General features: G+C 34.4%; 8 protein-coding genes across 14 annotated transcripts in view; 6 read left to right on the top strand and 2 right to left on the bottom strand.

The window, feature by feature from the left end:
* Positions 1-5,354, top strand: part of LOC25494456 (chaperone protein dnaJ 10) — a 14,823-nt gene extending 9,469 nt beyond the window's left edge. The window contains exons 7-10 of the mRNA XM_013597814.2: positions 4,082-4,260; positions 4,356-4,436; positions 4,513-4,668; positions 4,818-5,354. Coding sequence (XP_013453268.2) covers positions 4,082-4,260; positions 4,356-4,436; positions 4,513-4,668; positions 4,818-4,928 — 527 coding nt within the window. The 3' untranslated portion in view covers positions 4,929-5,354. The remainder of the gene's footprint in view (positions 1-4,081; positions 4,261-4,355; positions 4,437-4,512; positions 4,669-4,817) is intronic.
* A 5,006-nt stretch (positions 5,355-10,360) lies between these two features.
* LOC25494458 (UDP-rhamnose/UDP-galactose transporter 2) lies at positions 10,361-13,936 on the top strand. The gene is made up of 6 exons (XM_024783946.2): positions 10,361-10,503; positions 10,613-10,876; positions 10,977-11,164; positions 11,517-11,717; positions 12,056-12,217; positions 12,330-13,936. The coding sequence occupies exons 2-6, from the start codon at positions 10,741-10,743 to the stop codon at positions 12,708-12,710; spliced, it is 1,068 nt and encodes a 355-aa protein (XP_024639714.1). The 5' UTR covers positions 10,361-10,503; positions 10,613-10,740; the 3' UTR covers positions 12,711-13,936.
* Positions 13,937-14,971: 1,035 nt separating this feature from the next.
* LOC25494459 (FK506-binding protein 5) lies at positions 14,972-18,436 on the top strand. The gene is made up of 3 exons (XM_013597817.3): positions 14,972-15,960; positions 16,323-17,009; positions 17,710-18,436. Exons 1-3 carry the CDS (start codon positions 15,046-15,048, stop codon positions 18,283-18,285), a joined length of 2,178 nt encoding a protein of 725 aa, XP_013453271.2. The 5' UTR covers positions 14,972-15,045; the 3' UTR covers positions 18,286-18,436.
* Positions 18,437-21,475: 3,039 nt separating this feature from the next.
* On the bottom strand, positions 21,476-28,202 carry LOC25494460 (histone deacetylase 19). 3 transcript variants are annotated; one of them, XM_024783974.2, is made up of 9 exons: positions 27,980-28,202; positions 27,094-27,308; positions 26,365-26,918; positions 24,991-25,431; positions 24,069-24,299; positions 22,845-22,912; positions 22,713-22,770; positions 22,069-22,140; positions 21,476-21,985 (listed from the first exon to the last, which is right to left on the bottom strand). In XM_024783974.2, exons 3-9 carry the CDS (start codon positions 26,902-26,904, stop codon positions 21,893-21,895), a joined length of 1,503 nt encoding a protein of 500 aa, XP_024639742.2. In that variant the 5' UTR covers positions 26,905-26,918; positions 27,094-27,308; positions 27,980-28,202; the 3' UTR covers positions 21,476-21,892. The 3 variants fall into 3 exon arrangements, with proteins under 3 accessions (XP_024639742.2, XP_013453272.2, XP_024639741.2); XM_013597818.3 differs by lacking the exon at positions 27,094-27,308 and having other exon boundaries at positions 26,365-26,909; positions 27,980-28,201; XM_024783973.2 differs by lacking the exon at positions 27,094-27,308 and having other exon boundaries at positions 27,980-28,201.
* Positions 28,203-33,377: 5,175 nt separating this feature from the next.
* Positions 33,378-48,611, top strand: LOC25494462 (tetratricopeptide repeat protein SKI3). 4 transcript variants are annotated; one of them, XM_024784679.2, is made up of 20 exons: positions 33,378-33,550; positions 33,626-33,697; positions 33,778-34,182; positions 34,262-34,312; positions 34,396-34,488; positions 35,427-35,567; positions 35,767-35,847; positions 36,063-36,310; positions 36,384-36,558; positions 36,745-36,860; positions 36,965-37,025; positions 37,285-37,350; positions 43,050-43,262; positions 43,345-43,396; positions 43,714-44,087; positions 44,196-44,290; positions 45,610-45,852; positions 46,107-46,750; positions 47,336-47,539; positions 48,149-48,611. In XM_024784679.2, exons 1-20 carry the CDS (start codon positions 33,524-33,526, stop codon positions 48,325-48,327), a joined length of 3,540 nt encoding a protein of 1,179 aa, XP_024640447.1. In that variant the 5' UTR covers positions 33,378-33,523; the 3' UTR covers positions 48,328-48,611. The 4 variants fall into 4 exon arrangements, with proteins under 4 accessions (XP_024640447.1, XP_024640448.1, XP_013453274.1 ...); XM_024784680.2 differs by having other exon boundaries at positions 36,968-37,025; XM_013597820.3 differs by having other exon boundaries at positions 36,387-36,558.
* A 4,275-nt stretch (positions 48,612-52,886) lies between these two features.
* On the top strand, positions 52,887-61,984 carry LOC25494464 (presequence protease 1, chloroplastic/mitochondrial). Its single transcript, XM_013597825.3, has 17 exons — positions 52,887-53,218; positions 53,312-53,812; positions 53,903-53,973; positions 54,068-54,151; positions 54,439-54,529; positions 55,627-56,144; positions 56,230-56,394; positions 56,502-56,720; positions 56,808-56,935; positions 57,377-57,566; positions 57,684-57,767; positions 57,871-57,968; positions 59,934-60,201; positions 60,753-60,915; positions 60,990-61,170; positions 61,317-61,388; positions 61,699-61,984. Exons 1-17 carry the CDS (start codon positions 52,915-52,917, stop codon positions 61,838-61,840), a joined length of 3,279 nt encoding a protein of 1,092 aa, XP_013453279.2. The 5' UTR covers positions 52,887-52,914; the 3' UTR covers positions 61,841-61,984.
* A 7,541-nt stretch (positions 61,985-69,525) lies between these two features.
* LOC25494466 (protein CHROMATIN REMODELING 25) lies at positions 69,526-79,142 on the bottom strand. Its single transcript, XM_013597827.3, has 20 exons — positions 78,486-79,142; positions 78,255-78,341; positions 77,916-78,156; positions 77,716-77,841; positions 77,584-77,640; positions 77,399-77,485; positions 77,034-77,129; positions 76,753-76,803; positions 75,740-75,814; positions 75,555-75,641; positions 75,142-75,233; positions 74,927-75,059; positions 73,105-73,224; positions 72,885-72,998; positions 72,650-72,733; positions 72,456-72,533; positions 72,313-72,371; positions 70,507-70,684; positions 70,212-70,310; positions 69,526-70,036 (listed from the first exon to the last, which is right to left on the bottom strand). The coding sequence occupies exons 1-20, from the start codon at positions 79,049-79,051 to the stop codon at positions 69,629-69,631; spliced, it is 2,838 nt and encodes a 945-aa protein (XP_013453281.1). The 5' UTR covers positions 79,052-79,142; the 3' UTR covers positions 69,526-69,628.
* An 11,577-nt stretch (positions 79,143-90,719) lies between these two features.
* LOC25494467 (O-acyltransferase WSD1) lies at positions 90,720-94,290 on the top strand. 2 transcript variants are annotated; one of them, XM_039834466.1, is made up of 6 exons: positions 90,720-91,487; positions 92,768-92,840; positions 93,179-93,246; positions 93,322-93,558; positions 93,658-93,795; positions 93,919-94,290. In XM_039834466.1, the coding sequence occupies exons 1-6, from the start codon at positions 90,765-90,767 to the stop codon at positions 94,066-94,068; spliced, it is 1,389 nt and encodes a 462-aa protein (XP_039690400.1). In that variant the 5' UTR covers positions 90,720-90,764; the 3' UTR covers positions 94,069-94,290. The 2 variants fall into 2 exon arrangements, with proteins under 2 accessions (XP_039690400.1, XP_039690401.1); XM_039834467.1 differs by having other exon boundaries at positions 90,721-91,487; positions 93,343-93,558.
* Positions 94,291-103,099: the final 8,809 nt, after the last annotated feature.

A 103,099-nucleotide genomic window follows, 5' to 3' on the forward strand; every position in this document is an offset into this window, starting at 1 on the left:
AGAATTCAATTTATTTAACACTTCATTTTTTAAAGTAAAATTTTTATATCATAATTGTTTTATGATTTTGCATATTTTGGGAACATTGAATAATTTTCTTCTTTTCAAGGTCAATAAAAACATTTTCTCTATATAAGCGATTAAACAACCATTTAACCTTTAATCTCTCATGTGATTTTGCATCCAATTCTTAATAATATCCATAACAGATAGAACAACATATGTATATTTAGTATTCAAAAAAATTAAAAACAATATCTCGATTTCTATATACATAAACAGTATTGAAAAAAAGAGTCAAAACTTAGTGGGGGCTCAAGCGCCCACGCCCTTCCATGTAGGTCTGTCCCAAGCATTGTCTAAATATTTTTATCTTCGTTTAGCATGTCTCAACATTTTTCTGCTTAGGCTTCTATTGAAAGTTTCACTGCTGAATTTGCAAGTGGAAACACAGGGTAGTCTTGGGCCAACTGGGCGTAATGCATTTCCCGACGCGAGAGGCCAAACGCATTGAAAAGCCTCTTCTATGGATGACTGATTTTTATTGAAGAGAGCTGGCTCCTCCCTTGCATCAGCTCATGACATAAGGAAGTAGAATAATAGATACTCTTTCAGTTATTTCCACTACATTTGCAATCGATCCATGTAAAAAGGAAACTAAGCTAGAAGTTGAGCTCTTTGTCAGTGAATGACAGCAGAAAAATTAAAGCCTTAGGCTCCCTGCCAAGGCCGGTCCCAAATCCGGGTAAAAGGAGAGAATTGTGTCAGGCCTCTATAGCCAGCGTAAAACTGTCCAATCTCTATGTTCGGAAGCAAGGCGTTGTATACCTAGAGTTCAATGTCAAATGACCAAGGCTGGTGCATCGTCAGCTGGATGCAGTAAGAAATAAGCAAGGGTTCTGACATCTTTGTGAACGGGTGCGGATAAAGAAGTTTGTTCATGAGAATAAGATTTGTTTTGGAACATGGAATATTGACACTCTTATGGGAAAATCTATGGAAGCAGTGGACACTATGACTTGGAGGAGGATTAGTTTTAGTTGCATACAAGAAACTGAGTGGGTAGGTGAAAAAGCGAAAAAATTTGATAGTTCAGGATTTAAGCTTTGGTACACGGGTAAAGTTAGATCCATAAATGGGGTAGGCATTATTGTGGATAAGGAGTGGAAGAAATATATTGTGGATGTTAAAAGGATGAGAGATCGGATTATATTCTCAAAATTTGTAGTGGAACAAGACACCTTTTATGTTGTTAGCGCTTACACACCTCAAGTAGGGTTACAAGAACACCTTAAGTTAAGTTTTGGGAGGAGTTAGAAAGCTTAGTTTAGGATATACCGTTAGGAGAAAAGATCTTTATGGAGGGGACTTAAATGGGCGTGTAGGGAGTGTTTCGAGAGGTTTTGAGGACTTGCATAACGAGTATGGTTTTGGGGAGATAAATGTGGAGGGTAAATTCATCCTAGATTTTTTGTCGGCTTTTGATCTTATTATAGCTAATACGTGTTTTTGGAACAGAGAGGAGCATCTTATCACTTACAAGAGTGCGATAATATGTTCTCAGATAGATTTTTTTCTTATTAGGAATTCATACATAAAGATTTGTTTGGACCGTAAAGTCATACTTGAAGAGTGTCTTACCACCAAACATAGAGTATTGGTTATGGATGTAAGGGATAAGAGGTGTGTGAAGAGAAGAAGACACAGCGGGGCTCCGCGAATCAAGTGGTGACATTTAAAGGGTGAAAAACAAAGAATTTTCCAACACAAGATCTTAGGAGGAGGTTTCAGGCAACCATAAGGAAGCGCAAATGATATGTGGGACAAGATGACACATGAGATTAAAATAGTAGCAAAAAAGACGTTGGGAGAATCAAGAGGTTTTGGACCTAGGGTAAAAAATATTGGTGGTGGAATGACAATGTTTTAAAGATTAGTCTAGGTGTAGAAATGCTAGAAATGTTGAAACTTTGGATAAATGTAAGATAGCTAAGAGACCAAGAGGGCGGGGAGTGAAGCATGAACTCAAGCTTTTGAACGATCATATCAATATTTAGGTACCAAGGAGGGAGAGAAATATCTATATATAAGATTGCTAATGGACGAGAAAGAAAGACAAGAGACCTAGATCAAATGAAGTTTATTAAAGATGAAGAGGGTATAGTTTTAGTTTAGGAAATAGATATAATGGATAGATGGAAGAAGTACTTTCACGTCTTATTTAATGAAGGATATGAGATATTACAGACTCTTACAAGCTAGACATCATAAAGAAGGGTTGAAACTTTAACTACTATCGTTGGATTCAAGAACACGGGGTAAAAGAAGCATTGAAAAGGGTGAGTAATGGCAAGGCGGTTAAGCCAGACAACATACTGACTGAAGTGTGGAAAAGTCTTGGAGATAGAGGAATTGTGTGGCTCACCAAACTTTTTAACGAGATTATGAGGACAAAGAAAATGTCGGATGAGTGGAAAAGAAACACTTTAATTCTGTTCTATAAGAACAAGGAGGATATACAAAATTGTTCGAATTATAGGGGAATTAAATTAATGAGTCATACCATGAAGTCATGGAAGCGGGTGATTGAACGAAAATTAAGAAAAAAGACTTGAGTTACTGATAACCATTTTGGTTTTATGCTTGAAGATCGACTATGGAAGCGATCTACTTACTTCAACGTGTGATGAAGCGATATCGAACGGATAAAAAAGACTTGCACTTAGTTTTCATTGATTTGGAGAAGGCGAATGATAGATTTCCTAAAGAGATTTTTGTCGAAAGCCCTAGAGAAGAAGGGGGTTAGGATTGCTTATATTAATCGACTAGTGTGAGGACGTATGAGGGGCCTTTCGACGATTTTCCCGTAACAATAGGATTGCACGAAGGATCAACCTAAGCTCTTACCTTTTTATTTTTGTTTTGGATGTACTTGCGGACCATATCCAAGAGTTAGCAACGAGATGTATGTTTTTTGTCGATGATGTAGTCCTGTTTGGAGAGACGAGGGAGGAATTGAATGGGAAGTTGGAGACTTAGATACAAGCGTTAGAAGCGTAGGACTTCCGCTTGAGTAAAAGCAAGACAGAGTATAGGGAATGTAACTTCAACAATAGGCGAAGTAGTTATGCCTTGGAGGTGAAAGTTGGAGATCATATCATAATACAGGATGACAGAAAAGTAGAATCAAATGTAAATCATCATATTCAAGTTGGGTGGTGGAAATAGAGAAGAGTCTCGAGTGTTTTACGTGATAAGAAAGTACCACTTAAGTTGAAAGGAAAATTCTATCTGACAATAGTCGGACAGACGATGTTGTATGGTACGGAGTGTTGGGCGGTTAAGAACCAACATGAGAATTAAGTAAGCATAACGGAGATGAGGATGTTGCATTAGATGAGTGGTAAAACTAACAAGATATGATTATGAATGACACCATTTGAAAAAGAGTTAGGGTAGCACCTATAGTAGAAAAGATGATGGAAAATAGGCTTAGGTGGTTTGAGCGTAGGTAGGAGATTTGTAGTACGAAGAGTAGATCAGATGCGTGAGAGTCAGATCAAAAGAGGTTGAGGAAGACCTAGAAAAACTATAAGAGAAACTATTAGGAAAGATTTAGAGGTTAATAAGTTGGATCCAAATATGATTTCTGATAGAACACTATGGCATAATTTGATACATGTAGCTGACCCCATTTAGTTAGATAAGACTTGGTTTTTGTTGTTATTTCTTTCTATAATTCTGATCCAAATTTATAGAGCAGCTCCTGCTCTAAAGGAGATCACCAAATCTCTGTGACATCTCTTGCCTTTGATATTGGTACTGGACTTTAGGTCCTTCAGCTACTTTTACCCATAAATTTGTTTTCCTTTTTTTTATTGCATTGGTATTTTTCTCCCCAATATCTAGCTGTCTAAATATTTTGAGATTTGGCTGTGACTTTTATTTAGACTGATAGATAATAGGTTGACACTTGCACTAATGATCTATTCATATTGACTCTCTGCTTCCGTACATGAATTGCTGTTGTGTAGAACTTTCTCATAGTAGGATGATAAATGGTTTTTCTTTATGGTTCAAGGGGCAATTGCATTGATCCAACTGCAGGAGGATATGAAGAAACAACTCAGTTCAGAAGGGAACTACACCGAAGAAGAACTTGAAGAATACATGCAATCTCATAAGAAATTAATGATTGACTCTCTGTGGAAGCTTAATGTGGCTGACATTGAGGCCACTCTTTCCCGTGTCTGTCAAATGGTTGTTTTTGCTACTCCAGTTTCTCATTTTTAGATATCTTAATGTAGATTTTAGGGCCAGGTGTTTTTTAATTTATGTTGTGTGCTTCACTTTAGGTTCTTCAAGATAGCAGTGCCAAGAAAGAAGAACTACGTGCACGAGCAAAAGGATTGAAAACTCTTGGTAAAATCTTCCAGGTGATATTTCATTCCCTACACTTAATATAGTGTACACTGATGATGAAATGATGTTTAACTCGCAATTTGAATGTAGACGGTTAAGACAGCCAATGGGAATGAGAGCGAAAATATACCAAACAAAGCAGTACATAAATTGAATGGAAGTGAAACTAGAAATGATGTTTGTTCTCCTAGTACCTCACCCAAATCTTCAAGTACTGGTTTTCCAACCCATGCTGTCGCATCGCAGGTGCAATATTTCTTGCCGACGTCTATCATCTATTTTTTTCCAGCCATGTTCATGTCATTATATTCTTTCATTGTTAAACAAGTTAAGGCTTTCTTGCTATATTGTTGAAATTAATGCAAGTTTATGTATTTTGATACAAATGAATGTAGAGCCCCTACGTGGAGGCCCCACACTTTGCAGGCATGCAATTTGACTACAACTTCCCTAGGCCAACCGCCCCCCCAGGTGCCCACAGAGCTGCTCCAACCAGCAAGGATTGATGATGGTGTTTGATGCCCATGTTCTTTTTTGTATGTATTGCTCTTGCGGTGTTCTGTTGAATATGTTTTTACAAATGTGTGCTGAAGATCGCATCTGGTCCGCCACATTGTGCCGTGTGATTACTATGCATGTTTAATATTTCTATACATAAATGAGGGATGATAGTTTGAAGTAGTGTTTTCGTTGCTAGAAGGTGTTGATTGGCTGGCTGCCTTGTCACTTGAATTATGCACTTTATTAGGTGTTTGCACGTAAGTTCATTTATCCCTTTCTTGTGTTTTTTGTTTTTTCAGGATAGTGGTATTACAATTTTAGTAGGGATTTGTGTATACTAATTGGCCAGCAACATTAAATGCAACATGAATGAACAAGCTATGGCATTGGCCAAGGAATTTATTATGCTAAAATTTTGTATTAGATCTTAAGTGATGGTAAAAATGCACATAATCTTTCTTGTGCTAGATGGTAGCTTTTGTATCTCACATAACACGTACACTTGGAAGAGCAATTCTATGATTTTATGTTACATACTCACCTTTTCAATGTTATAAAATCATGGAATTGCTCTTTTTATACTATCTTTTTTTTAACACAAAGGTCATTACCGTCTATTAGATTTTTTATTTTGCCTAGTATACTTTTACAGTTCTACACTCGAATGTCTCACATTAGCTGTTATACGGGAGTTTCGGATATACACCGATGTAAGTTGCTGCACCGAACCAACCGAACAATACCCAACAAATTTTCAATTTACTCACCCGCCACCCGTCAGGTCAAACCCATCTGTCCACCCTTAGTCAGCCCTATTGATTAAAGAAAAAGATGTAAAATAAATAAGGGAAATGCTAACATGTACCATTAAGGCATAAGTTAAGAAGCCAAATGTAGAAATTGAATTTTGAAAATTGTCCATTCAATGTCTTGAAAGGTTAAACACTTTATTTTTCAATACAAAACTTATATTTTAATTCTTTTTTTGGATTTTTAACTTGTGCACAAGTTAAAGATTAACGTAGTTGAAAATACTAAATGAGTCTTATAAAATGGACAAAAAATTCTCAAAAGGGTTTTATTATTTAGTGCGGCAAATGTGTGGAATTTCTTTATGGTATGACTATTATTCCCATACCAGTGTGTCAGACGGGTACTTCCATGCCATGACTATTATTCTCTTACTAACGTGTTAGATGAGCATTTTCGTGCATGTCGTTCTCTTTTTTGTTTTATTGGGTGCGAAGACTTATTATTGTCATTCAATTGTGATGGCTTCTTGTAATTCACCTTCAAATCATTGATCAATGACTCCAATGGGATGGCAATGGGTACCTTATGGGTACCGTACTACAATGTCCTTCCCTATACCTGCATTTGTAAAAAATATTCGTATCCGAATTCATATCTTTGTGGGCAACAACTTTAGTGTCCTTCCCCGTGCCCTATGGACACCTTAGCTCACATATCCGCACCCATTACCCGCACTTTAAAACTACAAATATCACAATTAAAATAAAATTATGGTTCAAATTTTTTCAAATCAACTCATAAAAGAGTACGAATCGTAGTATTTACCAAAATAAAAAACATCCAAAACATCCTTCAGATATTGTATTCCAGCATGAGGGATCACATATTGTATCAAGTAGTTTTTAGGTTTAGGCTTAAACTTAAATAACTAAATGAATTAATTAATTATACATCAAAAAAAAAAAATTATGTATCATATTATATAAATATGTATATGCGGGTTGCGGGGATGACTAGTATAATACCCTTACTCGTACCCACGCCCATTTAAATTTGCGGGTAATATCCAGACCAAACCCGAACCGATGAAAGCAGGATTTTACCCTACCCATTACGGGTATTTTTTACGGATACCCATCGGACCTGGTTCCAATTGCCATCCTTATTAATCAAGTTTTTTGACAAGCAGCTTATGCAACAGCCACTGAGATGTGTGGTGGATGAGAGAGGAAGAGAATACATCAATCATAGAAGCACTATGATATTAGTAATACACTCCTCCAATTTAAGTAGAGCAATGACACTAGATCAAAAGATTGTAAAATAGTGATTAATGTGATTTTAATTGATAATAATTTTTCTATGTTTTAAAAGAAAAAGTAATAATTCACACCATATTAGACGCATTATTTTTCTAATGGTGACTTCCAGAGTTCTAGATTTGGAGTTAATCCCAATTATGTCAGGTGAATTATTTTTAGTGCTAAAATGGTGGTGAAACAGGGGGCACGATGGAGGATTGCGGATGGTGTTGGTGTAAGCCTTAGAGGCCAATAGTTTATGTTAAACCTATTTTATGTATCATGACTTTTATTATTGAATAATATATGGCACTCTTTATTATATTTAGATAATGTTAATAAAGTCCTTAGAATAGATAGTTCGTGTAATAATATATTAAGTGTGACTTAATCATGAGATTACATTATCTTATAGAACGCTATTCTTAAATGTATCCGTAGTCAAAGCTTTAATATGAATAAAGGATAATAATAAAGCGTCGAGACTATTATGTATGTAGACTGATGACCGCATCTCATGGGTCATAGATATGAGATATCAAGTCTATACATAGATATAAATATTAGGAGTAATATTTATATTGGATTGACCCACTGTGAGAATACTACATAGTAAGTTATGAAATTGTCATAAGATATTCTCACAATGATAATAATGTATATCGCTCTTAGACCTGAAACCACTATGATCTCTAGATGTGGACTCAAGTGCTTTGTTGCCATTCTAACGTTGTCTGTAAAAGGATAACAATAACGTTGGTTGATGGGCACTTGATGAATCATGCTGAGGGTCATGAGTGTCCTAGATGGGATTTGTCCCTCCTCATAAACAGGAGATATATCTTTAGGCCTCTTGATGAAATATGACTATAAATATGCATGGCCATGCCGAACTAAGTCAATATAAGATATTGGACTTATTCGTTAAATAGTATATTTCGGAATCAAGATAAATGAACATTGATCTATACAAGGGTGACACTATCTATGCCTTGGGATCAATGAAGATATTGAGACAAAGGAGTAATTATACACATATGTATTATCATGAAAGGTTTCGTCAGATCACTTGACATTCTTGTCACTTGGGTAGCAATGATGTGTTGCTAGATACCGCTCATTGTTTATAATATTAAATAATGGATTTAATATTATTGCCAACGTGACTAGAACCTAAAGGGTCACACACAAAGAACAGTCAAAAGAGATATGTATAGGTACGACTTATATAAAGGGTGCGCTTAGTAAATAATGCTAATGATTTAGCAAAGTTTACTAAACTCGTATTGGGCTTAATGAAGTCAAAAACGAGTTTGACTTGCAAAGCACATAAGGAGTTCTATAAATAGAACCCTAGTGCAACAGTTTGCGGTTACGTTCTTTTGCAGAAACCCTAGTTCTCTGACTTCCGTCTTCTTGGCTAGCACCGAGGTTTTGGAGGAGCACTGTTCGTGTGGACTTGATAGAGGCTCTGCTATTTGCTTGGCTGTGATCGTGATTCCGGTTCGCAGATTCCACCAATCGTTTTCAGACCAATCGTTCTAAGGTAACAATCGAATCACTGGTTCAAGTTCCAATTCGTAATGATCCAAGGAAAGTAAATCGAAAATTTTATTCCGCTGCTTATTCTGTACATGTCGATTTGCCTTCAGATGGCGCTAACATTCTCTTGCTATGCCCCCTTTGGCTCAAAGATGGACGCACTCTTACCGCCGATAGTCCTATGTATGCGGCTTTATCTCATGTCAAAGTCAAGGATATCATTGAACCAACTGCAAAGTTGTGGAATATTTCTTTAATTTCTAATCTTTTTTATCACCACATTGTCCATCTTATTCTGAATACTCCTCTCCAACCTCTGGTTTGTGAAGATAAATTGATATGGAAGGCTAAAAAGCATGGTAATTATTTTGTACGCGGTGCATATCGAATTTGTGTGAATGGAATTATAGATAATTCTCATTTACATATTTCGGGTCAGTGAAACCTAATCTGAAATCTGAAGGTTCTGCCTAAGATAAAAATAAAAATATGGGTGGCACGTGTGTCAGGGTTGTGTTTCCCACGGATGCACGTCTTAGTAGTTAAGAAGTACATTGTCCGATTGATTGTGTTCTTTGAGGCAAGAATTATGAAGATATCATTCATGTGTTGTTGGAATGTCGAGGGGTTGTTCAAGCTTGGCGTGATGTAAATCTATGGGACACGATTGACAAAACTCTTCCCCAAAATTACACTCCCTTTGTCCCGAATTGTATAACGTTTTGGTCATTTCATACATATTAAGAAATATAATTAATTTTGTGTGGGAAAAAGATATTATGAGTTGTTTTACAAAATTGTCCTTAATAAATGATATGGGAAAGATAAATGAAAGAATTAAAAGAAGATAGAGTAATGAATATTTAATGATATAGTAGGAAAAAAAACATTATTGTTTCATTGGTATTGCAAAGCGACATATAATTTGGGACAAAGTTTTTTTCCAAAGCGACATACAATTTGGGACGGAGGGAGTAATATGGATGCCTTGAGTTTTTCCCTTCTCCAACAGTTACCATTGGCCTAAAGTGAATTGTTTATTACAATTATGTGGAGTTTGTGGAAGCGCAGAAGTTTGAAACTGTGGCAATAACAAAATGAGACGAGCATGCAGGTTGTGGAGTGTGCAACCCATCTCCTTGAGAACTGGCGAGCTGCACAATGTATTGAATCTCAAAGAAAAACAAGTACCCTTTTTCCACAAAGTGGTACTAGCAGCAGAGAAGTGGTGGAGTGGACAAAACCGGCACGAGGTAGGTACAAATGTAACATTGATGCCCCATTCTCCGCATCACTTAATAAGGTAGGTATTGGAATATGTCTTCGCAACGATACAAATGAGTTTGTTCTTTGGAAGATGGATTGCTTCTCTCCCCTTTGTGATGTTGATGTAGGAGAGGCTGGTGATTTTCACACGGTGTTGGAATGGATGGTTGCGCTTCATTTTGATAATATGGATGTTGCCCTTGATTCTAAAAGAGTCATAGATCATTTTAAGTCAAATATAGTTGATAATAGTGAATTTGGTTGTATGTATCTACTTGTAGACAACTGTTTATCAATAGTTTTCAGAACTCTCATGTCGAGTTTAATAGGAAGCAAGCCAATATGGTCGCTCAAAACTTAACACATGTAATAAAAATTCATTTTTTTAGAGGACCAAAATCGCAACTCTAATACTTAGGGGTCAAAACTGTTATTAAGCATTTTCAATACCGTAAAAAAAATGATTTTTTATTTGTCTAAATAACTTTTGTGAAAAAGGTAATAATTTATCCTTCAATATCCATCCATTGAACAAACACGGGCTTATTATACAAATTTTATTTACCCTTGTAAAAAAAAGTAAAGAAATAACTTTTATGTATACGGAGAGAGTGGTGGCGTAAAGAGGTGAAGGAAGGAATAGCGAATATGCGGGGGGGAGAGAAGAGAAGTGTGGTGAGATGAAGAGGCATAAATGTTGTTCATCTCCTTTACTCGGGTTTTTTTTTTCTAATTAATAATCTTGTCTAAAAAGAAAAGAAGAAATCTTTGTTTTGATCCCAATCACATAAACAATTAAAGGTAGATTTGATTGGATGCATTTGCAGAGAAACAATGCATGCGTGCTGTCGACTATTTCTTAGATCCATCTAGCCAAGGGGGAGGAGGAGGAGCGGTTATCCTTCAAATTGATTAATGTTGTTGTTGTTATTATTATTATAGATAGAGAGATATAATGGAGAATGTAGTAGTAAAGAAAAAAGCATCTTTATCTAATGTTGGAGCATGGGGGATGAACATTGTCAGCTCCGTTGGAATTATCATCGCTAACAAACAACTCATGTCCAACAATGGCTATGTTTTCACTTTTGGTCAGCCACCTTCTCTCACACATTCATTCATTGTTGATGTATATATATATATATATATATATAGCCATCCATCTCAACAATATTTTCTTTTTTCTTTCAGCCAGCACGTTAACTGGCTGCCATTTTGCTGTTACCGCTCTCGTTGGTATACTCTCCAATGCTACCGGTTACTCGTCTTCATCAAAGCATGTCCCTATGTGGGAGCTTCTTTGGTTCTCTATGGTCGCCAATTTGTCTATCACTGCCATGAATTTTAGCCTAATGCTAAACTCTGTTGGATTCTACCAAGTATTTTTCTTTCGTTCTTTCTTTATTCATCAACTACTTTCATTCAGTTTTTATATGTATTTTGTAAGGACCTTCATACTTGGATAACAACCCATATGATATACACCTAGGATATAAAGTTGTTAATTATAACCTTTTATCACTTGATTGAAATCACTTGTCCCTTTTTGTCTCCTTTCATGTCTATTCTTTTGAAAAATGACAATTTGTGACATTGTTTTCAAACTCGTATGTTCATCTCTATCACTCACTTTTAATGTGTCTCCTAATATATAGATGATATTCATATATTTATGTCTTCACTCCGCTTCTACTTTTTAGTTGTTCAATCTCACATTATGCATGTTCACAGATATCAAAATTGAGTATGATTCCCGTGGTTTGTGTTATGGAAAGGATTCTTCACAACAAGCACTTTTCAAGGAAAGTGAAAATTTCAGTGGTGGTTGTGGTTATTGGTGTTGGTGTTTGTACCGTAACTGATGTAAAAGTTAACCTCAAAGGTTTCACATGTGCATGTTTAGCAGTTTTCTCTACATCTTTGCAACAAATTGTAAGTATTATGTACTATTTATGTTTTGTGCTGGAAGTATATATGAAAGTTTTTGCTATTTCTGTTGCCACATTTTTTACCAGACACCATTTATGAATCATGAATTGGTGATAAGTATAGATAATGGTTGAAACGGACTTCACTAGATTTAGAATCATTACCGGAAGCATTGTTTTTTACCTTTTAATCGTCATTATTAAATGATGAGTATGAGAGAATATGAGAACTTACGTTCTACTATTACATTTATATATGTTATGTGATCGTATTTATTTATATGATGCTTTTGGTATATGCTCTTTTTTATCATTGACTCTTTCTTCACCTTTGTGTTGCAGTCGATAGGTTCTCTTCAAAAGAAATATTCGATTGGATCTTTTGAATTGCTAAGTAAGACTGCTCCCATTCAATCTCTTTTTCTTCTTACTATTGGTCCATTTGTTGATTACTACTTGAGTGGCAAATTGATAACCAACTATAAGATGTCTTTCGGTGCCTTTGTAAGTTCCCCTATTAACTCTAGTTGGCTATATGTATTATTATGTATTTTATATTTATTTATAAAAATAGTGTTAGATTACTCAGTTAATCTTTTTTCTTTAACCTCTACAGTTATGCATTCTTCTTTCATGCTCCCTAGCTGTATTTTGCAATGTGAGCCAGTACCTTTGCATCGGCCGCTTTTCTGCTGTTTCCTTCCAGGTTTTAGGCCACATGAAAACAGTATGTGTTCTAACGTTGGGATGGTTGCTATTTGATTCAGAGCTAAATTTTAAGAATATCATGGGAATGGGTGTCGCAGTTATTGGCATGATAATTTACAGTTGGGCGGCGGAGGCTGAGAAAAAGTCAAATGAAAAGACCTTTCATCATGCAAAAAACAGCCTAACTGAAGAAGAAATGAGATTATTGACAGGTGGAATAGACAAGATTTCTTTGCAAGATGTTGAATTTGGTGAAGATCAAGAATTAAGCCATGATGATAAAATTTGATGAAATGAGTGCATATAGTTATGACACACATTTCTTTATTTGCATCTTTTGTCTAGTTAAAATGGTAGTAAAACTTGGTATGCATCTGCTTGCACTTGCACATATTCATTTCTGTTGTGCTCATGTTAATATAAATGTTTCTTTATTGGTTGATTTATAACATTTCTTTTATGTTGAGCTTATTTATTTGGATGGCCAAGAAATTTACAACTATGAGGATATAATACCATTAGGATGTAAAAAGTTCAATAATACAATATATCAGCTGATACAATTTTTTGTAATTAAAGTCTTTTTATGTTGTCCACTTAATAATTCATATGAAAATATGAACGAACGAACAAACAAATTGTAAAGTATTGGCAATGGAGTAGTGGTGGGTTTTGGCGGCCTTCGTGAAAAGATAATAAAACAAACACATTTGAAAGTTGAAACACATACTAATGGACTTGGTGCATATTTCAGTCAGGGAATTGTTTTTCTAGTGAGATTTGGTAATAAAGTTGTCTTAAACAATTGCTTTCAGTGATATTATATAAGAGATTTGTGTGGTTTGCGTCTTTTGCATATCATATGGCCAGAGTTAGTCCTCTGGAAGTTTGGCATCGGGAGTTTCCTAAAAGAAATAAGCACACTATTATAGATGGTTCTTTTTTTGAACAAGACTATAAATGATTCTTAATAGTGGCCTCAAAGCCCAAAGTAAATGTACCTATTTTTCATTAGAGGTCTTATCTTACCCTCTTTTTGGTATGTGTCAAATGTCAAGATGATACACTTCATGTCCATAAAAGACTGCTTCCACGACAAGTAAGGGTAGTAACAAGTCTTTTTCCCTGCTAATTTTAGAAATACTTACTCATGTGATCTTCGTGAATGGATGTTGGCGTTCTTAACTCTAAATCATGAAGAGGAGGAGAAAGGTTATTGATCATATTATCTTTAACCTTACAAATTTCATTGTGTTGAGTCTTGTTAAGAGTCTAAATGTCTGAGAAATATCAATAGAGAACATGAGTGTCATTGTGTGAGTGAGTTTTGTCTTCAAATATCGTGGTGAACTATTTATATGCCTAATTATATGATCAACAATATGTTCTTAAATGCTAATATATGATAACTATTCAATACCGATATATGTGTTGATATGTCTCTAAGTATGTGTTTAATGTTTATACTTGTTCCTATTGAAATCATGTGAATATATGTGTTGTTCTGTTTACTTATGTTCTACCTTTCATGGTTTTCGGTTACACATCATTCATTGCTTTTGTGTGTTTGTGAATATTGCGTTTTTAGATAAACTGAGTTTCATTGAGTTGAAGCTTCAATGTTTTTGTTTTATGTGTCATGTACACTTTAACTTGATGGTGGATCATCATTAGAGGATTTGTGCTCTTGTAAGTGATACCTAGTGGGGGTTAATCCATATTGTTGTATTAGTAACGTTAGAAAAATATTTTTAATTTAAGGGATGAAGTCCTCTTTGGTAACTCGATAAAATTATTGTTTTATAAAAGAAATTATTCCTTAATCATTGGTAACCGGATAAAATTGTCATATTTTGCAAGTTGTGTGTCTATTGTATGAGATATAAAATTATTAATTCAAATAAATGATCTTGGAGTTTTTAACGAAAGTTTCATGAGCATAACTTCACATCCTCTCAATCTTTTCCGTTGAGTTGGAAACTAAATATTGAAAGGGTTATAATAACATAGAAAATAAGTGCAATTAACAAAATATAATAGAAAAATAAGAATAAATGAACATGTTACTATGTTAGTGTTCGTTTTTCTACTAGTGTGTTATTATTTTGTAGCGATTAGAAAAATATAGGTTTAATTGCACTTTTGGATCCATATCTTTTCAAAAGTTGCGGTTATGGTCCCCTAACTAATTTAAATACAAAACAGTCCCCTATGTTTTGATTCTTTGGCAGTTTTGGACCCCAAGTCCATTAGTGAGGTGCCACGTGGCCCCCTAAATAATACACGTGGCACCTCACTAATGGACTGGGGGTCCAAAACTGCTAAGGAATCAAAATATAGGGAGCTGTTTTGTATTTAAATTAGTTATGGATCATAACTGCAACTTTTGAAAAGATAGGGATCCAAAAGTGCAATTAAGCCAAAAATATTTTATAAGAAAATATTATGAAAAGATATGTAAAAGTAAAAATAAAAAAAATACATCTTCTTGAATCTTCCAAAAAGAGTTTTTTTTTTTTTTTTCCTTCTTTTTCTTCCTATAATAAAACAAATAATTAGTTAGTGAGAGAGAGCTAAAAACACTATTGATTGAGTTGGAGTTGGAATTGAGGGTTCTCGTCTGAATGAACATGGAAGGTGGCGGAGATATGGATTCACTGTTTGAAGGGATGGTTTTGTTCAACCCTGCTGGCCAAATTGAAGAACCAGCGGGGAAGGAAAAGGAAGAGGAGAATCAACAACTCAATCAAAGTGATGATGCTCCTGCTGCTGCATCATCATCATCAGCTTTGTGTTCTCAGCCCCTTGACGAGAATATCTTCTCTGACCTCACCCTCGTCGTCGTTGATCCGATTCAAAACGACCATGATCTTCTTCAATCTCAATCTTCTTCTTCGCACCAACATCAGAGAAGGAGAAAACGATCTGGCTTGAGGATAGGTTATGGAAGAGATAGAGACACCACCGTTGATGTTGATGTTGATGTTGATCTGGATGTGGATCCTTCTCCTTCGCCGCCTCCTCCTCCTCCTCCTCCTCATATTCCCGATTCCCTGGTTAGTACTGTTACCCAACAACCATCTAGTGATGTTGCTCCTGCTGTTAGTGTTAGCGCTACTGAATTGAAAAATGAGAGCAGAGACGCATCAAACGATGAAGAAGAAACGTTCCGGAAAATAAGGGAGACGATACATGAGAAGCTTAGCCATGCCCGTCAACTGCTAAACTCTGCATCTTCTGCTCGAAAGGATGCCATCAGGAGTAGAAGAAAGGCCTTTCAGAATGCTAATCTTGCTTCTCTTAAATACATGGAACTTGAGAACCAATTAGAACAAGCTTGTGAAGCTGAAGATTTTGAAACCGCTGAAATGGTTAGCCAACACCTTTCTGCCTCTGAGAAGGACAAACAAATCTGTACCGAATCATTGAGGCAAGCTGATGCCTTTATCGATGCTTTAGATTTGAAATTGCAGCATGCCCTCGACTCTCACATAGCTGCTGAGGAAGAATCTGCAACATTACTCCACCATTATGCAACGGTCAGTATATTCTATTCTTTTAAGACATCTATGTATGACTACTCTAGGTTCATCTCATTCCAATTAGTATATTCCTTCGCTCGACACCTACCAGCAAGAGCTGCCTCTTGCTACAGCGATACTCTCTGCCTTTGCTACTCATAATGCCATTACTGGAAGACTTTTTGATACAAGTGCGTGCATATTAGATAGATAGTCTTATTTAATTGCTCTATGGGGTTTTGCTCAAATGCTATTAAGTCTCATCCATCCTTATGTACTTTTATTTGTATAATTTTGTATCCGTTTGCTGGCTTATTTCTTTACGCTCTTTATTTAAGTCATGGTTAGAATTTCTAACATGTTTATATTCCCCTTTCTAGAATGCTGTAAATAATGCAGACTCTGCGATGAAGAAAGCAACATCATTGCATTCAAAAGAAATAGAACAATGGTTTTCATCATCAGAAGCCTTGGAGGTTAAAAAGATGGAGTTGGAGATTGAATCACATTTTATAAGTGAAGCTCATACAGAACTTAATAATAACATTGAGCATTCAATAGAGGATGACAAAAAAGAAAAAGAGATCCTTTGTAAAAGAAAGAGCGTTCTAATGGATGAATTGGAAAAACTTCTTGCTTTAGTCAAACAGAAAGAGAAAGAGATAGCTGACAATGATTCTGATTTAAAAGCCGTAGAGCATAAGATAAATAATGTCGTCTCTGGATTTGAAGAGATTCAGTCAACCATTGAGGTGAAGTATGGCAAATTGCAATCTGTTCTTGCTCAAGTGAAATTAGAGACTGAAACTCTGTCACTGAAAAAGGACAAAATTGATAACCTTCTCGTTCAGGAAGAAAGAATGGGGGCAAAACTTAGGGAATTTGCTAGGGTTTCTGAGGAGGAAGCTAAAGGATACAGGGAAATAGTCAAATTAAGAAGAAGTTTGATGTCATCTATACTGAAGTCCGGGGAGGATAAATTGAGACTTACAAACAATGAGGAAAAGCTTTCTGGAGAAGTGAAATTGTTTCAGCAGGAAGTTTCTGCTGCCAGAGGTTCCTTGCAGGTTAATTCTTGTACTTATTTATATGTGCTTGGCTTCCTTGTAGGTTTACTCTTACACTTATTTGTAAGGGGTTTTGAATTGTGCAATTAGCTGAAATGGGAAGAATACAAAGACTCCCTAGTTCCTACCTTTAATTTGATGTGACATCCAAGCTCAAGCTATGTTAGGTGAATATAGGTTGAGAGAATGCTATAACATATGTTCAAATGCAAATAGCTTATTTTTGTGTTTTTATCTTAAACAAGCAATGTCTATTGATGTCTTTTTCCTCTGAAAGTAATAGTTTGGTCAATATCTCTAGATATAATGGAACTGTCAAAACTCCAAACACAAGTCAAGGAATGAGACAATTTTAAACCACGCATGGTTGCATTTCTTCTATTCCTATTTTTATTTATTACTATAGATAAAGCATTGTAATTTATTATATATAAAACAATGACCAAAAAGTGGACACATGTCAAACACTTTTTCATTTCCTCAATGGGTTTTTACATAGGTTTGTGATTTTTTCCAGACCTGTGCTTAAGCACGGGTAAACACAGTTAGTTTTATTGTTAAAAACGTCTTGATGGCAGCTTTGTAGTTTTCATCAAACATTTAGACAATCAAATTGAATTGTTCCTGTTTGTGTTTTTCCATGCAAAAACACAGGCTGACTCTAGTTTTTTCACAAATGTCATCACATTGTTGTTTTTAGGAACTATCTTCAAGAAAGTCGAGCATCCAGCAAGACATAGCATCCTTCAAGCAGAGGATTATTTTCATTGATAAGAGAGTTCCAGAACTTGAAGCAGAAAAAAAAGTTGCTACTGCTGCAAGGAATTTCAAGGAGGCTGCCCGAATAGCTAGTGAGGCTAAATCACTGTGTGTTGAGAAAGAGAATATCCAGATGGGAATGGATACGGCCACTTCGAATCTTCAAAAGCTTGAGGAAGAAATTAAAGGCACCCTTGATAAATTGCAGGAGACTGAGGGAATGATCTTATTGAAGGAGAAAGAGTTAGCAATGGCTAGATATCAAAAGCTACTTTTGACAGCTGCTACTGCTAGAGCTGAAAAAGCAGCGGCCCAAGAAATGGGTGATGTCGAAGAAGCTAATCTCCTGCTTGCAGAGGCTGAGGCTGCAGACTGTGAAGCTGAGAGAATTCGATCAACATACAATTTCAAGGCGGAAGACATTTCAAATTTACGGAAAGATTTGATTTCAATGGACCTTGTATCAATTCTTGATAAAAAGCAATTGGAAAAATTAGTTGTCACTTCATCTATTTAGCTGATTATCTAAACAAAATTTTAGTGGATTTATTGATATTCCAGATGCGTGTGCTCCTAGAAATTACTGAATTCAGCGTAAATGTCCAATTTTGTGATACGTATTATGCATCTCTACATTTTAATGAATATTGTGTACGATATTGGTGCAATTTTCCTCTTTTAATATTTGAGGTGCTCTGCGTAAACCCCCCAACTTAAAAATGATATTAGTAACTTTGTTTAACTATGGAGGTGGATTGTTAAGAGCGGGCTCAATGGACAATGGAGATGGAATAGCCGTTGGTTGGTTAGGACATCCTATCTTTAGAGACAAAGAGGGGCGTGAACTTTTTGTACGTCGTATGCCTATTTTTTTTGAAACATTTTCGGTTTTGATTAGTTTCAGTGGTAGATTGAATTCTCAAAGTTTACATGCAGTTATATGCTAAAAATATCATGACTAAGAATGAAATTTAAGAGAAAGAGGTTTGCCTATGCAATTCGGTAGAGATTTTTAACGATGAGATATATCCAAAAAGTTTTTTCCTATGCTTGAAAAGGATAAGTGAATCGACATACCTACTATTTGATGTCAGAAAATTTTAAAGATTTTCCTCTTTGCGGAAAGGATGTGATATCTACTTTTTAACGACGGGAAAAATTTAAGGTGCGTTGCGTTTCAATTGAGAGTTTATGAGAGGAAGGGAGATGAGGATTTACTTCTCTTTTTTAAATTAGGGATTATATAACATGTTTTTTTTAAAATAAATTAAGTATTTTTTTTGTGAAGAAAAAAAATTAAGTATGACTGAAGTATTACATGTATCTTTTATTATGTTAATATGTTAACTTTTCAAAAAATATTTCATAGTGTTCGTAATTTTAAAAATGAAAAGTAAACTCTCTCCTTTCTTCCCCTCCTATAAACCTTTCATCCAAACACATCATTAAAGAGTTTTTCATCCTTTCAAAAAGGATGACCGAGTTGTGCTGTCTATTTTAACAATGAAATTCAAGAGCTTTTTATTAGAAAAATTATGTTGATAGGCATAGGTTGATAAAAGAAATTCAAACTACAAAAAGCATACATAAAAGATGTTTTGTGATACAAAAGCAAATTAGAAAATTTGTTTCTACTTGCAAAAGAAACAAAATATATTAAATTCCATCATCAGTATCTGTTGATACTAAGGTTGGCAAATCATCATTGCCTTCATTCAATTTAACCTATTCATAACAATATGACCAATTTAAACAACCACGTCAAGGTAGCATGCGACATATTGTGACACGGTAAAACTAAATGAAACAACCATGTTAAGGTAGTATGTGACATATTGTGACACGGTAAAACTAAAAATAGAATGCTCACAATTTTAAAAAAAAAAATTATTATAAATTGTGAGTATTTTATTTTTAATTTTACCGTGCTACAAATATGTCGCACACTCGCATTAATATGATTCTTGAGAAATTCATAATTATAAAATTAGGTGTAACGTTGTAGTAGTAATTTTTTTTTTTAAAGATTACAGTAGTACTTGATAGTCAACAAGGTTTCATAATTTAAATCATAATTAATTCAATAAAAATATTATACATTTATCTCAATTGAAAGTCACCTATTAGAACAGAAACTCTTAAGACAAAAGACGTACAACATAGACGTTGATAATAAATAAGTAAACAATGTTATTTAGAATGATGCATCGTCTCCCACTTCAAAGTATTAAGCGTAATATGTGGCTTGTGGCACATCTATGTTTTAAGCGCTAAACACAAACATGGAGGAGGTAAGGTTCAAAATAGGTTATAAGTTACTCCCTCCGTTCCATTTTAATTGTCGTTTTGAAATAGTAACACTAAATTAGAAAAATGTTTTTTTTTCTATTATATCCTCATTTTAATCCACCAATAAATTCCTTTTTTTGCAATATATTTTTTATCCCTATAAATTTTACGAATTTAAAGTTCTAGTCCCCACAATTTTTTCATCAATTTTTGGTCCCTAAAACTTGGTTCTACCGCCACGATTCACAAGATACAAGGGATTGTCCTCGTCTACATGATCGAGTCGTCCACAAGACTATCACATATACACACACAACCCTTAGTCATCAAGTTGTCACGACTCACGAGATACAAGGTACAAGGAATCATCCTTATGTACATGAATGTGTTGTTCACGAGACCATCACATATATGCACACAGCCTTCTGTTATTATCACAATTTACATGGGATCGCCCACAAGACCATCACATATACACCTTCCTCCCCTTATCATTATAGACGACTCGATAATGAGCATCATCATAGACACGAGTCAGACTTTCTACGGTGCATGATATGCATTTTACATAATTTTACAAACTGCATCCAAGACAACAATCCTCGACATATTTCACATCAGTCACATGTTATGTTTTATGGCTAAAATATGGTTTTGGTCCCTGCAAATATGTCTCGTTTTGGTTTTAGTCCCTGTAAAAAAAATTTGTTGTTTTTGATCCTTGCAAAATATTTTGTTTTTAGAAATCGTCCCTGCAGGGACTATTTCCAAAAACAAAATATTTTGCATGGACCTTTTTCAAAATCAAAAGATTTTGCAGGGACTATTTCTTTAATAAATGGGTTTAGTCATCATGTACCACGTGTGCAAATCATCACAAAAATGAAGTCAGAGACCAAAACCAAAATGAGACATATTTGCAGGGACCAAAAACAACAATTTTTTTTTTGCAGAGATTAAAACCAAAACGAAACATATTTGCAGGGACCAAAACCATATTTTAACCATGTTTTATTTGTATTGATGAACTTTTGCATGAAAGTGTATTGCAAGGAATTACATTTCAATACCTCTACTATATCTTAATAATATTGTATAGGCAACTCCCAAAATCCTTTATCTTATTTTGTTGTGACACTTTGTCTATTATGTTTTTCACAATTTTCTCGTTTGTTGTTTTCCACGTAATTATTTTTAAATGAGATTATCTTCATCTTTTCATATTCATCTCGTGTTTTCCAAAAAAGAATTATGAACTTTACCAATCTCATCTTCCCTCATCAAATTCATCTTCAAAATACTTTTTTATAACAGACTCGAATAATTTAATTATATATACCTTAATATAATAAACACCATGGGGCGACCCGTGCAGATGTAAAGCTATTTTACTAATTTCAAACAAAAAGAAAACATAATAGTGGCAAAAAAGAGTGGGTGCTAATAGTCGCACTCAATAATAACAAAAGAACGCTGGTGTTTCATCGTTTTCACAAGAAACTCAAGATGGCTGATTACACCTTCATCCCAAAGATCCAACAAAGAGCTAATAAATTTTACAAGATAATTTAATAAAGTCTTGCAGGAAAATCATACCTAAAAAAAACGGAAGAACGCTAAGCACCGCCATTACTTTTAATCCGGCTTAATATTACAGTTGCACATCAAAAGCAAAAGCAAGTTTGCCCTATATCCCCTCATTTTCCAGATGAAGCAAAATTTTGAAACACGGTAAACATCAATGAATGACAGACAGCTGTTAACAGGAAACTATAATTTACAGGTCGACAGACACTCCTTGTCTGGGTGGGAGCTGACCCGTGCATATTATGGCTTCATCTTGACTTGTGATCATCGATTAAGTTCTCCTGCTCTTCTTTGATGAATGGTCCATCCACAGCCATTGAATCCACCCCGGACCCTGTCACCTGAAGATATGCAATTTTAACACCACTAGACAGGTCTTATAAATAGACAAATTTTAGTTTTACTAACGAACAAAACATTCTACCTTGGAGCATGCAATCTCCTTGAAAGGTGTAGCAATATCTCTTCTACTGTCTAGATGATTATGATAGCTTTCCTGAAAATCAAAACAAGTTTCAACTTTGTCAGCCAAAAGGGATCAACTCTTCCCAACATTGTGCAAGTATACAAATCACTATGCCATCATTTAGTAAAATACAGATAAGGAGACAAGAAACAGAACTTACGTCCGGTCCCAAAATAAATAAACCAAATAATAATGCCATTTATTTATCTTGATTAAGTTGAGGATTTTATACAACAGTAAGAACCAGTTCTGTTTTCCACTAGGTAGGGAGAGGCTACTACGTAGAGGATTTTATAAAATACACATTTAATTTGTTTGAAAAAAATGCACATCTCACTTTGATAGTACATTATAGAAAGTAATCTTTGATTAAGAATCCAATCGAGGGTGGACTAATCCTTCATGGCTAAAAATTCTAAACTGCAGCAACAAAGCTATCAGGAAAAGTATTAAAATGAAATATCCCTCACACTATATTGTACTCATTACTTATTCTAATGCCTGGGTATTAGATCTGAGGTCATAATGTTGAGATAATTGTTTGGAAAGAATTTTTGTTGTTGCAATGCAATGCAAAGCAAAGAAAACAGGTTAGGACATACCACGTCTTTATGCTCAGCTTCAGCATATTCACTTTTCACCCTTCGTGCAAGAGAATTGCTGTAAAAAGAAAACCATTAAGAGCCCTGAAAGACAGACTATCATGATGGGACTCCAGAAACACAAGAGAATACCTATCAACATCCATATCAAAATCACGATCCCATCTTTCATCTCTATCATCTTCTTCGTCTTCATCTCTCTAAACATGAAAAAATGTCAGAAGTTCTTCACTATTACACAATAGCCCTATTCATTCAGTTCAATGTAAATGAAAAAGAACCAAAACTAACTATGAAAATAAAAAACAGAGTATGGATCATTTTAATGTTACATATTGATGAACAAGTGTTTTTGCTTCTAGCCATACAGTGTATAATTATCAAGACAGACTTCAGTATTTGCACTCCTCGTACATGTTTATGGAATGGCCATGTTTGGTCTGCATCTTGCCATGATTGATTTTTCCCAATAAGCTGTAGCTATTTTGATTATGAAAAATATGCAGACTTATCTATGACTTATACCATAGAAACAATCTAAAGTTTCAAATGCAACTTTGACAGTTTGGATATTAAACAAAGTAAAATGTGTTATATCCCCCTGGATTAACAAAACTCGGTAATGGAGTGACTTTATAGTTTGCTACTATAAGATTTTTATTTACCAATGAAGAAAAATATATATTCCATGAACAGCAAAGTTTGCACCATAAATGATATTCAATCAATTTTCCATGTAAAAGGATATTCAAACACTATTTTAATGAAATGAATGATCACGTGAAGATGATCTACTTTAGCGAGTATAAGGTTAGCTCGGCAGTTGAGGTGGGGGAGTTAGGGATGGATATACGGAGGTCGAGGGTTCGATCACCACCCCCAAATAAATACTAACTATAAAAAACATTTTTCTTTCAAAAATAATATATGATCTACTTATGTTGAATTGGGGGCCTAACTCATCCTTACAAAACCGGCTTGTAAGGTGAGGATTGCCTCCTCTTTATAAACTCTTCTCAAGAGTCTTGTCTATCCGATGTGGGACTTGGGTTTTTCCCAATACACCCCCCTCACGCCCAGCACTCTTTGGGCTTGGTGCGTGAATAGGTTTAGGCGGCCCTTGAATTCGACAAGCTCTGATACCATGTTGAAATTGGGGGCCTAACTCATCCTTACAAAACCGGCTTGTAAGGTGAGGATTGCCTCCTCTTTATAAACTTTTCTCAAGAGTCTTGTCTATAATGTGGGACTTGGGTTTTTCCCAATAACTTAAGAGCAATGGAGTATTAAATGAAGTGTAAAAAACAATATATATATATATATATATATATATATATATATATATGCAAAAGCAACCTCTTGAAGCTCAGTATTTGGAGGTCTCTCTTGGAATGGAACACTTGGCGCATGTTGAAGCCTAGATAAATTCTCAAGAAGTTTTGCTCTTATATCATCCAATAAAGGGCGGGAGTTCTTGTTTTCCATGTTACTAGGAGCAACGTGAAGAGCATAGTCAGGACCAAAATATTCATAGTACTCATGTTGAGGCATCTTATCATCTAGTTCAATCCCGAGAGCAACTCCTGTCTGATCAACATCCAATAGTGTTAATATAGAACGGTTGCCTCCTTAAAAAATAGAATACTGCATTATGCACACATATTATGTATAAAGAAAATCAACACTCAAATACGCAGCATATTGATTCCTAATATATTAGAAAGGAATGCTAAATGTTTAAAACCACGTGAAGGCATTAGTCCATTTGTAATTTATTGCTATGTTACTTTGCTGTTTTTTTCAATAAGGAATACTCCAACTATACCACTCCTAATTATTGCTGTGATTTTGCCATTACTACAATTACTATTACTTGGTGAATATATGCTAGGTTGTCCATGACTGTATGTAAATTATAGGAATTCGAATAATTGTATCATTAGTGCCATTACTGGCTGTTGTACTATATATGGATGTAATCCAATCAATGAAAGGGCAATGGAACATAAACTGATGGTTTTCGGTAACTTTTTTTCACAATGCCGTAGAATTTAATGTCTCCCGCTAATAGTCAATTGTGAGAATCATAGCAGATTTTTCTCATGAGCTATTGTGTTATTTTCATCAACATTTCAGAGCTTCTTTTGGTTATAAAACCAATGATTTCCAGACATCAATACTCACTGTTTGGAAATTGGGATGAAGGTGGTCCGTAAATAAACCAGGAAAGTCAAATTTACCAACAATAAACTAGGAAAAGTGCAGAAGAACATAATACCTCATAACACCAACACCGTGCCACATTTCTTATTGTATAGCCACCTCCACCGAGCAACAGAAGAGGAACATTGAAGGATCTCATATATTTGACACACTCTGCATGACCTTTGATCGAAAGATTGAAACAACCTAACCTATCTCCAGATAAAGAGTCAGCACCACATTGCAATACCACAGCACCAGGTCTAAAAACCTCCATCACCTTTCCCATTAATGGCTTAAACAATGAATGGTAGCTCTCATCATCAATTCCATCATCCAAGGGAACATTCAGTGAATAATATTTTCCTTTACCATATCCAATATCACGAACATCTCCTGTTCCAGGAAAGTAATCCCCAAACTTATGAAATGAAACAGTCATGACCCTATCAGTTGTGTAAAAGGCCTCCTCTACACCATCACCATGGTGGATATCAATGTCCACATATAGAACACGCTGCCCAATCACAAAGGTAATTCAAATTTCAATCAAAGGCACTAAAGACAATATTTTAATATAAAACATGGGTGTTAATAGAATTCTAGAACGCAGTGTCTTTCAGAAGCTGCATCATAAATAAGTTCCAAAGTAACCAGCCACAGTAAAGACTAATCGTCAAAATCTGTCTCATTGAAGAAAGAGCAGAAAATCACAAGTTTCCTTCAAAGATATAAGGGAAACTCTAGTTCAAATGCCATCAGCAACAAGGGAAAAATATTCATATAAAATGTTGACATAAAAGTAGGACAAGTTCTTTTGGCAGTTGTTAAAGAATAGTCAAAAGTTTCTTGAAATGAGCAACATGGAAAAAATACCAAATAATTGTGTGATTAGCTTAAAATCATCTATATTGGTTTACGAAGAATCCCACAGAACAAACCCGCAACTCAGATATAAGTTGAAAATAGGTAGCAATTACACGGCAAAAAATAAACTACTGGCTTGATATCTGATACTTATTAAGCACGATGAAGGAAACAGTTCACAAAAACCTTCATCTATTAGGAGGAGAACCCCAAAATTGGTTTAATTTTACACCTCTTTAAATATCCATTAATTAATTCTAAGATAAGATGTCAATGCTAAAAACAACATTCTGAATACAAAAATAGTAGGCATTTATGCGAACGACATATTGATACGATTCTCACATGATCGCATCACATATTAATGTGCAAGGGATTATAAAATTCACATTGATATCTAAAGCAAAGAAAATCAGTAAAGGTAAACCCCTAAAAATGGATTACAATTACTGATGATGAAAAGGAATATCACGTGCAAGCCATAGAAATGTTGGTCAAGAAAAGAATAAAGTAAATCCAAATTAAAATCTTGTAGCACAACCATAAATCAAAAAGATAATGCAGGAAAGGAAATTTGTAAAACCTCGTGTATCTTGAGAAGTTCCAAAATAGCCAGCACAATGTCATTTACATAGCAAAACCCAGAAGCCTCGCACTTTTTTGCGTGATGTAGTCCACCAGACCAATTTATTGCAATATCACATATTCCATGGTTCAATTTAAGAGCACCGCCAACAGAACCCCCTGCATATGTCTGACAAAAAGAGTAAAGACCATCAAACACAGGACAGTCTTCACCAACATTAAACCTCTTCAACTGTCTAATCTGATCTTGCTGTGTTTCAGGGGTGATGCCCCTCAAAAAAGCCACATAGTCATCAGCATGGAACTTGCAGAGGTCCCTGTCTTTAGCGGCAGTAGGTTTCACGACCTGCATGTGTTGAAGCAACCCATAGTGGGCTAAAAGAGCGTGTGTCATTCGAATCCTATGTGGTTTCATCGGGTGGCCCTGCCCATAATAATAGTTTCCAACCTCTGGATCATAGAAATATGAAATCTTTCTCTTCACACCATCTGACCCTGATGGAAGCGAGTTCCCTCCACTAACACTTTCCATCATCATCTAACCTATAACAACTATATAGAATGTTGATCAAGAAGAATAATATTACAATAAATAATAATAATATAAACAAACATTCAGCAATTGTTAAGCGTAATGTTTGAGTATTTACGAAGAATATAAGACAGTGGTGGAATGCAAAGATCATGTACTGATCCATAATAACTATAGCTGCCGACAAATTATTACCTTGACTGCTTAACACCAGCATAATTGAATACAAAACACCTAGCCTTTTATAATTGACGAATTGAGGATGGTTAGCATCACAGTTAGCAGAAATATGAACCCATCATTATTTTTGTATTTGGCTGTCCGTTGAACTACTATAGTAGATTCTTAAATAGAAAAACTCAATCCGAACAACTTCAAAGATGCTTCAGAGCTTGGGTATCGAGCATAAGCTACACATCAAAAAACATGTGTAGGCATGACAAAAGCATGCATGCAAAAGGCGACAAAAGAACGGATGGTTTTTATTTACTATCAAATAAAGGATGCTAGACTAACGGAAGAAGGAAAAACATATTTTGATTGGGTATATTTTTATCCTTTTAGCTATTCGAATTCTGTTGACAGGGATGCGTGTATTCATGAAAGAGAAATAATAAATAAAACACCGTACCTAGATGTATATAATATATTAAAATATATGTTTTGAAGGAAGAATTGATCATAAGTTGCTTTATAAATGAAACGGTTAAACTAGCAAATCAAAAGGATAAACTAAACTACTTTAGGGTTAAAGTTTTGAAAGAAAAATTCATGATATTGTTGGTGAGATTTATATACAAAACACACAACACAAGCATACTCAAAATAGTTTATTGTTGTTGTCAAGTATCACAGTGGGCGGACTCACACACCTTAATTGCAGTTCTGGGACAAAAATTATACAATCATTTCCTCAACAAATAAGTAAGTCATGAATGATATAGAGCGGGTAATAATAATTTTTGAGAAAGAGTTAAAAGTATACATGAAATGAAAACATAACAATGAAAAGCCATATCAACACAGACAGAACAATGAAAAACAAAACAGTTAACATAGAAAATCTCGGTCGGTCGGTTACCTGAAAGGAAAGAGACCTAGATCCTTGCAGCTTCTCTCTCTCTCTCTCTCTCTCTCTCTCGGCTGCTGTAAAATGTATGTAAGAGTCTCTTCTTTTTCTATCTCATCGATTTCTTTCCACTCTTTTTCTCGAACGAGGGTTTCTTTTCTTCTCTCAATAACAACAATATATATGATCAAGTGAACAAGTGAAGTTGGGAAAGCTTCAATTTCTTCCTTCACCACGTCACCCCTTCCTAAACTCCTCTTCTCTTTTCTCCCTCTTTCATTGGGCTCTTCCATTGGGTTGGGCCCATCAACACAAGGTTAACCAAAATTTGAAGGTTACTCTTCTCACTTTCAAAATTTCTCATTTTCGTAGCTATTGTTCGCATCTCCAGCGATAGTTAAGTATCATTCGATAATTTTTAGATTGGATGAATCACTTTTTAAATCAACTTTAAAAATTCCGTTAAAACGGAAAGTATTGTGATATGTTCAGGGTGGCTTGGAGAAAAAGTAGAAGTGAGAAGAGTAATTTTCCCAAAATTTTGATCAATTTTTCAAACATAATTTGGATAAAATTGATTATGGCATAATTGATTCTAATAGAATTGATTCTGACATAATTGATTTTAAGATAATTGATTTATGTTTGGATACGATGATGCACAGTTGAATAAACAAATTGAATGTTGTTTGGATGGTTTTGATCAAAATTGCTTTTGAAAGTATAATTACTAAAATGGACATAACTAAATACAAGTAAATTGACATAGTGGAATGTATATGTGGATCAATACTAAATGTAGATATATTATTTAATTTAAATAAATAAATTTTCTATATATTAATTTTAAAAAATAATAAATACAATCATTAAACCAATTTTTTTTTACAAAATATTTGTTCATATATTTTATAATTTTTGATAAAATTTATTTAAGTTAAATAATATTAGAGTTAGTTGTCAAAAATGATAAAATATAGCGTAAAAAAGGTAAAAGAAAAAATACAGTAAATCTAGACAGAAACACTGTAAAGGAAAATCCAAAAAGGAAAATAATTGGTTGAGCGTTAAAATTATAATTATTACTGTCTTTTTCGAGGGCTAATTTGGTTCGTTAAGTTTTCTAATTAAATTCGGTTCATCAAATCAATTAAAAAGCAAAAAAAATGAGAATTGATAAAGGGCAATAAAGAGAAATAATAGGTTGTAATAATTAAAATATAAAATTTATTGGATAATTGATTATAGTTAACCCAAAAGCTAGGAATTGTAGCTTCAACCATAATTGCTTTTGGAGGATAGAAGCAATTATGAAAAGGCAAACCAAACAACTTTAAAAGCTCAATTTTCACTTTTCAAGTTTGTAAAATGACTTCTTGATGCTGAAAAGCCAAAACGAACAGACCCTTGGAAGAATGTTAACAACACTTTTCTTTTTATCACTTTCTCTAAGTCACGCTCCTTTATTTGATGAAATCTATATGAGTTCCACCATTTAATGTGAGACTCGTGTTAAAGGTGTGAGACTTGCATATATTTTACGCAAGAACGGGAATGTTAGAGACATTGTTGAAAAAAAAACGTTGTTAGCACTCCTCTTATAATTATTCATAATATTATTTAAATACACCATTCAAAAGTGTGGAATAGAAAGGAAAAAAAATACCATAATTTAAATGTAGTGCATATATGGCGGAGCCAAATGTAGTTCACATTTTCACCAAAAATGTTCAGTTTATGTTTTTTTTTACCAAAATCATTTAATAGAAACACTAAATTAATGTTAATATTTTAAAAATATCTATAAGTTTTCGAAAATGTACCGTATTGCCTTTCTCATATCTGTATAATTTTATTTTATTTTCGCATATATAAACAAATAAAATTTGTAACTGGTGTAGGGGGGATATTTAACATATTTTGATACTTGTTATGAAACTATTAGAATAAAAACAAGAAAAACAAGATTAAAGAAGAGAGAATAAAGAGAGAAGAGAAAATATTATATTATTCACTTGTGTTGTACAATTGTGTTACATGTGAACTCTATTTATATAGAAATACAATAATATGACTTATGAGTTAAGTACTTAAAATATAAATACAAAGAGATGTGACTTATAGATAAGTGAAAGGATGTCCCTTAATAGACAAGTATAACACAAGAGTCTATGAAAATCCATTTATTTTTTAATAATGAAAATCCATTTATTATAATTCATAACATTGTCAATGTACCAACAATTACATTGAAAGTCTTTTAACATGGGAAATGATATTTGAACAATCATTTTTTGACAACTTTTATGATAATTTTTCTCTCATACTCTCATTTTGGTTTTACTTTCTCTCCAACGCTTTGATTTTTGTGTCAATACTCGTACTTCTTTGTATATTTTGGTTGCCGCACAAGTTATCATAAAAAATTGTTGTTAAAATAACACTCATTTTTTAACATTGTCAATGCAATTGTTGCTATATAGTACCATGATTCTTTTACCAAGTGCTTTGGGGTTAGGAGGATCTATTGAGATTGTGTACCCTTATGGCAACAAAGGCACTATCCGTATGCTAATCCCCGTGTGCCAGCCATTAATATTCATAATTTCTATTTAATATTTGATTTAATTACATTTTTGGCCCCCCTGATTTATTTAGCTCACAAAATTGGTCTCCCCTTTATTAAAACTAAATAGTCCTGCCATTCTATTTGCATTTTTTTTTTTGCAGTTTTGATCCTTACCCTATTTGGTCTTCAAAAATATTGATGTCTCCAATTTTTTAATGAGTTGGCATGAAAGTGAAAACATAGCAAAACACGTGAGGAACAATCAATGCCCACATCATCAAATAAATAAATGTTTAAATTTACAATTTAACTAAATTGGTTGATGTAAAACAAATAAAACTTAAATTACAATATTATTTCTCATTATCATCGTCATCATATTCTTCCCATCATCATCATCGTCATCATATTCTTCCCATCATCATCATCATGAACACCATCTTCTTCATTTCATTATACCTTCAACCTCATAAATCTCAATATCATCTTCGCCATCATCTTTATCAAACTTATCATTTGTTTTATTTAAATTAAATCTAACTAATAACAATAATAAGAAATTTGGATTTAGCCAAATTTTAATTTATTACAAACAACATCATCATATCCTTCAATCCAGGTTTACAAAAACATAACTGAACAAAATTAAAAGCCTTACTTCACAAAAAAAAAAAAAATCCAAATCTCAAATACAAAGAAAGTGGGAGAAAAAACAACTTCAACCATTCACTATATTCCTTCTCATTACCCCACCTTGCTCTTCTCGTCTCAAGCAGGTTTTGAGTTCGGATGCAGTTTTGATTTAAGTTGATATGGAGATGGACTTTTCTGATTTGGTTTGTTGGTGCCCATTTTTTCACAAATCAAAAAACTTAATTTTAGATTTTGTTTCGGATTGATGCCAACCATAAATCTCTTTGATGATACCCATTTTGGCACAAATAAAAAACACTCCTTACTTTTCATCCCTTTATAAAATCCACCCAAAATAAAAAACCAAATCACACGAGAAGAGATACAAAAGTAGTGATTTTCGAGAGTTTCACAATCAAATAAAAAACCCTCAATTACCAAGAAAAAAAAAAAGAGAAGATAAGGAGGAACTAGATTGTATGGTGTTCGATGGTGATGAAAGGATAACAAGAGAAGAAAATGAGATTTTTCTCAAGTGGAACAAAAACATAAATAGATATATGGGGTACTGTATGCGTTGATTACGAGAAGAGAAATGAGTAAGTGAAGAACAATGAAGGATGAACATAATTTTACGTGTTCTAATTTTGTAACATTTTTAGTTATAGTTTTTTAGCATTTAGTTGTTTTTTATATTTATTATTTATTGCAATTTTTTATTTTATTACTATTTTAATTGTTGTTTTTAAAAAATTGAATTTATTGACATGTTAATGTGTTTTTTATTAATTATTTGATTTGTCAAGTAAGCATTTTTTTGGCCAACTCATTAAAAAAATTGGACACATCAATGTTTTTTGGAGGCTAAATAGGGGATAAGAATAAAAACTATAAAAAAAAGTAAATAGAAAGGCATGATTGTTTGATTTTAAAAAGGGGGACCATTTTCGCGAACTCGATAAAATAGGGGATAAAAAATGTAATCAAACCTTAATAATTTTAAAGAGTTTATACGTAATTGTTTTTAGGATTAAATATGTTTTTGGTCCTTACAAATACGTCACCTTTTCGTCTTAGTCCCTCTATTTTTTTTTTTTAACTTTTAGAACCTCAAAAATTTTTCATCTTCACTTATGGTATCTTTTTCAAAAGTAAACTCATATGTAAAATTCATATTTTTAAATAAAAATTTTGCAAAAAAAATTATAATATCATACAAATCTCTAAAAAAAAAGTTTTTTTAAACAAAACATGAGATTTTATATTTTTGGTGGTTAAAGTTTCATATTTAATAAAAAATTATATTTTTTTTTGAGAAATTTTTACAATATCCTACATATTTATGCACAATTTCATTTAAAAAAACAAAAATTTACTTAAAAGTAAGGACAAAAACTAATGATTTAAAATTTTATAGGAACCAAAAGCTGATGAAAAAAATTTAGAAGGAATAAACAAAAAGTTGATATATTTATAGAAACTAAAAGCTGATTATAAGTGCAGTTTTACCCCCCTATTTTGATTGAATTTGGATTTTGCCCACCCTATTTTAAAACTGAGAATTTTACCCCCTATTTTGATTGATTATGGATTTTGTCTCCTCTATTTTAAAACTCGGATTTTTACCCCCTTATTTTATGTTTTTCAGGATTTTGCCCCCTCCCCTCGGTTTTGTCCACATAATTAATTATTTATAATAATTTTTTATTATTTATTTTTTAATGAAAAATAAAAATAAAACCAGAAAAATACTAAAAAAAAGAATAAAAAATACTAGAAAAAAATGCATAAAACCAGTATGATCTCTCAAAATAAAATAAAAAATTAGTATGAAAATAGCAAATATTTAGAGGTGCAAACCAGTTTTTTCATGTATTTTTAATTGAATTTTTCTTGTATTTTCGTTGTTTTTCTATTTTTTTGGTTTTTATCTTTGCCTTTTCTTGTTTTCTTTTTATTTTTTTACAGAATTAATATTTTCTAATCGTTTCTTTATTTTTCTAGCATTTTTTGATTCTTTACTTTAAAATAGGGGTAAAGTTCTAAAAAACGTAAAATAGATGGGGTAAAATTCCGAGTTTTAAAATAGGTGGGGCAAAATCCAAATTCAATCAAAATGGAGGTAAAGCTGTAATTAAGCAAAACATATTTAACCATTGTTTTTATATCGACGGTAGTTTTACAATGGGTTCACCGTACACTAATCCTTATGTGGCAGCCATTAGACGAATCACATTTTCCACATGACATGACGTTTTATTTGTTTCTGAAAAACTGAAACAACAAGGCTCCGGGTACCGCCACCTCCTTCCCACTCCGCCACGGAAGCATCCGGTGAAAAAGACCCCTCAGTCATGGACTCCGAAACTCAGCAACATACAGTGCGTTCTCAATTCTACTTGTTTATCTGCTGCTTCTTACTCTAAGACTTAATTTGGTTCTTAATTCACTTGCAGGATGAAGAAGAAGAACATCTGTTCCGACGCTTGCAGGATTCCCCAGACGACGCCTCTCTACAGTTTGATATTGTATGTCTTCTTATTCTTCTTCGTTAATTCACTTCACTTATAATCTTATACTAATCAATCAATATTGAATTGTATTCCAGGGCTTATTCTTATGGAATAAAGATTCCAAGGAAAAAGCCGCTCAACATTTTATTCTATCCGCCAAATTGAACCCTAATAATGGAGATTCTTTCAAATATCTCGGCCATTATTATGCACGCGTTTCCCATGATACTCAAAGAGCCATTAAGTGTTATCAGCGAGCCGTTACTATCAACCCTCATGATTCTGACTCTGGGGAACCTCTCTGCGATCTACTTGACCAAGCTGGAAAGGACACTTTGCAGCTTTCACTATGCCTTCAAGCTTCTCAAACCTCGCCCAGGGCTTTCTGGGCCTTCCGCAGATTGGGTTTCCTCCTCGTTCATCAAAACAAATGGTCTGAAGCTGTTCAAAGCCTTCAACATGCCATACGAGGCCATCCTACTTGTGCTGATTTGTGGGAAGTAATATCATCTCTCTTTCCTCTGTTATGTTTCCATTCTCATAGATTTTTTAATAAAAATCTTTTTCAAAAATTGTTAGGCTTTGGGCCTTGCTTATCAACGGCTGGGAAGGTTTACTGCAGCTGTTAAGGTACATTTTTGCTGGATTCCTTTTATCTTAAAGGACTGATGATTGATCCCTAAACTACTGTTTTACTTTGGATTCTCCATCAGTCTTATGGTCGTGCAATCGAATTGGATAATCAGATGGTCTTTGCTTTGGTTGAAAGTGGAAATATCTCGTTGACACTTGGTCAGTTTAAAAAGGTACATTTTGCTAATCATTACTTGTTATTTTGATGTCTTTCTTTGTCCACACTTCTTGTTCTCAGTGGTTCTATTTATTGATAGTAAACAGTGATTCAAGAGAACATTAATTTGAGAAACAATAGTTAATTTACGAGAGTTAGGTTTTTATTAACAAAAAATGATCTCTATATGATAAGTTAGGTCCATCCAATCCATTAAATGGACTAATAGATGGATTGGATATCTATCCATTAAAATGGGTAATGAATGAGCTGGATTTTTTTTTATAAAATTAATGGATCCAAATTCATAAATGATTGATGGTTTATTTTTTTATCCCTCCCTCCATTATTATCTAGTTCAAAATTCATCTATTCCATCCATTGCCACTTTGGAGTATAAAAGCAAACTACTTCAATATTGGACTATATTTTGTTCAAAACTAAGTCAAAGTAGATTATAAATATTCAAAATTTTGACAGATTCTAAGTATTCGAAAAAATTCTACAATAAACATTTTCCTTCTCTAGAAATAGCAAGTTGACCCAGTCCTCAAGAGCCATGATTGCATAACTTCCCTGTTCATCCTCTAATTCCTTACAGAAAGTGACTGTGATTCAGAAAACATCAATCCTCACTATCTTGAGAGCCATATATGGCTTAAAACAGGCACCAAAAGTTGGTTTAAGAGGCTAAGGGTTTAAGGCAAGTTGGTGTGTATCCTTCGCTTCTCATTTAACTAATCATCCTCACATTGTTTATTTACTAGGTCATGTAGATCATATTTTATTATAATCACATGCAATTCATCTCAGGTTTTTCAGTAGCCAATGACAAGCTACACTTATCAACCAACTATATACACCTCCGTTATATGATGTTGTTTGATTAGTGTCGATCTGTTTCTATATATTAAAGAAATATGTAAAATTGCCTCCCCGTCTTTCTTCATGAAGGGGGTTGAACAATTTCAACAAGCTTTGGAGATTTTGCCAGATTGCGTGCCTGCACAATATGGACTTGCTTTGGGGCTGCTTAGTTTGGCAAAAGATTGCATTAACTTGGGAGCATATCAGTGGGGCGCTTCATTGTTAGAGGTTTTTTCTCTTCCGTTCTTTTTAATAATTGTACAACATTTGAGTATTGCCTGAACATGTGTTTATAAGTGGGGGCAATCCTCACCTCACAAGCCGGTTTTGTGGGGTTATGTTAGACCCAATCACAATTTCTAAGAGTTATCAAGTTGAACTCTTCTATTTTGGCAACATTGAGTTAACCTTGTTGAACTGATTGCAGGAAGCGTCGGAGGTTGCCAGAAAGAGTGCTCATTCTTTCAGGAATATCTCGTGTATTTGGAAACTACATGCGGATATTCAGGTATCATTTTCTTTTTCATTTTTTAAAGGTTTCCATTTTTTTTTAAATCTCCGTAATATTGGCTGCAGTAGTTCTTTAATATGTCAATAAGTTAGTATCACAACATTGGATTTTTCTTCGCTGCTATCTTTAGGTATTATTTGTTGCTCATGTATTATTATTATCTATTTTATTTTGATCTATGGTAGCTTGCATTTTATTTTGATCTATGGTAGCTTGCATATGCAAGATGTAATCCTTGGATTGAGGAGGTCCAAGAATTGGAATCTAATAAGGAAGCCCTCAGTGCTTCTATTATTTCATGGAGGAAGACCTGCTTTTTGGCTGCAAGACATGCTAGGTTTTCGTACCAACGAGCATTACACTTGTCTCCATGGCAGGCAAACATTTATAGTGACATTGCAGTAACTTCAGATCTTATTACCTCATTGAGCCAAAATTACAAACAAGACTTAAGTGCACGGTATAATCTACGTAATCTGGTTATTTTTAAAGATCTTCTCGACTATTGTGCTCCCTCAACTTAGTTGTTTCAGCAGGCAGCTAGGAGAAAAGATGTCTATTGGAGCCTTGGTACTTGAGGGCGACAATTATGAGTTCTGGGTGGCATTGGGGTGTTTGTCTGATCATAATGCACTAAATCAGCATGCTTTGATCAGAGGACTGCAATTAAATGTGTCTCTAGCTGTTGCTTGGGGATATCTTGGGAAGGTACTGTCTCATGTCATCAGTAAATAGTAAAAATCCAATTTGATAGCTATTTGTTGCTAAGTAATGTATATAGAACTCTTTTTTGACATAATAGCTGCATATTCCTGCAATATTATTATTTTTCTTATTTTTTACATTGGAAACTCTTTATGTGGAGATTTCAGCATGGTTTTGCCTAAATTTCAGTTGTACTTTAAAGCGGGCGAAAAGCAATTGGCAAGGCAAGTGTTTGACCGTGCGCGGAGTATCGATCCTGGCCTTGCATTGCCATGGGCAAGCATGTCAGCCGAGTCTTGCGTGAGGTATTTATCTTGTGTCATTTATCTTGACATTATCATGTAGCATGTAAATGGTAATTTAGTCTATTAGTTCACTGGTTTTCTAACTATTTGCCATCTTTATATAGCAGGGAGCCTGCACCAGATGAGGCGTTTGAAAGCTGTTCCCGAGCCGTGCAGATAATGCCCGTAAATTTCTAATCTCTGTGACTTAACATGCATGAAGTTGGAAATATGTTTATATTTCCCTACTGTTGGTGTTTGCTGTTTATTTATCACCACCCTTAAGTTTAGCCAAATATATATATGTGTGTGTGTGTGTGTGTGTGTGTGTGTGTCTCAATGCCTGTTTCGTAGATTTGTAGCACATTATTTTAGCCAAATAATTTTCTCTGGTTTGTTACATTTTTTATTACCTGCTTTGAAATATTTGTTGGTTACTGTGCAGTTAGCTGAATTCCAAATTGGGCTAACTAAGCTTGCTTTGCTGAGTGGCCATCTTTCATCGTCACAGGTTAGATTATATGGTAGATTAGTGATTTGCTGTGCTGATTACACATTTTCTTTTGCCCCTTGTTAGTTTGTGATGACTGGGAAGAAACAGAATTTGTGAGAAAGTTTGCTCTGAATTTTGTTCTGTATTTTCTAATTCAACCTGTGGTTATAGTAGGACATCCAACCCTACACTTACAACAACTAACTAATAACAGAGTGATGGTTGTTGTCAGCAGTTCTGAACTCTACAAGATTCTAGTCAAACTTCAGAGACCAACGTAGTGAGTTTGCTCTGAATTTTGTGAGAAAGTTTGTTCTGTATTTTCTAATTCAACCTATGGTTATAGTAGGACATCCAACCCTACATTTACAACAACTAACTAATAACAGAGTGATGGTTGTTGTCAGCAGTTCTTGTCAATGGAATTAATGGCAAATCAAATTCTATAAGATTGCGCATTTATTTGTAATAGTCAAATAATCATCCTTTCAATTAGCATAATTAGCTGTAAATATATACATGCCAGTTTAGCTAATTTAGTGGGTTGAAAGTCAACTTGGCAACTTGTAAATACATTGTATTTATATGAGAAATCAGAATGAAGGGGGATACAGTTTTGACCCTCATTTCTCTTAGTCTCTCTGAGTTTAATATCCCTCATTTCTCTGAGTTTAACATGGTATCAGCCTAGGTTACAAACCAAGAACCTAGTCTGTTTTTTATTCTTTTCACTTCGGTGTCTCAGTTATTCGTTTCCCAGTCCAGATTAACCTCTTGTTCAATACCTATTTCCATAGTCACATGTCTACCGAAAAAAATGAAATCTTGGTGGTTCGCCTTAATGGCAAAAACTACTCAACTTGGGCATTCCATTTCGAGATATTTGTCACAGGAAAAGATTTGTGGGGTCATGTTGATGGCAGCACCCCATTTCCTGACAAAGAGAAAGATAAGGTTGCACATGCCAAATGGGTAGTCAAAGATGCTCAAGTCATGTCCTGGGTCCTAGGCTCTGTTGATCCAAACATTGTCCTGAATCTCCGACCTTACGAAACAGCAGCCACAATGTGGAATTACTTGAAGAAAGTCTACAATCAGAACAACGCCGCTCGAAGATTCCAGCTTGAACACGACATAGCTTTGTTTAAACAGGATAGTCTCTCCATCTCTGAATTTTACTCTCAATTCATGAATCTTTGGGCTGAATATACTGAGATAGTTTATGCAGACTTGACTTCTGAAGGTCTAAGTTCTGTACAATCTGTTCATGAAACTACCAAGCGAGATCAATTTCTTATGAAATTGAGATCTGAATTTGAAGGTATTCGGTCCAATCTCATGCATAGAAACCCTGTACCATCATTGGATGCATGTTTCAATGATCTATTACGTGAAGAACAACGTCTGCTGAGACAGTCCATCATTGAAGATCAAAAAGTGTCTTCTGTTCCAGTGGCTTATGTGGCACGAGGAAAGACAAGAAGTCATGACATGGGTGCTGTTCAATGTTTCTGTTGCAAGAAATTGAGACATTATGCTTCAAACTGTCCAAACAAAGTCTGCAATTACTGCAAACAAGACGGACATATTCTCAAGGAATGTCCAATAAGGCCACCAAGGAGAAATGTCACAGCCTTTACAAGCTCGGTTGATTCATCTATTCCTAGCAACTCGATCAATCCAGCACCGGTTCAGCAGAATGCTCCTAGTAGTTCAACAGTCACCCCTGAAACGGTTCAACAAATGATCATTTCTGCCTTCTCTGCTCTAGGAATCTCAGGTAAATCCTCTTCCTCCTGGTACTTTGATTCGGGGGCTTCCAACCACATGACCAGCAATGCCCAATTTCTTTCTAATATCAAAAAATATTTTGGAAATCTCAAGATACATACTGTTGATGGAAATCAATTACCTATCACAGCCACCGGTGATATTTCTTCATCTCTAACAAATGTTTTTGTCTCTCCTGGTCTCACTAGTAATCTCATTTCGGTTGGTCAATTAGTCGAGAATGATTGTCAAGTACAATTCTCACAATCTGGTTGTCTTGTGCAGGGAAGATAACCGCGAAGGGGCCTAAAGTTGGACGTCTTTTCCCAATCCAGTTTTCATTGCCTCAAAGTCTTTCTTTGCCTTTAATTTCTTGTAATTCTGCTATTGTTGATTACCAAGTGTGGCATAAGCGTCTTGGACATCCAAACGCAAATGTACTTCATGAGTTGCTAAAATCTAATTTTCTTGGAAATAAACACACCCCATCACTTAATTCTGTTCATTTTGATTGCATTCCTTGTAAGCTTGGTAAAAGTAAAATTTTGCCATTTCCAACACATCAGTCTAATGTAACACAACCTTTTGATATAATCCATAGTGATGTTTGGGGTGTGGCACCAGTTATATCTCATGCTCATTACAAATATTTTGTAACTTTTATTGATGATTATAGTTGTTTCACATGGGTCTATTTTCTGCGATCAAAAGATGAAGTCTTTTCCACATTCAAATTTTTTCATGCTTATGTCCAGACCCAATTTTCATCAAAAATCAAAATATTTCGCTCTGACAATGGGGGGGAGTACATGTCACACTCATTTCAGGAATTTTTGCAATCTAATGGCATTATATCTCAAAGGTCATGCCCCTCAACTCCACAACAAAATGGGGTAGCGGAAAGAAAAAACCGTCATTTGCTTGATGTTGTTCGCACCCTTTTGTTAGAGTCTCATGTGCCTTCACGATTTTGGTGTGAAGCTCTTTCCATTGCTATCCATCTTATAAACAGAATGTCATCTCCATCAATAGGTAATGAGTCCCCTTTCACTCGGTTATATGGTCACCCACCAAATTACTCCACTCTACGTGTCTTCGGTTGTGTGTGTTATGTCCATCTTCCTCCACAAGAACGCACCAAGCTCACTGCACAATCTGTTGAATGTGCTTTTCTTGGATATTCTCCTCATCAAAAGGGTTTTCTATGTTATGATCCTAACCTCCTTCGTAGGATTCGGGTATCTAGAAATGTCATATTCCAAGAAAATAAATATTTTTTTGCATCACATCATGACCTTGTCTCTTCTCCAGTTTCTATTTTGCCATTGTTTTCTGACTCTCATTCAAGGCAACAACCTTCTAAACCTCTCTTGACCTACAAAAGACGTAGTACTGCCACTCATGGGCCCCCTCAAGATAATTCCTTGGTTGCTGGTCCAGTAGAAGAACCAGAACCAGCTCCTCTACGACGCAGCTCACGTGAAAGTAAACCCCCAGAAAGGTATATCAATTGCATGACAACAACATTATCTTCTATTCCTATTCCTTCATCTTATAAACAGGCCATGGAGAATGATTGCTGGCAGAAAGCTATAGAATCTGAACTTCTTGCCTTAGAAGAAAATCAAACATGGTGTCCCTCATCTGTTAAACCTTTAGGCAGTAAGTTTGTGTTCTCTATAAAGCTGTGCTCGGATGGATCTATAGATCGTTACAAGGCTCGTTTAGTTGTGCTTGGAAATAAGCAAGAATATGGACTAGACTATGATGAGACGTTTGCTCCAGTTGCCAAGATGACAACCGTGCACACTATTCTTGCTATTGCTGCGTCACAAGCTTGGCCGTTAGATCAAATGGATGTCAAAAACGCATTCCTCCACGGTGACCTTCAGGAGGAAGTTTACATCAAACTTCCTAATGGTATGCCTACACCTTCACCTAATACTGTTTGCAAACTAAAACGATCTTTGTATGGATTGAAACAGGCACCAAGAGTATGGTTTGAAAAGTTTCGATCGACACTACTTGGTTTTGAATTCAGTCAAAGTCGGTATGATCCATCTCTTTTCCTACAAAGAACTCCTAAAGGCATGGTGGTGCTTCTTGTTTATGTGGATGACATTGTTGTGACTGGTTCTGATCAAGATGCTATTTCTAGGATCAAAAACTTGCTGCATTCAACTTTTCATATGAAAGAGTTGGGCCGTCTCACTTATTTCTTGGGTTTAGAGGTGCATTATCATCATGAAGGTGTTTTTCTAAATCAACAAAAGTATATTCAAGACTTGGTCCAGCTAGCTGGACTCACAAATGCAACCCCTGTAGACACTCCCATGGAAGTTAATGTTAAATATAGAAGAGATGAAGGTGACCACCTTGATGATCCCACTCAATATCGCAAACTGGTTGGAAGTCTCATCTATGTAACTATCACTCGCCCATATATTTCTTTTGCTGTACACACAGTTAGTAAGTTCATGCAAGCTCCACGACATTTTCATCTTTCAGCAGTGCAACGAATCATTAGATACCTCCTTGGCACCCTAAAGCGTGGTTTATTTTTTCCTGTTGGTTCATCAATCAAACTCCAAGCATATAGTGATGCCGATTGGGCTGGCTGTCCAGACACAAGAAAATCTACTACTGGTTGGTGTATGTTCCTAGGAAATGCTCCCGTTTCATGGAAATGTAAGAAACAAGATTCAGTCTCAAAGTCATCCACTGAAGCAGAATACCGCGCAATGTCTGCTGCTTGTTCTGAAATAATATGGTTGCGTGGACTTCTAACAGAGCTTGGATTCTCTCAAGATCAACCGACTCCGCTGCATGCTGACAACACCAGTGCCATTCAGATTGCAGCAAATCCAGTTTACCATGAACGGGCGAAACACATCGAGGTTGATTGTCACTCTATTCGAGAAGCCTATGATCGAAGAATCATCAATCTACCACATGTCTCAACATCTGTTCAAACAGCTGACATTTTCACTAAAAGTTTGACACGTCAGCGGCACAATTTTCTACTTGGCAAATTGATGCTTGTAGATTTACCAGCATCAATTTGAGGGGGGATGTCAATGGAATTAATGGCAAATCAAATTCTATAAGATTGCACATTTATTTGTAATAGTCAAATAATCATCCTTTCAATTAGCATAATTAGCTGTAAATATATACACGTCAGTTTAGCTAATTTAGTGGGTTGAAAGTCAACTTGGCAACTTGTAAATACATTGTATTTATATGAGAAATCAGAATGAAGGGGGATACAGTTTTGACCCTCATTTCTCTTAGTCTCTCTGAGTTTAATATCCCTCATTTCTCTGAGTTTAACAGTTCTGAACTCTACAAGATTCTAGTCAAACTTCAGAGACCAACGCAGTGAGTTTGAGCGGCACATCCTAAACATTACCTGAAACTTGGGGTGGGGGGGGGGCTAAAGGCTTGCACTCCTAGTGGTCGCTGATCTTAAGGTGTCACATGAATAACCGTCAGCTGTTTCCTATGTCCAATTCCATGTTTATTTCAGGCATTCATGGCGAATTGGATCGTGACCAAGAGTTATGGTATTCTACTGTCACAATAAAACTAGGTCAGCAAAGAGAACTGAAGGCTTTGAAAGGAATCTGTAGCTAGAGTTTCAGTTGTTGCTTGAGCCGAACTTGCATGCTCCACTAGAGCATTTTGCAAACTGTACCATAACAGAACTAATTCTAGATCTTGTAGAACCTCTTCTTTAACCTTAGAAAATCCACCGAAAAAGGGCTCATATAACCTGCATTAACATGTATGTATACTCCAGATTTCTCAAGAAACTGAAGTCTAGAGACTAAACTATAGTGATTTTGAGTTCTACAATCTGCACTAAATGATACTCTCCGTTACACCTCTTATGAAATAACTGCCTACCCAGAAATCTTTGCTGATGCTACATCTAACTGTCACAGGTTTTTGGAGCTATTCAGCAGGCTGTTCAGCATTCCCCTCACTATCCTGAATCCCATAACTTACATGGACTGGTATGTGAGGCTCGAAAAGATTACAAGTCTGCTGCTACGTTTTATAGGTTAGCACGACATGCATTTAGCATCGGTTCAGAGAGTAATCAAAACTCACATATCAGGGATATTTCTATCAATTTGGCTAGATCACTTTCCAAGGTAGATATACTAGAGATCTCTTAGTCCTATTTATTTTATAAAATCCTGTGATTATGTTCATTAACTTGTCACTTTCATTTAGGCAGGGAATGCTGCTGATGCTTTGCAGGAATGTGAAAATTTGAAGAAAGAAGGTTTGGGTTCAAATTTTTTTTCCCAAAGTTTTAAAGCCTTATTGTTGGGATTGTATGTTAAATTAGTGTTACTATTTTGCCAGTTAATTAATGTTACTAGTATAATTATTCCTGTTAAGTCTAAATTTTCTAACTGATTTTTGCTCATAATTCCTGAGAATGAATTATGATGTAAATAAAAGCTGTGTATTAATGCCACATGTTAAGCTCGTGTTATAGCCTGTGATTTACGTTTTTTTTTTTTTTTTTAATATGGTGTGAAAATTATATGAACTTTTGTCACCCTCTTTACACATTTGTATGGTATGTTGTTCAAGGGGTGCTTGATGAAGAAGGTTTGCATGTGTATGCTTTCTCGTTATGGCAACATGGTCAGAATGATTTGGCTCTCTCTGTAGCTGGGAGTCTTGCTGCAAGTCTTTCTTCTATGAAAAAAGCATCTGTGGCGGCATCCATTTGTTTCATCAGTAGATTAGTGTACTTCATATGTGGACTGGATGCCGTCATCACTAGCATTGCCAAGATGCCAAAGGAGCTATTTCAGAGTTCAAAAGTTAGTTTTGTTATGTCAGCTATCAATGCTCTTGATGAACAAAATCGTCTCGGATTGGTTGTCTCAAGTACTCGATGTTTTCTCAAATATCAAGAAGAAATTTCTAGGATGCACTTTTTAATAGCGCTTGGGAAATTGGTATTTTTTAGGCTCTTGACTTTGATTCTTCATGTCTCCTCAATTTCCCCGTAAAAATGTTTTAAAAAGAAGATGAGAGGGCAAAATGTAATGGTATGATTTTGACAGGTGAAAAATGAATCTGATGGCTGCCTTGACATTAAAAGCGGAGTTGCATACCTCAGGAAAGCACTGCACATGTTTCCTAACTGTAATTTGATGAGGTAGTTTTTTTTTATAAAAAGTTTCGTACAAAAATTGTAGTAATTTGATTTAACCGATTTTTAGTTTAAGTTAATCATATAGTCGCTTGATTCTTAATTTGGTCCATGTTAAGGGGATTATGGGTTGAGCGGTTTAGGATTAGGAAAGAAGGAAAAGAGAGAAAAGTTATGTTTGGAACTCAAATAAAGAGATGGAAAACCAGATAAAAAGAACCAAAAGATTAGAGTTGTGTTTCTGAAAGCTGAATAGAAAGAAGGGGATGAATTTTTTCCTAGGGTTTCCCCTTCATAAGTGAACTCTCCTTCCCCTTCTAACTAAACTAGTATTGAGTAACTAACAAAACAGCTGTCCTTATTTTACACTAATGATAGATCCTAATAAGTTAAGGGTAATATACTGAAAATATTATTGATAGGATGTAAATATGATATAATAGATGAACCTTATACTCCTATATATAGTATTCATTAGGTCTAGTATCATGTAGGTGGACTCTTTAGTTAGTTATAGGATTAGGCTGTGATATATATGTAAATAAAAGGAAGATCATTAGAGAGAAGGCATCTTGTCATTTGAAAGAGTTAAGACCTTTGGCTGGTGAAGTGAGGACTCGCAATTCGCACCATAACACAGTTTTTTTCCCTCCCGATTTCAGTCTAATACATTTTAGTTTGTAATTGTTTCAATTAGTATCAGAGCACAAATCGAGAAATGGTCCTTACACCTCACTTTGTGGGATAAGGCTTGGTTGTTGTTGAATTGTATCAATTAGTATCGGAACTTCTTGGAGCTGTGGGGATTGCTCTTGAAAATGATTCCAACATTTGATGAAAGGAAGCTTATTGGTGGCTGATCAAGATAGAGCTGTAATTTGGGGATAGGGGAACATCAGAGGTGATAAAGTTACTTTTGGTGGTGGCATTAGAAAATTGTTAGGGAGGAATAAGTTAAAAAGGAGAGGCTTGATTAATTATAGTAGCTTGTGTTTGAGACTCGTTTGTAAGAGTAATAACATGTAGTGATTCAGATAGATTCTTTGTATCTTAGGAAATAACACTTCCTTTAGTTTCTTTACTTGTAAATTGTATCCATCTTGTATAAAAATAGCATTATGCTGAGTGTGTTACTTACTGAAGTGTATTAAAAAGTTTTTATCTTTTATCTTCATACTCGATACTACCCCTTAGCTTTCAAGTTTTAGGGAAGTTTTTTTGGTCAGTAGTCTCTGACCTAATTTTTTAACCATGCATGTTTTGATCTTGCTTGCTTTGTGTGGAGTTCGCTAACATTTTTTCTGTTGCACATTTCACTGGGACAGGAATCTTCTGGGATATCTCTTGCTATATTGTGAAGAGCTAAACAGTTATCATGTGGCAACTAGGTGTTGTAAACTAGACCGTCCTGATATGTCTGATCAAGAAGGTTTAAAATCAGCTTATGATATTCATGGCGCTGGAGCAGTTGCATGCTATGCCACTGAGAACAATAATCCAAAGTTTACTTTTCCAACTTGTTCAAAGAAGTGTTCTAGTCAACCACGAGCCATCAAATACCTGCAGAAGTACTGTTTTTATTTCCCCTTATGCTTTATCACCTAGAAATTTGATCCCGTTTTGTTATCGTTTAAAATTCCTTCAAGCCATGCTATGAATATATCACTGCTAGGTCAAATTGTTTTTTGTTAAATCGGGAAAATAAACATTCTTTTACGTTAAATTTTAGCATGGTTGTAGAGCTTTCTATTTAAAGATATTGAAGCACTAATATCCCCACAACAAGGATAATCATATTGCATTTTCCCCCTCAAAATTGCAGATACATTCATCAGAAACCATGGAGTCATGATGCCCGCTACTTACTTGTTCTTAACTATCTTCAGAAGGCACGTGAACAGAGATTTCCTCATCATCTATGTAGCATACTAAATCGTCTAATTCAAACTGCTCTTTCAAATGAATTGTATAGCGAGACAGAAATACGTCATCAATATAGGCACTTCCAACTTCTACTTTGTGCTTCTGAGATCAGTTTACAATGTGGGAATTACATGAGCTGTATCACTGATGCCAAAAAAGCTTCTCAACTAGTGCTTCCTGATGATTATTTATTCTTTGCACATCTACTATTGTGCCGTTTGTATGCCCTGAAAGGCGATCGTCTAAATTTTCGGAAAGAGTATGCAAAGTGTTTGGAGCTCAGGACAGATTGCCATATTGGTTGGATCTGTCTCAAACTTATGGAATGCCAATATGAACTGGAAATAGATTCAAATGCCATAGACTTGAACTTCGAAGAATGCATTAAAAGGGACGAAAATTCATGGAATGTGTGGATGGCTGCATATAACCTAGCGAGAGCAATGAATTTGATGCAAAAAAGGGATTTAGTCTCAGCCGAAGAGTTCGTGGCACAGGCTTGTTCGTTGGCAGGTTTTGAAAGCTGCCTCTTTTTATGTCATGGTATGTATTTGCTTTGGGTGAGAGTTTCAAAAAACTACACCCTCCGGTCACTATTATAAGCAAAAATCTATATTTTAGATTCATTCAATTAATGATGTATATGATCTTTATTATAGACCACATACACATTTAATGAATGAATCTAATAAAATGTTGATTTTTGCTTATAATAGTGATCGGAGGGTGTATCTTGCATGAATTCTACGTAGTATTACATTACCACTTGAAATACCCGGTTAATTACTTAAATTTGAATATTAGACCAAGAGATTGACACCAAAGGTTTTTTTAGAGGATAAGAAATGTTACGGGTATATAATTGTTCTTAAATCTTGTCTTATAAATATTTCTTGACAAGTATTTTTGTTATTAGCTAATTTATCGCCCCCAAATCCCAAAAATAATTTATATTATTTTATTAGAATAAAACTCATTGATCTCCTTTTTTTTTTGCGTGAAAGGATACTGTCAATTGGCAGTTAGTTTACTCTGGATCCTTTTTGCCCTCATCTCTACCTCTTGTGCATCAATGATAAACTTTTTGTATTAATATCCATAGGATCATATTGTTTTATTTTATGTCAGGTGCAATCTGTATGGAGCTTGTCAGGCAGCACAATAGTCCTCACTTCCTATCACGGGCTATCAATAGCCTTACCAAAGTTCATGAGCTTTCACTGATTCCCTTACCTTTTGCCTCCATATTGTTGGCTCAAGCCGAAGGAAGCCTCGGTTCTAAGGAGAGATGGGACAGAAACCTTCGCCTTGAATGGTACAATTGGTCATCAGGTTTGATTTCTATGCTTTTTCCAAAAATTATACTCCCTCCGTCCCATTTTAACTGAGGTTTATGTTCATTTCACACATTAAGAAAAAATGTACAAGTAAAAGAAAGAGTAAAATAGTTTTAGTATTGGTGCATTTCTTCTTATCATAAATGCAAAGTAGAATATATTAAATTAGGAGTGATGAAAGTAGTATTAATTAGATTTATAATTGGGAAAAAGTAATTATTATTGTATTGAAAAGTGAAATGGGTCAATTTTTTTGGGACAATACTTTTTTGCAAATTGCTTGGTTATTATGTGACGGTGGGAGTAATTTTTTAAGTTGAGAGTGAGGAATGGAAGAACTAAGTATAGTTCAGTTTCTGTTGCCTTCTTCCTTATAAGAGTGTCACTATCATTGAATGTTGGGGCTGTGATGCGGGATTGTTTCTTTCAACCAATTCAAATGAATCAATCCGTTAACTGGTATTTGCAAGGTTGAGTTGGAATACTTTTTGATTTATTAGTGGACTCCCAATAGATCAGCAGAATCTCATGCAATAATTGATATTGGTTTTTATTATTCAATAATTGCTAACCTATAGATGAATGTCTCTGCTATTTTGTGTAGAAATGAGGCCTGCAGAGGTTTACTTTCAAATGCATTTGGTTGCACGACAGTTGAAAGTTGGGCCAAGCTCTATCTCTAGGGAGTCCTCTCAAAGTCCTGAGAGATGGGTTATTCGGGCAATACACATGAATCCTTCTTGCATGCGATATTGGAGGGTTTTACAGAAGCTAATGGAATAATCTTGAAAACAAAAGGAACAAGTTTCACGATAGGGAGTGATCTGTTTCTTTATATGTTTAACTTTTATTGTCTTCTATTTGAGAAATAGGTTGTTTGATCAAATATATACATTGTAAGTGGAAATGTGGAATTTCATATCTTGATCAAAGCAAGAGTTAAATGATAACAGTTTGATTTAATAGGAGTACTTTCGTACTCGAGCAAACAAAGACGATTACTTGCATATTAATTAAATTGATTTCTTGCTAGGAAATTAATCTTGAATGGTGGTTAGTTTTTCTTATTGGTGTTGGTGGTAGCCATGGATTAGGTGGTGTTTGTATTTGGTGTTTTTTTATTCATGTTTGTATGGGTTTTCTTTTGGGTATTCCGTCTATATATGTAGTGCATTTGTTTTGTAATTTCTATTCGTCGGCCCTTGTTCATCTTGTGCAGGGACTTGTGTTAATAATAAATTATTTTATTAAAAAAATGACTTCATTTCTTATATAAAAAAAATATGCAAGTATCTAATCATATTTCATCTTACATATGAGTCACGTTAACAAGTGTCGGTGTCAAGGGCACTTGTTAAGGACCCCAACAAAATGAAGTTTTGCGTTGAAAAATATACTTTTTAGTGTGAGAAATTATTATACAACTTTCAAGATATTATTATATTAATTCTTTAGCAATGTCCCTATAACATTTTTTAGCATTTTACTAGTGACACTATCTATTACTCCATCCGATCTTATATATAAGAAAGTTTCCTAAATTTTGTTTAGCCTTAATTATAAAAAATTATCACAACCTTTAAGGTGTAGTTATTGCTTAAAAGACTTTTCTATCTCTATCTCAATGGAGTATATTGTAAAAATATTAAAAAAGTTACACTAATTAATGATTGCACTGATTTTGATGGTTTTTGGTTTTTCTTCTTATAATAAGGACTGGATGGAGTAATAAAAACACAATTAGTACTTTGAACAAAGCACAATCAATGATACTCCCTCCGGTCCTTATTATAAAAAACAATTGACTTTTTAGATTCATTGTGTAAATGATGTATCTACTCTTTGTTTATAACGAGATATATTAATTATTCAATGAACCTGAAAAGTCAATTGTTTCTTATAATAAAGACCGGAGGGAGTATAAGATTGGAGGGAGTATTAAGTTATGCACCGGTCGAACATTTGAGAATTGGTCCGTAAGGCGTCGATTGCTATTTCCCATAACTTGAATATGAAGCACTTAACAAAAGTTTCTCACTCTCGTATGGTGGCCTAGTCTTTGGTACTATATATTAAGATTTTCATTTGTTGCAATTGCAATCAAATGCCATGCTCCGCATCTTGTTAACGGTATCACTCTTTTTGCCGTGAGCATGCACCCTTTAAAATCTTTTAATTATTACCGCAAAAAAAACCTGTTGTGTGACAATCATCAGTCAACTTCTGAGATTAAGTTCTTTGTCAAGTTTGGAATAAGATTCACAAATTTCAATTTTCATACAAACTCATTCAAATTATCTTTACTTCATATTTGTCCACAATATCGTTAAATGGCTCATTACCAAGATTGTCGAGGACATAATTCTCGATTTTTTTCCTGCTTAGTGGCATGAAAGGATGTTGCAAAATCTAACACCCAAGACTCTTCCTTTCTCCCCAAACAACATATTAGAGCATCACATTCCCCCTGAGGTAGAAGCAAGTTTGCCTCATCCTTCGCCTCCATATTCATTGGTGGACTCTCGTGCTTATTTTTTGTGAACACCGTCGTTTCACAATTCTAACACTTGGTAGTTTTTGAGGTATTGGAACTGCGAGGATTTATGTATTTAGACCGTCTATCCTTTGATTTACAACATCCATTTTATTTGGTTGAATTTCTTCCTCTTGGTTATGTATGCAATATTGAAGAACATGAAGATTCACTCAACTCTTCGTTTGATTTCTTCACTAAGAACCATATCACGAACATCATCAAAATTTAACCTTTTTGTTTTTTGATGAACTATTCCCAATCGTTGCACTCCAATCGTTGTCAAAATCGATTCCAACCGCCATAAGACTTATTTGAGGTTGACTACTTTTCATACATACTTGTAAGAGCCGCCATAAGACTTGGAGTGGTCTTTTCCTTTGCAAAGTTAAAAGCAATGTTAAGATTAGAGCTGTCAAAACGGGCTAGCCCATATGGGTCGGTCCGAAAGCCCGAATAAAACGTAGGGCTTGGGCCTAAAAATTGCAGCCCGTATTTCATCCCGGCCCGAAAAAAGCCCGTATGGGCTACGGGTAGCGCGGCAGCCCGCGTAATGGAATTTACAGCTTTCTTACCGTCAAAGGAGAGGAAAGAATGTTCATGGCTTTCAATTGTACATGACTTTCAGACCATACTTTTATTATATCATGTATGCGGTACCTTTATGTTCATGGCTCTCAATTTTTTTTTCAATGTTAAAGGCACCCTTCATGTTTTGTAACAATTTTGTGTAAGTTCCGAAATTGTCATGTTTTTTTGTTTTGTTCAGAACCATGAAACTTTAAACTGATTTTTTTTTTTTTTTTAAAGATAAAAACTGTCATAACTTGTACTATAATAGATTGACATGTATGATCAAATACAGTTTTACTTCTTTACGGGAGGTTAGGACTCTTTCAGTGGCCATGAAATCATAAGACTTTCTAAAATTTGGTTCAACAACTTTAATCGCTTCATTTAACTTGTTAGTATTCTTTGACCTCTTAATTACTGAAATGAATCATTAGTGCCTTGGTTCCTTTTTGTTTTTTTTTTTACGTTTGTGTTCATTAAAAAAAAAAAAAAGAAGTAAGGCAGGCTGGCCGTTAGCCTGGGAGCCCGTATAGGGCCGGGCTCGGGCTCAATTATTCCAGCCCTTATTTAAATAGGGCTTTTTAACCCGGCCCTAAAAAGTCTGTTACCCGTTCGGCCCAGCGGAAACGGACTGGGTAGCCCGTTTGGACAACTCTAGTTAAGATCCTACAATAAACGAATAACACTTTGAGCATGTATGTTGAGAAGCTTTCACTCGCCACCCTTCATATCAGTTGATTTCTTTCTTGAGTGGGGTTGATATAGCTTTTTCTTATACAAATAATCCTCGATTTGCATCTTTTAAAAGTCAAAGTCTGCACCGTCGAACTTTTCCACCTGTCATCTTTTCTTCATTTACAACCATCACTCCCAGTCAAATCTGACTTCCCCTTGATCATTTATTATGACGAACCAAAGCTTGATACTAGTTGTTAGGAAACTACAACGAATTCTTTGTAGTCAGATCAGTGAAAAGCAATAAATGCAGAATAATAAAACACAAATTGATAATGGATGAGCAATGCCTCTAGCTATCTTGATATCTCTCCTTCTTGAATGAACCTCTCACAATGATGAAATGAATAAACTCTTCATCACCACCTCCTATCTATAGGTGACCAAGTAACTTCGAGTTACAAACTTTCTTCATAATCAAATTGTCTTTTTTCTTGTCTAAGTTTACCTCATATCAGACTTTATTTCTTAGTAGATAAGTAAACTTGATGAGTAAGTTAATTTTAACAATAAGTTCCACTCAAATGGTAAAAAGTTGCTAGAAATACGATGACTTGGGTTGTGTTTGATAACACAAAAAAGCTAGCTTATAGCTTTTTGGATTAGCTTATAAGCTCGTTAGATGAAAACGTGGCGTGTTTGGTAACAAGCTTTTTTCCCGAGCTTATAGCGTTTTTTGAAAAGCTATTTCAAGTAGCTTTTTAGCTTATAGCTGATAGCTTTTTATATTTTCTTCCAACTTTAACCCTATTAATTTAAATTAATTATTTTTTTAAATAAACAACTATCCATGTTCATCTTTATAACCGTTCCATTTTTTCCCTTAAAAAAAATGCCACATTTTTTTTAAGGAGCACTTTATATATATATATATGTATTTTTTTTTAAGGAAATGCTTTATATTTTGCTATAACTAACTTGCTGTACACCACAAAAAAAATAACTAGTCTATTGTACGTTGTAAAATTTTATATATTCTAACTCACATTTTGTTTCCACATTTCTCTTATTTTTGGGATTCATAAAACTGAGATCAAAATTGTCGGTGATTTTTTTTAATATTAAAGATCGAAGAATTTTTTTATGGAGACTAAGACCAAAAGTTTGAATATTTATAGGGACCAAAAACATATTTAACTATAATTAAAAGTATTAAAAAATAAATACATTACAAAAAAATGCGTGTCTATATGTATATTAAAAAAAAACATGTCATTTTATACTTATCAGCCACTTCAACATCTAATTTTACCAAACACATTATTTTTAATAAGGAATCTTTTCATCTATCAGCTATCAGCTAACTTTTCAACTATCAACTAACTTATCAGCTATCAGTTAGCTTATAGCTTATTTTTACCACATAGAGCCTTGAACACACGTGACCTTTCACTTCTAGAGCTTTCTTTCCAAGAGAGAAGTAAAAAAGAAAATAAGTAAGTAAAATTTAGGTGAGGTTTTGTCCTAAGTAAGTATATTTGATTATTTGTGGTTGCGATAAAAGGAAATTGAGAATTATTGTAGGGGAGATGTATACACGATGGAGGCAGTATAAACGAGTTATCGGAAATATAATGGAGATAGGAAGTTGCAGTAGTAATTCAACTTCAATGGAAAGAGCGGCGCTTGTTCGTTCTCTATCTACCACCAGATATTTCTCTCGCACCCCCTCCGTTCTATCCGCAAGGTTCTCTCCTCCGACTCTCCTCCTCCGCCGCCGCAGCCTCTCCACCTCCTCTACAAGATTGCTTTCTTCATCTACTTCTCGTCCACTCTTTTACTTTCGTAACCGCAACCATTTCTCCACCAGAGCTTCCCTCGTTTCTTCTCCAGGTATCTATCTATCTATTTCTCTCCATAAATATTAATATTAATCGATTAATTAATTAATTAATTAATTAATGATGATTTTGAGGGGTTTGGTAGATATTGGTGGTGGCGAAGTAGTGAAGGATGAAGTTGCGCGTGAACTAGGGTTTGAGAAAGTATCAGAAGAATTCATTCCAGAATGCAAATCAATAGCAGTACTTTTCAAACACGTCAAGACGGGTGCACAAGTCATCTCTGTTTCAAACAAAGATGAGAACAAAGTCTTTGGCATTGTTTTCCGAACTCCTCCCAATGATTCCACTGGTATTCCTCACATTTTAGAGCACAGTGTTTTGTGTGGTTCAAGAAAATATCCTCTCAAAGAACCATTTGTTGAGTTACTCAAAGGAAGCTTACACACTTTCCTCAATGCATTCACTTATCCTGATAGGACTTGTTACCCTGTCGCCTCCACCAATACCAAGGATTTTTATAATTTGGTTGACGTCTATCTCGATGCCGTTTTCTTTCCTAAATGTGTCGAGGATGTTCAGACTTTTCAACAGGAGGGTTGGCATTATGAGCTCAATCATCCTTCTGAAGATATCACTTATAAAGGTTGCCTTTTACTATTCTATATAGATATATCTATCTATCTATCCATGCATTTCTCACTTACTTATAATCAATGCTTTTCACTCGTTCCAGGTGTCGTGTTTAATGAGATGAAAGGTGTCTACTCTCAACCAGATAATATACTTGGACGAGCTTCTCAACAGGTGAGGCCAGTTTATATTTCAACTACCAACTGCGACAATTTTTTTGAACTTAAGCTCCGTGCATTCATTATTGGTGTATGTAACTTTGTTGCAGGCTCTTTTCCCAGATAACACATATGGCGTTGACAGCGGAGGTGATCCTCAAGTTATTCCTAAGTTGACATTTGAGGAATTTAAGGTTTGTTTTTAAGAATAATGTTGAAAAATTATTATTGCGGTATATAGAGATAACTAATTTGAACAAGGAGAGAATTCTGTTTAGTTGTTAGGTCTTAGGTGTTTGTGTCTACTAAGTCTAACATTGATTTTTGTAGTATGCTGGGTAAAATCGTACATCTTTGTGGGAACTCATACCTTGTAACTTTTTTACTTTCGTATAGTCTACTGCAGATCTCAATAATACCAGCTATTTCAAAGATTTAATTGTTTTATTTAAGAAATTTTCATTTTAAACTCAATTGACAGGAATTTCACCGCAAGTATTACCATCCCAGCAATTCACGGATTTGGTTTTATGGAGACGATGATCCAACTGAGCGCCTCCGCATCCTGAGTGGTAATAAGCTTTGGTTTAACTTGCTCTTTAAATGTTGAGACTGAGAATTGGGGAGAGCCATTTGTGATGCCCTTGTAGATCCAAGCCCAGACTCCTGATTAAAATGAATGACTAAAGCATTTGGCCTGACTTGCTGTGCAACCCATTCTATGACAATGATCGGGATATTTTTGGTAGCCAAGTTAGGTCTTTATAGTTATATGCCAAGCCTAGTAGCTCCCTCACGCATTCTTTCTCAAATATAAATAACAAAGATAGCTTTATGGATAAATTTCATGAGTTATTTTGTATCTTTTTTTGGGGGAATATCTTAAACTACTTCTAGTTGTACTTCCCATTCTCTATGATATTTCTTTATAAAGAATTGAACACATAGTTTTGACAGTCTAAAAATGATTGATGTTTATGTTCTTTGAAATATTGAGGCAGGTTAATCAATTCTACAAGTTAAAATGTTGTTATCCTCCCTTTTGAAATTACATAAATACACTTATTTTAAAGACAGAGAGAGAGTTGGGGTAGTACCTATAGTAGAAAAGATGGTGGAAAACATAATTAGGTGGTTTGGACATGTAGAGAGAAGACCTATAGATTCTGTAGTAAGGAGAGTCGATCAAATGGAGGATGGTCGGATCACAAGAGGCTGAGGAAGACCTAGAAAAACTATCAGATAAACTATTAGGAATGATTTGGAAATTAATGAGCTGGACCGAAATATGGTGCATGATAGACCATTATGGCGTGATTTCATCCATGTAGCTGGCCCCACTTAGTGGGAAAAGGCTTGGTGGTTGTTGTTGTTATTATTGTTGTACACTTATTTTAGAAATTAGAATGAGCGCGAAACTGTATTGAATTCCCCGTTGAAGATCCTGAATTGTCCAACAGCTTCCCCTTATGTTCCTAGATTTATCTTCCTTTGGACTTATATTGTTCACTGTTATTTTTTATGCTAATTGAGAATATTATTGGCATCATGGCATGGTTGCTCTGTGTTCCTAATAATATTCAATATCTCAGATCAGTTATGAAAGATGATTTTAGAGTTCTTACCAGCAGTAATTAACCGCTAACTTAAGTCCTTATCTGTTTTTCAGAGTATTTAGACATGTTTGATGCAAGCTCATCCCCAAACGAATCAAAGATTGAACCACAGAAACTGTTTTCAAAGCCAGTCAGGATTGTTGAGACTTACCCTGCAGGGGAAGGGGGTGATTTGAAGAAGCATATGGTTTCCCTTAACTGGTTGCTCTCTGATAAGCCCTTAGACTTGGAAACTGAGCTAGCACTTAGTTTTCTGAATCATCTTCTACTGGGCACTCCTGCTTCGCCACTCAGAAAAATTTTGCTAGAAAGCAGGCTGGGTGATGCCATTGTTGGTGGTGGGTTAGAAGATGAACTACTCCAGCCTCAATTTAGCATTGGAATGAAGGGTGTTTCTGAAGATGATATTCCTAAGGTAGAAGAACTGATTGTGAATACACTTAAAAAGTTGGTTGAAGAAGGTTTTGATACAGATGCCATTGAGGCCTCTATGAATACAATTGAATTTTCTCTGAGAGAGAACAATACCGGGTCATTTCCTCGTGGCTTGTCCCTCATGCTCCAGTCCATTGTAAGAAAAGCTAAAGTATTTTGGTGTGTGGAATGCCCATCTTTCGTTGATTGATATTTACAATTGTTTTGGTTTGCATATTTAGGGTAAATGGATTTATGATATGAATCCCCTTGAGCCACTGAAGTATGAGAAACCTCTCCAAGACCTGAAATCTAAAATAGCAAAGGAAGGCTCTAAATCTGTTTTTTCTCCATTAATAGAGAAATTCATCTTGAACAACCTTCATAAAGTAACTGTGCAAATGCAGGTACTTATTTATTTATTTATTTATTTTAGCCTTGAAAATCTGTGTTTGTGTGAGAAGCCATTTTGCACTCAATATGTTAATAATTGATGAAAACTTTTCGTGGTCAGCCGGACCCGGAGAAAGCTGCTCGTGAAGAAGCAACGGAGAAACAGATATTGCAGGAAGTTAAAGCAAGTATGACAACAGAAGATCTGGCAGAATTGACTCGTGCTACTCAAGAGCTTAGGCTTAAGCAGGAGACCCCTGATCCACCAGAAGCTTTGAAAACTGTTCCTAGTCTTTCTCTTCAAGATATCCCTAAAGAACCTATTCATGTTCCCACTGAGGTTATCATTGCTTTCCCTTGGGTGAGAGTTTTGTGTGTTTCCCTAGTAGCCTGTAGAGATTCATGAATACTTGAATGTTAAATGTAGGTTGGGGATATCAACGGAGTAAAAGTTTTGCAGCATGATCTCTTCACCAATGATGTCCTTTACACCGACATAGTGTTCGACATGAGTTCATTGAAGCAAGAGCTTCTTCCTTTGGTGCCACTGTTTTGGTAATCATGCAACCTCTAAAAAATGTTTTACATTTTGTTTCCATGGTATTTAATATTACATGCATAGTGAATTTCTAGGATAGCAATTTAATCGGTACTTATTTTGTTATTAACCTTCCTTGGTCTGGAATTTCATATTTAATTTCAATTCAGCATATGCTTTGTCTCCTTATAGGTTTCTTATAGGTTTCATGCTATTGTGATTCTTCAAAACATTAGATTTTGTCATATACTCCCAAATTCTCTACTGGATTGTGTTAGTTCTCAACATGTTTCTTTTTAGTAGTATTGATAGCTATAATTCTATTTCTTTTTCCTTTTGGTGTTTTTATTCTTCTATTCCTCATCACGTGTATATTGGAAGCACCTTCTTGATAAATAAATGACAAATCTTCATGTTCTCACATCAAGCTCTGTACCTCTCATGCTATTTTTTTATAGCCAATCATTGCTGGAGATGGGCACAAAGGACTTGACTTTTGTCCAACTAAACCAATTAATTGGGAGAAAAACTGGAGGAATTTCAGTTTATCCATTCACATCATCAGTGCAGGGCAAGGAAGATCCATGTAGTCACATGATTGTCCGAGGCAAAGCAATGGCTGGACGTGCTGAAGACCTTTATGACTTGGTACATTTTTTCGTCCAAACTTCAAACATTTCGTCTTTCAACACTCAATGCTTTGCATTATTAGCCTAAAATATTCCTTCATGTAAATCCTAATTTCATACTGCTACCGAACTCCAGGTTAATTCTGTTCTTCAAGACGTTCAATTTACAGACCAACAGCGTTTCAAACAATTTGTTTCCCAGAGTAGAGCAAGAATGGAGGTAATTGCCAAAATGTTTTATGTAAAGGACCAAAATTACAAATGGTCATTGTGCAGAACCTCCATGCTGATTATCGATTTTGTGCTTTTTTATCTTTTGTTAGAACCGGCTAAGAGGCAGTGGTCATGGAATTGCAGCTGCAAGGATGGATGCAAAACTTAATGCAGCAGGCTGGATGTCAGAAAAGATGGGTGGTCTCAGGTTGGAATATTAAGATACCTTTATGATTTAATATGAGGACACATTTGTGTACATTTTTTTGACATCCATTCATAGTTGTTAGGCGCGCGAGTTAGATCATGAGATTGTACGATCTCTCACGCCATCATCCCTCAACAGTGTTGGATCGGTGTGAAGATCACTCTATACGGCGGCGTGGCTGGCATGCGGTAGAAGAGCGTGAGATGCGCTTTTCTCCTGCGCCGGTGATGAATGTTTACGACACCGTCTGCCAATTTTATTGTTCACAAAGTTGTGGTTTCCGGGTCAAGTTCGCGACATGTTTCGTTGAAGACGACAACTTAGCATTAAAAAATACCCTAAAAATATGTTAATGATACATTGCATTTCACTTTGGCATTTTACTTTTTTTCGCTTTGCTTTCATTATTCTTTCTTTTTACTCTATTTAATACACGTATAACTTGATTTCCATTTTTTTATTCTGTAATATGCTTTTTTCTTAATTTTAATATAAATTTTTTTACCAAAAATGTTAGTGGTTAATTGCTAATGTGATTTAAAATATTCAGGAAATTAATAATAATAATTACAATAATAACTATTAATAAAATGAAATATGTTATGCTATATTATTTTTTAATTAATAAGTATTAAATTATTTATTTAAATTTTTTAAACATGATAATTTTTTTTATAATTAATAAGTATATTGCGTTTATTTTTTAAAGTTATATATATATATATATATATATATATATATATATATATATATATATATATATATAACTTTTTATGCATGTGTGGTTGATTTTATATGCACATATATGTGAATTTAATAGGATCTTACTACCTGTGTTATGATCCCACGATTTACGATTTTCCTATAAACAATCTTAGGCCAAAAGAGACTTATTTAGGTTACAACAATATTTTTTTTTTCCTTCTTCTGGGCTTGTCCTCAACGGGGTCGGGCCTCTGGCCTCTTATACCAATTGGATTATGGCACATGGCCAATTGGACTATTGGAACATTGTTCATATTTAGTGATCCTATGTGCGCATTCTTTAATTTGCAACAATTTATAATAGTCACATAAATAAAAAATAATATAATTTTTAATAATATTATTAACTATTTATAGTTCTTTTTGCAGAAAAGAAAAGAAACTATTTATAGGTTTAATTATACAATAAAACGTTAATTTTTGCATTTATAGATACGAGGTCATTAAATATTTAAGAAATATTATTTAATGTAATAAAATAAATTCATTAAAAACCATACATATATATATATATATATATATATATATATATATATATATATATATATATACACTATTTTTACTGTTTATGAATTATAAATAGAATAGAATGTCACGAATATCGAGACCTAACTCATCCATACAAAACCGGCTTGTACGGTGAGAGTGCCTCCTCTTTATAAACTTTTCTCAAGAATCCTATATATCCGATGTGGGACTAAATCCCACCCGAGTGTTGGCCGCTAACACCCCCCCTCACGCTTCAGCCCAGCCCAATGGGCCTGAAGCGTGGAGATGCAAGCCCAACGATGGACCCGATAGGATCTGATACCATGTCATGAATATCGAGACCTAACTCATCCATACAAAACCGGCTTGTACGGTGAGGAGTGCCTCCTCTTTATAAACTCTTCTCAAGAATCCTATATATCCGATGTGGGACTAAATCCCACCCGAGTGTTGGCCACTAACATAGAATAGCGGTCATCCCTCACCATACTATCCCGCTATCTGGGATTGACAACATAAATCCATTCTTGTCCTATTAAGGGCTTCCAACATAAGTCAACTTATTATGACACCTAGGTATGACATTATCTGTGTGCAAGGTTTTAAACTTTCACGATTTTCCTTTTTAATCTAATCTTTACATTTAATGCTGAAATGGAAGTCTCATTCCTGTTGTATGCATTGATTATATTTCTGGTATATACTTTCTAGCTACCTTGAATTCCTTCAAACTCTTGAAAAGAGAATTGATCAAGATTGGGCTGATATCTCATCATCTCTTGAGGAAATTCGCAAAACTGTATTTTCCAAGCAAGGGTGCTTGATAAATATCACCGCTGATGGGAAAAACCTTGCGAATACGGACAAATTTGTGAGCAAATTTGTTGATATGCTCCCTACTAGCTCTCCCATTGCTACACCAAATATTTGGAATGTTAGACTTCCGTTGACAAATGAAGCTATTGTGATTCCTACTCAGGTAAGGATTATTTCAGTTGTCATTCTTGTGAACATAATTTTAAAGGAAATATCCAAATTGGTTGTACATAATTTTGAATTAAATATCCAAATTGTCTGGAAAAAACTAAAGAGACCTATTGGTCTACAAGAAATGAAAATTAATTATTTGGTACATAAGAATGTCAAATGTAAAATGGCTTGGGATCTGGGAGTGTGCTCCTCCTCAAGGTCTCAAGTTCGATTCTCCCCGGTGCCATTATGGGTGGGCTAATTTAGCTTCTTCAAAAAAAAAAAAAAAAGAATGTCAAATGTAGGTTAAATTAGTTATTTTTTGGGGACATATTAGTCCTTGAGAATAATTCGATCCTCATTAGACATTCTTAAGTATCAAATTGGTATTTTTCATTTCTCAGAAACATATAGGTCTCCATGCAATTTGAGTATTTACCTACAATTTAGTTTATGTTATGCACATTGTACAGGCAGTGTAGTTACCTAAAGCCCAAATTTTATTTTATTTGCTGCATTTAATTTTTTTTCCCTATCTATAACTCATGTTTCTTTCTACAGGTTAATTATGTTGGGAAAGCAACCAACGTTTATGATGCTGGTTATAAGCTTAATGGTAGTGCATATGTTATTTCCAAATACATTAGCAATACATGGTTGTGGGATCGTGTACGTGTTAGTGGTGGAGCTTATGGAGGTTTCTGTGATTTTGATACACATTCAGGTAACTTGTATTATACTTGGGTGTAATTATTGAGTAGCATGCTTGCAATCTTACCTCTTCGCTTCTTTTTCTAGGAGTGTTCTCCTTTTTGTCTTATCGTGATCCCAACTTGCTGAAAACACTTGAGGTATATGATGGAACTGGTGACTTCTTAAGAGAATTGGAAATAGATGATGATACTCTTACAAAAGCCATAATTGGGACCATTGGGGATGTAGACTCCTATCAACTTCCTGACGCCAAAGGTTATAGTAGGTATAAATGAGCTAATTGATGCTTTTGTAGTTTGTTTACTATAGATTTTTTAGTTCTTCGTTATTGGTGATTCCTTTTAAATTTCCAAATCATGCTGCTTTTTTATTATAGTTGCAAATTATGCTTGCTTTTCATTTCATTTTCAGCATGTTGCGGTATATACTGGGTATCACAGAGGAAGAAAGGCAAAAGAGACGTGGAGAGATATTATCTACGAGGTAAAGATTCTGATTGAATGATAATCCATGCATGATACATGACCTTTTGATCTACTGCTATTGATAAAGCAAAATAATGCAGTCTGCTTTCGATGCCAGTGTTTATTGCATGGTATTGCGCTATTAACTATTCTGAAATGACTTTCTGATTACAGAATAAATTTAAATTTTCAGTTGATTTTGTGTAAAGATTGTATCATTTTACATTTAGTGTTGCTGCTCCTAAAGATAATATGCTTTGCACTGCAGTGATCTTGATCTCTGAAACCATTAGTTGTTCTTATTCAGTTTAATTATTTTATTCCCTCAGCTTGAAGGACTTCAAACAATTCATTGATGCAATGGAAGCAGTTAAGGATAAAGGGGTTGTGGTTGCAGTGGCATCTCCAGATGACGTAGATGCGGCAAACAAGGAGCTTTCCAACTTCTTTCAAATAAAGAGAGCCCTTTAAATTTAGGATATACTTTGCAAGGATTGATAATTGCATCTTTTCTTGTTATAGATTTTTCCTATTTTGAGATAATTATTTTGTTCACAATAAACTGTTATAGCTGTAGATTTTTTTAAATTTTTTAAAGGCGTAGATTGCAAAATAGTTTATTATCTAGAAAATTTCTTGTATAAATACTCATTGAATTTACGTCAATAATTAAAAAATATTTGATATAAGATTGGCGGCTTCTTTTATTTTTTTGACGGTTATAAAATGTTGGTGGCTTCTTCTATGCTCTTTCCGTCCTGAATTGTACGATGTTTCGACCATTTTACATATTAAGAAATGTAATTAATTTTGTGTGGGAAAGAGATATTATGAGTTGTTTTACAAAATTCTCCTCGATAAATGATATGGGAAAGTAATGAATACATCTAGAAATTTATAGATGATCTTAAATTTTTAGGGACTAAGGGAGTATTTTTTTCTCTCTTCATCGGAGAAATTTGACATGGCCAAGTGGGTAGCATATAAAAATAGTGCTCCTCCGTCCCATGATACGTAAGTCATTTGTAAAAAAATATTGTCCCGAAAAAATTGATCAATTTCACTTCAATATAATATTAATTACTTCCTTAAAAAAAAGCAATATTAATTACTTTTTTTCTTCCAATTATTAATTCTAATTAATACTACTTTCATCACTCCAAATTTAATATAGGGTTAAATATGTTTTTAGTCTTTATATTTTGCGTTCATCTGAAGAATAACCCCTACATTTCATTAAATGTTTTTAAAATCTTCACATTTAACCCTAAAATATATTGTCTATATATTGTTCAAAGTCATGCAAAATGTAGGGACCAAAAACATATTTAACCCTAAAATAATTGGGACTCACTAACTACCACATCAACATTATGTTAGAGAATTAACAACAAAGACTAATTTTGATAACGGAGATAAAATGTGAGGATTTTAAAAACATTTAATGAAATGTAGGGACTATTCTTCAAAGGGACACAAAATATAAGGACTAAAAACATATTTAACTCTTTAATATATTATACTTTGCATTCATTTTTTTTATGAAGCTAAATTAGCCCACTCAAATTGACACTGGAGGAATCAAACCTGAGACCTTGAGGAGGAGCACACTCCCAGATTCCAAGGCAATACCACTAGGCCAACCGAAGTGGGTTTATACTTTACATTCATGACAAAAAATAATGCACTAATTCGACAAAAAAAATAAATAATGCACTAATATTTGTCAAAGACACTCAACTATTTTTCTATCTTTCACTTTATATATTTTTCTTAATAGATGTGAAATGAGTAAAAGGCTCATTTAAAATGTGATGGAGGGAGTAAAAGCAACTTAAATATGGTAAAATAACATCATTAATGTTTGCTTTCAAAGTGGTCATCATATCATCATTATTACAAGATACCTTAACTTTTTTACTAAAGTAATATCAACATTGTCCCCATGAGCTCAACTCATTTGGTAAGGGATAATGCACAATATATGCAAGGGTCGGAGTTCGAACTCCAGACACCCCAACTATTCATTTTTAAGGTGAATTTCCCACTAGACTATTTGACAAAAAAAAATATCAAACATTAATGTTTGCTTGCAAAGTGACCATCATATCATCTTATTACAAGGTACCTTAACTTTTTACTATTAGAGCAAAATGTATATGAATTACTTAAATATGACGTAACGCTGTAGAACCCACTTACTAGTAGCATATGAAACTCAAATTAGATTCCTTAAAACAAGACCATTAAAGATGCTCTAATGTGTAAGCCAAATTCATTCTTTTACATAGAGTAAATTAACCACTTGGAACCAAACTCGTGGCTACATTGTATGATTCCTGAAAGAACAAGAATTGTTGGATAGAACTTTGCTCCAATTATGACGTCATCAAACTCGTGGCTACATTGTATGATTTCTTAGGAACGATCAATTTTGCAGTAAATGCTCTATCTCCAGAACTAAATGCTGATTTGGAAAGTGAAAACAAGAAGCTGAAGAAAGAACTTCTAGATCAGAAACTGCTATTGCTTGAATACAAATCCTCCACAGAAGCAAAGTTAGAAGAAGCAAGAATCAGAGAAGAGAATTTGGTCAGAAGCAATGAAGACTTCAAGAGAGAAATGAAACAACAAGCAGAAGAGACAAACAGGATGATGAAACACATGATGGAGATGTTCAAAAAACAAGCCCAACCTTAGTTTCACACCCTTAAGCTTGTTTATTTATGTTGTTTGTATCTGTTTTTGAATTTATGTCTATATGCTTTCTGAATTGCTACTTCTGATCAATGATTATGTGTTTCTTAACAATGTTTATGCTACTGATCTAATTTTGTTTGTTTCTGAAATGTTTTCAATTTAGAATTTTCTCACTACGTTTTTCTCATCTCTTTCTTTTTGTCTTTAGTTTTTATACTTTTTGTGGATGACAAAAGGGGGAGTAGATGTATAGTATTTATAGGCTCTGAGTCCCATTAATTTAATTCTAATCAAGTTAAATTAATATGACTTTCTTATCTCTTAGTCTATTAATGTGAGATTATTCTGAGTGTTATTTCGTTTTTAATGATTAATTTAATTAACTTGGATAGAACTAAGGGGGAGCTTACAAACCTCACCTTAAAGTACTATTGGACTCAGGGGGAGCTTACAAACCTCATACCCTTATAGTCAAATTGTTAATTAGATTAACAACAATTGCACATTTTAAATACTAGTGTTTGTCATCATCAAAAAGGGGGAGATTGTTGGAACAAAATGTGTTTAACATTACTCTTTGAGAGTTTTGATGATAACAAGGTATTAAAAATTGTCAATTGGATATGCTAATATTTATTCAAGTGCACAGGACCATAGACAAAAATTTGATATCTTTATTAGGTTCTGGAAGAACAAAAGAGAGCTAAGGAATCAACAAAAAGGAAGCTTGAAGTGTCTGAAGAGAAGTGCTTCTGAAGTCAAAGTGCTACTGAAGTGATGACGTCATCAGAAGCAAGATCACCAGAAGTTGTAGTTCATCAGGAGATGCAAAACTTAAAGCTTCAAAAGTTGTTCAATGGATTTAATCTCGTCTAAGAATTGCAGAAGACCAGAAGAGTGAAGCAACGACTATTTTGAAAGAATTTGAAAGCATTGCATGCTTGTTCTTTGAAGAGCATTGACATAGTACAATTGTACGAAGTGTACAACCACTATCTCCACTACTCAGTTTGTGTCTCTGCTACAAGACAAGAATAACAGCTCTGCCTGCATCAATGTTCCTTCATACTTGGAATGAATTTGAAATTGATCCTTCATAGGACAATAACCATATCAGGCAAAAGATCATTGGTGATTGATCAAAGCTTCAAACGACTCTATTTTGATGTGCTGGCAATTCACAACGTCTCTTTCACACCTCTATATAAAGGAGTGAAGACTTAGAGAATGGAAAGACTCTACAACAATTTGAAAGCGCCAAAACTCTGCTGAAATTGTTCTGCATCAAAAGTTCACTTAGAATTTCTTATCAAAGTTCATATCTTAGAAATTCTAGAGTCTTAAGAGTCTGTATCTGATTTTTATTGTGAACACCACTAATTGTATATCAAGTGTTCAACCTTAAACAATTTTCTTTGTAATTCTGTTTGAATTAAGAAGTCTCTTGCAGTTGTGCTTGAGCATTAGAAGTCTCTTGCTTGTGTTCAGGAGCATAGGAAATCTCTTGCAGTTGTGCTTTAGTAATTTGAAGTCTCTAGCTAAGTTTAGCAGTGAACAGTTGTAATCAGATATTACATTTTTAGTGAACTCTTCTTGGAAGTGCAAGGGGGACATGACTACTTCCGGTTTGTGGAAGGAACCTGTATAATTGATTTGTGTCCTTCTTCTCTCTCTCTCTCTCTCTCTGTGTGTTTTATCCGCTGCATTTAGTCATGAACATCACTTCGGAAGCAGAACTCTATTTGCTTCTGATCAGTGTTTTTCAGCTTAGGAGAAAACGAAGAAAAAGCTAACACAATTCAACCTCATTCTTGTGTTTTTCTCACCTTCAAACTTGTCTTTAGAAATTAGGTCTAACATAAGGTTCTAGGTTTAATGGTTTGGTTTGTGATGAATTTGTCGCCATGACAGACCAATAATCCCAAGGCTCTCTTTTATTATTATTTTCAATCATTTAAAAACCCTAACTTTGCAACTTAAACCTTTTCTAATCATCAACTAAAGTTAATTGAATTAAACAACTCCATGTTGGAACGATACTCTCTTTTTACTACTTCGGTAGAACCGTGCACTTGCGGTTTTATCTCATCAGCGTGCGTGTGTGTTGAAAATAATATTTAATATAGACATTATTTACCAATTGTTAGAAATTTTAAAATAACAAAATAATATGGAAATAATACAAATATAAATTAATTTTTTACTTTTACAACCTTTGATTACACACTACTTGTCTTAATATATTTAAAACAACCAACATTGAATTAGAGTGATATAAATATGAGGCCTAAAAAAATCAGGGGCCTAAAGCCCTTGCTTTAATGGCATCCCCCTTAGGCCGGCCCTAACGAAAAATAAAGAAGAAGTTTGGTCAACGATCCACCGACTACCGCCTTGCATTTATGATGATTTCTTGGGTGTTTTCCTTCAGCATTGGCATCATCTACCTTCTTGCTGCCATTCATCTCTACTTATGTTGGTATTGCTAGCGTGTCGTGTGTCTCTTTTTTTGAATAAGTCACTACTACAAAATACCCCCTTTAATAGCATCCATTTTAGCGTTTAATAGCGCTTTTGAAGCGCTAAGAATGACTATGTTGTAAAAGGTTGAATGATGAAGTAATAACCATGTTGTATAAATGTTGAATAATGACGAATGACATGCTTGTTTTATAATAGAGAAATGATATTTACTTTGTGACAACTTTTGGACAACTTTCTCTCTCATACTCACATTATATTCTTACTCTCTCTCTTCCTTTTTCTCTCTTCATTGTTTTTGACCAATGAAAAGAGAGAAAAGAAAGGTTGTCAAATAGGTTGTATCAAATGGTTGTTCAAATATCATTGCTCTTTATAATAACAAGTAAAATGACGAAAATAACTATGTTGTGAAGATGATGTTGCTGATGTATTTTCTATGCGTTGTTAGTGAGTCTTCATGCATCATATCATATTGCATAAAAATGACGAATGTTGTATGTATGTTCAGTAACATAAATCTGACATATAAATGTTGATTAGGTTGTATGTATGCTCAGTAACAAAACTCTGACATACAAATGTTGATTATAAACTAGTACCAAGATGCATATAGGTTTAGGAACGAAGTGATTTGCATATGTCTCATGTTAGGTGTATATGATGTGTTTGTGATATATGTGGTATGTGTTAATAGTGATGTATTGCGAGTCTTACGTGTATCCTTAATATTTTGAAACTGCTGAGTTATGATAATGATGATGCGTGAATGATGTTGTATAACCTGATGAAGAATTGTGAATATTTGTAAATGATGATCAAATGATGGTATGCCTATTTAAATATTATTCATGTATCCCAATATATGTTAAGATGAATATTCTCACCCCTTTGTTGTTGTTGTTATGTATTATGGTGTCTGTACTCTTGGGGTACATACACTTAGGACGAGGAGCTCTAGTGTGCGGGACGTTTAGAAGGTGGCGACGGAGATATACTTTCGTAGCTATTACCTAATTGTTTATGTAGTCGAATAACCATGTGCTCTGATCTGTAACACTAGGGTTGGGGTTAAACGTTGAATGTAATTTTAGGAATCTTAAGTATTTGAAATCAATATGATATTTTCCATAATGACGATGGAGAATCAGACATGTTTATTTTATGAAATATTTTAGAAGTATTTTCCGCATTCTGAAATATGACGTATTATTTATTATTCGAATGAATGATTGATGAGTATGTGTAACATCCTTTTTGTTTAAATTTATTCGCATTATTTATTAAATCAACGTTGGGAATTAGGGTGTTCTCAAGTAAATTTATTCTGAAATATGACGCCATTGATGGAAAGTAAATGCAGGATTTTCTCAATTAAAAGTTGATTCAGAACAAGAATTGTTTGTCCCCTTTCTGAATTGCAAACGTTTTTGCTCAAAACACTTAGACAAAACACACTTCTCACTTCACAACCTACACTTTCTCTTTTCTCACTGATTCTCTGCGAAGTTAAACGTAACTTCCTCATTCAAATCCCTAGAACCCTAAATCTTCATACTCATCAATGGCGTCTTCAAGTTCTGTTCCAGAAACGTCAACAAGCATGCAAGAAGCTCGTGCGTATGAAATCAAAGGGAGGACCATGTCCTTAGAGGAATGGGATCTTAAGATTCAAACTGAGAATCCAGTAGACTTCATTTCATTAGCACATCATGGTTGTGACATCAAAAGCTACTACGAAGCACAAGGTCTCATGGATTACTTCGAAATGTTGAATGGTCCAACATACAAGACTCTCATCATGCATTTATGGGTAAGAGCACATGTCTACGACAGGAAGGCTGCTAAATTGGAAGAAACAGAGAAAATCCTGATTGATCCTACTATGGAAGGGAAATCAAGAGAAGAAAGGGTTTGAAACCATTTACATGCACAGAAATCAGGTCAAGTATCATGGGCATCCCTGTTTTCATTTCAGAAGATATTATTGTCTTTGTTCTCAGGAGACCTTCAGAAGGTAGTTTCAAAGGTGGTATAGGTAACAGCAAGACCAGTCCCTGGAATGGAATAGTTCATAAGTCCATGTTCAACAACAAAAAGAAAGGTGCATACTGTGATTTGAGCATGAAGAAGAAAATGTTTCTGAAAATTCAGAATGAAAACCTCCTACCAAAAGGTGGTGGTAGTGATCAACTCTCTTTGGAGCACAGAATATTTCTTCATTACTTCATCACGAAGGAAAAAGCAAATGTGCCCAAGTACATCTTCAAGCACATGATCAAAGAGCTAAGGGAAAGCCAAGAAAAAAAAGAATAATGCACCAATACTTTACATTCATGACAAAGAATAATGCACTAATTCGACAAAATAAAAAGAGAATAATGTACCAATATTTGTCAAAGACACTCAATTATTTTTCTATCTTTCACTTTATATTTTTTCTTAATAGATGTGAAATGAGTAAAAGACTCATTTAAAATGTGATGGAGGGAGTAAAAGCAACTTAAATATGGTAAAATATCATCATTAATGTTTGCTTCCAAAGTGGTCATCATATCATCATTATTACAAGATACCTTAACTTTTTTACTAAAGTAATATCAACATTAATGTTTGCTTGCAAAGTGACCATCATATCATCTTATTACAAGGTACCTTAACTTTTTACTATTAGAGCAAAATGTATATGAATTACTTAAATATGACGTAACGCTGTAGAACCCACTTACTAGTAGCATATGAAACTCAAAATTAGATTCCTTAAAACAAGACCATTAAAGATGCTCTAATATGTAAGCCAAATTCATTCTTTTAGATAGAGCAAATTAACCACTTGGAACCAAACTCGTGGCTACATTGTATGATTCCTGAAAGAACAAGACAAATATTAGTTCTTGTGGGAACAAAAGTGTTTGTCCATTATTTGTTGAGGTAAATTTGGCATTCTATAAGAAAAAATAACATTAAATACAGTTAAATCCCGTAAACATATGCTGCCAATATTACGTTAATGTCCAAAATAGATGAGTGTGAAATGTGAATACATCAAACCAAACCTGGGCAAAAACATGAAGTATATTACTCAAAATTTTCATCATTGTTATCAACATGACATGCTTTTTTCGGTGATATTTGATTTACAAAAGAGTGGCCATCATTGGAATCAGCAGGGTATGATCTTTTCTGTCTTGGTAATTCATTTACAAGAGAGTGTTTGGTGTTTAATGCTACACTCATGGCGATATTTTGAGTAGTTCTTTCACAATTTTTTGCCTTCTTCGTCCAAGCAATTGAAGATGAGCATGACACATTGGCAATATTGGATGCAGAACGTAGTGGTACAAGCTTATTGTGTAAAGCAAAAGGGGTGGATTTTCGCTCGACGTTGCGGCTTGGCTTGTGTAATTCCTTTTTCTGTAGCTTGGGACTTATGGAGTCAACCGGTACCAGCTTTCCATCAACTTGGTTTGTGAAGACAAAAGTCACCTAAAAAATATAGAAAAGCAGTCAAATTCAATTATGCATTAAATGGATTTTTTTTTTTTTTTTTTGTGGTGACATTAAATGGAATATGGTTATTGAGTTAAATTTCTTTTCTATAAATAATTAAAAAAGGGAAGGGGATGGGAATGAAAATGTGTAAAAAAGCTATGGCACATACCTCATCACCGGCTGAAGCCTGAAGGACGCCATCTGGTACAGAGGTTGGGAATAAATGATGGCCCCAACTACTTAAATCTTCTTCTAATGGATTCCCTACCTGCAAAAAGAATATTTACAAGAGTCAAAACCACAGTAATTTGTTCCTTTTGTGTATTGTATAGTTGTATTCCTTTAAATCAAGAGGTGAGATAGAGAGGAAAGCTAGTCGGTGGTAGATGAAATGAAGAGTTGAAAAGAAGGCCTCCCACTCAAAAGAGTAAAACAACTTTTATCCAACAAAATACAAAAGCAACCTGCTTTTCTGATGTTTTCAAATTCCCTAAGCAGCCTGCAATCTCAGCAAATCCACCTATATCAGCGGTTTCATCATCACCACATTCGCTATTAATCATTGTTGATAAAACATCAGTGTCTTGCGGCCCATCATTGTTTTGGCAACGACTGCATCGCATATTTTCATGAATCTCTGACCTAAAGAAATATAAACAAGAAGACATTAGACTGAGAAAGTGAGAAGTTATGATAGACAGTCGTGAATATTGGAGTGCCTTACCAGACGATCAATATCAACATTACTCTTAGAATTCTTGGTTGGGCCTAACACAACCCCACAAAACCGGCTTGTGAGATGAGGATTGTCCCCACTTATAAACACATTGTCAGGTCATCACCTATCCGATGTGTGACTCTTAACACACCCCCTCACGACCAGCACTATTGGGCTTGGTTCGTGGACATAAATGGTGGGTGGCCCGATGGCGGAAACCTGATAGCAGGTGGCCCAATGGATCTTGGAGAGGCTCTGATACCATCTTAGAAATCGTGGTTGGGCCTAACATCACAAAATGACCAACTTCTTTTATGATTATCTTATGTGTTTCCAAGTTGATTCAATCAACTACATTTATTAACTAATTGAATTGGTAGAGGATACAGACGCAAAAACAGATATTCAGATGTATAATCCCATCTCATGGAAATAGTACATCAGAAAACCAGATCCCTATCTGATGTTAGTTTCAATAGAAAATCCTCATTGTTGTAAATAATTATAATTAATGTACTTAGTAGAAATTAGTCTGTATTAGTTGTCACAGGCCCGTTTGTCCAGCCCATGTAATTAGAATTGGCTTATGAACATAGATTAGTGTTTGTACTTTGATTACAACAGCAATTTTAAATAACACTCATAAATATTTTCTACATGGTATCATGAGCTCCTGATTTTGGGGGTCTTGCTTCCGAGTAAAAACCCTAGCCGCCTTCTTTGCAGCCCTTTGGGTTTAGTGCCCATTTGTTTCCTGTTGGTCATCTCCCACAGCAACAAGTTCCCATTCGTTATCGTTCTTTGCACACAACCAATGTTCGCTGCCGTCAGTCGCCGCCTTCGCACCGACCACCTTACCCAGATGTTTTCCGCCCAGAGATTGGCCGGAACCAAGAAGCGTGTAACCAGGGCCATCAGACGGGCCCGCATGTGCCACTTGCCTTAACATTTTGGGGTCAAAATCACGATTAGAGATTATTGAAGGAATAGCTTAGCATTAGATAACTAGCAATCATTGTGATCACCATAGAGGTTCTGCACTAGATTATGTTCCCTGTAACTGAGTAACTGTTTAAACTGGCAACTGCCACTCATCTAGAAAGTGTGACTGACATGTGTTAGTCACTTAGAGGTCATTAGTTTAGAAATAGACTCTTCATCCTCTTGTAACTGTAACCAAAAATCATTCTAACAGAATTGAATAGAAAAGTTAGTTACTACAGAGAAGCAAAAGCTCTCTGGAATCTTCCATTTACAGTTTTCTATTAGAGATACTTTTTTCGTGGGGGTTCTTGAAGCCCATCATTTGTTCTCCATTGTGGTTGTTTCGCTGGTTTGTGGTGGTTACTACGTTGTAGAGCCTCTTCTTGAGAATAATATGCCTAAAAATCTTTGGAAGATTATGTAGATTTAGATTTTAGAGCCTCATGTTGAGAATAATATGGCTAAAAATCTTATTTCAACATCACAAGAACTTTGATAATTTGACTGAAAATTTCAGATATCATAACACCAATAGTATATATAGATCAAAAGGAAAAGAATGCATTACTTGACGTTCTCATCAAAAGTAAACAAATTGCGAAGATCCTCTGTCGAGAGAAAGTTACTCTGAAACCATAAACAAATATGACATGAGTAGGATTGTAAAACATGGAATAGGCAGCATTAACTTGAACACAGGGTAGAAGCAACCTGTGCCGCGACGCTGTCGTTTTGCTCCCTCTGAATGACCTTTTGCAGCCCTTCTTTTGCCATCTGACGCTGGTAGACCTACAAATAACTTAATAGATTCAGTGACAGAAATAGCTCAACGAAGGAACTGATTCCAAATCAATAAAATGCACAAGATACATTTCTGTTCACTCAATTATCACAATAATGTAAACCTTTTCTTCTATTGTTCCGGCACTCAAAAATCTATAAATGTAAACTCTTTTCTTCTGTCCATCCCTCCACACTCTTGCTGCGGCCTGTTAATGATTAGGAATAGTAAACAAATGAAGATCAGTTAGAGAGGGGGAGAGAGGGAGGGGGAGAGAGAGAGAGAGAGAGAGAGAGAGAGAGAGAGAGGTGTGTGCATGTAAAGATTTCAGCTGTTAAAATTGAAGCCAGTGTATTTACTTGTTTATCATTTGCTGGATTCCAATCAGGATCAAACAAGACGAGTCGATTTGCCCCAATCAAATTGAGTCCACAACCACCAGCCTTGCTGCTTAAGAGAAAAACAAATTCGTCCTGCAAATAAGTCAAAATGTTTTTATCAAAGGATAATCGCATGTATTGGTGAAATTTCAAGAAGAAACAACATTAGAATTTGGAAATTTCAAGATGACCCATTTACCTTAGACGGGTCGTTCAAGCAGTTGACCAACTTTTGCCTTTTACTGATTGATGTAGCACCATCAAGCCTCAAGTGAGGGTACTTTCGTTCCCGGCACAATTGAGCAAAAAGATCAAGAGTCTGTTACATGGGAGATAGTTTAGTGTAGTAACTAGTAACAGAGAAGTAGAACAGCAATAAAGGTTAGCATGAAAGATTCAATTGGTCATGAGGAAGATTGAGAAATGTGAATACACATCTAATTGTAAGGTTGTGAGCTTGAACCCATATATACCGGGTAGAAAAATATGATTGTCACTGTTGGGTTTCAATATTCTAGTTGCTATTCCTTTACTTAAATATTCCTTTTAGAAGTATTCAGTGCTATAACTGAAAAATATTACCCAGCAAGCTTTTGTCTGATAACACCAGAGAACAGTCAAGAGAAAATATCACATATTTCATTTTCCCTCATTGAGTTTATTTACTTTCTTCTCAAATAACATGGTAGTCAAGCTTGGGCTCCATTGTAGCTGTGATCAAATCTGATTTTTCCTTCATGATTAATTGCATGTGGTGCCTTGATTCAACTCAGAATCTACTGACAGAAAACATAAAGGAACCCCACAAACCAACTGAATTTTTATTGAGATGAAAAGAGATTGGGTATCATAAAATTAAAAAGCATATGAATTTGTAAATCCCAATAATTGGAAGAAAAAAAAAGTGTTCTATTTTGTTCGGCAAGCCATGCTGACTAACTAAACGATGAAACCAACGTGCTTTTCATGTTCATTATCATTAGAACTTAGAGAGCAGAATTACCTCACCAGTATATGTTAAGAAGAAATAAGGATGGCTCAAAGAGCCAAGTGTGCCGCTTCTTTTCAATTGTTAGTTAGACCTTGACGGTTAAAACTATTAGTAGTAAAGTTGTTGGGTTCGGTTAGCACTCTGTCTGCTGTGGCAGAGGATGGAAGGAGAAAATTAGGAGAAAGCAATTAGCAAATTGGGTAGTTTTGGGTGGGAGGTCAGGTACTCAAATCAATGGAGGTACTGTTGTAAGCCATTTGCTTCTCTACGCTTTGGACTTCCATAATGCAGAGTAAGAGGAGTCAGTTCAATAAAATTATTTTCTTTTCTGTTAATTCCTATTGTCGAAAACAGTATCGCTCACATTACCATTAACAGCTTTTCAATTTGGGGGAGACACTATCAACACTTAATGCGATCTAGATTCACCCAGGTGGAATGGAATAATAGATGTGATTTATATCTGTTAAGTTAGATTAAAAAAAATAAAAAATAAAAAGGCATATGTGTTGTATGAACAGTAATCCTAGCAATATACAATAAACTTGCTAAGGTAAGTTCTAACCAGCCTGATATGGATACAGCACATTGACAAATATAAGTGATATAAGGGTGTGATTGCTGGTTCATCATCAATTAATATCCAGAGGATAACAGGAGAAGGGACTCAAGTGCCATAAGAGGATGAATGAAGTTCTAGTAAAATCATATTATCAAGCAATATTGTAGGCAGAAACAATGTATGCACAACGCCACATGAGTTAACCTCAAAACTACATCCAATTGTTTATTTCACAAATCAACAACAACCAAGTCTTCATTATTTCATTAAAAGTGATCGGCTATATGGAACAAACTTCTATGGTAACTCATATTTCTAGCCAAACTATTGACGTCTAAATTTTTCTTAATAGTTTCTCCTATAATTTTAATTTTTTTATCTCAAAAAATATATGAATCATCTCACATGAGTACAGATCTCAAACCATTCTAAACGTTTAAACGCATAACCTTTCTTGTTACCATATACCTGAGTATAGTTTGAGACAAGGACAATGCGATCATTTGTTCTCTGGCGTAATTGATGAAGTAACCTTGCCAAGACTTGCATTTTACCGGAAAGCTCAACCCAGCCTCCATCCCCTCCTGTCCATGATCCAGACCTACAAAGAATATCCCCCTTAGAATGACTAAATTGTGGCACCAAATGTATAAGTCTAACTGAAACAAAAACTAAATATCTACCTTCCAGATAACATATTTGGAGGGAAGAATCGGATGCAGTCCTCAAAACCTGAAGTTCCTGGGCTCCCACTTCGTATGGTATCATATATGAGCTGCAAGACATTATTATTGTGAGGATGAAAGTGTGTTCACAACCAACCAGAAATGAAAGGAGAAGATGGTTTCCTTCACAATTATTTTTATTTAACAAAGGATCTTAAGTTGAGAGGAGGAAATGAATGAAAATAAATGGTTATAAATAGTCTACTTGCTAATTTAAATGACACCTATAGAAGAGCTTCACAGACTATTTTTAACATATAAGGGGAAAATTAACCTAGTTTACAAAGTGAATTTCATCCAAGCGTATAGACACAAAAGCAATGGAAACCCCTCCTTCCATCATCCAAAAAACAAAATAGTCTAAATCATACCTTTGGATGATTGCATAACTTTTTTAGAGCCGTAATGTAGGCCAAAATCTTCGAATGCTTCAGTTCTTCAGTAATCGCCCGTTTAACCTGCGTTTGAGGAAACAGATTTATCTATGCAGGCTCGACAACTTTGTTACTGTCGATCTTATGAAAAATGTGTTTGCTCAATCAAAACTAGACATTACATTTTTGGACTGTATAAAATGTTTATATAGATCTGATTGTAGCGGAGTCAACTTGCAGCAAACAACTTCAATTATCTGTACCACAAAAGTAAAAGGTCACGGTTACGAGATTAAGAGGAGCAGATAATTATCAATTGCCAATACAGTTTCTTTTCATGTGCTTTACCAATACATGTTCTTTATATGTAACCAAATGCGCTTTAACCAATTCAATACTAGACATTGACCGAAACCTACCTTCTCATGGAATCAAATGTCATTACCAAATCCTAAAGATTTCACCGTGTGTAGAAACTATTTTACTTAATCTAGCTACTGGGAACCAACACCAATTCAATACTAGACATTGGCTGAAACCTACTCATGGAATCAGATGTCATTACCAAATCCTAAAGATTTCTCCATGTGTAAAAACTATTTTACTTAATCTAGCTACTGGTAATCAACACCAATTCAATACTAGACATTGGCTGAAACCTACTCATGGAATCAGATGTCATTACCAAATCCTAAAGATTTCTCCATGTGTAAAAACTATTTTACTTAATCTAGCTACTGGGAAACAACAAAAGCCCAAAATCAGCATAATTATCTCTAATGAGATTTTATATTGGATGAGAAACTTCTGCGGGATAAGAATAAGATTAGGCTTTGGCTTCTACTTGTGTATAAGTATAGCACATACATGCTATTTTTACTAGATGGTCTCATGCAGATATCTTGAGGGATTGGACAGCTTGGATTCGTCGATTGTTGTTCACTTTTTTTTTTTTTTTTTGTCTTAATGAAATTCTTTTTTGTCATATAAAAAAAATGTGTATAGTTTTGAATCTTTCGATTATCTAATGTATGGCGTATGGAAAGAGACTTCTGTTTTTTAAGGACACTGCAATTGAAAATGCAGAAGATAAGATTGGATGTATATAATTATCATAATTTTTTAAAGAAAGGGTGAGTGATAGAATAATGCAATATTTCAGACAGTATGGCAGACAGAAAGAAAAATACACTACCTTCGGTGGTAAGTGATTTGATAGCAATGCATTAGTCCTTCTTAATATGAACTGCAAAAGCATATTAGCAAGTCAACTTCAGGAGAGTAAAAGTATATTTTCTTGACAGACAGAAAACACGGTAGCACTGCATTGTCATTTAGCTACTAGTTCTGCATAACACCCTTTCCAGTTTACCAGCAGGATTACAACATCAAGGACTAGTGATGGATATTAATACAGCTTTCTGAAAGTACACAGTGGAATCTAATTCACACGCACAGGCCAAGAAAAAATATTACCTGATTAACTTTGGCACTTAATTCTGCAGTGCGTTCAGCACCGAGTTTCTTCTCTTCTGCAGTAGCAGCAGGTTCTCTTCCGCAAATTATTGGCGCCTTTATGATGCGGAGCAAGTAGACCACAATCAAAATCAAAAACACAAGAGAAGGGTAACATTGTTCTAGCATCATATATTCTGGAAGCTTTTTGAAGTTGGTTTGACTTGTTGTCGTAGTAATAACAGTAAAAATATGTGGTACATACTATTGTTTGACAACTGAATAACTCCTTAATTTCTAGTATATTCGGACATTATATGAATTATGAGCTTAAAGCTTTTGGAACAATGTGCAATTAAAATCTAAAATGTGATGTATAAATGTACCTCAAAGTGACGTCGAAAATGTGCAATGCCGCCCAATATTCCAGGATTGGTAAAATTAACCATTGCAAAGAATTCTTCCAAGTCATTCTGCAAGTGGCACATGCCATACACATTTAAAATAAAATAAACAACGATTTGGGATTGTAACTCACAACACAGACAGGTAATCGTGCATAGATCCTCACCTGCAAAGGAGTTCCTGACAGCAAAACTCTACGTTTACACGGGAGAGCAGCCAATGCCTAATCCAGGAAGTATTTGTGAGTGACTCAGAAATATGCCTGTAAAGAGGAAGGAGAAAGGAGATTTAATAGTACCTTGTTTGTTATTGTCTGATCATTTTTCAGTCTGTGAGCCTCATCACAGATGAGGAGATCACAGGAGCCACTAGAGCTAAACTTCTCTGAATGCATTCGGAATGTCTCGTATGAAACAATGAGCACCTGTAAATCGGGAGTTGTTTTTATTTTGCTAAGTACGTAAGTAGCTCGTAATTAAGAAGAGTTGAGAATTTAACCTGGAATTTGCCTTGGGGACTTTTAAAACTGTTAATCCCGGAGATAACATCTTGTCTTGTGGTTTCACAAAGAGCAACAAGGCGAACTCTATCTCCAACCCACTTCTTAATTTCTGCTTCCCAATTGCTAACGAGACTGGTAGGAGTGACAATGATGGCCTTTCTAACCATAGGCTTCCCATCGAAACCTTGACAAATAAGAGTATATAGTAATGTGATGGACTGCAGTGTCTTCCCCAAACTGTGCAGCGAGGATCAAAGGCAGGCAGCCCTAGGTAAGTACGAAGAAATTGAAAAGAAAACTAAAGATTTCTTTGTAAAGAATAAGAAGTTACCCACCCCATATCATCTGCCAAAATGCATCCATTGATATCGGGTGTCTCACATAGTCCGGCGACACAATCAAACATGAATTGAACCCCTTCTCTGCATCAAAGAAGTAGACAGGAATAAATGAGTGAATTAGGTTTTATAGTGTAACAAGACATATGTATAATACTACAGTCTAGATTACAAATATACACCATACATCCTCAATAAAAAAAGGAATTGATTGAGAAGGATTGGTACCTCTGATGTGGACGAAGGAAACGAACAAGCAAAGGATCAACGGCTATTGTTGTGAAATTAGAATTAGAAGGGTCGTTGTCGTGAAGAGGTTGCCAGAGTATTAGAGGATCAATTTCAGGGGGCAAAGGCGGCGAGGGTTTGACAGCCTCCTCTTTGTGATCAGAGATATTCAAATCCAACTCCGTCAAAGGTGTGGTGGAGGTGGGAATAGGAATAGGAGTGGTAGAACCCCATGGGACAAATCTTTTGCGAGCAGAGAGCCTACGAGCAAGATCTTGATTATTGTTATTGTTGTAAGCATCGGACGGTGGTTTAAACGGTTTTCTGCAAATAGCGGCAGCTCCATTGGTGGAATATACTCTCGGCAGCAACGACTGTCTCTTCACAATAAGGTTACCTTTGATTAGGGCTTCTACATTCTGAGATTTCCGTTGTGAAACTTGTTCAATTTCGGAATCAGAAGAAGAAGAAGAAGAAGAAGACGATGACACTTCAACTTCTTCATCGGAATCAGAAGAAAAAGACGACGATGACAACAAAACTACGTCTTCGTCTTCCTCCAACATTCTCTCTTCCCCGCACCGCCACTTTTCAATTTAATTTTCCTTTACCGCCAAACCAATCAATGTACTCCTTCTCTCCCTCAAAATCAATCGAACTTTTCATACCATTTAATACAGGATTAAATATGTTTATGATCCCTATAAATATACCAACTTTTCGTTTTAGTCCCTTTAAAATTTTCTTTCAACTTTTAGTCCCTATAAAATTTTGAGTCGCTACTTTTGGTCCCTATTTCAAAGTAAATTTTGGTATTTTTTTAATGAAATTGTACAGAAATGTGTAGAATATTGTAAAAATATTTCCAAAAAAAAATTAGAATTTTTTAAGTAAACATAAATTATATATGAATTTTTAACCATAAATAATATAAAAATTCATATTAAATTCATGTTTTGTTAAAAAATTCTAATTTTTTTTTTGGAGAGATTCTTATAATATTATGAATTTTTCTGGAAAATTTGATTCAAAAATATGAATTCTACATATGAGTTTACTTTAAAAGAGGGACCAAAAGTGAAGATGGAAAAATTTTTAGGGACTAAAAGTTGAAGGAAAATTTTAGAGGTACTAAAACGAAAAGTTGGTATATTTATAGGGACTAATAACATATTTAACCCTTTAATATATTGTTTTATTTCCGTCCTAAAATACTTCCTCCGACCCAAATTATAAGAAGAAGAAAAAATCATACTTATTAAAAAAAATCTAAAACATAAAAATTTGGAGTATTATATTTTTTTTGAAAAAAGTTTTATAGAAAGATGTAAAAACAATTTTCATTAGCTATTAGTTATGAAAAAAATGAAAGAGAGAGAGAGAGAGAAAATTGAATGTAATATGCATTTAATTTTATGAGAATAGACAAAAGTTTTTCTTGAAAAAAAGATTTAAAAAAAACAAGATTAAATAGGATAAAAGTTTGTCTTTTTTACTTATATTTTGGGACAGAGAAAAATGAATTTTTTTGTTTATATTATGGGACGGAGGGAGTAACTTAGTTCCATACTCTCTCAAATAATAAGAGGGAGATATTTATTCAAATAATAATAATAATAAGAGAGATATAAGACTTTTATGAAGATCTCTCTTATCGCATGATAATGAGTTATTACTTTCTGGGTTACAATTATATTATGTGTGGTGTCTTAGTGACAGGTAAATATCATATTGCATTTATTTTCATGATCATGTATTAGCATATGCATCTCTGTGGTGCCTTAATGGCGGATTGATTATACCCAGATCATATAATTTTAGGAGCATGCATACAGATATGTATTCCATTAAAGTTTATCAAAATAAAAGAGATGGATGTGAACTGAAAAGAAAGGAAAAATGAAGATAAGGGAGATCGAAACTCAATTGCATTATAAAATATAGGAGAATGCTAACCATTGCTCTTGGGGTATTGGATAAGGGAGTAAAAATAGAAATATAATATTAGAAAATGTTGTTGAAATCATTGCCCTTAGGGCAATGGTTAGCAAGACCCTAAAATATATTATTATAATATACTATTATACATAGATGTATTAACCAACTATAACTTTAGTGTAATGAGTAATGTTTTGACTATAATAATAGTATTATTATTGATTTTGATTTTGATTTGTGAGTAGTTGTATCTTCCATTGATTTTTTATTTAAGGTTGTACAAATTAAAAAAAAAAAGGTAAAACTATTTGGTCTCCTTCATGTTCCTTTAGTTATTTCTATGTATTTTAAAAGGAAATGGTTTATCCAATCTAATTTTTGGTAGAAGGATAGTATATTTTTTTATTTTTAATTTTTTGTTTTGTTTAGTTTTGATGTGGTTGGAAGTTGACCCCTTGTACTAACATTTTTAGGTATCCATGAAGAGATGTGTTTGATTTGGTGATTTTGCTTGAAGCGTATACGGGGACAAAATTGAGTTTTTGATTAAATAGTAATTTTAGAAGTAATTTTAAAGGATATTTACTTTAAGAATTTTAATTGAATTATGTTAAAAAATTTGTATAGATTTTACTAAGAATTTATTATTGATGATAAAAAAAATTAGTAGTGTTTTTCTAAACATGAAAATGAATTAGAAATAATGTCTTGGATCAAAATATGGAACGTTACATTTTTAGGTTAAATTTGTGTTGTCTCATTATGCTTTTCCTTTGTTAGCATAGTACACGACTTCGGTTGGTCCTACATAAGTTAACCTAGAAACTTAGAACGAGTAGTATCGTCGTGGCACATTAAATCAATGATCATGAAATAAATTGTTGGAACAAAATGTGTTTCACAATAAACCTTAATGAGTTTTGATGATAACAAGGTATTAAAAATTGTCAATTGGTTATTGCTAATAATTGTTCAAGTGTACAGGACCATAGGCAAAGTCAATCAATCTCAATAGGTCTTGGAAGAACAATGGAGAGCAAAGGAATCCAAAGCATCTGAAGAAAACTGCGTCTGAAGCTAAGAAGTGCTTCTGAAGTAACAAATGCCTCTGAAGTAATGACGTCATCAGAAGCAGAAGAGCATCAGAAGCAAGATTTCATCAGAAGCTATATCATCACCAGAAGCTACAAGTGATCAGTAAATTTTAAACTGAAGATTCAAATGAGCTGTTTTTCGTTTCAACCTCGTCTAAGAGAATGAAGAATTGAAAGGGAGGTATCAACGGTCATTTGAAAAGCACTGGGTACTTGTCCTTCGTTATCAGAGTTGACAAAGTACAAGTGTACAACCACTACCTCCACTACTCTGTTTTTTTCTACGCTACAAGACAAGACAACAGCTCTGCCTGTAGAAATGTTCCTTCAAGATGGGAATGAATTTGAAGTTGATCCTTCAAAGGACTACACCCAAATCAGGCAAAAGATTACTGGTGGATGATCAAAGGAACTCAACGACTCTTTAGACGTGCTAAAAAATCTCAACGTCTCTTTCACACCTCTATATAAAGGAGTGGAGACTTGAAGATTGGTAAGAGACATTAACACAAGTTGAAAGCGCCAAAACTCTGCCAAATTTGATTCTACAAAGCACTTTGAATTTCTGCACTGATTTGATACATCTTAGAAATTCTTAAGTCTAGAGTCTTTATTGCATTGTATTGTGAACACCACTGATTGTATATCAAGTGTTCAAAGTCAAACACTTTCTGTGTATTTCTGTTTGATTAGAAGCCTCTCGCCTGCGTGCTTGAGCATTAGAAGACTCTTGCTTTAGTGCTTGAGCATTGGAAGTCTCTCGCCTGCGTGCTTGAGAATTTGAGAAGTCTCATACTAAGAGAGTATTGAGCATTTGTAATCTTTGAGATTATTAGTGAAAATCTCCTTGGAAGTGCAAGGGGGACTGGACTACTTCCGGATTGTGGAAGGAACCAGGATAATTGCTTGTGTCTTTCTTTCTTTTCTCTGCTCTGTTTTATTCCGCTGCATATCTGATTCTGAACATTACATCAGAAGCACTCCCAACTAGCTTCTGAAGTAATACCAGAAGAAGATTTTTTAAGAGAAAAAGAAAACACAATTCAACCCCCCCCCCCCCCCCCCCCCCCTTCTTGTGTTTTTCTCACCTTCATAAATTGTTTTATTTCTCGAAAGGTAAATTTCATTCAAAAACGAAGGAAGGATTATAGGAAACCCTAATCTCCGTTAGTCATCTGAATCTCGAAAACCTAATCTCGCATTGGGCAAGGCAATTAAACTCTCCAACTCTAATCATCTTTTATTATTTTTCGTTTTAAAATAAATTTTGCTAATTCTTGAGTTGAGCGATAGTCTCTGTGGAAAACGATACAACTTACTATTTAAAAAATGTTAGATAGAGATGAAATATTATCATAAATAACAAAGCATGAAACACTATTGACTTCAACAATCGTTTAGAACATCTTTGATGGTTTAACTTGTTTAAGGTTCTTTAGGTGACCTCTACAATATCGTGTCACTACTAAGCAACTCTCTGGTTTTTTTTATTTTCATTATAGAACTCTAAAAACTAAACTTGATGAAAGAAGTTTTTTGGATGATCAATATTAGAAAATGTCTAAATGGACTACAAAAAAGTTGATAATTTTAGAGTAAAGAGACACATGTTTAATTTTTTTTTTTTACAGGAACGTGTTTAACTTTTAATTAGTTATGTAATGTGATGATAGATCATCTTACGTTGTTCTTAGCATGTTTTTCACACATTTTTAATAGAGTTTTTATCCACAATAGAGGAGTATTAGAACAATTGCTTACGATTTTGGAGCATTTGTAATGTTTTTTATATTCGAGTCATGTAGTTGTATTTTCCTGAAACATAGAAACTTTAGGGTGTTTTGATGTGATTCACAAAGAAATCGTACAAATTGCAAAGCAAGACATCTAAAGACTTGTAAAGACTTTGGGAAGATCATGAATGAAGATTCAAGAGGCATCAGAAAACATTACAAATGGAGGAATTATGTTCTCAAGTCCCATGACATCTTACATGGAACCAATCACCCAATAAGACGAAGAAACATGCATCTAGGCACGAGAGTGAACTCTCATGTGCCCCGAGCATGGGCTAGGCTCCCTGAGCATGAAAAGCCTGACACTCATGCGCCCCAGGTATGAAGAAAATCGGACGGAACTGTTTTTTGCTACTTTAGTGAAAAAAACTTAGTTTTTAAGCCTAACTTCAGGTGGAAACTCTCCCTATAAATACTGTAACAGCCCGATTTTTAGCTAGATTTATTTTATTTATTTTATTATGTGTTTGTGTGTGTGATTAATCATCATGGGTGCATTTTCATGGATTTTCGTATTAGAATGGTATTTTGGTAATTTTGTGAGAACGGGTAAAATTATAGTTTTGGGTGAGAATTACTTTTAGTGTTTAGTGAGAGTGGTTATTTCATTAAGTTACTAGAGAAAGTCGAGATTTTACCGTTAGTGACATTTTACCGTTATTAATTAAAATATCGTTTGAAGTGTAGAAATATTTTGGTTTGGATAGAAATGGGTTAAGCCCACTAGAAACTAAGTTGAGCCCATTAGTGGAGATAACACTAGGGTTGTCTTAGAGAAATTCATTCATTCACTTTCACAAGATATTTCTAGAGAGAGGTAGAGAGAGAATGGGGTGAAGAGAAGAAAAAAGGGGTTTTGGAGAGAAGAGCTCGAGGAATCAAGATTTGGTGAGCTTAGGAGGTAAAGTGAAGCCTAAGTTGGGATTAATCTTTATCTAAGGTAAGGGGGTTAGTCTTCATCATAATCATAATTGTTTGTTTGCAATTTTTCTTGGTTTGTATGAAAAAGTGCTTAATTGAGTGAGAATTCATATGAACCCAATCCCTAATTTTCGTGCTCTTGTTTTGGTGATAAGTTTGAGTATGTTAATTGAATGATAAATGAATTGTTGGTGATGAATTAACATGTTCATAATGTATGAAAATGGATTGTTGTGAAATTATGCTTAATTGATGACTTATGACATGTTGTTGTTGAATTGGGGTGTGAATCAAGTTTCAATTGATGTTGTTGTTGCTGAGATATGTTGTTGATTATGAATTATGGCTTGGGTGTTCATATATCATGATTGTTGTTGAGAAAATGAGTTGTTGTTGGTGGTTTTGTAAAATGGGTTGATAGAGAAGAAGTTTGATTTTGATGATGTTGAATGAGATAAGGAAGTTGTTAGAATGAGTTAGGATGGTATGATTTTCTGTTTTAATCACTTGGTTTTGGAGAGAAATCGTTTTGGGAAGAAAACGGGTTTTTAAGTAAAAGTGGTTTTTAAGTGCTTTTGCAAAATAAGTCATTTTGGAATGAGTTTGATTAAGTTGTTTTAATGTTTAAATGTCAAGTTTTCAAGTGTGGTTTGTATGGTCTAAGTGTTAGGAATACATTGGCGAAAACGGAACTGAAATCGGATTCGAAAACAAGATTTTATGCGCAAAAACGTAAAAATGCATTTTGCTGTACTGGTGAGGTGACACGACCGTGCGTCTAGATGACACGACCGTGTCAGTTTCTCCTGTAAAGGGAGCACGACCGTGCTTCCTGATGGCACGACCGTGTCAGTTATGCAGAATTCTGAAACCTCGTTTTTTCGTGTTTTTGTGTACTTTTAAGCATGCCAATGGATTCCAAACTCGTAACCTTATTCAATCAATTTATAATTAAGCTTCTAAGAGTATCATAGCTTGATCCTAACTTGGTTTTTGTTTTGAAAATGAATTGGTTTTGCAATATGGAAGAAATGATATGGAACTTGTAATTTTGGGAAATGTCGGATTTTGTCAAAATGAACTTTTGTGAACTAAATAGGATTACAAGTTAAACCTACAACTCTTATAGACTTAGGTAAGACTTGTATGGTTGGTCAAACATCTTAATCATGTCAAAAATGATATTTCGGGTGGGAATGTGAAAGATTGTGAAATTGGGTTTTCTCATACGAACTTAAGCTATTCTTTGAACTGATGTCTAATAGTTTGTAAGTGGCTTAAGCTCATGACTACATGATTGATTAAGATTGTTTGAGAGCTTTCAATTTGTCTAAGTTGCTTTGTCTTGGGAATTATCAATGTTGGCCATTTGCCACTTGATACGGCTTTTGTCGGAAATGTTTCATTTGAACCAATTTTCTTATAATCTATCGTGACTATCCTTATATGACTAAGTGAAGATGTGTGAATGAATGATCGTATTGGATATGATGTTTACCATGAGATGTGTATGCTATCTTACTTAGAATGTAAGGAATGCTTGAATGGTGAAACTGTATGTGATAGTTGATGTTGAATGATTATATGTTGGATATGATATTTGTCATGAGATGTTGTATGTTCTCTTCCTTGGAATATGAGAATTGTTTGAAATGGTGAAACTATATGTGATAGTTGATGTTGGATGACATTGTTGATTATTAATAATCATGTTGAGGTGTGATGGTGAATACTATGATTTGATTGTGTATGGGCATGTTTTCTTGATAATGCAATGTTGTGGAGATAATCAATATAATTGGGTGTTGTCCTGTATATTGAGGTTGAGATTGTGAATTGTTGTCGCATTATCGAGTCCTTATACATGTCCATGCATCATAGTCGATGTTGCTGTAAAAGGGTTGAGCTCTTTTACTTCGAGATTATTGTAAGGCAGGTGTGAGCCTTACATACGATGTGCAAGTGGCATCGAAAGGTGACGACCTTGTTGAGATTTGGTACCACATGCATTTATGTGTCAATAAGTGCATATCATGACATGAGTCTTAAATGATGTATGTGATTGATGATTGTCCTTGATACTTGTGTTGATGATTGTACGTGATACATGTGAATGATGTTTGCTCATGAAATGTAATTGGTGAATGTTCATGGCTTATGATTGGTGATTGTTCATGATGTATATGATTGGTGATTGTGTATGAATAACTGTTAATTGATATTGTTCATGATACATGTAATTGGTATTGTTCATGAAATGTGATTAATGATTATTCATGATAAATGTGATTGGTGATTGTGAATGAATATTTGTAAATTGATAATTGTTCATATGATTGATGAATATTGATGTGAGATATCGGGGTGTGATGTAAGTATTAATGTGTGATTATTATTGATCAATTGCATGATGTTTAAATTGAAATATCCATGTTAACTGTTATTTGAATTATGATAATGTAATACTTACCCCCAGTGGATCTGTTATGGACCGCCTGCCTATCTGTATGGATGGGTAGACGTTGTGCAGGTTTAGATGCTTGGTGCATATCGCGAGCTTTCTCCGATATCGGTGTTTAGATGTTTAGTCGGATCTGATCTAGGCTTAGTGGTGTCGGTCTAGATTATCTTTTACTTTGGTTTTTGTTATGTTTGGAGATGACCCGTTTGTTGGGATTTTTGATGCATCTATGTTGATGTAATTTATTGATTCATAACATGTATACTTGGATTTACTCTGGTTTATATTCCGCTGCGACTGTTGAGGTTTATATACATGTTTATTGGTTTTTGAATTTTGAATGTGACGTAGCCTCTATTTCTTGAATAAATGTATTATTCGCATGTTTAATTGCTTTAATAGAAGTAGGGTGTTACAAATACTACTACTACTCTCGTTCGTAGTTTATCGTTCAGAACAAAGTGGTTCAAGAGGAAGTCAAGCACTTGGAGCTCTTAGGGAGGAGTTTCTCTCCTCACTTCGAGTCTCTAGTGTATGTTTTATTTCTTTTGTAATTTGTGTTTAATTACCATAAGTAACCAAGTCTTTTTAGGCTAGGGTTATAAGTTGAATCCATAATCTGTTTGTTGGATGTTTTATTTAACTTAAAGTCTTTATTCAGTTATTTTCCGAATCCTATTTAATTTTACTGTCATGCGTAAGGTTTGTCTCCCCTAGAGCGAACCACCATGAGATATAGCTACTTAGGGAGGTGACATAACTAATATTGGTGAATACTTGCCTAAATCAAGAAGTAACTAAGATAACAAATACAATAGTTAGCGAAACACAATGACTTCATGACTTAAATTAGCCCAATAACTTCACTCTTCTTTCTTCCTTGATAAGGTAGACGAAATATGGCTACCCGTTTGAAGAACTATCCAGAGGGAGAATATGCTGATGTCCTTCTAAGATTCAATAGACGATGGCACCTTTAGGACACTGGGAATTTAGGAACGATAATATCTCTTATTGATTCAAATACCTTTGAGAAAGTAAGAACATGCACGTACCTCTACTCGCGTAAGTGTATCTCCCTATAGGACTGACAACCTTAAACACTGAAACCTGTAGAAACTCTGGTGGAAGGTTGCAACCGACAGCTGGAGGGAAATGAACCCATACCACCGAGAGGGTAAGACCCCACATGTACGTACCCGTGTGATCAGCAGGTGTAACTTGACAGCTGGTAGGTAGTAAAACCTCACGAACTCATTGGTTTTATTTTTTTTAAGGAAACTGTTAACGAGTGCCCCGGGGACACTCTTTAAGCACTTTAAATAACAAATTTTTAATGAAAAATTGTGTATTAAATACATTGAAAATTGTATCAGTTGACTTTTCAAAAGAATAATTACTAATTTTATGATGCTTAAAGAGTGCCCCGATGACACTCGTTAACAAGACTTCATCTTATAATTATGGGTTATGCTGACAAGTGCTCATAGGGCACTAGTTAAAGATTCAATAAAAAAAACAATTGTTAAATTTTATATAAAAAAATTACTTTTTGTATTTCAATAAGTCAAATACACAATTCCCTATAATTATTAATGCTTTTTTTTTCCCTACAATTTACTACTACTCACAATATGTAATGTTATTGATGCATAAAGTAATTTTGGTTTATTTTTATCGTATCAAGATTTTGTTTATGGATATTCATGTCAATTTTGTTATAATCTATTTATGTCACTTTATAAATACATATATTTCTTTTTAATAGTTATCTTTTTTTATTATATCATCATGAAATAAAAATTTATTTACATTTGTCTTTAGGGATCTTTCTTTATCAATCAAACAAAGTATAAACAGGGTATAGACTAATTTGTCTTGATTTACTTTTCTCTAAGATGAAAAGTTATTTTTATTTTTTTAGGGACTAAATTGGACGTGAATTTTCTCATAACTAAAATGAGTTTTCACAATATATATTAAAATATATATTTATTCCTACAAAATATTTATGATATGGAGTGATCATATAGGTTGGCCTCGACGTGAGCAATTCGTCAAGATGGAAAGTGAGGGTAACTACAAACACTCGGATGATTAAATCACTACGAGAGCAAAAGTGGGAGGTATTGAAAGAATAAAAGTTATGTATCTTATGTAGTGGTCTAAGATCTATTTACACAATCGAGGAAATAACCATTGAGGGTCGGTTACAAACGACGAATGGTTAGACTGTATTTTCAACACACATGATTCGACAAGGAAAAGATATGTCGAGTTGGGGTTAGTGAGTGCACGTTCCAAAAAGTGTTAGAATCGATAGATCACGTAAGTACTTAGCATATTGGAAATTGCCAAGTCATTTAGCTTCGACAGAAGAAATTCATATTGCTTATGAAGAGGCAAGATCAAAAGGTCGAGGACACATGGGAGCGTATCAAGACATGTATCGAAAGCATTTAGTTTGTGACCGTCATTTTCAGTTATTTTCTTACTTAGTATATATAGTAATTTTGTGCAGGAAATAGGTGTCACAAAATCATTTATGCAATTATGAAATTCTAAAACTATCCATAATCCATGTTAAAACGAGTGTATCCAGAGAAATGTATGATTATGTGCACCAACTTTCTACATTTATCTAATCAAATGTTGTTTATTTAAAGATTACTTGCATTTGTCTTTAAATTTTCTCTTGCTTTTAAACTTATTTCGATCTAGTTGAATTAAACGGTTATCTTCATTTTTTTTAAACTTACAAACAACGATGAACATTCAAACTTTTTTGAGAAACTATTGCACAAATATGTCTTATGATTTTTAATTTGATCATGCAAGCAATTAATCTAAAACTAGTGATTGTTTACCAAAAACACAGGTAAAAACACAAACATCAACGAGTGAAACCGTTGTAGCAAATTCATGTTCAAAGGCACAGATGTGCAGGGATCTATGCCTTCTAATCGGGTATTAGGCCAAAGCGGTGGAACATGGTGGTGTCTTCATATGATTGGACCTTGGTGTTTGGGTTTTGAAGAGAACCAAATAAGAAGATTTCATGCGGTTACAGTAGGATGTTGTAATTAAATATTAGCCGTTTGATCAAAATTATATGATAAAAATTGTTTTAATTAAAAAGACACAATTTTCATTCTTAACCGTTTGATTTAAGATGAACGACCAAAATCGAAAATTGTGTACATTTATTACAACAGCAAATTTGTATCTAAACCCAAATCCTTCCGAGCTCTTCAAAATTCAACTTGCAATTGTTGTTATCCTATAGTTGAATTGAATGCAGTTGGTGGGCACCGGGGGATAGGGACAGGGATCGAGAAGAGAGGAGAAGATGAAGCATGGACGAAGACAAGTACAAACCCATCCATTTCTCGACCGTATCAAGCTAATGGAGACAACAAATAGCATGGAATATTGGTGGCCACACACCACACACACATACTGGTAAGTGTTTAGTTTTGAGTTATCCCCACTCCTCATCTTCTGTCGCTATCTTATTCAAATTTTATGTCGCTATGTACGCCATTTGTCAATTTCCCAACATTTTTACAAGGGACATAGGCAGATGACTATAGCAGCTTCCTTCCTTCCTTCTACACGTGACCATTATGATGAATCAGTAAATAGCAGCAGGAGCTATACACCTAATAATAGTACAAACAAAAAAAGTAATGGAAAAGAAAATGTGCCCTTTTTTTTTTTTCTCATTAAAACAAAGGAGTAATTAATTTGTTTGGCTTGTAACGAGTTTTTGGTAAGGGAGAAGGAAAGTCCTACCAAATCCAAATGATACTATTCAATATATATCAAACAAAATGAAAGCACTGTTCTGTTGTGCTGCGGTGACTTTTATTAATTACCGAACAAGGTGACATGATAATGATTTATAAAGAAAAGTCCTAGCGGAAACGGAAGGATATCCTAAGAATAGTAATATACTTTATTTTTTATTATTAAAAAAAAAAAAAGGTTTATTTTGATTTACTAGTACTATTTGTATATCTATAACTATAAGGTGGGCATAAGAGGAGAGTGAAAGTGAAAGTGAAAGATGCAGGGTGAGGATGATGAACCTCTGACCCCAGCGGGGAGGTTGTTCCTACAACCAGAGATGAACCAAATAATCCACTGTGTCATAGGGTTGAAGAAACCAATCGATGTTGATTCAGTAAAAACCCAAATCCAAAACTCAGTTATGCTCCAACATCCAAGGTTCACTAGCCTCATGGTTCGTGACCATCGAGGTGTTGAACACTGGCGTCCAATCAAAATTGACCTCGACCGCCACATCTTTATCATCAACAACGAATCAGTCTCCGAGGATAAGGATGATGAATCAGCAATCAGTGAGTATATGTCTGATTTATGCACAGAATCAAAACTGAGCATGGATAAGCCACTTTGGGAGATGCATATTCTGAGAGCACACAAGTGTATTATATTTAGAATTCATCATTCACTTGGAGATGGAATATCACTCATGTCGATGCTCCTTGCTGGTTGTAGGAAGTTGCAAGATCCAAACTCTCTTCCAACCATATCTCTTCCAAATAACAACAACAAATCTCAAAGAAGAAATTTATGGAGTATCCTGATTGCTCTGTATTTTTCATTTATATATGTCATCCAATTCATTCTGAGGGTTCTATGGATTCGTGACCGTAAAACCGCTATAACAGGCGGAGAAGGGGTTGACCTTTGGCCCAGGAAGATAGCAACTGCTACTTTTTCATTGGAACACATGAAGACTGTCAAGAACGCTGTTCCTAACGCGGTACAGTAACTAATTCATTCCTCTTTCAATTCATAAATCACTTTCCACTTCAAAATTATTACTTATATTACTAGTCTTTTCTCGCGTCAATTTTAGAAATGACTATACACATGTCCAAATCAAACTAGTTCACTTGATACAAAATCTTAGTTTCGATTCTTCCCGTTCCCAATATCAATTTCTATGGTTAGTTTGGTTTTTTCAAATTTTAAGTCCGATCTCTATGACATAAATGTTACTATATTCCAATGGCGTGAAAAAAAAGAAAAAAAAAACCTCTTCATGAACATATTTATCATATACATATTTAAGTCAACATAAATATTAAACTATGCGTGTGTTGTGGCCCACATTTAGGTGATACACATTGGTCTATGTTTTTAGACTATTAATAATAATTGATTAGTTAAACTAACAAGCTCGTGGGTAGGTAGGTGTCTTTCATGATTGAATTAGGTTAGTTTATTCCAAAAAAAGAAAAACATCCTATCCAATTTCTTTTAGTTTTGTTGTTCGGCTATTGCATTGCCATTGGTTTGATTGAAAATAAACATAGTGCATATTTGATTTTGCTCAAATAAATATTGATTTTACTCAAATGTGACATAGGTTCAACAATAAATTTCACTGCAAGAATCACATTTAGACTTGAAAACTACAAATACCAATTTAAAGGTAAAATAAATTCCGAAGACAAAATCAAATTTATTTGAAAATAACCCAACATATCAAAATCGATTTTACACACAGACTCGATTATTTGGCTGCTCGCAAGAGTGGAACCAAACATAGCCATAGTGTGTCCAGACTTCCAATCCAATTTAATTTGATTATGTACATCCATTTGTTTTATTTATTTATTTATTTACGACACCCTTTTTTTGTTTATTTCTTTCACTCTAAATATACACGGAGGAATTATGGAATCAAATTGGGTTCAGTTTCTGTTTTTTTCGATTCAAATAGTTGTCAACTTATCATTCAATAAATTATGTAGTAATTGGTAGGTCTTGCTAAATTACTAACATGCCTTTGGTTTGTTGGGTTGCACTTAATCTGGATGAAAACAACGTGTTAATGGAAGACAAGATACAACCTTGTATTTGCAGTATTAATGTGTTGTTCACCACTCAAAGTACTAATGTGACAGGAAAAGTGAATGATAAACTTAAAATTTATGAACATTAATTACAGGCCACATTGACGTGTGAACATACTGATAAAATAATTTTTGAAAACTTATTTTCCTGTGATTATTAATTTTTGTTTTTGATCTGCAGACCATAAACGACGTTCTATTTGCAGTTATATCATCTGGAATATCAAGATACCTGGACTTCAGAGAACCTAATGGTAAACACATTTGAATAAACATAATTCCCACACATATACGAAAACCAATTACGACTGATTAAGTGTATGTTTGGTTCTGTGTTGACAAAAATTGATTGAGTGAATTGATTATGTAATATTGATTCTGACTAGAAGTGAGTTGAAGGTAAAATGATTCATGTTTGGATACATCTATGTAAAAGTGAGTTAAACAATACATTTGAGTAGAATCAAAATATTCAATTTCAAGCTTGAAGTAGAATAAATTTTGGAGGCAAAATCACTTTTATTCCAGAGCAACCAAACACGCAAGAATTGAAATCAAACATACACTAAATGTTTCTTTGTTGTGCTTTAAGGGCTGCAAGATGGTGTTCAGCTAACAGGATTAGCTATGGTCAACTTGAGGAAGCAGCCAGGATTGCAGGTAGTCCACTCTCCCCAAAATTTAGTTCTACATTGGGTAACAGGAGGAGTATTATATTGATTTATGTTTGATAAGAATGAGCATTACTTGCATCAGGAACTGTCCAATTTGATGAAAAGCAATTCAGGGGCAAAATGGGGCAACAAATTTGGTTTGTTCCTACTGCCTATATATTATCATAGAAGCAACAGTTCAGATCCTTTAGAATATTTGAAGAGAGCTAAAGTAATGATTGACAGAAAGAAACGATCTTTGGAAGCCCATTTGTCATACAAAATTGGAGATTTAGTAATGTCAACTCTTGGTCCAAAGGTGCTTTAATTTCTTTCTTTCTCCCCTTATTATTTCTGTATAAGCTTATGGTGTGTGTGAAGTATTTATAAATATTATATAATTATTTAAAAATTGCAGTTTGCTAGCTTGCTAAATTATCGAATACTCTGCAACACTACCTTTACAATCTCAAATGTGGTTGGCCCTCAAGAGGAGATTATGATTGGAGGCAATCCTATAACGTTCTTAAGGGCAAATAATTCTGCCTTGCCTCATGTACAACCCCTTAACTCACTCTTTTGTTTCTTTACAGCATAGAGAATTTTATTATTTCTACCTTTTCGTTGAGTATAAATATAATGGAAGGTTCATGGCCGGTGGTTGTTATTGTTATTCCAGGCACTTGTTTTGAATATGGTGAGTTATGCTGGAAAGGCCGACATGCAAGTGCAGGTGGCTAAAGACATCATTCCTGATCCTGAATTTCTTGCCAAGTGCTTTGAAGATGCATTACTTGAAATGAAGGAGCAGGTTACAACCAAAATCTGACATTAATTTGGAAAATTGTATTCATTGGATGTGGGGCAACAAATTTAACATTGCAATGACTATTAATTGATGAATTAGTGGTGGTAATAAATTTGTCAAAAAGTTGAATTAGTTTTTCCAAAGGTATTTTAAATAGGAGTACATCTTGTAAATCATTAATGTATGTTGAATTTTGAAAAATGTCGAGTATTAAAGGATAAAGGAAAATATAATCAAGTGATGCACTCAAATGGTTAACGAGCTCCACCAAAGAACATATCGTTTGGGAGAATCTGAATTCAATTTATAGGTGGAACAATTCTTGACCGTACTATATTCTTATCTCATAATCAAACTCCGAATTACTATAATCCCTTATAATTAAGGATGAAGGGAGTACGTCGGGATAATATTTTCTATTTTAAATGTTATAAATGGACTAATTTGTGATCAATCCATTACCACCTTTCATAGTTTTTAGGGTTAAATATGTTTTTGGTCCCTACATTTTGCCCTCCTTTAATAAATAGTCCTTACATTTCAATAAATGTTTTTAAAATCCCTACATTTTTCCTCCGATAGCACAAATAGTCTCTGCTGTCAAATAATTAACGAGAAGCTGACGTGGCAGCTAGTGGATCCCATTTTTTTTAAGGGTTAAATATGTTTTTGGTCCTTAGATTTTGCGTGACTTTAAAGAATAGTCCTTACATTTCAATAAATGTTTTTAAAATCCCTACATTTCTCCACCGCTAACAAAATTGGTCCATGTCGTCCATTTTCCTTGATCGGACAAATGGAACATGCCACATAGATGCCACCAAGGACATTTTAGTAATTTCCAATAAAGTGCAGGGACATAATTGATTTTTTAGCTGAACCTTCTCTCTCATCTTCATCCTCTCTCCGTGTTCTCTCTATTTCTCCCCAACCACCATCAGCCTCACACACCCATCCTCAACCACCACTGTCCTCTCCACCATCAATTTGCTCAGATATGTTCTCTCTCTTGTCACTGCCAGCTGCATCCTCTTCTCCCTCACGTTGTCAGGGAACCATTCAAATTGCAAGTGACAATGACGGACCAGATCGGAGTTAAAGTTGGAATTTTTGTGAGTAAAGACTTGCTAAAGGTGAATTAGGCCCCTTCACTTTATTGAAAATTACTAAAATGTCCTTGATGGCATCTATGTGGCATTTTCCGTTTGTCCGGTCAATGAAAATAGACGACGGGGACCAATTTTGTTAACGGTGGAGAAATGTAGGGATTTTAAAAACATTTATTGAAATGCAAGGACTATTCTTCAAAGTCACGCAAAATATAAGGACCAAAAACATATAACCCTTAAAAAAAAAATGGGATCCACTAGCTTCCATGTCAGCTTCTCGTTAATTATTTGACAGCAGAGACTATTTGTGCTAACGGAGGAAAAATGTAAGGATTTTAAAAACATTTATTGAAATGTAAGGACTATTTGTCAAAGAAGGGCAAAATGTAGGGACCAAAAACATATTTAACCCTAGTTTTTAATCATTTATAATAAGAGTTCATCTTTGCTCCATTTAGCTTTCCTCAATTTACCCCATTTCAAGTTATAGATGCGTGACATATGGAAAAAATAAAATAAATGGTTGAGATTAAAACTTTAGAAAAAACAAACTTGTTCCTCTCTTGTATCTGAAACAACACATCAGACTTCTTTCTTTTTTTTCTCTCCACTTATTTTACTTTAATTAAAGTCATAAATAAGGTAATTAATTAAAATAAAATAAAAATTGTATTTAATAGCCCGTCAAATTTCCTTCTCCATTTCATATTTACATTTCTATATCTTTTTCATTTCTTAACAAATCTTTTTCTTCTTGTAGTTTTTACTCAAACCAATTTTTCTTTCCGTAAATTTTTTGTGAATCATATTTTTTTTTTCAAACCAATTCACGGAAGCCTATGCATAATTAGCAACATTTTCAATTAAAATAAAATCTAAAATAAATTAGCAATTCCAAAGATAAAACATAATCAATTAAAATATCAAATACAACCTCTGAAAAAAAAATATCAAATTCAAAATCATCAAATGTGTAAAAAGTGACAAAATATTCTTTAAAACAAAATAGGATTTCATGCTTGTATCACAAAATAGGAAATTTTATAGAGTATTGAATACACATTTTTCTTCTTTTAATTAATTGTTTTATTTATCATTTTAATCAAAGTAAAATAAATGAAATTTGTTCATTTAATGCTCTTTAACCAGTGGTGGCACTGTATAGCATTACCCTTATTCTTTTTATGATTTACCTAAAAGAAGGTAATGCTTACCACAATAATGACTTTTTAATTCTAGATCTGACTTTTTTTTTTTTTTTGTCTTTTTGTAGATCTGAAAAATTGATATAATAGTAATAATGCTCACTTCAATAACAAATTAAAAAGTATCTTTATCTTGTATATTTTTTTGGCAGTAAATATTTTTTTTGTCAAGAGTAACAATGCTACTATATCCCAGAATATTTTTTATAAGCTTTTTATAAAGAGGATATGTTTTATCTATTTGTTTTTTACTTCTTATTTTACTCAAGAAAGTATATGTACATGAATGTTACGTTGAATTTGTTTGTTTAATGATCTAGTCTTTTTTGTAGACATAAGTAATTTTTTTGAAACAAAAAATATTAACTTATACTGTTTTATGATTTGGTCTTTTCTCTGATTTATTTGTCCATCTTTTTCTTTATTTTGTTCTCTTGTTTTCTAGCATCAATGATACTTTTATACAAATAGGAATCATAGATATATATTATAGTATTTTTTTTTAGGCTAAACTACAGTTTTGACACTCTAAATTTGCCAATGTTGCAATTTTGACCCCCTAATAAAAAAAATGAATATTTTGCCCCCTATATTTTAGCCCCTTTGCAAAAGTGACATTTTGGTCAATTTTGACCAAGTCAACGCCTAAGTGGCATGCCACCTGTGTAATTACTAAATTAAAAAAAATAAAAAATCCACATAATCATTTTCTAAATTAAATAAATTGAAAAATTAAAAAAATAGAAAAGATAAAAAAAAACCAATAGTTCATCCTCAACTCTTCAACACTCACAAAATTGATCCAAATCCAGATAAATCATCAACAATAAATTTTTTGAAACTATGCTATAACAACTACTGCTACTGTTACAAAGAAGAGAGAAGATGAAGCAACAGTGGCTATGGCGGAAAGTCAAACAAGAAAGGCTCAGCAGAATACATCTACGACGATTTCATGGCTCATCAAATTTTTTTGGAAGGAATGTTTCATCTCCCTTCTTTCACTATTTCGTGGATCTCTCAAAATTCATTCTCCATTTCAAAGATTCCCTCTTTCACATGGAACCGATTCAATCCAACGAATTTCACAATGACCGACAAACCCTAATCTCAAAGCAACAAGAAGATTCAGTAATGGAAGATTCAATCGATTCTTTGTTCGATTCCACACATTTAAATTTACACAGGTCCATTTTTTCTTAGAGTTTACATATCTTCTTCATCTATATCGTGTTCTTCAGCAAAACCATGGATAAAGGGTTTGTGAATCTAAGGGTTTGAATCTAGAGATTTTCTGGGTTTTTTTCTTAATCTTCATGATTTGAAAGTTGTGAATCGATAGAGAAGATGATAAGAAGCTGAAAAGAAAAACTGGAATTTACAAGAATTTGAAGCTTTGATGAAAGTGATAAATGTAACGCCTACTTTCGTTTAATTAATTATTTAATCGAGTTAGATTTGAAAATAAAATAAAATATTTAGTTGAGGGCTGTTTTGAGATTTTAGAGAGTTTTGGGGGAGAAAGTGAGATAAGATAAGATATTAGGAAGAGATATAAAAAGAGAAAACCTAGTCTTAGAAAAATTAGTACGTACGATCAAACTTTGGAAAAAGGAGGAAAAAGCCATAGAAGGGAGAAGACCAAGAGGAGAACTGCGATTTTCATCTAACAAGGTAAGGGTGAGACTAATGATTCAATAATGTTGATTAGTATAATTCTGATGATTAATTATCAAGAATTAGGATTGAATTGGAGGAATCGAAAACAAGGTCAAATCCCTAAAATTGATGATCAAACGGTAGAAATTGATTATGATTAGATTGTTGTAGAAACTGTCCTTTGACCTTAGAATATGTTTAGGATGAATTCTGGAATCGAAATTAGGCTTTAAAACATGAGTTTAGATGAATTTTTGAAGAAAACTGCATTCTGCCCGAGCCAACATTCATCGCTCGCCCTGACGAACGATGATCCTCGCCTCGCGAGTGATAAAGTTCATCGCTCGCCACGCGAGCCAATACCCCTCGCCTCGCACATGTCGTAGCTCGCCACAACGAGCAACCTTACTCGCCATAGCGAGCATGACCAAAGAGCTTGTCGAATTTTGTGATTTTGACTTTTGAGTTGAACCTTAGATAGATGCCTTTGAGTACCCTTAGATGTTTAATAAAGATTAGAGGATGTTTTAGAACAAGATTGAACCTGGAACAACCGTAGTTGGAAACCTGGCCTGTACTCGCCATGGCGAGCAGATGCTCTCGCCTCGCGAGCACTTCCAGAATTGAGTGCTTTTGTTAATGTCGTAACCTGAGTTGTTTGGATTGGTTAGGAATGGAACCTTAGGTAGTAATATGACCTATGTGAGATGTTAACTGAGATCTGTGAGGCTGTTATGAATTGTTAAGCTGTTGTAATGTGATTTAAAGATTAAATGCATTACTTGAATTATTCTTGAATAACTTTGATGTTGTTGAAAATGAATTGTTGTGATGAAATTATAATGTTGTTGTGATCTGATTATGCTGCTGCTGTTATTTAACTAAGTTGCATGAGTCATTATAAGATAAATAAGACGTTGAGCTCCAAATTATTGGATGCATATTGAGATGTTGATTAAGATTGTTTTAGATTGATTGAGTCCATGCATTAGCAATGATATGTTGGGGGCTCATGCCCTGGAGCTTAGTCCTCACCACGATGGAGCATTTGCTCAAATAAATGTTGGGGGCTTATGCCCTGAAAGTATATTAATACTAAACTATTGGGGGCTCATGCCCTGATTGGTACCACATGCATATAAGAGGTTTAGATTTGCATTGTCGCATTTGTCGAGTCAAAAGATGTTATGTTATTGATGATGATTGAAATGATGTGATTACTTGATAATTGTTTATTGAAGATGCAATGATGCTTAAGATTGTTTATGTTGTTAATTATGATTTGAAATTATATTGATTTATATTATTGTGTTATGAAATCTCACCCCTTCTGCTTGAAAATGTTGCTCTTCGTATGAGTAACTTGCAGGTGATCGAGCTTAGTGTGCAGATTGCTGTCGTGGGTGGCCTTGCCTCATTGTGTCGTCTAGGTCGCTCTGATACGTAACAGGATGGGGTTATATGATATGCATGCTTCATTCTGTTACGTGAATAATTATGTTATTTTATGATATTGATTAACTCATTTGAGAAATTTTGATGGGGCCTACGTGCCAAAATGATTTATGGATTTCGAATTAATTTTCCGCTGCAATGTTTAAGATATTTGGTTGAAAGTTAAATTGTTATTTAACTGATTTTGGATTATGTTTGAATGTGATATCCCGTTTACGATGTTTACTCTGATTAATGTTTAAAAATTTTAATATTGGGAATACGGGGTGTTACAATAAAAGTGGAACGAATCTGAGGGTTTTTTTTTTTTTTTGGTTACGAGGGTTTGGTTTTTCAATGTAGATGAACCACATTTTTTTTCTTCTTTTTTTCCTTTTCTATTTTTTTTTTAATTTTTCAATTTCTTTTTTAATTATTTAATTTAGAAAATGATTATGTAGATTTTTAATTTTTTTTTAATTCAGTATTTACACATGTGGCATGCCACATAAGCGTTGACTGGGTTAAAATTGACCAAAATGTCACTTTTGCAAAGGGGCTAAAATATAGGGGGCAAAATATTCATTTTTTTATTAGGGGGCCAAAATCGCAACATTGGCAAACTTAAGAGGTCAAAACTGTAGTTTAGCCTTTTTTTTTAAAAGAAAGCCAAAATTTATGAATCTACGTAAAATAAAATCATTGAGTTTATATAAAAAATAAAGTAAATCTATTTGTAGAGTGGAGTTGTAGTGGTGAGTGTCTCCATGTTATTTCCTGTTACTTTCTCGAATAAGATTGGTGTTTTCATTTTTTTTTCTTCATCAATATTACATAAACATGTTAAAAATGAAATGAGGAAAAAAAAAGAAAAAATATGTTGATATTGATTAGCTATTAGCTAGTTGTAGAATATAATATATGTATATTATTTCTTATGCATTCATGTAGAATCTTGCATAAAAAGGAGTTTCATTTTTCATGTTATAGTTTGTAAGAGATTTGATATGAAAGGAAAAATAAAATAAAGACAATGCACAATCAAAAAATGAGTTCATTATCATCTTCTTATACCTTTGTGAAGATAAGAGGAGTTTCATTTTCTTTCATGTGTTGTTCAAGATTTTTTTTGTGAAACAATGATGAAAAATAAAAGAGAAATGATATTTGTACAACTACTTTGTGACAACTTTTTGATAACTTTCTTTCTAATACTCACATTATTCTCTTATTCTCTCTCTTCCTTTTTTTCTCTCTATTGTTTTTGACCAATGAAAAGAGAGAAAAAAGAAGTTGTCGCAAAAGTTGTATCAAATGGTTGTTCAAATATCACTACTAAAAAAAATGGAGGTTAGAAAAAATTGAGAAGAAAAAAGTATACATAAAAAACCAGTGAAAGAGAAGAAAAAGTGAGAATGGTATGATAGTGAAGGATTATTGAATGATATATAAAAGAGTATTTGAAATTTAAATTTTGAATTTTTGCCCCCAAGAGTACAACTTGGAGCATTGGTCTTGACATAAATGGTGACATTGTACCAGCAAAAGTGATTTATATAGTCTAGTTGCAATGTAAGGAAAAAGGTGTTTTTTTAAAAGCAAATCATAGTTAATTATGGTCATTTAGTTCAATAAAGAAGTTTCATTTTTAGCAACCAGCTTGGGATAATAGTAGATTTTCCACAACATCTTCTCTTCTTATATTAAGAGAGATTGCAGGTGCGATTTCACTTTGCCATGCCGGCTGTCGGAAGCTATGGAAGATTCTGGCATAGATCTCTAAAACTGGATTCTTACTTTCTGTGAATTGCATTTTGCACATAAAATTGCCATGAATTATGGAAGGAGAATTTTGGACAGTTTAATTTGAAAATTAAATTCGAAAAAAAAACTAAAACTAAAATGAACTTATTATACAATTTTGGATTCAATTTGTGGTTTACAACGTGATTGATTGAAATTGTGTAAATTCAAATCAACAAGTGGTGGATCAAGTTGCGTTTGTTCATTGTATTATGCTTGCCGTCATTCTACCATTATCATTGTCATCTCCGTCATCTTCAGTGCTGTGTCTAAATAAAAATGCGGTAAAGAGTGACGGAGATGACGGCGAAGACGGAGACGAATTTGACGGAGGAAGCTGACCCAATTTGTGTGGTATAGGCGGAGAGTAGCTCTGTCGGCCACGACGGCGATTATAATGGGAGGAAGATGGAAAAGCTATCTGAGAAAGACAGAATACGGGATTGTTTTTCTATTTTTTATCACGTAAATCCTTAGTATTCTTGATCTTTTAATCATAACCGTTAGATTTAGTTTTGCCATATATCACACATCTATAACTTAAAATGGGTAAATTGAGAAAACCTAAATGGAGCAAAAATGGTACCTAAAAGAGTATATACCTTTTAGCTATGGCAATTGCAGTGTGGGAGGTGGCCTATCCACTACAGAGTTGCAAACTAAACTTTAGTTATCATAATAACAGTCAGTACTATATATTTATAGTTATAGACTGCTGGAGCGGCATCTTGCTGTGAAGTTGGTTGGTCCATCAACGGGGTTTTGAAAGCAATGCTTTGTTGGTCAGTGGATGGCTGGATAGCAGAACTTCATTCATGATTTGAGGAGAGGGTTAGGTATTGTTTCATAAGCTATAGACATAAAGAGAAGGAATAGCGGGCAAAGCGATCTCAATGCTTAAAGAATGGACCAATCCAAAATTCGGGAATGCTATCGACAACTCCGCTTACCTTAGAAAAATGCTCTTCTCACAACAAGTTTTGCTCACTCCCTACTGCACTTTCGAAAATATTCCCAACGTGAGTTAGGTCATGCCTGAGTTAAACACTGCATGAGTTAACTCAAACTGTGTGAGTTAAGTCACGCATGTGTTAAACACTTGCGTGATATAACTCACGCTGGAATTAACACCTGCGTGAGTTAAGTCACGCTATGTCGGTGCAAAATACCAGAACAGCGGAAACTCAATTTTCCCTAGTTTTTGTCACTCCTTCACTCATTCACACATCCATTCACTCAATTGCATCCATTTTTTCATCATTCATTCACTCATAATTAAAATACGCATAATAAAACAAAAAATTACGCAAAATATCATAAAAACGCAAAGGCGCAAGTGTAAATATATTACATCCATATCCGACAAAATGTCATAAAAAACTACAAATATACAAAAGTCATAAGATAAGACCCTACTCATGTGGACTACGACTCCTACTCATTCTCCGCGGATCCGACACCTCCTCCAGCACGCTATACTCGGCCAGGATACCCTCCATAATGCCGAGAACGATTGGATTTGAAAACACATCAGGAAACCCCATTGCACTCTCCACTCTGCCTCTAATGTTGCCGACACTGCTGCTCAACAATAACATCCTCGTAGGGAGGGACAAGAGTTGTGTAGTCAGGAATGGCTGCAGGGGCGATCATTATAGGCTGGAATACTTTGTAGAACCATTTCATGTACCCTTTTGAATGCTTCTACACCTCGTCTTCCGGGACCGGATCACCCCTCTCCTGCTGGTTAAGGACATGGACAATAAACTCCATGAAAGCCATAACCACCTCTGCTGACTCAAAATCCGCAATCGTAATAGAAGATCTGGGAGGGTGTATACA

Source organism: Medicago truncatula, chromosome 5, assembly GCF_003473485.1.
Source record: "Medicago truncatula cultivar Jemalong A17 chromosome 5, MtrunA17r5.0-ANR, whole genome shotgun sequence".
NCBI classification, from domain to species: Eukaryota; Viridiplantae; Streptophyta; class Magnoliopsida; order Fabales; family Fabaceae; genus Medicago; species Medicago truncatula.

Coding starts and splice junctions, on each gene's coding strand:
- LOC25494462 (XM_024784679.2), top strand. CDS start 33,524: ATGGACTCCGAAACTCAGCAACATACA. Junction 36,311..36,383: donor AAACAAGACTTAAGTGCACG/GTATAATCTACG, acceptor TAGTTGTTTCAG/CAGGCAGCTAGGAGAAAAGA. Junction 36,559..36,744: donor CTTGGGGATATCTTGGGAAG/GTACTGTCTCAT, acceptor CCTAAATTTCAG/TTGTACTTTAAAGCGGGCGA.
- LOC25494460 (XM_024783974.2), bottom strand. CDS start 26,904: ATGATGATGGAAAGTGTTAGTGGAGGGAACTCGCTTCCATCAGGGTCA. Junction 25,432..26,364: donor AACTTCTCAAGATACACGAG/GTTTTACAAATT, acceptor GTGATTGGGCAG/CGTGTTCTATATGTGGACAT. Junction 22,141..22,712: donor AAGCTGAGCATAAAGACGTG/GTATGTCCTAAC, acceptor TTTGATTTTCAG/GAAAGCTATCATAATCATCT.
- LOC25494464 (XM_013597825.3), top strand. CDS start 52,915: ATGTATACACGATGGAGGCAGTATAAACGAGTTATCGGAAATATAATG. Junction 57,969..59,933: donor GAAAAGATGGGTGGTCTCAG/GTTGGAATATTA, acceptor TATACTTTCTAG/CTACCTTGAATTCCTTCAAA. Junction 60,916..60,989: donor TGATTTTGATACACATTCAG/GTAACTTGTATT, acceptor TTCTTTTTCTAG/GAGTGTTCTCCTTTTTGTCT.
- LOC25494467 (XM_039834466.1), top strand. CDS start 90,765: ATGCAGGGTGAGGATGATGAACCTCTGACCCCAGCGGGGAGGTTGTTC. Junction 91,488..92,767: donor AGAACGCTGTTCCTAACGCG/GTACAGTAACTA, acceptor TTTGATCTGCAG/ACCATAAACGACGTTCTATT. Junction 93,796..93,918: donor ATAATTCTGCCTTGCCTCAT/GTACAACCCCTT, acceptor TTGTTATTCCAG/GCACTTGTTTTGAATATGGT.
- LOC25494459 (XM_013597817.3), top strand. CDS start 15,046: ATGAACATGGAAGGTGGCGGAGATATGGATTCACTGTTTGAAGGGATG. Junction 15,961..16,322: donor TACTCCACCATTATGCAACG/GTCAGTATATTC, acceptor TCCCCTTTCTAG/AATGCTGTAAATAATGCAGA. Junction 17,010..17,709: donor CTGCCAGAGGTTCCTTGCAG/GTTAATTCTTGT, acceptor TGTTGTTTTTAG/GAACTATCTTCAAGAAAGTC.
- LOC25494458 (XM_024783946.2), top strand. CDS start 10,741: ATGGAGAATGTAGTAGTAAAGAAAAAAGCATCTTTATCTAATGTTGGA. Junction 10,877..10,976: donor TGGCTATGTTTTCACTTTTG/GTCAGCCACCTT, acceptor TTTTTCTTTCAG/CCAGCACGTTAACTGGCTGC. Junction 12,218..12,329: donor AGATGTCTTTCGGTGCCTTT/GTAAGTTCCCCT, acceptor TAACCTCTACAG/TTATGCATTCTTCTTTCATG.
- LOC25494466 (XM_013597827.3), bottom strand. CDS start 79,051: ATGTTGGAGGAAGACGAAGACGTAGTTTTGTTGTCATCGTCGTCTTTT. Junction 75,234..75,554: donor AGTTATGCAATCATCCAAAG/GTATGATTTAGA, acceptor AATGTCTTGCAG/CTCATATATGATACCATACG. Junction 72,734..72,884: donor ATCCAGCAAATGATAAACAA/GTAAATACACTG, acceptor AATCATTAACAG/GCCGCAGCAAGAGTGTGGAG.